The sequence below is a fragment of the Dicentrarchus labrax genome, unplaced genomic scaffold, assembly GCF_905237075.1.
Source record: "Dicentrarchus labrax unplaced genomic scaffold, dlabrax2021, whole genome shotgun sequence".
NCBI lineage: Eukaryota > Metazoa > Chordata > Actinopteri > Moronidae > Dicentrarchus > Dicentrarchus labrax.
The window spans coordinates 21501978-21605093 of NW_026136714.1; the positions used below are offsets into that span (position 1 = coordinate 21501978).

The 103116-nt window shown below is 39.6% G+C and overlaps 1 protein-coding gene across 3 annotated transcripts; it reads right to left on the reverse strand.

Annotated features, from left to right (window-relative positions):
• Nucleotides 1-1939: 1939 nt before the first annotated feature.
• Nucleotides 1940-73749, reverse strand: LOC127376568 (spermatid perinuclear RNA-binding protein-like). Of its 3 annotated transcripts, none has more exons than XM_051423564.1 (18): nt 73473-73749; nt 47763-47878; nt 42774-43003; nt 41480-41645; nt 38139-38283; nt 31766-31896; nt 28929-29024; nt 28634-28745; nt 25697-25794; nt 23395-23488; nt 23022-23090; nt 14515-14723; nt 13527-13676; nt 12237-12371; nt 10108-10248; nt 9884-10007; nt 9034-9084; nt 1940-6040 (listed from the first exon to the last, which is right to left on the reverse strand). In XM_051423564.1, the coding sequence occupies exons 2-18, from the start codon at nt 47763-47765 to the stop codon at nt 5952-5954; spliced, it is 2043 nt and encodes a 680-aa protein (XP_051279524.1). In that variant the 5' UTR covers nt 47766-47878; nt 73473-73749; the 3' UTR covers nt 1940-5951. The 3 variants fall into 3 exon arrangements, with proteins under 3 accessions (XP_051279524.1, XP_051279526.1, XP_051279525.1); XM_051423565.1 differs by lacking the exon at nt 1940-6040 and adding an exon at nt 7367-8930; XM_051423566.1 differs by lacking the exons at nt 42774-43003; nt 47763-47878; nt 73473-73749 and having other exon boundaries at nt 38139-38296; nt 41480-41611.
• Nucleotides 73750-103116: the final 29367 nt, after the last annotated feature.

The following is a 103116-nucleotide window of genomic DNA, read 5'->3' on the forward strand; positions in this document are numbered from 1 at the left end:
GTTGCGTAATCCAACACCTTCTGGCTTCTCTCTCACCGCTAAAAATACCAGCAGGATCTGGACCTCCATCTGATACCATCCTCGCTGTCGGCACTCGCATGCTTCTGCCTCGCTAAAAAACAAACACAAAACATCCGTACCACTGATTTAACACAGCGGCGTCGTAATGTCTGAGTTATTTCCAAAACAAGAGAGAAAAACTACCAAGATGGTGAGAACTTCATTTGTCTGTGACACTAGAACAGGGTCTTCAGATTGATGGATCCATAAGATTCTGCTTGAAAAATTTTTTGGAAAGAGCTGACAAAGAATTATCTTTCATCTTGAAGGATCATGTCAGTCCGTGGTCTTCAGGCCTGATGCCGCCAAGCTGCAGGGTCCCATCGTGGGTCAGCAGACTGCTGACTGCTGACTGTCAGCACACATGTCATTTTGATGTGGCAGTGGCTCAGTTTAAAAAAAAAAAGACATCCCCTCTTTATGTGTTTAGATTCTTTTTATATTCAGATTAAATACTTTTGGTGAACTCACACAAAACGAAAACAACCAATAACCTCACATCACCTACAGTGCACACACTGGGACATAAAACCATGGAGATGCAATCATTTCCACAAACCAGCCATGATGTACGGTATATCACTGTGTGCAAACCCTTACAGTGTCTTGTAGTAAAGTGGCCTCAGGCAAGTGATGTCCTGGGGCTAATGTTCTAATGCTAAAGATTTACAGCTTTTTAAAGACTGAATGGGCCTCACAACAGCTTACCAGTGGTTCCTGTGACAAAGGCAGCAGCCATCTGTTCTTTAAATAACTGCAATGTAATTTTAATAATTGTAATAAAAACTATTATTCTTACTGGTGATAAAGGAAAAGTTCCTCATGTTGGAAAATGTGCTTATTTGCTTTCTTGCTGCAAGCTGGATGAAAAAGATCACTACTTTAATGTCTGTATTAAATATGAAGGCATCACTGGCTGGTTAGCTTAGCTTAGCACAAAGATAGATGCTAGCTTAGCGTAGCCTGGCTCTGTCTAAAGGAAATAAAATCTAGGAAGGTACTGGTCCTGTCGAAGAATCATAAATCGTAACACAGCCAATAGTCATATTGGATGTATTAATGAATGAGTCTTAGAGGTGCTGGTTGATTAAATTAATTAAACAAAGCTATCAGCTGTTCCAAGAAATGTAACGCACATTCAAATACTTTATGTGAACAGTGCCCATCTATCGAGTTTACAGTATTTAAATAATTTATAGACTGAGCCACACCAATGAAAATGTCCCCACATCTTTGTACAACCAACACTGATTCAAGGCTAACAGAGCCCTAAAATCCACACTGTTCCTAAAAAACCTAAAAAGACTAAAAACAACAATTCACCATTTGTGTGCAGATTAAATAAAAACAATGTAATGTGTCAATTAAGGATCTTTAGAGGTGCTAGTAGGGAGATTGTGTTACCTGTGTAGCTGGGCTGTTTGCACATGAGGAGCAGGAGGCAGAGTGAAAAGAAAGGATGTGACGACAGAGATACAAATTATATATGTAAACACACTGACTCATTCTAGCTGAATACCAATGACATGGTATCACATGGACTAGAGTCACATCGATGTAAACACAGAGCCATCTCCACCGTCTTTGTCAAACTACTGTTCCCATGTCAAGAACGAACCACTGATTTGTGGAGCTTTTTCCATTTCCACTTTATTTTATATTATTTTTTGCTTCCTGCATTGAGCAACCTGTTTTACTATTGACGGACTCACACTGGCCGGCACCTAGCTGTGTTTCAAGGTAAGAAATTTGTTTTGCTAAGGTACGGTATATGTGACCTTAAGCTGGACCTGAACAGGGTTTATTCAGTCCTATGTGAGTGACATGTGACTGAGGCGCTGCAAAAAACAAAAACAAAATGAAAATACTCACAAATTACTGCTGTAGGATAAGTGAAAGTTTATTTAATAGACTTAAATAAATATTTCAGTCATAAACCAACAGGGGAAAACATCAACACTTAGACTGCTGTGTGATGATCTTGGCAAGAACATTAAACTGGATGTTATCTGGACAATAAGTGGTAGTAACTTTGATCCACTGAAAAATGAAACTGTTAAGTCTGTTTTTATTCTCCTGTGTTGTAATGTTCAGATGGCTGTACATGTCCTGTAGCACCGAGGTGAGATCTGGGGAACATCAGTGGGATACTGGACACCAAATAAGCTTCCTGCAGAGTTACAAACAGCCTTCCTACACATTTTTTGTCTTTAAGTGTCGCAGCTTTTCATATAAACTCAGCCGGTTTAAATGTCTTGTTTTGGGGGGTTGTTTGATCCTCACAGTATGTTATCGGACATTTATTTCACTCTCTCTTTGTTCACTCAGATTTAATTAGCTCTGCAGCCGAGTGTGACTGGAACACTTGGCCTGATGAAGAAGAGCTTAGGAACAAACACCACACGCATTACTCAGACCTCTCTCATGCTGCTTCTATTCCTGTTATACTTTTTTTTTTATTTCCAAGTTTTACATGACTGCTACAAATCAGAAAAGCATTTCTGATTTCACACAGTAAAGACAAGAATCCTGGTTGTTGCCAGAATCACACTCAAAGCCAGACAGCTCAGAAAACTACTGCAGCTGTACTCAACTATTAGTAGGGAAGTTCAGAAAAGACACTATTGAGTGAGACCAAAACAAGTGTGAGTGGTATCATTAAGTTAAGAATGAAAGACTTAAGAACATGCAAAGAGAGAACAAGATTTGGGAAAGAGTATAAATGGTCTGAATGTGATCGAACTGCCAGAGGAGTTGTGTCTTTAGATGTGAGGAAGCAGTAGAGATTCCTTGGCTCACAATCTTCAGACTTCCTTGCTCTCAGTTACGGTTGGGCGATATGATATTGCCATGATCATGTGGGATGGACTGTACAGACAGGAAGTGCAGAGTTGTTGAGGGTTTAAGAATAACTATATCCTTAATGACCCTGAACATGGACTTTGGCTGATGTGAGGCATCTAAAAGGCTCTTCTGTTTGTGCCAGATCTGATGCAGCTTTCAGAAAAATCCCAAATACACAATGATGATTACAACTTGTGTGTAAACCGTATTTAAAAGTTGGTAACTGATCATTTTGGAAACTCCTGTATGACTTTAATGTGGTAATATGTACAGTAGTAAATATTTGTATACAGGCTTTCTGAGGTATATTTTTCTGAGGTGGTTATTTAATATATGTCTGCTGACATTAGTTAGTGGGGACAGATTCTAAACTGAGCACAAATCTTTGTGTGCTCTTCTTGCAGATAAATTACAGTAATAATTTGAACTGTATGTGCAATTTTGTCATTAATGAACTTCCATACAGTCAGGGGCCAGGACTGTAATCACAACTTAATATCAGAGACTTTATATCTCGGATATCATCCATTATCTCCAATTTTTAAGCCAAATCTAGAAGTGAGAGTATCTTAAGTAAAAGCTTCGTGTATCTAACTGAACACTCTGCGCTCACTGAGGTTTTGTGATCTTTGGCCCTGTTATTCTTTTACAGAAGTAGTTACATTTGGTTTTACATTCTACCAGAGACACTCGTCAACACTTAAACAGTACAGGATATTACATAAATATTTAAAATATCCACCTTGGCATTCACATTCTGTCAAAACATGGAGTCATACAGTACAGGGGCTGTAGATTGTTTTCTTTCAGTTGTTTGTGTGCACGTCTCATAATCAGATTAAGTTTGCATTCTTGTGGTTTTTTTATGCTTTGAATGTTCCTGAGTTGAATATTGCTTCAGACAGTGTTTGTGCTTTCCAGTCAAGGAATAATGCACCAAAAACATCTTAATCTGGTGCAGCTTCATAAAACTTTATCATTGGTTTAAATCAGATCATTTATCTCAGTGTAATGTGAAAATGGGACCGGTGTTGTAGCTCGCTTTAGTAAATTGTTTTTCACCAGTTTCTTGGCATTTAAGATTAATTTTGATAAATTCTCCTGAAGGAAAGTTTCTCCAAACAGGCAATCTTCTTTTTGAATATTTATTATAGTTTCAGTTGTTTTATGCAGAAGCCTCTAAGCAACAACTGGGAACATTTAAAAACTTTTTAAACTATGAAAACATTGTACAAACTCATAAAAAGTGGAAGTCCCACCCTGGCATCTGTTGCTCCATGTGTTTTTATATTGAGGGTTTCTTTCATCAGTCCTGCTGTTCAGCTGACACATAATACTGAGGTTTTCTGTCCATATTCTAAAATAAATGTGAATCTTCTAGTATACAGAACAATAAAATCAGAGCACTTTGTCATTTAAACAAGATAAACTATTATTTTGTTGCACTCAAGAGTGTAGTAGAGCTGTAGCTAACAAATTAAGTAAGCCCCCTTCAGTGCGGCTCTGCGTGCAGTATATATAGTAATTTGTTGTCTAAATGGTTTCTACTCATTCTTTACATGCTATCTGTCTAAAAATGTTAATGTCTGCATTGGCATTGCTAAAAATGTCTCGGCCACGTTCGATGGGAGAAATAAAGACTACTGACCATACAATGTAAATATGCATGTAAATTAGAGATAGGGTGTATAAGAGATGAGATAAATGTGTCAACTGATCCAGTTCACACAGAAGTATCCAGGCTTGTAATCTCTCCATTGTGGCCACTGTTGCAAACATGAGGACGGATTAGCCAAAAGCAGACATTCATTAACATTTTCTAAATGTAGGCTATTCTCTATATTTACTATATTGCAATATGCATTGATATTGCAATATACAATTACATATACTGTGATAAAGCCTTTAATCCAGGAATATAATAATTTGTTTTATATTTCTTAATTAGCATAGAAGACTAAAGTTTCTAAAACCCAGCACTTTTTCTTTGAGGATCTACAACCATTTAAATCAGTGGTTTCTAACCTTTTTGCCTTAAGAGCCTTTAAAATGAAGAAAATGGTATGACAAATAATATGTTGTTGTTTTCTATGTTCCTCTGTTAATCATCTTGTGACCTCTAAGGTTTGTCCTGCAACCCCTAGTGGGGGTCCTTGCCCTCAGGTTGGGAACCACTGATTTAAACCGAAACCCAACAGATGTGTAACAGCAGGAGAGTTTGTCAGATACAAACTTCAAATTAAGAGCTTATTAGTTGGAACATAAACCATTAAAACACGGTATTGTCAGATTGTATGTGATACTTATCTTGGTGCTTTGAGATGGAAAATTACTACTTAGTCTACTATGTGTAATCATGTTTAAATAGGGATTATATGTCATCAACGTACCAATACAGTGTTATAGACAATTTGTAAAATGTATTTAACTCTTAATATTTAAAGATAGCATATCTGATAGTGCTTTAAATACAAAGCTACTTCAGTCACTATTTACATTCAGAGATATATTATAAATATGTTTCTTTACCCATTGTTGGGTTTTACATATTCAAACATATTAACATCTTTATATATATATATGTATATATATATTCAAAACCCACATACATCCACATATATACAGATAGTAAATATTGTATTTATATACAGTAGGCCACATTGTTGGGAATGTGCCGGTGCTGATGGTCTGTTTGAATTCAGCGACTTGACTCGAATCAAGTCACTTTGGAAAACGTTGAAAATTCCCAAAGGCAGAAGAAGTATTGCTTTGTGTTTTATTGACATTTTCTGAGTGAGCTGGGTCAGACAAAGTCTCGGCTGCGGCCTCTTCTTCACTAAAACTCGACCTGGACTTGACAGAGTGTTGCCCAAGGTGTTTTCTCCTCCATATTGCTTTCAATATTGCTGCTGTGGCTTGTGTGGAGGGAGAAACCCGGCGGAGCAGCGCTGCAGTAATTGAGAGGCGCTGACAGAGTTTAATAAGGGTGAGGGATTAAACAGGAGGTCGAGGCTGTTGCCGAGGCTGGTCTCGGTACATCGGCGGGGTCAGAAAAGATCCTGAGGGCCCAGGTGGATAATGATTGGTGTGGCTATGGTCTGCGGCTGGTAATAGGCACTGTCGATGTACAGGCCACCTGCAGACAGGAGACACAAACAACCCGGGTTAACAGGAACAAAAATAATCATTTTCACTTAATAAATCCTCTGAAGCACTTCCCACATCCATTCACGATTACAACCATATTGTCACAGAAAACTGGTTTGAAGACAAAGTTGCAAATACAAAGCTGATTACATACTCTAGTAGCAGTTGTTATTGCTGTAGCTGCTCTCAGGAGACTTACCTTTTCTAGCAGCTCTCAGGACTCTTAAAGCTCAGGGGAAATAAGATCCACTGCAGCCTGTCACACTTACTGACCCCTAACGTTATAGCAAGGACTATAAAGTTGTTTCACTCTACAAAAGTCTCTTGCACAGCTGAATTCTGGGTGTTCAGATTGGCATTTATAACAAAGTGCTAATGTGAATGTGTGAAACAGCTTTAACTTAAAGGGTAATTCCAGTTTAGTACAACTGGAGTCTTATTTTTGGACATAATTTCTTTGCTACATACATTAGAGCAGGTAAACACTTTCACACCTGTATTTTCTGTTTCAGAAAAGCTAAAAAAATGCACTACCGTTCAACCTCTTTGTATATTGAGTATCTCTGTTGCAACTCCAACATGTGGAGAAGTCCAACACTTGACAAATCTGCCTTGTCTAATTACGGTTGCTTAAGTATGATTGAACAATCGCTGTTTGGGTGAGCAGTTTAGCAAATTATTCTAAATTTGTACTCAAAGTAATCGCTGAGATCTGGGTACATAGGGACATCACTGAGAAGTCAGAGCACCTGAAATGTCTTAATAATCCCTCAATGTGCAGGAAAACAGAACTACACTAAGTACGGTTGGTTAAAATTGAAGCAGGAAGTGGGTCTGTAAACTGTATAATATTTGAAACAGTTTGGGTAATATTGTTATGGTGTGCTTACCTATTTTTCACTGCTCTAGTGACGTTGCACTACCAGATCTCAGCACTTAACTTGGAGACTATTAATATTATTATTATTATTAATAATAATAATAATAATAGAAATAATGCCAAAAAGGAAGAGTATTTGTATGCGTTTCTTATATTCGAGTTATGAATGAGGACTGAAGTTGATAAATGTTTTTACAACTGAGGAAGTGGAACGCAGAACTTACTTTATATCTGGAGTGATTAATAGTAGTGCAGGTTGTAAGTGGCTATACAAACATAACTTCATATTTCACAGGTTTTTATGAGACAACTTGTCCAGTATCTGAAAGTAATAATGTAAAGTACTATTTCATCATGGTACATACTGTTGCAGGCATTTGTGGATAAACTGTGTATGAATCATTTTAAACTTATGAACCACAAGTTACTCAGCTGTTGACAAAAATATTAATTTATTTAAACAGAGTATAACCTACAAACAGGTCAAAATAAAATCTCTCTCTTAAAAGAAAGTATTTTAACTCAACACAAAATGGCTCAACAGCTCAACAAGTAACTGTAAACTCGGACATTCAATATCCAAACAAAAGGAAAAAGGTTTCTCAGTGCAACTGATTAATGTAAACCTGTTTGGTTTATTTATCCCTCCACAGAAACTTAAAACATCAATAAAAAACAGAGAAATTAAAACAAAACAGCGTTCACATCCATGGGTGATTCTTAAAGGAGCGATTAACCTTTTGACAAAGAAGCTCTCTAAACAATTACATTTTGTGTACATGCTATCACTTTTCTATCTGCGTATTTGGTTACTCAGTTTCCTACAGTGGCCGTTACTTTAGTTCCTTTGAGCTGATTTATGAAGCTCCCTACAGTGACTTGGTTTCCTATGGTGGATGTTGAGTTAGTTCCCTACCTTGTTCATAAATGTATGGTAGGTGGTTTTCCTTACAGTGACCGTTTTAGTTTGCTGCAGTGAATGTTTAGTTCCTCACAATGGATATTTAGTAGTTAGTGTGGAGTTGTGGCTGATTTTGTTTTCTACATAAAAATTCACTGTGGGTAACATAGTGGATACCAACAGAGGATATCCGGTTCCTTACAGTGGATATTTATTTTGTTTCTAACCTACTATAGCCTAGTAGTTGGGGTTTAGGGATCTTTACGTAACAAAACACAAAACAGCCTCAGTAAGAGAGCTGTGCCTTTAGTTCCTAGCAGATGGTGTTTGTTTCCTTTCTGTGGTTATTTATTTAGGTTCCTATATTGGATATGTAGTGGTTGGTGTACTTAAGCGCCCTTAAGCTCCCAACAGTGACTGTAGGGGAAGTTAGCCAACTAAATATACAGAGGATGTTTGTTTTGTTTCCTTACATGAGATATTTAGTAGTCTGAGTTGGGTTTTTTTTTTCAGTTCCCTTGAGTCGCTAATTATTATTTTAGATCCATATAATGACATACACTGTTTATTTAGTTCACTTACTTTGGAGTATAGTTTTGTCTTCTATGGTGGGAGTAGATATTCATTTAGTACCCTACAGTAGACGTTTAGCTCCAGATTATATTTACCTGACTAGTCTTTCCCAGCTCACTAAATGCTGAACTCAGTTTTTCATTGCTTGATGGTTTGATGATCAAAGACCTTGTTTGTCAAACTCTGATCACACAATTTCTAATGGCCAACTCAATCTAGCTGGTTTCTAATGAAGCACAGAAGGAAGATGTTATACAACAATGGTTCCACAAGATTTGAAGCTGAAGGAAACTCGTCAAACGTTTGTGGATTCCAATGTTGTTCTTTTGGAGTTTGTGTCGTGAACACACAGTAAAAGTCAGGATATAGTGATTTCTTATGAAGTGAGTGAGGTGAGGTGAGGTGAGGTGAGGTGAGGTGAGGTGAGGGAGGGAGGGTCCTAATAAGGGTAGAGGTGGGTGACGGGATATGTTGTGGGGACTCTGATGACTGGGACAACTACTGAGGGCATTCTGGATGGAAAACCTGAGGAAGAGCAAAGAATAAGAAAGAACTCAAAGGTTGGGATGTAGTGATGGTCAAATCAAAAGGATGGATTATTGATCAGATAGAGTGGCTGTGAGTTTACCGTAGGGAGGGAGGGCGCCTGCAGGGCTGTAACCGTAAGGAGCACCAAAACCTTTGAGGATAAAGAGAGAACGTATCATATATTGTTATTACTACACAGAAAACAAACTGTAATGTTTCCAATCAGATGATCCATCATCCACAGTGTTTGTAACCCGAGGTCCACATTACAGCAGCCAACAAAGTTCTGTTTTCAGTCCGGTTTGTTTCTTCCAGAAGTTCACAAACATGTTGACAGATATCAAGGAACCATTAACCAAAAAACAAGCGATTATTTTCTGTAAATTCTCCAACACCTTTAACTTAAACACAGTATGCTTTATGATTGTCTATCACTGTGTGTATTGTGAGGCATATATAATAGAATTTGTTAGCAGTGATAGAGCACATTCAGAGGACTGCACAGCCTTAGAGAAGCTCTGTACTCTCTGAATGCTTTCTGATTGATTATGCATTTTTCTCCAAAAGATAAAAATAAAATGAGATTAACTTTGAGACGAAATTGAGACTGTTAACTGTCAACTTCACCATTAAACTGTAACCCAACCAGAACTTAACCAACAACCCTACAGTACAACTAGTACAACTTTGAGCTTGCACAAGTAGAACCTTCTGATTATTTTTCAGATGAATAAACCGAGTACATTTGGGATCTAAATTAAAACTGTACATGAACCAGAAAAAAACTGTAATTTTACCAAATAATCAACACATTTTACCATTTGTTGATTCAGTCTTTATATTTTTTAAAACTTGGTATAAATCGTAAAAAACAAAACAAAACAGAAACCGGCTATGTCAGACTTGTGTGTGCGATGTGTTCAGGTAGTTTGTTGTGCAGCTGGACTCACCTGGGGGGATGTAACCATGTGTGGGTGGGGTGCTGATGTATGGAGCTCTGGGGATGATGGGGACTCGTGGAGGTCTGGCAGCGAGGGCCGGGAGGGTGAGCACAGAGGCTACGGGTCGCTTTGGCTACACAAACACAGACAGACAGAGACAGAGTAGACATCAGCAGGGTAACATGATGCTTGTGTACATTAAGGCTGACTACAGCAGCATTTCATTTACTCACAGGAGGGTTGGGCCGTTTCTTCTTGTTGGTCGTAGATTTGGAGCCAGAGAACAGGCTGTTCAGGGCGGCTAGTGCTGCGCTGGCTTTGGCTACTTTCTTATTGGGACCCGTTCCCCGAAAAACCTGCTTGTCAACCTCCACCTGTCACACCACACAACACACAGGGAGGAAAGTTTGTATAAAATGTATTAGAAGAAGTAGTTTTGTTTTTGTTATGATGTTTTCTAGCAGAGCTGAAACAATTAGATGTTTAATAGATTCATAGAATTAGAGCTAAAACAAATAATGAATTGGTTAATTGACAGTAAAATGTCAAGAAGCAATTCTGTAATTCAGTTTTCAAGGAAAACCATATTCTGGTTCCAGCTTCTAAATGTTCCTATCTGATAGTAATCGAGTATCTTTGGGCTTTGAACTGTTGGACAGATTGACAAACTATGATGAGCATTTTCTAACTATTTCCTGACATTTTATTGACCAAATGATTAATCAAGAAAGTAATAGTCAGAGTAATTAATAATGAAAGTAATCACTAGTCGCAGCCCTAGATGGAATAATGTAATTTATTAAATATAAACATTGAACACTTACTTGTCACACCTTCTCAGACTTTAAGATTTGATTCATCTGATCACCTTTGTGGTTTTTGACTGTTTAAGACATCACACACACTGAACTTGTCAGTGGCAGCCTTATTTCTTCACACTCAGCGCTCTGTTTCTGCACTGTTACCTCCATGACATGGCTTGTCAAATAGAGAGGGTGGGACTGCCACAGGGCTTCATGCACAAACCACTCACACATGGAGTGTTTTAGTTTGAATATGATAGTGAAATATTTTTATGAGACAAATTTAATGCACAATTGATATGTTGTTCACCCTATTGTCAGCTTCACGGCTTGCAAATTTACAGAGGATTATTTTATTGGCAAATTTTGACAACTTCAATGGTTATTAGGAAAATTGTCTGAAAAAAGTCTCAGTCTCTGTCAAGTATCATCCTCTGTTGCACCAACAGTGTACAATCACCAACTGTATAATAGTCTCTCATCTAATATCTCTATGGCTGTAACATGTCCTCTCATATTAGTCATGGACCACTTTGCTTTTATTTTGTTTTAGCATGTAAACTTGTGTTAAACCATTTCCTGTTTATTTCTGTCACAGTACAGCTCTGCCTTAAGTCTCTTATACCACGAGTGACTCCTCAGAGCTTCAAGTCCTGCTGTTGGAAATCAGCAGACACATTTAGCAGTATGACTGGTGGTATTCGTCAGGCTTAAAGGTCCAGTGTGTAACATTTAGGAGGATCTACTGGCAGAAATGGAAGGGTTTTCATTAATGTATAATCACCTGAAAATAAGAATCCTTTTGTTACCTTAGAATAACCTGGTGTTATCTACAGTAACCGACAGTGTCTGTAGATAGGACTGTCAAGTTTTTTGCATGTTTTGCGGCCACTATAGTTTCTGCTTCACGTTTAGAAGGGGAGGGTGAAATGAGGGAGCTGCAATCTCAACTACATCGCTAGATGCCACTAAATCCTATACACTGGACCTTTTTTGTTAGTTTGTTGAATATGACTTAAAACACTCGTAAGAACAAACCTCAGGAGAAAGTAAGCAGTTCAGGATAAGAATACAAGAACATTCCTGCATGAGTCCCATGCCTTCATTTCATTCTTGATAAAAATGTGCTCTTTTATTTATCAGTCTCATCAATGTGGGTATCACTGCCCATGCAAACTACACCGTTCTTTAGTTTACTCTAAATAAACTGGAAACATTTATTCTTGCATGGCAGTAATGGAGAAATAACCCCCAAAGGAAACAAGATCTTGGGGCCTAATAATGTCAAAACATTGAGACTGGAAACCAGAAACATTAAATCCGTACAGACTACATGAGAGAAATGTGGTTTAGATTGATTTCACAGGATAAAATTGGTTTCATGTTCAGATGTCTTTCTGGTATTTTTGAGACGTGTGAAGCTGTTTTGATATGCAGGAAGCACCGAGGTGCCGAACATCAAACACATCCCTCCATCATCAATTCCTAATGAGACCCTCTGAAAGGAAGACAGAAAATCTATGAAATGGAGTAGTGTGTGTGTGTGTGAGTTTTCATACCTCTATGATGAAGCGTTTATCGTAGCTGCTGCCACTCTCTGATATCAGCTCGTATTTGAGGCCACGACGTTTCTCATTCAGCTCCATCACTGGGTTTTTACCTCCCGCTGTCAGGATCGGACCTGGAGCTCTGGACTAGAGAGAGAGAGAGAGAGAGAGAGAGAGAGAGAGAGAGAGAGAGAGAGAGAGAGAGAGAGAGAGAGAGAGAGAGAGAGAGAGAGAGTCAGTGACACCGGCTTTATATTTGTTTTATATTTCAAAATTTACAAGAGTGCTCATGTTTCCTCAAAGTAAGACAAGATTTCCTATCCGCCCTGTCATATCATGTATCCTCCATAATGTTGCGTACAGTCTAAGTATCTGACAGAATGTGACTGACTGACTGATACTCGCTGTACAGTCGACCAGCCCAACTGGTAAATGATGGTGATAAATAAATTACTTAAATCTGGTTATTAAGGTAAAGTTATGCACTGAGTGTGGCATTTCACAGTGTAAAAATAAACGTGTCAGTGATGTCTGGGAATGTGTAACAGAGACAGTGTTTCTAAATGACCTCAAACGTATCTCTAACATTTCTGTGTGTCTAGTTACTTACAGGCTGACATGTTGAACGATAACACTATGTCTGTGATAACTAACTACAAATGTTACACTAACATTAATCTTTTTGCACATATTCTTTGTTTGTTTATACGGGAATATTTAAACACTCCTTGGTCAATATTTTCTACATTTCATCTGTTTTAAACCCTGTGTAGCTCTTTTTATTTTCTGTTTTTCTCAATCTATTATGACATGCTGCTATGTTATAGCAGAACAGTGAATACTAGTTATCCCTCAAACTAAACTCAATTCTAAAGAGGACAGAGCTTTTGCAGTGTGGTCCCTGAGCTCTGATTCTGTTTCAAATCTCTTTTAAAGATTGCATTCAACATCTGTAGGAAATTGAGCTACCTGCCATAAAAACATTTTAGAAGAATTCCTTCAAAACAAACTAAAGACTCTGCTGAAACAGAGGGGGGACAGCTTTATTTGTCTTTTGCAGGATGACACTTAAACTGAAGCATTATCTGAATTTTTAATGAACCTCCCTGAAGTGTTCTTGTGATCAGTGAAGAATCTCTACATCACAGGTTGGTGACACTGATACTTCACAAAAGGCCACTGTCCGTCTGTGCGGCAGTCTTATCCTCATGTGTACGTGTTAACAATCCCAGTGATTTTCTGTGTGTGTGTGTGTGTGTGTGTGTGTGTGTGTGTGTGTGTGTGTGTGCGTGCGCTCCCCACCTCCTGTGTGTCTGTGGAGGAGGTGATGGAGGTGGAGCTGGAGCTGGTGGACATCATGTCGTTCTTGCCTTCGCCATCTGACTTCTCATCGGCGCTCAGCGAGTCCACGTCTCCATCACCGCTGAGCACGAAGCCCAGAGCCTGCAGCGCCTGAGGAGGGAAAAGCACGTTCAACATCACAAAACACACACAGCGTTCAGAGCGATTCCATTACCTTTCAGTAAACATAACAGGCTGGTTTCTACTGCGTTCAGGCTGACCATCATCCTATTACAAAAGTAAACTTTCTCCAACGCCCCGACAGTCCCTGAAATCACCACAGACGGGAAATGAATCACACTTCCATCATCTGTGACTGAGCTGTCCTTGAGCAAGGCACTCAACCACCTAACAGCTGCTGCAGTTAGGCTGCAAAGTGGCCATCAACAACAACAACAACACAAAGACTGGCTGTACTGGGCAGCTCTGACGTGTGAATGTGTAACTGAATGAATAAATGTGTGTGACAAAGTGAAAGTGTGAGAAGTCAAAACTTAACATGCTGAATAAAAAGCTTCGTCACAAAAAGAACATTCTCTCTGCTCAGTTTAACTGTTTCTTTGTCTAAGTTCATGTTCAAGTTTTTAATCATCGGACACTCTCAGAAGCACAGAATGACAAACGACAGTAAAAGGCAGAGAGAGGAATGGCAGCTTAAGTGGTGTTTTTAACCCTTTGGACCCTCGGCTGGTTTACACTGCCGTCACTTACAGGCTTTCAGCATATCTTTTAATGTTAGGCCGCTCAAATACCATCATTTTCAAAGAGCTTTACGCATCAGTGTGTCACTATCTGCATGAATAAATGGCTGAATGGTGTGTCAGCCTTAGATTTACTGATTTCCATTTGTTATGAAGCTGTTCTGAGTTATGGCACTACAGTTCCCATCATGTAAATGTGAAGTGTAATGTAGCCATGGAATCAGTAGGTTTATACTACAGTTGAATACCTTGAGGGCTACTTGGAGCTTGGCGGTTCTCTTCGAGTTCCCGGTGGCCTGGTAGGTGGTTCCCTGGATGTCCACAGACATGGTGAAGACTGGAGCATGCACTGGGCCGGACTGGGACAGCAGACGGTACTGGAGGCCCGGGTGGATCTGATTCAGACGCATCAGAGCGTTCATGGGATGGTTTGGATCGGTCATCCTCCAGTCCAAGACTTAAGGAAGAGGAATTCACATGTTAGCTGGGTGTTTTTAAATATTTTGGTTAAAGACCCCTAAACATATGACAACTATTTCTCTTAATGCTTCCTAAGACACAATAACGACTGCAGTTTGTGCTCACATTTCCGGCTCATTTAGCCTGAATATTATTTTAATAACACAGAAATTGATTTTTATATGAAAGGAAAAAAAACATGCAAAACCAATGGTATGTATTTCAAATTTGAGGACAAACCCCTTGAGATGCACCATTTTGTTTTCAAGCATGGAAATAAACATTTAAGACAAACGGGTGCACATGAGGTGCTGCCTCGCTGCATGACATGTTCTCTTCTGTCCCCTCCTATTCCCTCGTCCTTTCGTTTCTTGGGCGGCAGAGGGAAAAAAAGGAAATGAAACCACAGAGGAAAAGACAGACTGAGGAGAGAGACGAGTTTCAATTTCAGACGTCATTGTTTAAAGTATACAAAGACTGGCACAGAGAACGCTCTGCCAAGTAGCGTTCTGGTGGTGTTATTTGCAGAGCAACACAGACGCACCAGTGCACAAGTATAAATGCTCACAGTGGTGTAGGCCATTTGCGTAGGACCTACATACAACTATAAATCCGTTTTAAGGGCTCTCCCACAATCCCAAACCACACACACTACATCTCTGTTACAGGTTTCACCAACACAAAACTGAAATTAGTTCTGAATGAGTTCAACAAATGATTCCAGTTTGATGGTTCTTTAAGCTTAAAGGCTTTAAATATTCTAGGCACAATAAAACAAGTGTTTAGTATTTGGTAACTCAATGGTATGGTCCCTTCTTTTAATGTTGTAACGATGCAAAAACACAGGTATATATGTATAAGACTCTGCTGACAAACCTTCAATAAATTTCAGGGAAGAAAATATTGACATGTAAAACCTAAAAATACATACTGTGCTCTTGTGAAAATACTCCGTCAAAGGTCAATCCCAATCGGTAAAATAAGAGCAATAAGACAGAGTGCTCACTTCCCTCATGAATCCAGAACCAGGAAGAATCTGTTTCATTGGCTGAGCTCCCTTATTGTTAATAACCTACTGATGAGACGAAGATGACTGACACTGCCCCTGGTGTTACACTTATGACACACTCCGAGTCAGAGACACTTCACACCTCCACACTGACAAGCAATGTGGAGAGCTCTCTGCTTCCCCAGAGCTCCTGAGCAGTAATATCTCACAGATGAATTGAAAATGAAACCGTGACACTCGGTGACATCTATTATAACAAAACTGCTGACTATCTCCATAATAAATGCTTTTTTACTCTCCTGCTTTAAGTCCAACTTTGCCAACTGTGCTCACAAGATACAAAAGATCTGCTTTACTTTGTTCTGTCTGTAAACATTTTGGAATAACAACCAGAATGAATTAAAATGATCTGACAGTTGCAGTCCTTCAATATTCCTGTATTATACAGAAATACCACTGATGTACTGCAATTGATGAACTTGATTTCTGCTTTCAGAGATGCTTTTTCTGAGGAACTCTTTCAATTCAGAGGGGTCAGATGCTCCATAACGCTTCTGCTGTTTAGAGCTTAGAAGTTAATGTGCATCAGACTTTATAGTTGATCCTTCTGAGGGTTTGACAGGTTTTAAGATTTCAGATTCATCTTCCTTCAGGTCTGAGACTGATTAATTATTTAACAGAAAGTCCAGAGGTTGCAGTAAAAAACATTATTGCTGAAAATTCTGTAATAATGTCAGCAAACAGCAACTTAATATTTACTAATCGTAACAGTATTTGATGTTTTACACAGGAAGAAATCAAACAAATAATGTAACACTGTATGGCCAAACGTATGTGCATAGTGTACAAAGCAAGCTCCACAGTATAGCTAGTTTTAAAAGTGATGCACTTACAGTTTACTAATGGCATGTAACTCTTGTTTCTGTCGAGGTTGAATGCACTCACTTTTAACAACAGCACCTACCACATGAATGTAAGCCATCTTTCTTCTTGTTCCTTTCCTAATTAAGACATGTATTTCTGCTGTATCATTAAATATGTGGCAGAAGAATGGTCTCATTTCATAAAATATATCACAACTGAAAGTGGTCGACATTTTACATCTTCAAAGTGTAACAGCTTATGAAATTATGAACACAAAGGGTGAAGTTTTCATAGTCTGGCATACATACAACATAATATTTCAGCCGATTATAGTCTGTAAATGTGGACTTTTAGTGGTCTGGGAGTTAAAAAAATATATGTTTTTGGGCCTTGTTTTGCAAAACTAGACAACTTATGAAGTCTTTGAAAGGTTTGTGGGGTCCAAAAGAAGGCCAACATGCCGGCAGCTAAAAGGGATACACTGACTTTTAACAGCTGTCTTCTTCTGTGATACTCAAATATTTGCAAAGCTAAACTGCTGCTTCAGTTGCTGCTTTTAATTAGTGATGGACTTGATGATGTTGGGGCTGCGTGATAATTCAGCATTTACATTATGCGTCACTCTGTCACAGCTATCTCAGTGCAATGTGTCAGCAAATTAACCAATGCTTTTTTTTTTGACACAAAAACTACCATACTTTTCCACTATAAGATGGCAGGAACAGGGAGACGATGTCATTTTGAATACTTTAGTATCGAACAAATCAATAAGATAATGCTGTGAGAATTATTGCAATATTCATTCTTTTTACATGGCCACCCACAGAAGTCACCTGTATAAAAGGTGTCACTGAGAGAATATTCCATACTGCAGCATACAGCAGCTTCTACACATGCTTGTCTTTTGTCCCCCAGTCACTGTGTGTAGTGACTGTGAGCTCCTGACAGGCACTTAAGACTGAAGGGTGGTTCAGTATGAATATGGATGGAGATGAATGTGAAGGTCCTGATAGACAGGTGCTGGGATGAAGCGAGGGGGAGGTGATAATGCACGTGTGTGTGTGTGTGTGTGTGTGTGTGTGTGTGTGTGTGTGTGTGTGTGTGTGTGTGTGTGGTGGGAGGCTGCAAGATAATTGCGTGGCAGCAGCCTGCAGTATTAATCCCTTTCTATCTCCGCCTCCCATCACCTCCTTTGAACTGGAAGCAGATGAGAGTTGCCGGGGACGATCGTCCCAGTGAGGGCCGATTTAATTACTGTCACACCGACAGACAGGACGGAGACACAGAGAGAGGAAGAGAGAGGAGGAGAGAGAGGAGGATGGGGCTGTAGCCATGAGTGGAAGGAATATTTACTTGTCTTTTAGGTTTATTTGTGGTGGGAACGTGAGCTGACCTCAATCTGAACCAATTACACGGCGTACTCTGATAAGTTGAGCTGAATGGTTCCTGTAGCCACTGTGCAAAATCAAAAGGTGCTAGCAGGCAGCCAGAGAATTAACAGGGTTCCCACTCCTTTTAAGAAATCACTTTCCAGGAACTTTCGGGGACATTTGCCAGGAGTTGACAATACAGGACAGCACTTGCTCCCAAACGGTCATATAATTTACTGGCTGCTGTGGGTCTAGATAGGTGGTCAGCGTTTATGTAACAGTCTGTGTTACCTCGCTTTTTTTGGTCTTTTTTACAGAAAATGTATCTTCTCAAATATTAGTCCATTAAAAGAAGTAGAAAGTAAAAGTGCTTGTTACAAGTAAATGAGCATTGCTGTACATGCATTTATCAACACAATCATAAATGGCTTTATGCATGTAAATATGACCATACAGCATTTCCACTGGGCTTTCGAGAGAATTCCAGTTGCGGCTCGGAAAAAATAGACTTGATGCTGACAAGATCACTGCGAGTCAGTTTTGCTCCACGTCTGGTGTGAACAGCCAGACTGACTGATGGAGGAGCCAAAATGAAATGGAAGTGTTTATCCGTTCCACTTTGTGTCTGGTAAACCTGCTTTACCACGCAACTTATCCTACTATCAGTTTCAAACAAAATACACACCAAGGTTTACATAGGCGATCTGAGTGGGGAGCTAAAATACAAACTTTATGATGCTTATTTCTAGGATGTTTGACCATTTTAACCAATTTCCAAGTCTTTCCATGACTTTCAAGACACATCTAACCAATGAATGGAGTTCTTATGTGGCTTTCAGCGATGCATACTGATTTGCTTTGCATTTTTTTCTGTGTGAAAATAAAGCAAACCAAACGGAAACTGCAACAAGTTTACTAATGACAGTGCCACACTTCACAAAGAGCTGCTGCAGATTAAAACCCTGTTTGAGCTTTGCTCATTGTTATTACAGTGTACAGTGTACAGAGCCCCTGAAGGGTCACATTCCCCCTGATCCATAGGAACAGTTAGTTTGTTGGTCCACTTATAAGACAGAAAGGTGAGATGGTGTGACAAATGATGCATTTATTGCTCATTCCTCCTTTGAAAAAGCCGATCTAAAACAGTATACAGCCACTGACAGTGAGCACAGTGGACCTGGTTATTACCCTGTGGTTGTACCAATGGTGCTCTGGCTATGACTGCGGTAGCTGTACTGTGCTACTCTTTACTGCTCCTATTAACATCAGCCAAGAAAGCATCGTTCAGCCTTACAAGATTTGAACCTGCGGTCAGATATAGCAGATGTGTCAAGAATACACTAGTTTTATACAAGGTGCATATAGTTGCCAAGATGTGGATAAGATGAAAATGTCATGTAAGATTGGCCAGTTAGGTCTGAACTATAGAGCTACAACTGCTTAGTTGACACTTCAGTATCCTATAGTACAGCAACTTCCAACACTATGTTCATAATCAGCTGATGATGACTGCTGAAAGTGCAGTCAGCACTCAGTGATGCAGTTTTGCTGATTTGTATGGAAAAAGATGCCTACATGTCCAGGAGAGAAGTGAAATTTAAAGTGAAAGTTTTCCAGAATCTAAGTGCCGTACCATCAATATTTCAGTATCAATAACTGTACTTCAGCGTATAGCAGGACCTGCCAAATTACAGTTTTTATGTATGTACTGTCTGTAGTAAGCGTAACACTGAACAAAAAAAAGGCCTAAGTCACTATGAGGAATGGAGAAGAAGTGTTTTCCATTCATCATAGTGTTTTACATTGAGCACATCAGTGTTCAACTGGTTCTTATAAATGTCTATTCATATGATGGTTTGTGTGTGTCATTTGAAAACAAAATACCATTTTGAGAAGAAATAACATTGTTTTGGATGTAAAGTTTCATTTTGCAGGAGAATTGAGGGGTTTTGCCCATTGTGTGTGATTTGTGGGTAGAGTTCTGAAAGTATGAGGCATGCTTTCAGAAAATGTGTGTAAACAATCGAGAAAAACTGTAAATATGCTGCTGCTGAAGCAACCCTTAACTCAACCAGCTTGTTTACTCATATTTTATCTGCAAATCACTAAACCAAGCCCACTGGGCAAACACATCACCAGTGTTAACCTTCGATATTCTCTTCTTTACAACAACAACTGCATCTTCTCTATACAGTATTATGGGACTATATTGTTTTATATATATGTGTTTAATGTATGTTTATATTATATGCAATCTGGTATTCTCTATTTCTATTACACATACGCCACATATATTTTATAACATGATATACTTAAATATATTATGTATATTATACTTTCATGGCTAGAAGTCCACTAAAAGTGTACTAAATATTTGCACAATTCGCTTATAGTCTAAGGCAGGGGTTTCCCTTCTGACTCCAAACATCCCCCGTTGAACAATTTTGGCAAGCTGGCAGCATTAAAAGTATGCCAAATTAGCTATTGGCAGCTCCTGTTTGCAATGTACCCATGGATGTACGGACAACTACCTCCAGATTACTTTGATACTGAAAAAAACTTAAAAACATGAGGATTCTCAGGCAATGTCGGTTATAAGGACTGTCTTTTATCTTTTATTTTTGGTTTATTCATGATAGATATAATAATATCCTCACACTTAATCTACAAAAATGTGTATCATGTCTGTGTTCGGTTTGAGTTTGAGCTGCTGCAACTGCTGACTGTTGTTTTTAGACCACCGGCATGCACCTGCTTTTTTATTGGTATATATTGTAATGTATACAGTATATTGTAGTTTTCTATTTGTTTTCGTACCTCTTTGCATGTCTCTGTGCTGCTGTAACATCTGAATTTGCTCCCCAAGTCTTACTTTATTTCAATACTGTTTCTCCTCCTTCAAATATATTTTGACAGCATACTGAGCTGAATAAACCACTCTGTTGTGTCCTGATGAGGACCCGAATGGTTGAAAAACACTGTTCTGAACTAAAATCTCACTGACACTAAGACAATGACACACAGACCTTCTCTAAGCCGAACACAGGAGCAGATTGATTCCTGATAACCTCTCTGAATGCTTCTTTCAGCTCCAGCAGCTTCCCTTCCTCCGTTTTATTCTCACTCGCAGCTATTTGGAAATCTGATAATTACACACATTTTTCTGCTTCGAGGAAACGTTTCACTTATAAGCCACTGTCGCAAAACCTCCTTGAAGAATTTTAACTTCTTTTTTAACCTGTTTAATGCAGCTAGCTGATACGGTGAATAAGGCCACTTTGAGATACAGTGATACAGGCTGAGCTGGTCAATGCACTAAACTGGAATTCTATTAGGATTCTGTAAAGATATCAGACATGACTGCAGAATTTCAAACACTAGCCTACAATGGATCACATTCAGGCAGGGTCAGGGGGCTTTCTCTTCTTTTGATACAGAGATTGAAAGGAATACCATCTGACACCAGGATGCCATTTTTTAACCTGACAGGCCGTTCTGATCCCCTCAAACAGAGAATGTCCTGATTTCTAAGAAAACCTCAGCCACACAGCTCACTTCTTTCAGCTCCACTGACTCACTTTTACACCTTTTACACAGTCTGTCAAAAAGAAAAAGCACCTTGTTTACGGTCAACTATAGTTTACAACTGTCCAGCACACACACACACTGTGAACACCACAGCTTTTTATGTTTGTCATTAGCTACAACAAAGCAACAAAGTCATGCATCAATATCCACTTATCTGCTGTTAAGAGACAAACACTGGAGAGTCAGCCTCCACACGATGCGTGTTTGACCAATACCGGTTTCTAATATTGGCCTGACACCCAATATGTTGTGCTAACATGTTATACATTGCCGTTTCCATTTTAGAAAAATTCACAGAATGAAGGTTTGCAGTCTCATCATGGGGGAGAAGAATCTTTAAAAGCATTAGGAACTGGGATATAGCTTCAAGAAAAAGTTGAGAAACAAACTGAATCATTGTTCAAACTGACAGGGTCGGACTGGGATAATAATTCAGGCAGGGTATCTAACGTCAGCTCCGGCCAATCTACACACAACGACTGCAGCTACTTCCACCTGACAGAAATAGTCTACAGCTCTTTATTTTCCATGCAGATTAATCTCCTGCTTTTCTACAGAGCACGATTCAGTGACAACTTGGGAAGGGTGTTGGCGATATTAACATGCCTGAGAGTAACCCTTGCTAGCTAGTCTTTTTGCTTGTGATCATCAACAACTTCTGAAAATTTGCAGCATTTAGCTGTAGAGTTTTTCTCCTTTAAATGCACTCCCTCTCAGCTCCACCTATTCTCTCCCTCACCTACACTGCCCAATTTTTGATATGTGATGACAGACAGAGATCATACCATCAAGCGGGAGGGCTGACAGTGCTCCCGATGGCCCATCTGGGACATGAGCACTGAGTTCTTTTACTCAACCCCCTCGAAAGTTGGGGGAAAAAAAAAACTTTGCCACAACACAACGTCATCCAACACTCTGAATTTGCCAATCAAATATGTGCAAGTGCACGTTCCTGGATGGATGAGATCATCTAAGGAAGACTAGACTGGGCTTCCTGGATCATAATTTATCATCTCACCCCTCGCTACCTGCCTGATAACTGACACTGGATCACTGAATGGGTGTCTTATATTTAGTACTCCCCACCATCCCAAAACACAAACTACATGTAGGTGCAATAGTAAATTGAGGCCACCACCATAACTTCACCAAAAGAAAACAAAGAAACTAGCACAGTGTACCATCTCCACCATGGGGAGGAAATGAGTGATGATTGTGAAATGAGAATAAACCAGACTCAAAAAAGTTTCATCAATCTTCAACATAATTGAATTCTGAATTGAATTATTATTATTTGGCTGCGTATTTAATATAAGGCCCCTAACTACCACATTAATCTGTCTGCCTTTAGTTATTTATATACCTTCACCAGACCAATATAGTGTGAGAGGTGAGAAGAAGAAGATTTAGATCATCTGAGCAAACTGCCATTCTTTGAAACAAGCGAGTCAATGGTCAAAGTCACCTTTCATCCTCTTGATGAAGTCTCTGTCATCTGACCCGACGTCCTCCCGGAGCCTCTTCTGACAGCCGCCTGCAGAGCGGAAACAAACAGACTGATCACCTGAAACATCTCACAGACAGAGAAAGGACACACAGATCATCTAAACATATTATTATTGTCACTGTCTATATGCAGAATGTGTCTAAACAGAGGAGTTATCCAAGCTGCTTTACAGGGCAGCAAAGAAAGATGAAAAGTACAATATAGTGGGGAGATAAAAATAGGTACACACACACGGATACATACAGTTGAAAACAGAAATTATGCACACACAAACTAAATTGCATGCAGAGGAACTGTCGCACAAACACCAACACACTAACTGAACACACACCTTCTAACAGCCTTGGTGAGGGCTTGCTGGCGGGGAGAGGATCCATATTCAAGACCTTGTAAAGCTGTCCAAAGGCTAGGAGGCGTAACGCATGCTAAAAAACACACACACACACACACACACACACACACACACACACACACACACACACACACACACACACACACACACACACACACACACACACACACACACCAGACAGAATAAGGGCAAATCAGTGTATTGGTAAAGCAACAGAACTGTGCACTCAGAGGAGAACAGGCAGCAACGATACCATTTATTCTCCGATCAATGGGCTTTAATTATCGGGGAAACTTGTGCGGGCGTCCCGACGTTTGTGTAAACCAACTTATTCTGTTGGGAAAGACTTCATGCATTATAGAGGGGAGGAATAAACACTGGGAACAAACAAAGGAGGAAAAGAAAAAGAAAGAAAAAATATTCTCCAGACTGGCAGGAAGGCAGAAACAGAGAGAGTGAGAGAGAGAGAGAGAGAGAGAGAGAGAGAGAGAGAGGAGGAAAAAATTAATTTGAGGATGTCTTCATATTTCTCTGCACTGAGCCCACATTTTCCACCCGGGGGCAGACTTTGTTGTTCCATGTGCAGTGGCAGCAGTGGCAGCAACAGCCGCAATAGCAGCAGCATTGGTGGTAGTAGTAGTGTCGGTGTGGGTGTAAACGGGGAAGAGTGTTCCCACGCTCATTAGGCAGCTAATTAGGCTGCCAGTTCGTCAAGCCTCCGCAGCAATGAGGGGCTGCTTATCTGAGGTCAGAGTCTGGGCTTCTGCGGCCACTCGGCTATTAATAGTGCTGACGTGAGCTTGGGGCTTCACCGGGGTGGCCAAGGACTTTCTCTAAATAACCCTCCTTCAATCAGTGCAACAAGGGGGAGCATTACTCGTCCGATTTCCTGGAAGAAATGCTGACTTTGGCGCAGTGGGCGGTGTGTAAGTACATCCCGGTGGGATGTTTCATGGTCTCATGAGTTGCACGGCAGAGGATGAGATTTTCCTTCCCAGCCCAGCTGATGATTAGGCTCAGTTAAGTAAGCGTCTGCGGCTGGTTTTATAGCAGGAAAACAGGAAGAGAAGTTTTATAATGCTCAGAGGGGGAGATGTTAAGACAACATCCATAAAGCAGCAGTTCAAATGAAAGACTTAATATCATCTAAGTTAAGTAAAGAGTATGTCTAAAATCAGAACACGTGAGGTTTTACAGCATCAATTCACCTCCAGGGAAAGCTCTGTATTTTATAGTTTGGATCATATCTCTGAAAACTCCCAACTTGGTTTTAAATGTCATATTCCCTAAATGATTTCCCACAAAGTGACGGTGTTTTCACAAATCTGTGCTTGTATTAAGCTGTTTTAATGTTTTTTCGTCCTGGACTTAAGGTCCAGGGTGACTTGATGGTGACTTTATCATCTTTGGGACCAGTTAATGCCTGGGCAGCTGTGGCCCAGAGGTGAGAGACAAGAGTCTGTTAATGGAAGCTTTTAATGTTCATGCCCCTGAAGCAGACAGGATAATGTTGAATGGGGAATTCTCCTATCTTCCTTAAAAGCTACTGCCAAAGTGCCCTTGAGCAAGACACTAAACAATCAACATTAAACATTAAACTAAAGTAATAGATAAAAGACAAATACCGTGGGTTCATACAAATTCCTTCAACTAATGGTCAAGAGATAGGATATCTAAAGCTGAGAAACACAACCAGTAGCTGGGTATCAAACCTCAACAGAACAGAAAAGACATTCTTCAGGTCATATGGACTCTACCAGGTGAGCTACCATGCACTCCACTAACAGTCTTTTTATAGATGGGCATATCAGATGTCATAATATTAATCCGATCAGCAGCTATTCTGATAACTGATTATTTCATTTTTCTTGGACTATATAAACTGGCCCATGTGCTTGTTCCTGTCTCTCTTCCAACGACCAATGTCCACATTACCTTCTTTTGGTTTGCACCTTCAGCACCTCCATAGCACATCAACCATACATCAACACACTGCTTTTATCGCTGAGAGCAACCCACCCATTGTACGTTTGAGCTAACCCGAGTTTTAATAAATTACTCTTGTCAGTATAACCTTTACATACACTCCCTTCTTTTTACATTACCTGAACCAGACTTTGACAGTGAATTTAGAAAAGAATGAACTGAGAATGAAACAAATCATTATAAACACTGTATAATGTTAGTATCATTTTACTTTCATCACTGCAGAAGAAGAAGACACTGACAGTAGTAGAAAGGGCTGATGGGTAAAGTGAGCTGCTCTGTAGAGTGGACTGACCTGTGCGCTGTCTGTGATGGTGTCAGCCTGCTGGGCGCTGAGGTCAGACAGGACGTCCCTGGGTTCCCTCTCACAGGGGTCACAAACTCCTGGACCTCCTGTAAAGGGAAACCACGTTAGTGTTTCCAAACCAGGTTCTGACTCAGAAAGGAGAGGCCTCCGAACAGCAACATACACTTTGAACCCATTTTAATATCAATAGAAAGGAAAACTCATGGAAATAATTGACTGACTCCTACTATGTGTACTCATGCAGCAGTAACTTGTCAATGATTCAGAGGCATTCAGGGAACAACCTGCCATTTCAACCCTCAGGGAAACCCTGAACCACATTTTAAAAATCCAATCACATCATCACAAAGGCTAACTTGCTGCTCTGCACTGATTGAACGTGGGAGTTGAAGGTTTTCCCAGATAAAGAGTGAGAAAAAGAGAGAGAAGAAATAAATCAGAGAACATCTTTGTATTTATTAGAGCTGAACAGGATTGTTTTATTTTTTCACATGGACTGCTCTAGAACAAAAACTAAATATCAGAGACTAAATGTTTGCATGATTTGGAAAACAATTTCCTGTGAAAGTTGTATAAATCTTTCTAAAACACTGTATACTCCATCACCTCATACAAAATACAAGTAAAAGTTCAATTTAACCATCATTCATATTGCTGTGAATCCACAGCCCGAAGGGAATCTGCACACCAGTTTAGAAACCATTTATGCAGAGTAAAATACTATTAGATGGAAGGTGTAGGTGATACTACACTGCATCATTGTTGACACTCGCAGTCTGCTATCCAAGCCATGAATCTTTAGGACATCCTTTGTGTAAAGAAAATGACGCCAAACACTGGGGGTTATCCTAAAACATATTCATTCAAGATTTTTCTAAATGTTTCTCCTGAGAATAAAAACACAATTTCTGTGCATGTTGGTTTCTTAGTTTATTTGCCTGCCCAAAGTGTTTAAAAAACCTTCTTCTTCCCTGGGCAGATTCCTTTTTTTAAACATTACAAAAATGCTCTTTTATTTATCAGTGCACATAAGCAGTGCAGAGAGAAAGTGGAGCAGAGTTGCCTGATGTTGCCCTAGAGTGAGAGAAAGCTTTTTTTTTTTTTTTAAGTTGGAGCTTCTATATTGTATTGCATGTGTTTACCAAGTTTATAATCTTGTTTAGTGCATTACCATGGTAACATTTGCTGATTAGCATTAAATAAGTACAGCTGAGATGGATGGTAATGCCATTATTATTATTATTATGTTATTTGTTTTGCAGGTATTTAGTCATAGCCCAAAGTATTGGAGCAGCCGCTCTATGCATGTTGAAACCTTTGGAAAAGCGCTATTGTAGTAAACATGAATTTTATAACAGATGCACTGATGGAATAGTCACTGATCACAATCAGCAGATAATCATTTTAAATTCTTGGTCAAATTACAAGCCTACATTTCCACTGAAATCCAGTAATACGTTGTACACAATCCTTTGTTCTTCAAGCGTCCTTGCTGCTTTCAATTTCACTGTCAAACTTTGTAATTTCATTTTGCTGCTCTCTGTGCAGAGAGTCTGATTACTGGATTCATTCACTATGGTCGACTCTCATCCACTGACTCAGCTCACATATATTAATTTCTGGCAGACAGAATTTCATCATTTATAAGATTAAAACTGTATCGAATGCATCTATCAAACAGAGGGCATAACATATGCTGCCTACACGAGAACCATGTTCATGTTCCACAACAACATTAAAAAAAACTATGCAGGGTTTAAAAACAGACTAATTTCCATATGAGTCAGTGTCCTGCCACCTTAAAAGCAACCTTTAACATTTAATAGTTTCTTTATCTTTTTTACCTCATGAGCCTTTGTTAGTAGAAAATACTGTGAAATATTTAATTTCCAGTGCCAATTAGATCCACCATATAAAAATGTAGGATTCAAACTAAAACCAAATTCTGCTCTGCCTTCAGCTCCTATCCTTGAAAAACTGAAAATGTAAATCAATCTGGTTATAAAAGGTAGCAGCAACCTGGCACCCTGTATTCCCACAGTGCTCCAAACAAGAACCCCTGAGGACCATGGATAGAAGCCTTTCCAAGAGTAAATGGCTGGTCCACCGTTACACAACCAGAATCTACAATGCTTCTGATTTGGCCAGACACTCTTTTCTAACACCTTAAAATAAGCTTTCAGATGGAGTCTGAGCACTATAATACCCTGATAATTGCGCTTTCCCTTTTTCAAAGATAGGAACATAAACCCATGTCTGCCAGGCACTGCCCCCGACCTGCCAATGTAAAGCTTTTTTTACGGTCTCAGTGAGTTCCAACCGAGAGCTGAAAACTCCCTCAGAGCCCTCCAGCTCTGCCTCCTCAGGAGGCGAACTGCCCAACATTATTTCCACTCAAGGTCAGAAGTTAACCTCCCGTGTTGAAGACCGCCTTACGCCCACTTTCTGATTCATCTGACTATTTGCCAGAACATCTTAGAGGCCAACTGCGCCAGTGTTCCCAAAACTGACAGTGGAGAGTTTTGCTACAACAAAGTGATTTTATTCTGTCAGTAACAGTTCAGACAGACTGATTTTAAAACTTATCACAAACTTCTGTTTCTTTTTCCTCTCTTTTCTGCTTGGGATAACTGCAAATATTTTTTCAAAATGAAAAATGTTCTACTTGAACACACAAGGTCAATTTGAAGATTTCTGCAGTCTAACACCTCTGTTTATATGATTCTATAAATTCTGTATGTGTAGGTGCTGGCTCTAAATCTTTTTTTTTTTTTTGGCCTTTTCATGCCTTTATACAGGCCGTAATCCCAGGGTTCATAAACAATGTTAAACTAGCTCTGGGCGATCTGTAGCCTAGAGATTAGAGGAGACAAAGTGTAAATACAAACAACATACAGAGGTTGCTGTGAATGACTGATCACCGACCTGGCAGGAGAATCCCTGAGGCGATGCACTCCATGACGCGACGCAGGGCCTCACCTGGACCTAGTGGCCGGTTACAGGTGGCTATGGCCTTTTCACAGATCAGCTCCAGAGGCTGCAGAGGGCGGACAGGGAGAGGACATCATCAATTACAGTCATGATTCTGCTCCTGAGACAGAGTTTACTACACATCCTGCACATACACACCGACAAATAAACGTTTTAAAGCCTGAGACATAAACCTATAAAATGTGTTCCCTGTACAACAAGCCATTCTGATTCTGTGGCCATCACCTACCCATCCTTTGAGAGGCTGCCACCCAGGCAGTCTGTTGCACATGTCTCTGAAAATCCTCAAGACGATGACACAGGATTTGAGATCTGTGACTCGGGCCTGAGGGGACAGACAGACAAAACTTAGCGACAGCATGAGGAGCATTTCAACAAGACATCAGTCTGGATGAGCAGCACAAACTCTGAAAATATGTGCCCATGACACTTTCCAGGCTGTGAAATATGGCTTTTTCACAACCCCTGTCAATATGGTGCTAAGACCATTGTGGAAAACGTTTAGCCTCTGAGGAGTGTAAACACGCAGTCTGGAATAGATAAAGTTATACTTTATCCTTTTGAGAATTAAATACTGGTACCAAGACCGGAATATGGAATAATAATAAAGACTATGCACAACAAACACTTTAGATGGCGTAGTTAGTCTGTTACATTTGGCTTAGCACAACTCCAACATCAGGTTCTTGCTATTTGAATTTTGCATCGCTATGACCTGTGAAGCGAGGGCGTGGCTGACCAGCTGATAGCTGAGCCAGTGCTCCTGCTAGTGAGCTGATCTGCTAGCATATTTACTGCCAGCTAACCACTGTGTGCTGTTATAAGAATAGTTATCTTACAGACCATGCTGGTTGTAGGTCTGTTGTTTTATGATTTTAGTAGGAAGTAATTTTGGGAAAAGATGTTTGTTATCTTTTTTACGACAGCAGCCTTGAGCTGTTCCTTTTACCATCTGATATTTTTCAGGAACAGAAACAAACAAAAGAATTTGAGAAAAACCCTGTGATAATATGTGAAATAAAGAGAAATGTGGTTTCAGATCTAAATAACTAGAATGATTGCATGAATATTCATAGTTCAAGTTATAATATCATATTTTTGAGGGATATTGACTTGCTGCAAGTTTTTATTTACTTCATTTCACATGATCGTTTTTACATCTGAACATTTTTGACAGTCTCCTATTAAATCTAATCATGCTCATACGATCAATCCTGCGCTCAACTGTGAAATGCTCTTTCTGTAGAAAGTAGATTTCTGTGCCAATTTCTTCAAGCATCCTAGACATTTATTGAACGTATATTAATACTCCACGTGTTGCCTAAAATAGTAGAAACAGTCATTTCTAAAGACAGTGGTATTACATGGTGGACCTCATGTCACAAATGTTTCACTGGACACCTGCCTGGAATAATAAAATGTGTTGAAATCTCTGTCCATGATGAATTCATTTACCAGTTATTGTTGGCTTTACAACCCTCCTCCCAAGGTTCTGTCAAAGCTAAAAGGAAGAACTTGAAGAATGTAAGGAATGTAAGATTGCGGCCATTTCAATTTGAACAGGATGACTATTCACAACAATAAAGTCATTTTATTCAGGCACATGGTGGATGGTGAATGAGATGATTGCCACTAATTGTATCTGCAGTTATAACAGATCAGTGGAGGTCCGCAGGTCATGATAGTCCTGTGTGAATATAATGAAACAGAATCCTCCTTGAGCTGCTTCACCTTCAGTCCACAGTGCAGGCCTTCACTCTGATACTTGGCATTCAGCTCTCCCTCCCTGTGGGAAGCTGCTCACTGCTTCACCTGACCTTGACTCTCATCTCCCTCCTGTGGAAGAACTCTTAGTTCAGTCAGAACGGCAGAGTTGCAGCTCATCTGAAACCTGATTTGTTGAAGAATCTCTTCATGACCTTCAGAGTTACAGAGTTACATGTCATGTTCTTCCTCTACTTTTAGGCTACTGAAAATGAAAATTTCTACGGTTTCATATTACACTCAGTTAATGTGGTTTTGATGTGTGTACACTTAATTGCTGGATACTTGTAATAACTTTGTCTCTAGATGCCACTGGATCCTACACACAGGCCCTTTAAATCATTGCAGAAGAAGAGGGTGCAACAAGATGTGGCAGTCAAACAAAAACAATGTAGAAAATGTTGGAAATATGGCATTTATGTTTGTTTCATTAATTCATTTGAGGAAATGTACAGTCTCCTCATCAATCACCTTATGTCTGCTGCAATTTTAGAATCAAATTTCCAGCATTTTTTTTATTTGCAAAATTGTAAATGTGCATAAAAACAGGTGGAGTTCAGTTAATCCAACAGTGGCTGCTGAAGATGACATCTATGTGATACTAAAATGTAGGAATGTAATGAAATATTGTGGGATAGTTAAATCGCAATAGAAATATGTGAAGACTGAAGTAGGTGAGATGAAAAACTAATCAGTCAGTATCAAACAGGGTAGCAGGGAACAAAGATATTAGTTTCACTTCACAAAAGGAAATGTAAAGTCTCATGAATCCAGTATTGAGAATTGTATCAAATAAAGTTATTGTTACATCCTTACTAAGAAGGATTTGTCAAATAAAGTGGCAATGTCTCTTCCAACTACCCCCCCCCAAATAAACAAACATGAAACCATAGTTAAATCAACAGATCCAAAAACATAGCACATAACAAGGAGTTTGTGGTGGTGGAAGGAGCCGTAGCAGCAAACTGTGTTGGCATGAGTATATTAGCAGAGTAGTGACAAGTGTCCTCCTGTAGGATATCATTGGATGTTACCTGCTAAACAGCTGTGAATGAGCCAATCATTGTGAAACATGTAATGAAACAGCTGCTGCAGATCAGCTGATACAAAAGCAGCTTTAGTACTCTGCCTAAACTCTATGCTTCATTAAAATTGTGTCTTTATTTATGATGAAAAAGAAAAAGGATCTAGGTGGCAATAAAGTATAGAAATGTAATTTTTGACAACAGGGTTGAATAATCAGGATAAGAGTGAGTGTAAAGACACTGAGAGTGACTGTGTCATCAGCCCAGCTGTTCTCACCTGGAACCATTTGGCATGTCGGAGCGAAGCCAGTGCAGCCTGGCACTTCTGCCTGTCCAGGACATCCTCCTCCTCCTCCTCCTCTTCCTCCTTCTCCTGCCTCTCCTTGCTGTCGTCCTGATCGCCCTCCTCTGGAGAGAGGGACAGGATGAGACAGGACAGACTGAGCGTGACCACGCTGACCTCCCGCACTCACACACAGACACACAGGCAGCAGGGTTGGATGGCTTATTATTAGGCAAACCCACTGATCTGACCAAATGAGCTAGGAGGGGGGGAAATTTGAGAGATTCCGTGATTTTCTGGGAGAGGGGGGTTTCTCATGCACAAGGCAGGATCTTTCATAACATTGACAGAAGGAACCGGAGTAGACATGAGCGCATGCGTCTTGCTGCCCGGCCGGAGTCTCACTCTAGATGCAGATCAGTGGCTGAAGGCGATGGAACACGCCAGATTAGTGTGTTATCAATTACGGCGCAGGACGAAAATGAGAGCATGGCAACGACTCGGGAGCAAAAGCCAGATTAAAGATTAAAATAACACTTTGGAACAAGAAGACTGAAATACTGGCTCAGGAATGCCTGAGATTGAGGAAAGGCAGGGAACATTGCAGACACATTAGCTATTCTACTTGAAGAAAAAAAAACATCCTGCTTTAAAAAGGCAGCTTGCTCTGCAGTTTTCTGGGGCGCCATGCTAGTATTTTCACTCTTGCGGGGTCGGTCAGATGTTTATGTTTGACTGAAACAGTCTCTCCACACCGGGTTCCTGTGGGGAGCACTCCTGCCATGACTGGAGGCCGAGCCATGGGAGAACGACAGCAGAAGAAGAGTGACAGCAGATGACAACGACAACATAAACATCTGAGAGTGAGAACGCCACCCTGGAAAGAAAGTGAAGGCTGTTTGTTCTCGGGAGCAGCTAAGGGGTGCCCACTGTGGGACGGTCAAGCAGACGAACAAAGGGGGGAACAGACTGCAGACCACACTGCAGAGCTCAGTAGTGAAGGCTCACACGTTATCAATGATGTCATCCGGGAAATCGAAGATAATGACTTCTCTGCAACTTGAAACATTAGCTCCATTCTTCAGCTTGCCAAGTTGCAATATTAAATCTTGATAAATGAACCATCACACTGGAATCAGTCCCATTATGGTTCAAAGATCTATTCCAATGAGCAATAGCCGCCAGAGATTAAATCACGGCTATTTTATACAAAGCTGACAGTAATGCTGACACAGAGCATTAAAAAAAGCTCCCACTCGTAGGGAGGAGGTTACACTGTAGTTTCTAATTCCAAATATACGCAGTATTCAAATTCCAATTCATCTGTCTGCGTGTGAATCATCAGCAGTAATGTGAGCTGAGGAGCGATGTGTGTGGTTTAGCAGTCTGTTGCTGTAGAGACCGTAGTGAAAGCTGAACAGGATGGAAGAGGTGGAAGACAAACGAAGGAGCCGATGAGAGACAAAGGGTTTTTCCTCTGTCACTCCTCCTCCAAGACCAAAGACTGAGGACCTTCATGTTCTGCCCATGGGACTTCTGAGTATTATAATGTACCACGAGAAAGAAAATCTGCAGCTAATGGCATGATTTGTCAAAGTAAACTGGAAGAGTAAACTTTTTTAATCCTGTACTTTTAGGTATACTCTCTCAGTTTTGCTTGCTCGGTGCACCTCAAAACAAATGAAACCGGGAACTGAAGTGAAACCCAACAAAAAGCAATTAAATTACTTTTGCCTGAAAAATACTTTTCTGGCAAGAAAACTATGGTCACTAAAAAGTACAGAAGTGGTTGTTGGGATCCTGTCCTTCCGTGGCACTAATCCTGCCAGGGTTTGCTATATATACACATACTGATGCTATATAAGGATGCACTCATAAAAACGTAAGGTTGAGCATTTCTCTTGTGCTGTCATACCTCAAATTCTGGACTGGACTCAACTTTTCAATAAGATGTACATTAAAACTGTGATTATATAATACCATTCTGTAATCTATGGAGTCTCGAGTGTGCCATGGGTATGAATTCAGACATTCAGCATTAAATTAATTTTAACGCTGAATTTAATCAATTATTAAATTGAATTATTGCACCGGATAAAGCTAAAAGTTCATTTTCATCAGCAGTCCGTGGGCAGAAGCCTCCAGTAATTAGCATGAGTTTGTAATATTTAGGAGGATAGGTAAGTATAATCACCTGAAAATAAGAATGATCATGTTTTCATTATCTTTAGAAGGAGCAGGATGTTTCTACAGTAGTAGAGTTTTGCACCCACCGTAAATTTCTCCTACACGCCTTGAAGGGGGGGATGAGGGTACGGTGTTTGTAATATGCAACTACACCTCAAGGTGACGTTAAAAATCCTACACACTGCACATTGAATACGTCAGGGCTGCAAATAACGTTTGTTGTCATTATTGATTGGTCTGTCAATTACGTTTTTGATAAATCAATTGTTTTGTCTTCGCTACACAGGCATGGTTTAACAGCTTTAACTAGGATTTTGAAGGCAGCTACGTTAGGTCAGGGTTAGAGGAAGGTGTTGCTTGTCAGAGGGCTCAGTAGATTTGTAACACAGCCTGAAACCTACCACAGTGCCTAATGATAGGTCAAAACATCATTTAGTATTAATACTTGACTTCCATAGCAATGCTCAACTTTCATCACATTTCACTATGCATATTATATATAAAAGTAAATGACTGATTAATGATTGTTGCTGACTGAATTTTTCCAACTATTAAACTAATTGATTCCTTGAATTTACTGTCTTCTTACACATTCCATCTTGCAATTACTTTGTATCTTGCTTTGACATTTAGTTTCCATTTTCTGATTAGTTTTCATCTAACACGTGCACGCAGAGTGCCACCTACAAATTAAATTAGGTCTAATTCACAGCAGCAACTGCTCAGTCACTAAACACTGAGTTATTTCAGCGGCATACTCAAGACTCCATAGAAATAATATTCTGTGGGGCTAAAAATACCTGAAAAAGGAATAACATGATTTGAACGTTAATGAAGAAAAATCTTCCAAGATCTTTCCAGCTTTTTTGTAAAGACGTGGATTTTTTTTGTATTTCTGCATTAATTTACTTTCCAGACATGTATCTTAGCATGATTGATAACCTTAACTCTTCCTTTCTTCCCTGGTATGCAGATGAACTGTGGAAGCTGTTTCCCAGAGGCAGGCCATGAAGGAACCATCACTCACAGGTCAAGACCACATACAGATAAGGACAACCCCCACTAAATTCTCCCTGACATCAGCTCGGGAAATTTTGATTAGTGACCAGGACATCAGATTAATTCAATTAACACCGTTTTTACAACATGAAATTATGGAATGTCATTCTGAGCCAATAAATAATATAACAATTGATCAACAGAGAAGGGCAAAGTAGCACAGATCTGGACATGGACTGCTGGTTATTGTAGTCATTTTGTACTTTTAGTTTATGTGCTCGGTAATAGACATGGACCAGAATTTCATGGTGACCCAGAGAGAAGTCCAGTCAACAGAGGAAGGGGGGAGGGGGGGTAGAGGAGCATGTCTGAGGCAGAGAGTGAGTGGGTTGTTTTGATTTGGTTGTCGGGGAAGCCCCTTGTACCCGGGGTTTCCTGCTGCTGGGTGGGGGGAGCGCCTCGTCAGCAGCGGGGCCGCAGAGAAGTCGCAATCCACACAGCGCGCTGACCTGCGGAGCTACGGCAACAAAACCAACAGTCAGTGAGCAGAGGCCAGCTACAGGAGGTACACTCTAAAGGATTTAGATTCAGGATTCATCTAAGAGCCAAAGGGAACTTGTTAGACTGTTATGGGTTACTCACCAAAAAAAAAATTCCTTGATGGAATCCTTGAAGAACCCTCAAATATGAGATGTTAAGTGAAATAGCACAAAGAGGGTTTGGGTTCAATATACACACATACAGATGGGGACAAATTAAAGTTAAAACCTGAATAAAAGAGTTGAGAAACAGATCAAATGTGGATGCTTCAATGAACCAGCCCTCATTGAATAGTTTAATGAGCATGAAAATGAATAAAATGCTACGGCCTTTACAGTTACCAGATCTCAACCCACTTGAACACTTATGAAAGATTTTGGACCAACATAGCACCAAACAATATCATATAAACTTTTATCTTCAAATCTATTTAATGATGTCTGTGGCTGTCTCCGATACATACTGTATGTCTGTTATGTTTGTTTCTCTTTCGATCTACTGTACTCTGGTCTCTTTAGCAAAATAAATCTTGACCTTAAGGATTCTTAATGAGATTATCTTTACCTTTTATTTTGACAATACATACAGGCATTGTTACACTTAAATAAAATGCAATTAATAAAATGTTTATAGTACTTTTAGTTGTAGCTTATTTGCGGTCCTTGTCGCTGATTAGACTTTTGAGGGATAAAACACATAGTAAAACATTAAAACGCATAACAACATACAATAAAACAAACATATATAAACAACCACTATAAACAGTAATTGAAATAAGAAGGAAGATTCACAGATTTGGTTTTGTTTAAGCCGTAGTTTTTGCCTCTTAATTAGTATTGGAATGTTTACCTGATTACCTGAGGAAATAAAGGATGTATATAAGAGTTCCACAGACTTGGCAAGGAGTGTCGAGGCTGTTCTGGTTGCTCATGGGGGCTTAACTTCATAATAAGACACTTCATGTTGGTTTTCCTTTCATATAATTTGTCACCCATCTGTATACATAACCTAATGAAGGTAGGAGGACTGAAACATTCTTAATAAAATGAGTAAAGTGTGCAATATTTGTTTTGTTTTCCCACACTCAGAGTTTTTAACAGGCACATCGGTCAGTAACCACTTCTGGTGTGCATGAACTTGACACACCAGACACTGACACTGATGTCATGGGATCAACTGAACTGATCCACTTACAAGAAAACACTCACCACTTGATGTCGTTGAACTACAAAAACACTTCACAGTCACACAAGTGGTCTTTTTGTCTGTAACAAATGATCTTTGGGTGAGTATAGACAGCAGCTCATAGAGAGAAAGTTAACCAGCCAACTGTAGCCAAGTAACATTTTGGATGGACCTCTAATGATGACTAAAAATTAGAAGCATTAATACATTTCTCCTTGCTACTAAAAACAGTGAGACAAAATAAAAGATTCAGTAAGATATTTATTAGCCTCTGATCTTTGCAAATGCAGATAGATTTTGCCAACTTGGACCTGGATCCAAAATGGAACTGACTATCGAACCCAAACCCTAGGCAGAGAGTTCATAAACTGTGAATAAGTGGATTCTTCTGAGGAACCATCAAGGGGAACTCCTAAGGTTGTAATCTTAATAACGTATTGAAATTCTTCTATTTTACTAAGTGTAGGAAACACTTTCTGGAATAATAATCAATTCTGCTCTTGTTTGTGTGTCTACAGGAGAGGTAGAGGGACAGTCTTTGCTTATGGGATTTCACACAAACCCAGATGAGACAAAAAAACCAAAACAATAACAATAACAACAGTGTCCTTGTTGTGTTGACAGGATGTTGAACCTGAAGGGAAAATGGTTTTCTCCATGTTTTGACTCTGCACTCAACAGCTGTGCATTGGAACTGCTTCTCTCCTGTTTAGCAAAATCCATTTTTCTACCTTTGGTGATGGCTCGACTCAGTCTTTCTCACTGGGAGCGGACCGCAACGAGACCCGCTGTTCCATAATGGCAGCTCTACTACTGTCTCGCCTTTCATTCATTTTTAATTTCATTCCCATTCGTGAGAGAAAACAAACACAATCGAAGCACTCATGCTAAACGTCAGCTCATGACTTACAGTACAGACACCTGACAGAAAGGATTTTTTAACAGCTACTGAGATGAATTGTCTTGTACGTCTCCTTTTTTAATTCCTTAAAATATATCTGTTTCCAGCCTAAAGTTATATGTTTTTAACATGTCGGCCAAAAGGAACTACTTCCCCACTCAGATTTTTGGATTGCTGAATCCTTTCTCATCAGATGCAGGATGATACAAGAGGACACCTGAGACGACGTCTCCTTTTTCGCCGGTCCCAACCCAACACATCCCCAGCGGAAATCATCCTGCACCGGCCATCTGCTATTTCCACCACACTCGACCCAGATCCATATCTTCCCTTCTCCTTTTTCCCCTGTTTGCCTCTCAGCTTTCAGTCCTCTGAATGTATCATCCCCAGATTATCTCCCAAATCGAGCTCAGGTGTCTCAGTACTTTTATACCTTTACATTCCAGTATGACTCTCTCGCAGCCCTCTGTCATATAAAGGTCAAATAAAAACAGGGTAACCATCCTCCCAAACAGGAGGCACAGGAGTGGGGGTAGGATAGAAAGGAGTCAATACCTTCTTCTGTGGTGCTGTGTTCCTCCCTCATGGCTAAGGAGGAGAGGGTGATCTTCAACGTGAGTTGGGGGTCTTTGGTGCTGCATACCCGGATGGCTGCCTCAGGCACGCACGACTGCACCTCGTATTTGTCCTCCGTCATTGTCTGCAAGGCAGGGCTGCACGATTAATTAAAAATCGAATATCACAGTCGCAACACTGACTCCTGCTGTTCGTAAAGATCTTTGTTGGAGGATGTGTTTCGGAGGAGCTCTCTGAACAAGGTCTTGTAATGTGCAGAATCACTGGACTACAAATAAATCATTTTTGAAAATACATTCTCAAAAATATTTTAATAACCATACTTTCTTTACCTTAACTACAGAGATAACCCAGCCATTATTAGAAAAAAGGTTGTTGTGCTCAAAGAAAATACATAAACAAAAAATGAAACACAGATTGGTCAATAAAAATGATTAATCCCCTTGCAGTGGGGGGCCAAACCATGGACAAGACAACGCACATAAACCCTCCCCCTACACGTTAGCAGATGGGACATGGCCAGTACTAGTAATAATATTACAGTACTGATAATACTTCCCCCAGTTAATAGTATCGTAACAAATTACAGATACAATTTCAATAAGAATATCACAGTTACCTTTAACTTTCCATAACCACAACAAACGATCTGAGGGAACTTTGCTTCCATTTTGTTTTTTTCGTTCGCTGTTAAATAATCGTCAATGACACTTAAAGGTCCAGTGTTACCCACAGCTATGAGGATCAATTGGCATAAATTGAATATAATATGCATAACTACGGGTATGTTTTCATTAGTGTATAATCACCTGAATATAGGAATTGTTGTGTTTTTGTTTGTTATCTAACTATGCCAGTTTTTTACTGATGGTACTGATGAAATTTCATTACTTGGATAGTTATTTGTGAGTCATTATTTACAGTTTCCATACAAAAGAAAGAAAAGAAAAGAAAATCATCATTTGACTTAAGCATAAATTTGTTTGTCAGTACCAAACAGGCCTTCCTGTTTCCTCCACATTTAAATCACAGTATCCACTCCTGTTGTGATTGCAAGACAATTCCCAGCACGACAAACTATCTTGTTTTTCCTCAAGATTCGTGTTACCTTCAGTGGCATGTTTTCAAGTGCATTCTCTCTATATTGTCTCCATAAGAAATGACCCCATCCATCACCCCCTCTGCCTGTCAATCTCTCCCAGTTTGGCCCAGGAAATGAGAGCTTCAAATGGTTTCCTCCATTGATGATGAAGCACGCACGGCAGCTATGGCAGGTAATTAACTGAGATGGAGGCACAGGAAGCACATTAGGCTCTGTGTACGTCGGCACTGCTTTGTTAGCTAGCAAATGTGTGGGGAGGGGGGGGACTGAAAACCCATTTGAAGGGAAAAGATCTTTTGATAAAAAATTTTGCACAACTCTGTGGCTCAGAATTGAGATTGGTAAAAACACACAGTGCTCTCAAGGTTACTGGGATGCATCATATCCTGTGCTGTAAAGAGAGGGTCCCGGTGGTCATAAGTTGGGGTCTGAAGATTATACTGCAATCTGGCCTTTAAACATCTCACGGCGACAGAATGGCAGAGATAAATCAAGTATAGTCTCAGTAGCACAGGACACTTCCTTTTCATATCATATCATATCCACTTCAAATCATTTCCTCAGCATCCCCTTCTTCTACTGACTAAAAATAAACCTTTCATCTGGTTTAAGAATGAAAAACATTTTCTCCCTGAGAAATTATTTATTTCGCCTAAAAGCGCCTCTGTAATACATCATTATTGTGGGGACAGAAGTATGTTGGAATCCATTCAGGCTTAAAATGTTCTGTACTGTTTGTGTTGTTAATGATTTACACTTGTTCTGCTGGATTAGAGGGTCAAATAATGACTTGAAATGACTTTATCTTTATTGAATTATTCTTTTATAATTAGGTTGAGTTGAAATGTCAGTAATACAATATATTTGCGTTTGTTTTGTTTGGGATGTAATAGTAGGCATGACTAGTATTTTTGCAGTGGTTTTCATTGAATTACCAAGGCTAATTCATCTTATGCTGATTTTACTGAACACCTGGCTGCTTGTGATTGAGTGTGATCAAGACCGCACTCTTAACACTGCTTACACTGAGAAGGACACTTGGTGATATGGAGATGGCTTGATATTTAAACTTAATTTGAGTGGTTAGTTTTGTGAATCTAGTTCATGTCATGCCGTGTCATTGGTATTCAGCTAGTATGAGCCAATGTGTTTACATACCGGTATTATTTCTCCCTGTGTTCCTTCGTTCCTTTCATTCTGCCTACTGCTCATTTTGAGCAAACAGACATTAGTTAAAGGTGTGTAACTCCGTTAATATCCTTCTACAACTATATATTCTGTGTGTCAAATACTGCATTCAATGTACTTTAACTGAACAATATTTATTTTCAACATCTTTGGCCCTACATGTAATCATTTTTAATTCTGGTCCATGTTGAATAAGTAAACCTTTAGCTGCGTACCATCCTTTGTTCTGTGTATTTTAGGTTGTATTTAAAGTATTTCTATTTATCTTTATTTACCAATTCAGTCTAAACATTTATTCAAATTTTAAATAATCTAAAGCGTGTTTTTCTAATACCCTGTTGTCCTGTGCATATCTGATTGAATTCATATTGTTCTGAATCCAAAATATCTATATCTTAAATTCATTTTTACAACAAATACAAAAGCATAATTCACTAAAATGTGTGAAATGTAGGGTTGCTGTGTTGTTTAATAATGTAATCTCAGTGCTTTGTAAATACACCCACATATCACAGCTGACAGAGGATGTTTTTGTTTTAAAGGTTCCTTTCACCTTCTGGTATTTCTAACTGCAAGTAAAAATATACAAATCACCACTGAACAGTATGAGTCAAATTATGTGCTTTGCACTCTTTTACGACTAAATATGTACATATAATGCTTTATTGCGAATATATGATATATACTATGTATTATCTGTATCCAAAGTAAATACTGTGCACTGTCTACCACATGTCTTTGTAAATCTCTGTATGACTTGCACAAGTATTATTATTATTATCATCATGTCCTGCTTTACTTCAGGGTGTCAGCATGTCTCTTTTCCAATGTCACCAGACAAACTCTTTTATCACACATAAAGAACTTCTGGTAGTTCTCTGTGGACGAGTGTTTGCACTGAAGCTCAGATCACAAAGATGCTTTTTAAAAGCCTCCCCACCCCAAGGTTGTATCCTCAGCTATGTTTTTATGGCTCATTTTGGATGCACAGTGCTGAACGCTGCAGTGCTGGAGGTGTGGCGGGGTGTACCTGGATCTGCAGGGGGAGGTTGGCGCTGATGGTGTACAGCAGCGGTTTGGTGGGTTTCTCCCTGCACATCAGCACCAGTTCCAGGTCCATGTCCCCTTTGATCAGCAGGCCTTTGGCCACGAGACCGACACGTGTCACCCCGCACAGTACCGGTGTGCCGTCCGGCCTGAGGGTAAATGGATGAAAGCCAGCGTCAAAGTCTCTGACAGCCATACAGAGGTGATAACACAAAGGCCTGAGAATGGGTCCTCAGCTCTCACTGCAGTGAACAGCTGGTCATATTTTTAAATGTAACTACTACATCTCATTATTTCACAACCATTAAAGTGTCACATGCCATATGAACAGTGAAAGATCATTGACTAATATAGTTCTTCTCTTCATACTAGCCATGAACAGATTCCTTTCTAATGCATTCAAATGTAAAATCTATGTTTCATTAGCACGAGTTAGAAGAATGAACTGTGTATGTTCATCCTGGTAGTTATGTGAAGGTTAATTGCTCATGTTTTGTCCCAGCAAGAAACCTATATGTGACTGCCAGGATGGATCCCTCTGTAGTAAGGAAACTGACTGCAGAATCACCTCAAATAAGAATGAGCTGTTTTATCTATAGAGGGGGCTCTTCTGCCACACTGAATCGCATGATTCTACAGTAACCCTGAACGGACAAACCAAACACCAGCTCTAGACAGGGCCTTTGATGTTTCTCACAGGTTTCGTGGTCACTGTTAGCGTCTCTAAGAACCTTGGAAGTCTGAGCTGTATTCAAATGGTTACAATCTGAAATTTCACCACACTGGTCCTTCTTGATCTACTCCTACATATCATCAACAGTACATTCTTTTTCTGCCCTTGTTGTTGTTGTGAGGTTGATTTATTTGTATGAAATCAGCTCCCCACTGTATCTCTATAGAGATGATTTGTTAATACAGAATATCTGGATGGATGTTTAGGCCACAATCCAAATGTTGAGAATTTATGACTGTTTGTTGAGCTTGTTTAATCATCCAATCATCACACGTACCCTCCCGATTGAAGATTTACAGCTGAACACATTTTTTATGAGGGAAACGATATGGCACTGTGCTGAAGAAAAGGCTGAAGATACAAAAATAAACTGGAATGAGCATTAAATTCACTTCATCTTGTGCTCTGAAAACAAGTCCAATTAGCAGTTTGGTGCATAACTGAACTGTAGGAAAACACTGTGCTATGCTTAAAGCAGAATCAGTGCTTTTAATCATCACAGTATAAACAACCACAAAATAAGAGCACATACAGCAGGACGTACTTTATCTCAGTAGCGTCTTTCTCCACTGTATTGTCCCCAGCCTCGTCATTGGTGGAGGTCTTCCCTGAGGATTTGCTGAGGCCATCCATCCAATCAGACACTTTCTTGAGGGCTCCCTCCACAGTGGACACCAGCGTCTGGACGGCCTCCAGCTCCTCTGGTGCCGGATAGATGCTGGCGTGCTTGGCCATGACATGGCGGTCGTCGTTTGCAAATGATCGGAATGACCTCTGGGTTCAGACGAAGGGAAACAGAGACATTATCATTTTTATTTTTGCCATGTTTTCATTTCAGTATGAATCACACAGAGTGAGCTGTTGGAGGCGCAGAGTGAAGCTTGAGGTCATTTAGAGAGGAAACATGTCTACTGATGTACCTAAATGGGCTTCTGTAGGAATCAAACTTGTGACCTTTGCAGCTTGTGACCTTTGAGATGGTCAGTTTGCCTAATCATTATCATTAATCAGCATAAACATCAGCCAGGGGAATGTTCTTGATGGATAAACAGTCAGTGAGCACCTACTGACTTAATAAGTAAAAAGAGCCTGATGGGTGTTTTTATGTTAAAGTATCTGAAAACCTCATTTCAGATAAAGTATTTTTTCTACAATATCAAACATATGGACTAAATAAGAAATTACCAAAGTCACAAAAAGTTACAATTTTTTTTTTTGTGATGAATCAATAAGAGTTTACTCCCTAAAAATGCAGCATATCTGCTTTACTGGGGTGAGATTTAACTGAGAGATCTTTGCCACATAAGCAAAAAACCAAACAACTGTTATCCGGTGTCTTGATTGGGCATGTCAGTTATAACTTAACGAGTATGATGCATACTTAATATTCAAACCACGGATGTGCTCTCTGAACCCGACATGATTCAACATTTCATTATGTTTCCATAAGGCTATATATTACTGAATAAATGAATTCAATTTCATTGCCCATCTACCTGATGTAGTTAGTAGCTGTTACAGATGGGATGCAGGACACCCGTGTCCGCCTATGTTCACACTACACCACTGCATTTTAAAAATGCTAATTTTGCATCAACACTAGCATTTCCAGGTTGTTTTCCTAAGGACTTCAGAACAGACACAGCCCTGCTGACCAAATCATTTCTAATAGTTGCAGATTGCAACTATTTCAATAAAGTTGTTGATATTTCATTTCTGCCAATAGATCCTCCTAAATATTACACACTGCCCCTTCAATGACAACACTGTACAACTTTACTTTGTGCATCAACGTTTTGCAAATGCATGGTTTTTCCTGCACACAGTTAACTTCCAAACATGCGTTTTTGGATTTATCCAGTCAGAAGTTAGAAAACATATTGTTATTGAGTAAGAAAAGTTTTAGTTTTAGTGTGAACAGAGGGCCAAAACAAAGAGATAATTATGCGATTTAAATTCAGCCAGCGTAATGTGGACATCTCTCTTCAGTCTCTTTTGGTCTGGGGTTGTTATTCATGGTTTGGGTCCCTTAGTTCCAATTAAAAGAAATGTTAATGCCATTGCACAATTTTAGACAATAGTGTTGTTCCAAATTTATGTCAGCAGTTTGTGTTTGTCTCTTTCCTGTTTCAACATGACAATGCCAACATACACAAACCCAAACTGGGAAAACAAGAGAATGGTTTTCCCTGTTTGGTGTGGAAGAACTTGACTGTCCTGCAGTGCCCTGACCTCAGTCCTATGCAACACCTTTGGTAAGTGTTGGACCTCACTAATGTTCTTGTGTCTGAATGGGGTGGTTTTAGAATCATATGTTCAACAATCACATATGGGTGATATCTTCAAGTGTCCACATACTTTTTATATAGATAGTCCAAACTAGACTTCCACACACTCATGCAATATATAACTTTATTTAGCAAGCTTTCTGTCTATCTAACTGTCATACCTTCATCATGCTCTAATGAAGGTCAGAAAGGAGACCGAAAGCTTGCTAAATAAAGTGATATATTGCATGGATCTAAGTGTATGGAAATCTTGACTGAGTTTGGACTGATGCTTTGAGCACCTTAGCAAAGATTTAGCCGGGTAGAGCAGTTGTCATAGCCAGTATAATCACATGTCTGATATCTGCTTTTCAAAGCATATTTAACACATATCCAGCTGTTTCTTCTGCTATCAACCTGCACACTCTGTGGCCATGGTGGTTTTAATGGTGATCAATACTGAAGGATCAGAAAAAAAAGATCATCATTGTGATTCATCATCGAACACCATCATCAAAGCAGTGTTAGCTCTGGGTAATCACAGAGAAACTACTCAGTGTTTGCTCGCTTGCTGGGGGAAGCAGACGAAATCCAGAGAAAAATAGATTTCTTTGAACATTAACACACTGTTTTTAAATTTGACGCCCGGTGTTGTTTTCCTCAATTTCCTCCTCAGACATTCTGGTGAAAACGCTGGAGCTTGTTTTTGTGTCAGAAATGCTCTGCGCGATGACAGCAACACCTGAAGCGACCTGTGCTGCTGCCAATCTCTGCGTGGCCTAGATACAGCCGCCGTTACTTAACATTAACATTTATGACATGTACTTAGGGATAGAGCCCATCTCTCTGAGGGGGAGAAAAAAAAAAAGGCTGATGTGCAAAATTAGCTCTGTGCTCGTTTTTACAAGCCTGAGTGCGTCCTTCCGCCGGCTGAGCATCACGACAGGCTTTCAGTCCAAGGTCAAACTGCTATCCCTCTCTCAATCATCCCTTCCTCTTCAACTCCGATCCTCTCTTTCCCCTTTTTTCCCTCTCCTCCCTCTCTCCCCGCCTGCAGTACGTAAGCACACCCTCATTACGGTGAGTTATTTATGATGGTGCTTTAATAATTCATGGCCACAAGTCTCGGGGGCTTGTGCTGAAGTTGCGAGGGTCATTCATCACGACCTAGCTAATCTCTCGCTGAACTGCCGAGGGCATTCGAGGCTGTGTAGCGGCAAGTGTGGGCAGCGTCAACAACCATAACACACAAACGTACACACAAACATTAACAAGATCTAAATGAAAGATTAAGACTTTCACAGCCTCAACACGGATTCTGGATCCCAGCCCGGCCCGCCATCAGGCCGCTTCCTTTTATTTGTTACCTACAAGACAGCTGGGAGTTCAGACTGGCACCGCAATTAGAGGATAATGACATTCACTGCTTTAATTAATTGCATTGCAGGGTTTGTCGGTGGATGCCATTTACTTAAATCTGACACACATATCAGAAACGATTCCTTTAACATTTTCTTTTCTCTGTCATATCACTGGGGCTTATGACGTCTTGTCATGGTGTGAACCCAGCTTGGTTTATATTATATATGAAGAGTCTAGAGCATCTGTGAAGGCAACATATAACCAGCACACAGAGATTATTATTTTCCTCATATATTTTTCTACAAAATACTGATCTCAATCTATGTGACAGGAGTAATATACACCATGATGTATAGAAAAAAAGGATGCCATTTGATCAAAAATATTCATTTAGTCTCTACAAGAAAATGTTAAACACTTTTTCTATCAAAAAACTACTTACTGTACTTTTTTCACTCATTTGTCAAACACAAGGTTTCTTACACAACCACCATTTTAATACCCAAAACATCCAACTAATCTGACTAATCTGAACTAAAGTGTCTGGAAAAAGTCAAACACTTCATCAGGGTTGTCAAACAACACATTGATGTGTGACCAGTGGTGATATGTTTTATGATGACCCTGATGAATGTGTTGGTTGTTCCTAATCCTAAAACTGTTGCTGGACTTTTGACTTATTCAGACTTTCAGACAGAGAGGGCTGTTGGGGTGAAGGAATTTCCCTTGCAGTGATTTAGAGTGGCTCAACAGTGCTGTGTGTGGTATTATTGCCATCTTGTTGTTGCTAATTACTCTGTAAGGGATGCAGCAGAATAATGTCTCATCTCAGTACCTGCTTGCAGTGATCACCTGCACTTTCCCTCTCCATGCCTGCTGGGTCTGTGACCTTGTTAACTGGCGACTTTCAGATGACTATATTAACTAACTGGTGACTTATTTCAACTGAAAGTCGCCAGTTAACAGGGTCACTCATTAAACCGAAACACTGGTGAGCTGCGGGATACAAACGGCACAGCTTTGGTGAATTGGAATGATTAGCGGACCAGTCTGCATTTGCTGCTACATCACTGCTGGGGTTTCCAGTTGGGAATTTTTTCGCTACGGACTTTCTCCTGTGTGTTTTTGTAATACTGGGCTGTGAATTGAGGGATATTGCATTATAGACAGTGCTTCTGCTGTGTCGGATCTCTTTGGCCCAGCCGCTCTGGAACACTTCTCCGTTTTAAAAAACAATCACTGAACATGACATCATGGTGTGACGTCATGTGCGGTTGTGGATGTTGCTTGCCATCTCCTGCAGTTAGCTTGTCAATAGCAGGGTATAACATTGTTCTCAGACATTAAACCACCTGAGGAAACCTAATGGTTTTTTCTTGTTGACAATGGTATCATGGGAAAATCTCATTTTTACATAATTTACATTACATAGTGTACAAATGTCACAATTTGGATATCAGTGCAGTATTCACATTGAGGTCATTAAGAATTAATCACATTTACAGACAATTTTAAGATTAAATGACACAGGCAGTGATGCTGTAGGCATTGCTCCAACTGTTTTCAAACAGTCTCCTCTTTGCTGACCGTCTGACAGAAGCTTTAAATCAAAACCAGGCTGGGATAGTTTTAAGACCTTGCACTGTGTCTCATTCGTCAAAACGTACTTCTCATTCAAATCCATGGGACATTGTTTGCGTTGTGTTGTTTCACACATGATGGTGAATGGGACTTCTGTGTTTCAACATGGGAAAAAAGGTGTGTTGACACACCGCTTGTTACCCTGCTGCCTAAAACAGTCCAATATCCCTTTTGTCTGACAAATAAACTCTTAAGCTGCCAGAACATTTGTGGCTAAAAAACACACAACATGAACAAACGCCAGACATGCACAGGAGGCTCACCATGTCCAGGCAGTGGGGGGGTCGTGGGAGGGGTCTAGGTGAGGACCAGGGTCCCGTCACTCGGCCTCTTCATGCAGTCAAACTTCTCTCAGCTGTTGGCCTCTCGGTCAGTCTCACTGTAGGAAGAAAAACCCCAGTATTTCTCTATTATACATAAACAGTCAGTGGACACACATTTATACAATTGTTGCCTTGGCGATATTGCTTTAACCTTTGTATTTGTTGCTTATAATGTGGGTGATCCAGGATTTAAAGCTTATTCTAAGCTGCTCTGAATAAACATCAGCTAAATGCTTAAAAGGTGGGGCTGCATTATCAAGGCTAAAATGATAATCTCAAATGTCAGATTTACAACCATTGTGCTTCATATTTCACAACTATTAATCACAAACATCTCTGACGTCTTTCATCAACACAGGCATATATATATATATATATATATATATATATATATGCTTTTATTGCCTTTAATCGAAAACAGGAAAGGGACAAACACAAACTGCCAACATAAAGTACAATGTTGTCTAAAATATCAGTTTATGCTGTATTACTACAATTTACCTTCACTGGATTTAAGAAGCCTTGCCCAAACCATAAAAAAGGCATAAGGCCAGAATTATGAGGAATAAATTAAATCAAATTCCTCCATTTAATGCTGAAACATTAAGTCGATAGTCTATGGAGGATTTGCTTTGTTTTATATAATTGTAAATTAGATATCTTTGGATTGAAGCGATTTCAAAACAACAACGTGGGCTCCAGGAACCTGCAATAGGCATTTTCTTTTACTATTTCTGACATTTTGTAGATTAAACAATTAATCAAAGAATATAAAATAATCTACAGATTAGTCTGTAATGAAAACAATTTTCAACAGTTTAAAAGACTACTCCACAGGTCTAGCATTGCAATCCTATAACATTGACAGACACACAATGGGAAAAGAAATTATCCAAATCGATGCAGCAGAACCAGAAATATCTTTTTGATTCCAGTGGCTACATTACCTACAATGCCACTCAAGTGCTGACTGTAGCCTAGAGCCTCTAGCTTGCAGCAGAAATGAGTAGCAGACTACCGGTACAGAAGTCTGGTGAGCTCACTTCTTTCTAAATCCATACCCCCAGATTATTGATATTTTAATTTTCAGACTTTTAGTCCTTCAGCCCCAACTGATGCTGACTTAAGTGACATCCCTTGAGGACATTTATCAGACTTCACAGAGCTCCCTCTGGAGAAAGCTTTTTTTTAACATATGCAGTAGTACTTCCCTAGGAACTTTCAGCAGAAAATCTGTGGATTTCTCCTTTAAAGGACCAGTGTGTAGGTTTTAGTGCTCTAGTGGTGAGATTTCAGATTACAACCAACTGCATCCCCTCAACTCAACCAAGCCAAAAAAGAGAAACTAACATGGCCGTGAAAAACACAAAAGGCTCTATCTGGAGCCAGTGTTTGGTTTACCTTAACAAGCATAATCCATAATTTTCCCAATTATGTTTAACTGTTGCAGTTAAATGCAGTTTGGTCATTTACAGCAAAACTTCTTGATCATCTCCCTCCTCTTGCTGCAGGAATAAATGTCCCTGTATTAAAGTGGATCTGTAACCATGTGTCACATCACAGTGCAAGTCATTCAGCCATATTTATCTAAAAACTGCTCATGTTCTTCTGTGATGAGTTTTACTGAACAGATGCTTCATGTTTAATACAGGACATTTTTTTTATCCTGATTAAAAATAAACCAGCGTTTCAACAATACACTCTGTTTTTACAAACCGCTTTGATTCTGTTGGTGCTGTGAAATAGTTTTAATTCATTATCTGGCCACAGACACACACTAACACATTAATTAAATTACACAGAATATATTCTCACTATTAAATGCATTAGATGAAGCTGCTTTGCTTTGCCCACGCGGTCAAATGCTAATGAGATGTGAGCCTGAGCCTGTGGTGTAACCATGTGGTGCTGGTGGAGGAGAGAGCGGGTGGTGCTGCTGTATAACATCCCGGGGGAATTGGTGGGGTTGAGCTGAGCGTCAATTAGATTCTCCGTCACCTTGACCTTGTTTTCAATGACAGAGCAGAGCGCACTGACGGTGTTCACTGCTGCAGCTCTGCCTTTATTCGCTGCCTATCTGTTCTGTTTGCACGATCATTTTAACCATCCAGTAAAATAAACACACTGGGTGCAACTGTTCGAACAGAAATATCAAGAAGAAGGATGCTGATCAATACAGCAAAACAATTACTGGGCCAGCTGCTGAGATATCTACCTTTCAAATCCCCACGTTCCCACTCCTGCCCTGTTTTGGAACAAAAACTCCCCAAACAGCAAAACTTCAAAGCATTTACAACTGCTCAATAATGGAGGACGTTGCTATGTGTGAGAGACCAGGAACGCAACACATGAATGCTAACAAGCCTTATTCTCACACTGAAAGCAAGAGGAGAGGAGAGGAGAGGCGGAGCTGTGTTTCTGCCACAGTATTCAGTTTGATGATGTCTCATTTTCTATGATGAATAAATGTGACTTAAATGACTGTCAATGATAGGAAGCAGAGGAGGAGGAGGGCGATATATAGGAGAATAGGCAGTGTTAGGGACAAGTTTGGATACAAAATAATTCCTTCTTTGCATTGCTACCAGATCTGCATAGATTAGTCCAGATGTAAAAAAAAAAAACAATAACCCCACAATTACTGTGGTAGTACCACCTTTTAAATCCCATATATTGTGATGTATTTGAAGGATTTTATTTTTCAACTGCTTTTGCCAAGAAATATGGCCAGGAGATCCTGTAGAACATGTTATAAGTTGAAAATACAATTACTAAGGCAAAGATACTTTAAGAGAACTGTAAATATTTAATTCAACGTAGTCCCGCTAGTTGTATAGTCACCTGTAAATCACCAACAATACACTGGCCGGGCTTTCCTGATATCAGCTGCTCCAACAAAAAAATCATACAATTTGGAGAAATCTGTAGTCCTATCCTCCATAAAATCATTTTTATTTTAAATAAACTTCAATAAATCCTCATTTTCTGTCCATGCTTCAGGGACCAGTGTGGTGGATGTCCACAAAACATAGGACAGGAAATGTCTGTTTGCTTTGAGTTTCGCTACTAGCAGTCCACGTTGTTTGATTTTCAGCATGTCCACGATCATTCCCTAACCTTAACCACTTGTTTATTCCTGTCACTACGACGACAGAGCTCCCCTATCATTAACAAAGTGCTTATTCCAACCCAAATCCAAACCCTGATTGATGCTTTTTTCACTCCCCTGCGCTTAAAGCAGAACCTTAAATAAAATTAAAAGAGCATTCGGATCCATTGGGGTGTGCAGACTCATTGGACCTCGGGACGCCCCAGCTCTCTCTTTTTGTTTAGTTTTTTTCCTTCCACAAAATCTTTATGACAAGATACACACGTGGTCAAATTTGCATTAGGATCTAAAATCTAACAGTCCAAAAACTCAGCTGTTATGTGCAAACAAACATGACATAGCAGACAGGGAGAGCAGGAGCAGCTCATACAGGAAGACATAATTACAGCCGGAGGAGACAGCAGCATGGACATTGTGTGATGGAATTCCAGCGATTATTTTAGCCAAAATGTAAAAAAACAAAAAAAAACAAACAAAAAAAAAAAACAGTAATTACTGAAACACATGACACAAGGACAACAAGACATACAGTACCATCCATGGCTGCATATAACTGCATACAGTATTGTGCTGCACTTTTAATGAATTCCCCATGTGTGCTCATTTTCTAATAACCTTTCATCTCCCTGAAGAGGGGAGGTGATTAAACGAAGATAATTACGAATACAGCAATGACTTTTTAAGGACGTTGACGGGGCTGCAGTAGCAGCAGATGGTGAGCTCAGCATGTGACAAAAAGACAATGCTGATTAAAAAAACAGGCCAGAGAGTGAGAACACGTAAGCAAGCATGTCTTTTTTCACTCTAAATAAAAATAGACTGTCAACACAAGTCTCGAGAGTCGAACTGACGTGCTTTAAAATAAATAAAAGCCAATACAGCCAACAATATAAACTCTGGGTGCTTTAAATGCATCTGCTCTCTACAAGTTTATTTGCATATCCCTTAATCACAGTTACAGTTTCAAAGGGCTTCACAACGCCCACATTATAGGAACAATAACTGAAAACGACACACTCCAACCTCAGATCCTCAGTGGGAACAAAAACCCTGCGAGAGCTTCTCATTTTATTTCACCCAACAGCAATTAACATCATTAAACTCCAGTCAAAGACAAATGTTTGCAACAATTAAGCCACGAGAGCAAAATTAGCCTAACTACAGTTTAGTGACGCGTTGCGAACGTAGTGCTTTATTGTGCACGGAGAACAAATGACCTTGGTTGGTTATGAAGACTGCTTCTTTATAACTGTATGGGGCCAGAGGTGGGCAGCAACTGCTACGGATAAAAGGTTCTATCCCCCATGAAGCAAGGCACTAAGAGGGAGTGAGGGGTGAGGGGTCAAATCTAGGAAGGACTTTAAAATGCAGCTTCCCAATATAAAACAGCTGCACAGTGCATACTAGCATAACAGTAAGTCTACATTAAAATAAAAATGTGTTACAGCAGAATAACAAGTTATGGATAGAGAAGTTTGTTTCCTTTAAAAAAAAAGAAGTTGTATTAGATATTGGAGCAGCTTGGCGCAAGATATGATGTGGGGGGGGGCTTTTACACATCTGTTCTCAGGGGCTCAATGTCTTATAATCTGTGCATAACTCAAATAATGAGGTGAATCAAATGAGTTAAGCTCAAGCAACATTTAAATAAATTATCAAATTTAAATTAAACTGAGGAAGTAGGATGTAATGCATGATAAAGCATTCACAGCAGACAGATTCTGTACGGTCTTTTCAATATTCATGTTCAGCTTCCTCTGTTGAGTTTGGTGTTACACTGAGAGGAACCAAATACCTGCAGGAGAAGTGAGGAGAAGCAGTAAACCTGTAGTCAGACAGAAAGCTGGAGGTTGGCATCACAACTGGCAGGCTGTAAGACAATGTAAGAGATTGCCAGTATTGCAAGACAGACAGAGGCTACTAAGCCAAGAATTATGCTTTCAGATCAACAGAAAGAAAGATGCAGTTTTTGACTTGTGCAACAAACAGCTCAACATATTTTTTTAAAATCTGACTGAAATTCAAACGTAGATATTCACTCGGACAGCTTTGATTGTGTACGAGGCACTGGGGTTATTAGATTCATTCCCCTTGGGACTTGGTGTGTAGAGTAAGGCTGTAACACCACCAGAGACAGAGGTCAGACTGCAGTCTCACTAAAAATGCAACCACTCGTGCTGCTGTAATGCACTGCGGACAAAATCATCCACCAAATGGCCACGCTCTGCCACTCCTAACCATCACATCCTCAGGTATTCTCTCCCTAATGCCTCCTCCAGCCTCTCTCGTCCCCTGCCTCCATTTGAGGAAGGTTAGATGAACCCGGGGAGGGTATTATTCTAGGGCTGTGTTTATTTAGGTCGTTTTCACTGCGGGGAACTTTTATGAGCAGGCTTTTATGTTCACACAAGACTTCAAATAATGCCCTGTGCAATCCGGCGAGCTTGCAAGAGGCGGGATGGGAAGTAAAAAAAGGGAAAAAAGCCTTGTTCTCTCATACAAAGCTTTTGTGACTAACATTTGATCTGACAACAAAAGGCAATACAGACTCTCTCATAATAATCCATGTGCCAAGGATCACACATTTTCCAGCAGTTGAGTGTTGCTCCAACATGATGTGTCCAAACTAAAAGTATCCCAACTACTCAATAACACAAAAACTAATGAAAAACAAAATCATAAAAAAATGGTAGGATTATATAAAATTGAACCTTGAAAATAGCAGCAGGTAAGTGGAGATCCTCTCTGATAGATAATGGAGAATGACCTTCAGGTAATGAGATCCTTTCTCCCAAACATGGACACACAGTTTTGTAAATTACCTAATTTATTTGCAGTATGATGCTACATCGCCTAACTCATTAAGGCTCTAGATGATGATGTGCAGAAATATGAACAGTGGCCTTTATGAGTGTTAACAGAGGAGAACCTATTTCATTGTGCGTGCAGATGGCAGTAAATTAAATTCAGGATGTGCGTCACTTTTCTGCAGAGCCAGAATATTATGTGCGGTGTTCAGCGTAGATTATGTGAGGGTGTCATCACACTTGAAATGGATTTTCCTTTGGTCTGTACTATAGTTGAAATGTTTCTGTCATCCTCTAAATGGGGTTTGTTGCATTCATTTTGCAGATTTTATCCATAGCGACTTATATCAGCTCAAGGACATTCAGACTTGTGGACAGGAGGAGAGGCTGAGTGATTGAGAAAATAAGTTGCTGATTCTTCAATGATTAAAATGATTGTTGATTGAGGCCCTACAGGCAAAAGGCAAGGTTTTTTGTACACCACCTTTCACATAAAACATTAAAAGGCAGAAAACTTTCATATTTAAGAAACAAGAACAGGGAATATTTAGTATTTTTTATTTTATTGATAAACTTCTTAAATGAGTAATCGTCAATATTTTCTGTTTTGCTGTCCAAGGAGTAACTTATGAATAGTTTTACTATTATACCTACTATAAAAAGGAAACAGGAAAAGTATTTCAAAACTAATTACGCCTGCTTATGTAGCCCCATATTATAAGTTTATCCTAGAAGATTTTACAATGCCATCTATCCTTAGACCCTTGATTAAAAAAAAGGAGAAAAGAAACCACACAAACACTTGTACCTCTGTGAAAGGGAACTCTAATAAAGTGCCCGCAACATATTACAGACCACTAAACTGGGAATGGTACACAAGGGTGTGCTGGAGTATGTACAGACTGTGTTCACGTGACCACTTTTTTTTTTTTTAAACCACAAACTAAACATTGAACGCCTTGAACGCACACCGTTAGTTCTGTTTGAAGTAGACGACGATAAAGGATTTATAAGGCCGATACCGATAGAAATATTTGGTGATTTAAAAATCTGATATTCCAATATATCGGCCTATATATATTTAAAAAAGAAAATAAAAACAAAATTATTGCTGCTACAGCCACAACTATTACTACTACTATTATTATTATTATTGACAATAATAATTTTAAAAAATCAATGAAGATGATATCATCATCATCATCATCTGTATTATTATTAAACAAGACAAAGGTCACTCCTAATGTTTTGTGTGTGTGTAATAGTTAGTCCCTATTGAGCTACCTTATAATTACAATGTCAACTTGCTTATCCCTTTACCTGCACTCTTTTAATTCTATCCATCAAGCTACAACAAACAATTTTCAATCATCATTTGCTGCCTGCCTTCTCAAATCTACTACTTAGTGACGCACTAAATCCATTATGTGACTCGTTAATGCTGCGGCTGAACGACAGTCAGCAACGCACACTTGCGTCATTGGATTTCACACACGTAAAAGAAAAGCTAACTTTTATGCACAAGCTGTTTGATACTTTTTCTCTATGTCTAAATGTTCACTCCTCGCATGCCTATCTTACGTTTGACAATGTGTCATCATGGAAAAAATAAAATATATAATAAACAAATAAATTAAATGGTTATATTTATAAAATGGTTTGAACTATAAACAAATTCTCCATTTACCTCAAACAATTTTCATTGTTTTTAAAAAAAAAAAAAAAAAACATCGCTGAACTTTTGCATTTCCGGTTCAGATACGGAGAAGAGATGAACGGTGAGGCAGCAGCAAGCTGTGCCTCACGTTGGATTGCGCAATCCCTCACAAACTGTGCTCTGCCATGCAATGAGAGCGTGTTACTGTCTCTCCGTATGTCATCAATCAAATGTTTCAAACACTTTTAAAGCCTTTATTTAGCAATGGATAACGTCATATGCTGCTGCAAATGATTGTAAAACATAGTTTTTCCAAGTAACGGGCCGGGGAGAGATGATACGTCTCATTGCTGTAACTGTCACGCTATTAAAGAAATACATCTTCAGTCACATCGTCAAGAGTTAAACCGACAGTCAGTCAACTATACTGTAACAACTAACGTACTAGCTAAATCCGTTTCACTCTCGGCTTACACCTAACAGCAGCAAAACTGGACATGGTAGTCATGAATTTTGTTATGCTTATTGACTTTAGAGAATGGATGGGGATGTTCTTTTAATTGTTATTCAAGCAATGTATGTATCGTGACAGTTGCCAACTTACCATGAACACACTTCACTGATGATCTCAGTTGTGGATAACTCGTTCGCTCTGCCCGACTCTGGCTGAATCAGCTGGTTGTAGGGTTTGTGGCGTTTTAAACACGAGTGTTGCCAACAGGGACGTTGTAGAGTGCCCTCTGGTGGACAAACTGTGCAACGCCAACACTAATAACATGGTTGAAGGGTGTTTGGTCCGTTTTTATTTTATTTTTTTAAATATTCATTTATCTGCCATTATAAATGCCGATACCGTTAGTTTGGAAAATGCCTAATATCGGCCCGCCGATAAATCGGTCAGGCTCTAGTTTGAGGTACCAGTGTGTGCGGTTTAGTTGGGATTTTTTATAGCTGCAGGTGGAAAATGTGAAGGAAGGTGGGGAACATAAGAACTACTTCTTGTGTTGTCCTGACCCGATAACCTGACCCATTCTCTCCAGCTTTCATCTAACATGTGGGTGCTCACCCCAGCACTGCAGAACAGTGAGCGGATCATGATGTATTTCAGTGCAGGTACTGTAACCCTGAACATTATGACTCCTCACAGCAGAGCAACATATTCCATCAGCTGCACAAATTCTCTGTGATCTCCTTGCAGAGCCGGAGATGTCTGACTCTGCTGCAGAGCCAATAAAACGGACTACAAACGTTATATAAGTGAGCCACAGCTGGCAGGGGGTGGGCTGCAGAGGAAACAACACTCACCAACGTGGACACACACACACATCACACACACACACACACACACACATCTCAGACAAGAATGCTGGTACTTATAGGGACATGGTTATGTTTACCTTTAAAAATACTGTAGTAATCTCTCAGCATCCTCTGATTTTATAGTCATAACCAGCAGAGTGTATGTCCCAGGCTGAAATGTACCTTTCTGAGACTAGAATATTAAAAAAGGGGCAATTAATCGTGCATTATATTTGATATATTTCTTAAAATGACACAGAAGCTTACATTCTTAAATTATTACTATGTCAAGCAGCACTCAAAAGAAGGGTCAAAGGTAAGTGCCCCATCAGAAAACAAAAAGTGTTGGGAAGAAGGGTTTTTATAGCAGCTAAAAGTCTATATATGTGACAGGAAGATGTGATTTGGTAGAGGGAAAAAAGCATTAAAAATAGGCTATATGGTTGAGGTGAGGGGAAAAAATGTGTGAGAAAAATCTGCAAAATAAGTTATGATGTTAATTAACACCCGCTTGTCTCTCTCAAGTTCCTTAGACCGCTGACAGAGCTGAGGCAACAGTGCTTGCTAAAAAGCCGTTATCTTCTATCTCAGGCTTGGATCTGCAGACTTTTTTACACATTTGTTTTCAGACAAGATGTGAGATCAGATCCAGGTCTCAGGAAAAGTGATAATTGGAGAGCGACTGCTCCAAATATCAGGCGCCATCGAGGTTGACGTAGGTGAACCAAAGCAGCAAGGGTGACAGTCCTGACGCCTGCTAAACAATCTAACAAACAGAAGTTAAAATAGAGTAGGTAATCTATTAACACTTCAAAACATAGGCTCAGCTCCTCCTGTCTACAAGCTTCTGACAGACTTTACAGCTGGGTTTAAGATGTACTGCTATTTTTAGAATCTTTTAGCATATACATGTTTTATGGAAAGGTTTTATACAACTACACACAGTAAAAATGTTTCTTGCATCGTTTCTTGACACACAGCAAATGTTTGTATATGAATGGAAGGAGGAGCACGTCAGTGTTCCACAGATATAAAAAACATGTGGATGTCTTAGAAACTAAATATTGTTCTCATGGTGTAAAGTGCAAAAAACAAGGAGTACACTTGTTTGACTGTTTTTCTTTCCCTCATTAAAATTGGAGTGAATTTTTGGTACTACAGTTCCTATCATTCTTTGGGTGATGCAAACATGACATGTAATGTTTCATGGAGTCCAGTGACACCTTGTTCGCACATACAGAATCGAAAGTAGCAGGCTGTCTCTTGCCTTTCTCCAGTCTGTATCCTTTGGGTACGTTTAAGGGTTAACCAGTTCTTACTGCCACATCCAAGGCCAAAGGCGTTTCTGGTTCCCCGCCTGAATGGCCTCACCAGACATTGGGGTGAACTGCCATCACAGCCTCCTCCTGGTTGCATCACACCCCCTCCCTGATGTCTCTCCAACAGTTTGGCGTCCTTTTTGTGCCTTTATAGTCTGGCACGATGACACTGTATAAATTGGGTGTGATTGTCGGTTTCAAAAACTTTGGAAACATCTGAAAGGTGTGGGGAGGGGGTTTCAGACACTGTTAGACAACCAGACAAGCACTTACTGAGGCCTTTGACTTGTGCATAAAGCTCTAAGCTTTGCATTTTATTTACACCTTGCAAAATTATTTGTAAGAAGAAAAACTGCTTCAGTTCCCTATTGGACTCAAACAAACGGAAGAACTACTCAGGTCCTTTACTTAAGTAAAAGTAGAGATACCATGGCCTAAAAATACTCTATTACAAGTAAAACTGAAACCTACTACGATGCGTTTTAAATTATATAGCTATAAATCAGTCTCAATTTACTTATTTGGCCTACATAAGCACACCATCAGAGAGAAGATGGGCTGTTTCTATATAGTAATCCTTAATGTCTGCCACCAGGTTGGAGTTGGTCAGATTCCCCTTGAAATCAATGAAACGAGGCAAAGGAAACACCCTGTCCACAGGGGCCGACAGAATCAACACAAAATGAAAGTTCCTTGTTGCTGCTTTAAGAAAAAGCATTACCTGCAAAATGTAATTAAAGTATCAAAAGTAAAAGTACTCATTGTGCAGAACGGCTCCTTTCAGTGTAATATTATTTTAGAATATTATATTATACAGTTTGTATTACTAACAAACGCATGTAATTTGAGATACTTTGCATACTATTGGGTAGATTAGTAGCATAGTTCTGCATCATGTCATATAAGAGTATCACATATTTTTTTCTGTAAAATGAAACTAGTGAGTGTTAAATAAACGTAGTGGTGTAGAAGTATGTTAAAATTACTTGAATAAATTTACTTCTTACTTATTCCACCATTGGTTGCTGCTCCTTGCATCAGAAACAGTCTCAGCTCCCTCTGAGTCTCGGTGGCTTGCACCAGGTTTTGAGGTTAAGGTCAGAGTGACAGGCATACTTTTTTTAAAAACTCATAGGTCTGTGTAAAATGCCTACCAACTACAGCTGTCAGATGTAGTGAACTCTAAAGTACATCATTTCCCCCAGATAGTATAATATAAGTATAATGTAGTATAATATAGTCAAGTAAAACTGTAGTTGGTTTTGACTGTATTTTTACATGTATGTACAATAACTTGGACTACTACTGAAGAAAAAAAGTCTAAACATTATGGTTATGAGGCAAGATCTGAAGTAATGAGTCATAGATTTTCCAGTGGATTTATGGATGTTGCTCTTCAATGGAGATAGTGAAATCACTGAACAAAGCGAGTTGCACCGATTCAAGCACTATAATGTGTGATGTCTGTGTGTTCTGATTCAACAGAAGCAGGAAGTGAGGTAAGGGGCAATTTTGGGGCCACAATGCCTTCGTCAGGCACTGAGGGTTTAAACCAGGGGACAGAACTGAATAATTTTTAATCTTTCCTGTTTTAGAGTGTACAAAAACCTCTATGCAATAAGAGGGATGGACAAACTGCCAAATCTGAGCATAAAGCTTTTGGCTGGTGACTCATGGCGTGTTTCCACCCATTGAGCGGGCCGTGCCAGACCTCTCCACAGACTGGTTAACGTCTCATCATTACAACAGCTTTACCAGCAGTTCGAGAGAGCTATCAGCATGGTCACCTGCTGTCAGTGGTCTCTGGTAGGTAGCTGCAGTTGAGGTAAAGGTTGGACGGGCCGTGAGGCAAGATTATAAAGCCCAGCTGGGTAACGCCCACTCAGAGGGCTCAGAAAACACAGCTGCTTTGTTATGAAACAGCAGCTCCAGTGTTTTGTTTTTTCAGAGGAGGATTAGGCCTTCATTAATGCATTAATGGATCAGTGCTGCACTGTGGGCCTGAAAACATCCAAGTAAGCACAACACACATCCCTGCCTGCTACTAAAAGCAGTGGCAGCAGTGTGTGTGTGTGTGTGTGTCTCAAATTGAGGAGTAACATTGTGTGTTTTAGTTGGTTGGTTTTTCCGAATCAGGGATGCAGTTTGTTTTTTTGTTTTTGTATATTAAGAATGGATCAAATGACTTTGCTTGTAGTGACAAACTCAGTGAGAATTATCAACATCTCTGCAGTTTTCCTCTACAAAGCCTTTCAACATCTTTCACTTAACTGTTTTTTAGTTCACTCTCACGACTCTCAACCTGTTTTCCAAACTAGCTCCATAAAAACCCACTGTACACCACCTGCCCAGCATTAAACTGAGCTAAAAGAAAGTGAACTTACATTCATCAGGTATACAAAACATGACTTGAAATGAATGATCAGATTGTGTCTGTTAAATGTGCAAATAGGCAACGTATTTGCCGAATAAACTTTATAACATAAGTCATTGTGTTGCGCTGACCTCAAGTGGCCACACAGTATCAGACTGTTTATATCTAATGCAGGTTTGAGGGTCTCTTCCATTCATGTCAGTACAAACCATGTTTAATCAAAGTTGGTGCAGGATTTCTTCCTCACCTCCCAAAGTGTTTTTCAAACCTTAAAGTTGAAAGACTTCCCACCTTCCTAGTTCTTTTATTTCATTAGTTTCTCCCTGAACAAATTGCATGAGCATATCAGTGATTGAAAGTTCTGCAATATAACTATTCAGGACAGTAATAAGTTGTTTGTGGTCCTGGATCATGGCAGACCACTTCCCGAATAGAAAAGGTTTCACATGGTGTCAGACTGAATGAAGTAAACAAAATATCAACTCAGTCAGATTAGATTTCCAATCACTTTCTCCACTCAGGAGGTGTGGGGATTTGAACCAGTGACCTTCCAGACACACTCACATTCTGCAGTGAGGTTTAATGGTAAATAAACTAGGCAGCCAGTGAATAAAAGGACAAATATCAAAACTTTTGAGAAGAAGACAATTTGAGAAGTTTCTCTGTGAGGAAATGTAAGAGTACTGAACCAAATTGTGAATGTCAGGATATTGTCATAAAGTAGAAATGTAACTGCCAGTCGCTGCATCTTCCAGATAAAACCATCTTTGTATCGACGAAGACTCAAAGGAGCATTTCTGCCAGGAAATTATGAGAAAGAACAGAGAGCTGGGAGAGCTGCTCCCTGCTTCAGACCTGCTTTATTATTCTAGTCCACAGAAAGAAGCTTGCCTTGCATTTTTATTGCTTGCTGTACTATCTTCTTTATTATCCTTATACTGTTTGTAAAGCACTTTTGGCTCTGCCCTGAAAAGTTTTATATACAGCAGATTAAGTTTACAATTTTTGCATGTGGGTGTGTTTCTGTTTACAAATGTGTGTCAGCATGAATTGCTGGAGGAAATGATCGTTTTTACTGTGGATGTTTGCTGACAATAAGAGGGTCTCTGTCAATCAATCCAAAGACCCTGTTGTAAAGGACCACACTAGTGTGTTTGTGAGGTTATTCTTTCCAAATACACCTTACACCAGTTCAGCGAATAACTGGAATTACTTCACTGTAAGTATATAAATTAAACACTATGGCTGTCATTGGTGCCAATTTACTTTCCAGGGAACTTCCAAGGAGATTATTAAGTGTTTAGTACAGTGATATTTATCCATTTATTGTGATTTGCTATCTGTAAAAAACAGTATCAACAACATCAACCAGAAGTCCATTCATTTCCATTCAGAGCTGAGTGACCAGAGAAACAAGTTTTGTGCTCCATAAACATTCATCTGAATTTTCAATATGCCATTAGCTGCCAGCTGCTCGTAATGCATTATAAGCAGCGTCAAGACGCAGCTGGCTGCAACAAGGAGCTGAACTGGCTGTAATACAGCAAATACAGGCGATTACAATAAGCCTCTGATAGCGACAGTCAGGACATCTCCACTGTCGACTCATTAAACAACAACAAACAAGGCAGTCAGGAGAATTTAGTATGTGTAGCTGCGGCTCACATCCTGGATGCAATCTGAGCTCCTCGCACTGCCCACAACCAATCCGAACAGAGCGACACATGAAGCGAGTCACCTGTGGTGTGTACAAACAGCAGGTGGGGGGGGTGTGTGTGTGTGTCTGTCTGTCTGTCTGTGTCTCAGCCAGGTAATGGAGACATCATGTGGCCATGCACGGCTGACCGCTCAAAGCTCAGTAAACCTGGAAAGAAACCTCTGCTTCCTCCCATCAGACGTCTACCTCTCTATGTTGCTGGAGGATTTTACATTTGGGGAAATGGCACAGCATTACAGGGTGTTCTTTTAGAGGCTCTCACTGATTAGTTGCTATTATTTACAGTAACAACTTGACATTTGTTAAACAGTACTAGTTTTTACTGTTAGTTTTTATCAGGTTTTCTCGGCTTTAAAATAGCATAACATGGCTAGAAAGGCAGAAATAAAAGAAAAATCTATTTATTTTGTCGGTTTTTTATTTACATCTATGGATTTTGACAAAGCAAGTGAAAGTGTTTTCTCAGGGTTTAATATTGAAGAATAAAATCACGCATGACTCTATTTCAAAAATGTTTCAAAGACAGAAATTAATTGATATGTCTATGATCAATGATCAGAAAATCAATAACCAGTTGGTAGTGATCTGACAAAACACGCATTTTTGGAGACTGACTAAATAGCTACGTTGCCATCACTGCTACTGGTTCATAAAAGTTTTTTGTAGTCTGATCTTAATGGTTAAACATTTCTTCCATAGGATTCCCATCTTTTTTTAGTGCAGTCAGACATATTTGGATACGTGGACAGAATGAAATCTCTCTCCCAGACTTGCCTGGGAGCCCTGTGAGAACTCTGAATAAAGTCCCAGTGTAAGAAGCTAATTATAATATCCGGCAGCGTATTATTGGGCATCAGTCCAGGCAGCCTTCATGGGCTGAGGCCAATTCACTACATCCATTCACATCATACAATCCACAGCCTGGGAGGGAGAATTTTCACAGCGGTGAGACTTTTCACCTCACCGTACTTCAGCAGACCTGCTGCCACAACACCTGAGGTATCAAATAAAGCTGTGAGCAGCACTTCTAAATCCACTCTCAAAGTTTGGAGCAGTCAGGCTCCCAGAGGCAGGCAGGGGGATGAACCAGCAACCTACACTGTGGTTTGACAAGCTGATTCTGACTTTACATTCTAAAATATGGATGATTGAATGTCGACTATTTTTAAAATATTAATTCTCTCTAAGGAAAAAATTTTGATACTGACTATACTTTTTGACATTTGCAAGGGTTTGGCATCAAAATACATAACTAATAGAGCATCTTCCCTTGGTTTTATGTGTTGTGCCAAAACCTTTCAACTGTTTTTGGTTGAAGTAAATCTGATGCGCACAATTTTACAAATTCCTTTTTGTATGAAGTATGAAATTGCATAGATATTATTTTTTGTGACAACAGTGCTGTTCCCTTTTATGAATTTGAGAAAAGTCGGTGTGAGATGCCAAAGGCATGCATCCAAAACCATATAAACAAAGATGAATTTTTCCAGTAAAGCCACGGTCCAACAACCTCAGCAGCTTTCTTGTATCAAAAGGTTGCGCCACAAATCCTCTCAGTTGACATACAATGGAGATACAAAACACAATCCAGGCAGCTTCATGCATCACAAGTCAACTACCTCTCTACCTGAACAGAAGCTACACATTAAAGCTACTAATTTTGTTTTATAAGTGATCGCTGGGAGTTTTAGCCTTTACTCAGCTCCACCCATAAACCCCTCATACTGAAACAAACTGCTTTTTTCTTCTTAACTGATGGTATTAACTATATTATGCACAGACATTCTACCAGTGCATTCCCATACAGCTTTCAGCACGTCACCATCTAGACAAATTGGCAGCAGATCGGATCTTCTCTCACTCCCCAACAACCTGTTTCAGCAGCAATCAGATCATATTAAAAGGAAGAAAAGATGGCATTTCATTGTGTCTTTAAAAAGTAATTCCACACCATATTTTGGAAGGAGGAAAGACTTATAACGGTCTAGTGTGAAGTTACTCTTTGGGGCCACATCCAGATGGTTTTACAGTCCTTGTGATTTAGTTAGTTAATAGGTAGCATCATCACCCACTTTGTCTTTGTTCAGACACAGAAAAACAACTAATTGTGGTCCGCTTAAGTATAAATAGAAGCAGAACAGCAGTTCAGCCTGTTCAGACTCAGTAGTCACTGGGCTGTCTGTCCCACTCCTTATGATGATGGCTGTAGTAGACTTTATTGTTTTGAGCGTGGAAGTTCATTCTTCACTATTGGAACTTGACGCATTATCATAAGCTCAAAAGTCCACTTACTAGCCGTCAGAGCTGTCAATTGCATCTTACTGCAGAGGAAGACTGTGAGATGGGGCTTATTATTTTGTTAAATACATAATTTAGTTGACAACTAAAAGAAGATAAGGAAAAAAAATCAAACCGTTTTTCTATTGTTTAGGCGGTCAGTATTGAGATCTTTACAAAGATGACCTAAAAAAGCTAGTGTGTTTTCACATGTAAAGAGCATTTGCAGACTCCGCTTTGTGTGTATCAGCGAGTAGAGCCACCACAACAGCCCAAAACACAGCCTGAGCAAAACCCCCCTCAGAATCAGAACCTAAATGCGACATGAGACACAAAGAAAGTTTAGCTTTTATCTCCTCAGCTGAGCCCTGGCAGCTTTTGTGGGTCATGATGCAATTCCCAGACTCCACTGAGCTCAGGTGAAGCTGCAGGAGAGTCTCATCTGAAGCAGCACAGTCCACTAATGGCTTTCATTAGTGCAGCTCTGGATGCACAGCTTTCTTGCTAGACTCCACCTCATTGCATTCACAGCTCACGTACTGCTTCACAGCTCCTGCTACAAAGTGTAAAACAAGAGAGATCCTTCAACCAGCCGGATCACCACACATCCTTGCCACCAGGCCTGCAGCACACTCAAAACTGCCCGGGTGTCTTCAGAGTTGACTTCTTTACATCTTTTTTTCCCCCAAAACATTTATTTTTCTCCAGACTTAACATGGATTTAAAGATTTGGTTTTGGTGTTTCTGCAACAAGTTATTTTGATGGTGTGACTTTCAACAAGCCTGTATAACAGAAGCCTGAGTCAAATCCTCTTTGCAACAGCACAGGATGTGAGAATCCACTCAGGGTTTATACTCATGTAATATGTAGTAAAAAACCTGGAATCAAAGCCATTAAAGCATGACAGTAGACAGTATTTGTATTTTTAGACTAAAAACACCATTAGAGTGCTTTAAAACTAGGGTTGGAGATGTTGCAGACACATACCCTAACACATTTATATGCTGTTTATACTGAGGCAGCACTCCCTTTAATGTCTCTAGATGTATTAGACCATGGTGGACAAAGTTGCCAATCAATAAGCATATCTACTTTATGGGAATATTGGATGTAGAGGATGGTTGCCTCAAGTAGCATTGATCAGGTATTCAACAAAACAAACATTCGTAGTTATTTTATGTATAAACAGTTTCTCATTTTCCAAAAAAGATGTACTACACTGCCATATATATCAATATTACCATATTACAGTAGCCTGACCAGCACGCAATCTGTGAGGCAGAGGCCAAATCAATATTTGTGTTTCGAACAATATACTGGCAAATTTTCTTTTTAATATACATACACACATACAATGAGTGGGACATTTTACAGTGTCTAGAGGTGGACAAACTAAAATATATTTCTGCTCAGACAAGTGACATTTTCTTTCAGTTTCCTGCTCTTTAATCCATTTTGATCCCACAATCTATTCAACAGCAAGGGAAACTCTGATACATTTCCCTCTTTCAAATCAGTAAATAACTGACAATAATGAGAAAAAGGTACATAGAAGAAATTTCACAGCAGGTTTCTTCTGTCTTCACGTAGTTATGTTGAGGGAGTGTTGGCAGCAGACTACATGATACGGAATAAAAGGCCAAATTTGACGCCATATATCAGTCTAACCCTGAAATTAATTTTTTATGCTTATCCAGACTTGTGAGACTTGTGTACAAGCTCTGTCCTTCACCTGGGGGAGCTGGCTGAATGTGCCAGCATAGAGGAGGATGTGAAGACTGTCCTTTCATGCCGCCAGAGAAGAAAAAGCCTGCGTGAATATTTCAGTCCCTGTGAAATTGCTGGCAAAGAGCTATGCTTCTCTGTGGGTCTTTTTCAGAGAGCCTCAAAAAAGCAGTGTCGTCCTCCACGAGCCGAGCAGCACTTAAAGATATGCAAGGGGCGATCTTAAGGGGAGTGACGGCGCCTTGAGCGGGGATTCACTTCTGGGCTGACAACAACCAGGTGGGCCTGTTCGTGCGGCATGACAAGGAATGAACAAGGCTCAGGAAAAAACAGCCTGCAGGAGAAACACACCGAGCTGTTCCTGAACTGAGCTCCCAGATTTAAAATGAGATGTACTGATTCTGGGCAAGACTGAAACCTCAAACTAAAAACCAGAATAAGGTTACAGAAAATAAAATATTCCTCTTTTTATGTCACAATCAAGGATGTTTAAAATTACAGCGTGTGCCGTTCCTTCCTGCAGATGCTCAGCAGGTGTTTAGCTGTTACTTCTCTTGCTCCAGTTCAGTAGGAGATAGCTGAGAAGCTCCAGCTTCGTCTGCTATTTTGTCTATTCAGTGCCTACTGCAGCAATGTTTTCGTGAATATGATGATAATTGCTTTGGATGTTTTATTCGACTCTGAACTTTTTTGCACTGAACAGTAAACACATCTGAACTTCTTCATGACTAGACTGACTTGATCCTCAACTCATTAACTGATCAGGAAGTGGCACACAAAACTACAAAATACTAAAACGATATCATAGCGCGGGTGCAAGGTCAGCACAGACCTGGGCTGCAAATGAATGGACTCTTCATTTATTATTAACACAGAGCATTAGGAGTGCAGAAACTGTGACTGGTTCATCCATTGCTCTTGCTGACTATATCTATATTACAAATCAATGTGTAATGTGTAATGTGAAAGAGGTCACTCGTAGTAACTAAGTCACAGACAATTATCACTAGCTCAGCCATCCCTAGCCTTGTTTTGCTTTGCGTAACAATGATTTCATAGGGTGAGGTATACAGATTATAAATCTGCAGAAAAAGGAGCACAGGTAAGATTAACACTGGTTTGGCATTGGCCTTGAATTAAGGTTTTGGACTAGGTATTGGGAGAGATTGGGAAGAGGACTTTGAACAGAACCGCATCCAGAACCACATCCACATCCTCACCACATTCACAGTTTTTTGATTCATGCAGCATTTGTTACCTTTCTGTGGTTTCTCAGTCTGCTAATTAATTCAGTAAATAATTAGCTCGTCTGATTTATGAAACATCAAAAAGAGATATTTCTATTATTAGGAAATGACAACTAGAAAATAGTAAGTAGTACATAGGGAAAGCTTAAATAGAAACAGCCTGGACATGAATGATCCCTAAACACGTCTTATAAGATAAATGTAACATGTGAGCTGATGGCTCCGTGATGGCAGTCCATGAGGGGGTTTGGTAAATGAGTCCCAGGGCTGGCAGAAGCAGGCGACTGGCAGCTACCACAATTCAAACATCCAGAGTGCTGCAGGGTTTCTGTTTTCAGAGCAGATCAAACGGCTCAGGAGAAGAAACATCCTCAGGGACTCTCGTAAAAAACACTGTGTCCCGAATGATGAGGTATTTATTTCAGCCGGGCAAAGTCAGAGAGATGGTTCAGATTGAATTCCTTCTCTTCTGTCTTCATCAGGGCTCTAAAAGGAGGCTACATTCTGAGGTTTATAGCGCAGGATGAGTTGAGCTCTCTAGGCTCTTTGGGTGGGTGAAATAAGGGGGAAGGATGAGCTGAAATAAGAGAAGATGGAGCTGATGGCAGCAGGAACCTCTCTGCTCAGGTTTCACTGCTTTACCTCAACAGACCCGTTCAGTTACACTGACAAGATGCAGCTACTGCAGTTGAGCCAACACATGAGAGGGAACTAGAGTTTGATGCTCAGTCTTCGCAGAGGGATGAGTAAACAATATGCTGAAGTAGGTATCACTAAATATTATCAATTCATAATTAATGTGGGTGCAATGTTATGTGGGGTCGATACTGTGCAGTTGTATGGAACAGAAATAGAAAACAAAAGTGTTGGACCTCTCTAATGCTCTTGTAGCTGAGTGGGAGCCAATCTCTGCAGCCAGGTTCAACATCTGGTTGAAAACACCAAAAAACAGAAAAGTGGAGGCTGTTATGGCTGCAGATTAATGCCCATGGATTTTTGGTTTTGGAATGACCATGTATGACTGCAATGTTTGGGTGTCCACATACATGTGGCCATGTAGCAAATTAGGTGCAGCAGGTCAGTATGCATTAAACAACATCAAAGAATTTCATCAGTTACCATGGAGAGATTTCCCATGATCCTCTACTGTAAATGTGTTCTCAGAGGCTCTCCATGCTGAAAATAATAAAAGAAATATATGGAGAAACTCAGAATACATGTTTTGTATCATAAAAATTGAAGAGTATCAACATGGAATATCAAACACCCTGAGATATTCACTTAGTGGAGATAGCTCTGCCATGAATACGCTGTGTGATACTGCTGAGAGGGCGAATCAAAAGGATGGCATTACAGCCATCACTGCATGTACTGCAGAGCCAGAAGTGATCCACAGCAGCCTACAGTTTATTTTATATTTAAAAAACTATGTGATGGTGGTCCAGAGCAGCTCATCACAGCGGACATGTTGGAAAATGAGGGTGTGAAACTGTACAGCCTCACTAACAAAACACAACATGAAGCAGACAGAATTATTAGATTTTGTTGATACGTTACAGGCAGCATGAAAGCTTTCTACCTGTAAAATAACATCCTCAGTTTTGTAGAACAATATTTTATTTTGGGAACATCCACACTGCAGTCACAAGTGGCCTTTTTGCTCATATGTGACTGGTTCTTTTCTTTTCTTGTGAACAGCACAAATCACATAGAATTGGAGCTTTTCAATTCTGATTTGGGCCACTTTCATACGTGGTCCAAATCAGATATGGTCTGATTTTGTGCACTGCGACATCAGTGTGAACAGGCAGTTTTCATGTGACTTTTATATCACGTTAGATCTACATTGGTCATGCAGGTCACTTCAGGACATGACCTGTTCACACTGAAATCGGATATGGGCCACATTTTAAAAATAATGTGAACAGCCAAACAAAACCAAAAAAGTCTGATCTGAGCAATAAATCAGGATTGAGTGGTAAGGCTTGGAGTGTTAATGTAGGCTGAGCCTACAGCCAGGCTAGCAGCTCTGTGAGGCTGCACTTAGACACAGTCACACTCAGCATGCTAACATGCTCATTATGATAATGTTCACGACATTGTGATGTTAAGCAGGTATGATGTTTATCATGTTCCCTAATTACCACTAAACATGAAGTACAGCTAATCCTCTGGCGACTTGTCTGTAGTTGAGATGCTACTATTTGTTATTTTCATTATCGTTTAATCTGTCAAATATTTTCTCGATTAATCATTTTTGTGTAAAGAATGTTCGTCATAGTTTCCACTAAGGGTGGTCCAACTGATCACCCTCTGATCGTTATCGGCTGATGTTCACTCCCATTAGTTTGACTGGCGATCTCTATACACGCCATTCAGAAGAGCCGATCACCTGACACACTTTATTCCCTTCGTTTCCACCACAATCCAGGTCTTCAAAGGTATTTTTCGTATGACAATAATCCAAAAGGGTTTTTACATAAAAGGAAACCACAAAATATCCACATTTGGGACGCTGGAACCAGATCAAATAGATATTCATTATTTCTTTTTAAAAATGACTCAAACATCAATAATCAAAATTGCCAATTATAATACCAATCAATTTTCTGACGTTGCAGCTGAAGCCTAGTACCAAGTCTCTTGGTAATCAATTCAACAGTTGTCAAGATATGTCAGTACAAAACAAAGTGTCAGCCTCAGTCAGTAGGATTTATCAGACCATGAATGTCTCTCAAGTATTTGACTCAATATATGACAAGTGACAAATTAACAAGTAATTGAACATATTCATTTATCATCACATTATATTTTATTTTGATCAATAAACTCTAAGGTTGGAAAATAGCAGCCTGTGGGCAAAAACCTGGCCCTCCTCCAAAAACATTGGCCTGTTTTCAGGTGTATTTCATCAACCTAGAGTTATAACGATGAAGCCGATGTAAGTCTACATTGAAAAATGACCGTATATCTAAATGTAATAGCCTAATCAATACTGGAGAGGAATGCAAACTGATACTGTGTCTCGTTCTATACCACATGCCACATATAAATCATATGCTGATGAAATTAAGTTTTCATTGTCCACCTGTCATTTGTTTCCACCTCTCACAGCTGGCAAACATCTGTCGACCAATGTCGTCGAATGATTAATCAATCATCACATTAGCCATTGAGTTGTTTTCTGTCAATTGACGCCTGGTAAATTATAATAATAACAACTTATTTTGAATTATTATGCAAAACAATGATAGGCTTTATGCTCAATTCAAGCCAAAGTATGTTTGTTAAGTTTTTTGATCAAGTTTACTAGAAGAAAAAAAAAAGAACATCTGAAGAGTCAGAACTGTTTGATTTTGTGGTGTTAACAATAGCGATGTCAGGTAGATTTGGAAGTCAGAGCTATGGAATATTAAATCGTCCATCTTTGCTCACTACATCTTAGTCTTTCTTACCCTATGGTCTGTATTTTGAGTAAGAAAACAAAGAACCTGGTAGGCTATTGATAATCAGAGTGCCACATTTTCCAAATTGTCCTGGCTAAAAGGCTGCTGGGAGCTCTGTTGTAGTGACTTTTGGCTTGAACACACTGGTCAGATCTCTGACAGTCAGTCCATACTGAGGATTTACTGTTAGGAAAACATTTATGTATGCCTTACACACAGTGCAGGACAAGTATAATTGAAAACAAAATGTCACACACACACTTGAGCTTAATTTACAAGAGCAGCGTTGCATCCTCGTCAACACTTTTAGCTGCAGATGGTCCTGAGGTGGCTGCGGATGAACATTAGGCTCGAGTTACCGTTTCTATTTACATTCCTCCGGCTCAGAAGAGCCACCTGCTCCGGCCAGTGCTCACTCTGCTTACCGAGCACACCGGGCCTGAAACCTGAAGCTGTAAAACTTGAACAGGAGAGCCACTGTAAGTGCCACATTACATTGCCAGATCCTCATTTAACTCCAACTGCAGTTGGTTTGCAACAATTTGACTAAGATAGGCGACACAGAAATGTCCTTTTGGCATGGTGAATAGGGCTCGGTATCAATTGATACTAGGGCTGATAAAGTAGTTCCAGACCTCTTACTCACTTCACACATCTCTGAAAAATGAACAGCAGCAACAGGAAAGTGTGGATGAGACTGACGTAGCTGTACAAGCTGTTGGATTCACAGAAACAGCAGCTCTCAACACTTACAGTTCACAGGTTCTGTGTCTGAAAACAGAACTGCAGGTACAATCACTGACTATAGATTAATGAATTAAGACTGACTATCAGGCTACCAATATGATACCTGAGTGTCAGTAACAATTCCAAAATGTGTTTGCTTTCCTGTTTCCTTACTTTGAGGAATATGAACATAATACCTACAGAAATTATACCTATAAAACCCTCCTCTGAACATAAGCAGCCACACATGAACTTTGGCTCAACCAAACACAGTCTACAACAAACAACATTAGAAGTAGGGCTGCACAATGAAAAAATATTATTGAAATTGCAAAATTGTCAAGTGAATATCAAAATTTGTTTGATAAAAAGGTAAAATGTGTGACAAAACAGCCTTATAATGAAGTACTGTAATTCTGTAAAGATGCTCTGACCAACAAATCTTCTCATGTCTGTATGGTACAGACCCCCCAACATTTTACATCATCATGATTCTAATAGTTTTTCTCTATAAACATTACATTTTTAAAGCAGAAATGACCATTCCCAGTAATCATATCGCAATTACAACATCTATTAAAAATAACTGCAATAGTTCTCATACAGCCCTAATTAGAAACTTGGATTTTGGTACTTGACAGTTTTTGATTCTTGCTATAGTCACAGCTACAGAAGGATTTAGGTTCAATGCCCAGAAATAATCTAGATCTCCGCAGGTCAAGCTGCTACCAAGGTTTAACCTCTCACTACCCCCAGTTTCTCATTTCATCCTGAATTGTCCATGTAAACAGTGTTTATTCATCATCTGCTGGTTTTAGTAGGTCTATCAATTGGTCAGAATTTGTTATCGCTGGGTGATACAGCAATATCATTTCTTGTTTTTTGTAAATCACTCAATAGCATTATTGCTCCTGGTCTTAAAGAAGAAATGTTATATACTCCCATGTCCATTTTATATACTCCCATGTCCATGTGTACATTAAGTTGGTCGCTGTAGTCATTCCTTCAGTGTCCACATTAGCTGTGAAAAGATCCCTTCTTAGTATGAATACAATGGGAGAGATGGGGACAAAAGCCACAGTCCCCTCTGTGCAAAATTACATTCAAAAGGTGACTAAACATTTTACAATTACAATAATTGCAAAGGGGATGTCTATGGGCATGTGCATATTAACTAATATAAAACACATTTGAACCCTGCTTCAAATCACTTCAGTCACACTGAATGTTAAGCTGATCAAACAAACAGTAAATGATATTGACAATAGTATCTTGTGATTTTTTTCTTTCACACATTTCTGGCGTGTAAATGTCCATACCATAATACCATCAAACTACACTGATATGTATCAATATCAAGTTATTTGGCCAAGTTGACCAAACTGGAAATCTCAACTGTGGCCAGCGTTGGGAGGTTGAGCTGTAAACTATTGATTATGTTAAGTGGAAAGCTACAAGCTATCTGATAAATCATTCAGTGTGCAGGTGCATCAGCGCTCTGGGGGCCTACTTACTACAAATATGGACGCTGTTTTGTCCTTAGCGACAACTTCAACTGAAGACAATGGGAACTTAATTTCAGTAACAGGTACCTGGGCTTCTTGCAACAGTAGCTATTGTCTCCACCAAAAAACGATGAAAGTCATTTCCCCCCTTCAAAGTTATAAAGCCACGTTTAGGACGGTCAGTGTGCTCCGTGGCTCCGGGGGGGGGGGGGGGGTTAACGGACGACCAGAGGAAAACTTGCCCTTATTCTTGTCACCCCGTTAACAAAGGAAGACTCTTGAGTATCTACATTCACACATTAACACACAGGCAGTCCTGATACTGAGCTGAAGGAAGGCTGAAGTTAACCGAGCCGTGCGGGACAGCAAAAGCGGCAGCAGCCGCCCGTTCATCCCTCTCTTCCTCCGCAGCGAAAACTGTCACAAAAAGCGGACACTTACCTTCACCGACAGCCCGTTCATCTCCGGGAGCAGGACGGAAGGGGAGAAAGCTCGGCGGTCAGCGTGTCCAAAAAATACTTTGTTGATGTTGTTTTATGTTTCCTGTAACAGAAATTAAGTCCCGTTCTGATATCAGTTTGTATCCGGACAGCAGCTCACAACGTGGAGTGGAAGCCGGCGGCGACGGAAGAGGCAACAACAACAGCGGCAGCAGCAGCAGCGGTCTCCGGCCAGCCTGCTGTCAGCGCTCAGCGCAGGGGGGAGCGGAGGTTGCGGCCGCGCATGCGCCCGCCAACTGCTGCTGCGAAACAAAGATCGTCTATTGACAGGGTGTTTAGCTCATTAACAAAGATAAGTAAAGATTGTAGCTACGTGCCAGCCTAGAAGTAATATTTTCCATGTGTTGACGATGATGATGTTAATACGCCTTTATTGTAATGGATACATTATTTTTTTTAAATGTTGCGATCAGTGTAGGTCTTTGTCAGGGTATAGCCTAAACAAACAAACAAACAAACAACACAGGTGTGGCCTCACCTGTATATAGAAGCAACAGCCAATGGTAGTTGGTCACTTGACCCAGATAATACCCCAACAGGTAAAACAAATAAGAGATAACATATATATATAACCCCCTATAAAAAACGTTAAGTCTATATCTTCATTGAGACCAGGATTCTTGAATCCAGTCAGTGGATCCAGAAAGTTTACCTTTGGTTAAAGGTCCAGTGTGTACCATTTAGGAGGATCTATTGGAATATAAATGGAATATAATATTCATAGGTATGTTTTCATTATTGTATAATCACCTGAATATAAGAAATGTTGTATTTTTGTTAGAATGAGCAGGTCCTCTTCTACAGACACCGCCATGTTCAACTGCCATGTTTCTACAGTAACCCAAAATGGACAAACCAAGCACTGGCTGTGGATAGGTCCTTTAGCATTTTTCAAGAGTGTCGAGGCCTCTGCTGTTTTTCCTACACACTTGAAACTGGAGGGTGAGGCAAGTTGGTTGCAATCTGCAAATTCGGCGCTAGATACCACTGAATCCGACACACTGGTCCTTTAAGATTCTACATCCTGTCTCCTTCCCTGATCAAAGGTTTGACGTGTTCAATGATCCCTAGCCGCATAAAATTATCAAAATCATAGCATTGTGAAATTCATGATTCGTGATCCCTAATTCTAATGGCATATTTATGATCAGCAAGGTGATCCCTCAGATGTCTTTTAGTGTGGCCTATGTAGAAAAACCCTCCCACACAGACAAGGCAGATGGTAAATAAAATAAATACAAAAGTGGTGTTACCACTAATGGAATCGCAGTGTTTACAAGTTCTGCTTGTGCTGACATCAGCAAAATCCAGTATTTAATTTCCAAGACATTATCACAGTGAGGGCAATGCATACATTTAAGAGTACCGGTTTGGTCAACCAAGTGCCTTTTTTATCGTCTGGAAGATATGAATGCACGAGCCTGTCCCTAAATGTGGGGCACGTCTGAAAGAAATAACAGGGTGTTCTAGGCCTCCTGAGGCAAATTGAGATTTGTCCCTTTGGTCTGTATAAATAAAGTCCAACTTGATTTGACTAGTATGTAGGGCAGCCTATATGGCACTGCATCATGTTTTCTCCACTGGTAGAGCACCTTCACACAGTTAATCATTTGGAAAATAAGATGTTATAAAACAGTGAAACATACACAAAACAATTTCTCAAAGCCTAAACTGATACATTCAAATTAGTTGTTTTATTTGAAAGTCCAAACCCCAAATGAACTGATAGCAAACTAAATAAAGTTTTCCAAAGCAGAAGACCAGCAAATATTTATTAGATCTGAGAAGCTAGAATCAGTGAACTTTTGGCATTTTTACATTTTAAAACAATGACAGCAACCAATTCATAATCTAATAGTTGCAGCTTAATATTCTGTCGATCAGCTAATTGACTGATTAAATATATCAGCTCTACGTATAATTTACTCATTTCAAATACAGTAGTCCACAAGCCTCATTATTCTGCAGATTTTTAGTAAACTGCACCACAAACATGAATCTAATTCTATTCACATATCACTACTGTTGAGGTTTTAACTGCACCTGCACAGCCAACCATATAGCAAAGTATTAAGCAGTGAAAGCAATTCCTGTGCACAGCACAAACAACTGTTGATGGAAAAGCACAAAGATCTGGGAGTTTCCTTCTCTGACATTGTTCTAAAAATAGACGTCTTATGACAAATACAAAAATTATAACTTAAATGTGGCTATATCAAGAATGCCAGTGAAGCGGCCTGTATTGAGCTCAAGATGAATGGATGATCATCCAAAGCTATTTTTTACTCTGTATAAAAGTTTTCCCCTTCAGCTGACTGAATGGCTGCAGCCCAGTGAAGGCAGTGGGAAAGATACAGTATGTTCCATCTGTAGCCTCTAATTTGAACACTGCCATGCCATTACTGTGTGTGTTTGCACACTGTTTACTTTTAAATTGTGTGCAGCCAAAACCAGACTGCTGCATAACAAGCACTCAGACCTCAGTGCCTGCTCACACACACACTGGTTGGTTAGGTTAGGTTATAATTCACAAAGTTGAGACAAATACGATTGTAACCTAAATGAAAATACGAAGAAAACGTGACAGGACTGAATATTTCCCTCCACAAACGGAAAAAGTCTACCATGAAAGCCAGGCAGGCTTTTAGTTAATGTGCTTTTTTTCAGCTATTTTATTATGTATATTATGCATATATTCCACCTAATGTGTTTGTTTTTATTTATTGTGTTTTGTTTTAATGCCACACTTAACATCACTTTGAGCTACATGGCATGTATTAAAGGTGCTATATAAATAAAGTTATTATTATTATTATTATTATTATTATCTGTCTTTGGTAACATTGTGTATTTGCAATGTGAACACATGTTGACACTTCTCCAAGAAAGAAGTACCTCCAAGTCAACAACAATATTTTCCCACTTGTTGAAGTTGTTTTCGTCATGCATTACAGTAATTTGCACAGCAGAATAAAGTATGAGACCAGTGATGTGACCAGTCAACTAAAAAATATGTTTTACAGCATATTATTAGGTTTAGACGACAACAACACTTTGATAAAGGCCAGGGAAAGTTAAATATGGAAAAAATAAGACTATCCTGATAAAAATCAAAACCAATCCTATGTAAAAAAAAAAAACCCTTAAAATTCACTCCCTGTGTTTTCATGAATGGGAAATTAGCTAGAGAACGATTGTTTTTTGTACTAGGCAGTAAACATGTTTATTTCTGCTCTAAAGTTGGGCATTTTAATGTGGGGCCTTGCGGAGATTGATAACTTCTGGAGCCAGCCTCAAGTGGACGTTAGAGGAAGTGCAGTTTTTGTTACTTCTTTTTTTGGCTTCATTTGCCAACCACAAAGGTTATGGCTTGTTTGCTACAAGTAAATATTATAGGAAAACAAATGAAAAACACTGCCAATTAACGTTGCACTGCATACTGTATGTTCAGTATGAACCAAGGTGTCTATTATATGTTGGTAAATATTACTTTTTTTTTCCATATGTATTTGGGCAAATTAGTAAAAGCATTTTTTAGCAGCAGATCCTTTCCAATTTATGTTTATGAGGACAGCCTTGTTTATTTTGCATAATGTGCTGTGTCTATATCATCAAAACTAGCGTGCTTGGATAAAACCTCATTGACCTCATGGACACTGTGATATATTATAAATAGGCACTTAAGGTACAAGAGGTGTAGGTTTTAGAGTCAGTATGTGCAGTAGTATCCTATACTCAGGAGTTCTCTTTGAGTAAGTACCATGAACTTGTTAACATTTGAACTAAAGAAAAAGTACACTTAAAAATAAACAAACCAAATAGAAGTCAAATTTGAAAGTACTTGTTGGGTAATTTCATTGTCTGCAACCGTATACTTCATCTCAGCTAGTTGCTAATTACTTAGCAGATTAAACTACCAAGCAGTATATGAAGAAATACAATAAACCCACCTTTACTAGTTGCATCATCACACAACATTACTGCATCAATTCTCATCTGAATTCTCAGATGGGTCATTTTGTAATGCAGGACTTTTACTTGTACGATGTGCTATTGCTACTTTTACTTAAGTAAAAGATCTGAGTACTTCTTCCTTCACTGAACAAACCATCAATTGAAATATAATTAAAGACATTTCTTTAAGTAATCTAAAAGTATATCGACTGCATTTTCTCAGTAATATTTTGTGTGGTGTAATGTGGAGCTCATTTGAATACAAGCAAAGAACAACAGGATTTCTGTGAAAATTCACAGCCAAGGTGTGAAAACAGTTGAAGCTTCATTTTCACAGTAATGCAACTATTACGTCTCTGTTGATTGGATTCTGCTGAAAGAAAAACATGTGTTTTGTGGAAGAAAAACTAGTTTTGAAGAGGAAAGTAGGAAGTAATAAAAAAAAATGTCAGTCCACTGTCTATTGAGACTCTTCTGACGCATTTTTTTTTTAGAACTTTCCAACTTAATTTCATGGTCTTCCTCAGTGGTTGGAGTTGGTAAAAGTCATGTGAAGACAATTCCACGACAACAGGGCAAATTTCATGTACTGAGGAAAACCATGAGATGTGGTTGAGAAAATAAATAAATAAATAAATATGTAAAGAGTAAAGCTCAAAGTGTGGTGGCCCTGGCAGTCTCGACTCTGTTGGCTCCTGGCTAATCAAAAAATCGGCAAATTCTGTTCGTGGTGCGTAACAGCCACCTGTCATTAAAAGTGACCATCCCCTAAATTATGCATAACTGAATATAATTTAAACAGATGAATTATATAAACATTCAAACAAGCTTTGAGTGGTCGGATGACTAGAGAGGCGCTAGGTAGTCCATTTACCATCCATTTGGTAAGGGAGGAGCTAATTTTAATTACTTCATATTCTGTAACTTCATCTAAAATAATGCAAGTAAAGTATAAGTACCTCAAAAAGGTACTTCAGTACAATACTTGAGTAAATATTTTAAAGTTACATACATAACTGGCTTGAGAGTTGTGTTTGGTTCTGAGAACCAGCAACAGAGTGACACCTCCTAATTTGTTTCACTCCTCTCAGGTGCAAAATCAGAAAGCTGTGCCCCAGCAGACAGAAAGGCAATTCAGGTAATATAAAGTAAGCCTGCTGGTGAGTCACTGCCACCATGCAGATTAATGCACTAAGAAGTGCTTCATATTCAACATCATATGTTAGTCAAATGAGCAGAACAGTGATTTGTTCTGATTAGTTCATGTCAAAAACTACAGTAATGACAGCAATTTACACGCTTAGTTGGATTTTCTTGTTAATTAAACACCCTGGTGAATAATCGCACACAGGTTTAGCTGGAAGTTGTCTTTGAGTCAGGGCTGATGAAGATGACATGTGACAGCTGATCATCTAGGCTCCTGTGGTGTGGTGAGTGGATGTGTATCTTTATTTATTATCTCTCGCAGTGGCAGACTCAGGCTGTATGAGGGGCTGGAGCAAAAAAATAAGTGCACCAGTATGCAGAAAGTTGTCATCATGCAGCCCATATGGCGTTGTCTGCATCAAGTTTTCTCCACTGGAAGGGCACGACAGAGGACACGTTATCACATTTTCTCCACTGGAAAGGCACCAGAGAGAGCAATTTATTATGCTTTATCTACCATGGGAGCAACCAAGAAGGCACTTTTTCGGTGTTTTCTTTTTTTCGAACATAAGGACACACACCTTCAATTCCTTCAAGACAACATTCAAACTGAAAGCTGGCTTCCTCTTCCTTTACACACACAATCTCACTCTTTCAAACACCCAGCGCTGACGCTCTCCATCTGGCATGTGCTTAACTCCACAGACGTCAGGTCCCCAACGTCTATCTATAACGCTGTGCATCACCAGCCATGTCAGCCCTTCAAGCAGCGAGGAGGACGCTTATCTTATCTGTCATGTTGCACCACTCTGTGGCTTTGCATGCTAAAGTAACCCTGTTTAGATGGAGAGACACACTGGCTGTTGTTCTGCTGCATCAGCAAAGTGCTGGGTTACAGGGGTGAGTGTGTGTGTGTGTGAGAGGGAGCTCTATCTACGTCACTTAGCAGCAGGTGGACTGGAGAGTGAGAGAGCCGTCCTCTCCTCTGCAGCAGCCCTCCAGCCCTTTTTTATACAAACACAGTTTTGGTGGTCCTCACACTTTGCATGTCTTGTCTGGTTTAACTTGTGGAGTCCTGTGGACATAAAGACATTTTAAATGACAAATCAAGCAATTAGCCTGATATTTGATTTTGACTGTGCTTCCCTTAGTGGACTGTAATTAAGAACTCAAGTACTGCCACTTTCTGTTTCTACTCCTTTACATTTCAGCTAAAAATATTATAATTTTTACTCCACTACAATTATCTGACAGTTACTTGTAATTATATTTTTGCATATTTTGCAGTTTAAACAAATACAGCTGACACAATTAGTCAAGAGTCGCTTAAATTGACAGAAATTTTTTTTCGACTATTTTGAGAATTGTTTGTCATTATTTAAATCAGATATGAGAGTTTGCTACTTCTCCTGTTAATTATTAATTAACACATAAACCATCATCGCAAATGTTTGTGTTTACTACTTCTATCCTATACAAAATTAAGATCAAGATTAAGATCAGCTCCGCTGAGCTTTGTGTATGAGAGCAGGGTCAGCGGGAGAGACAGCGGTGGAGAGCCGAGACAGCCACACTCAACATGCCACTGCAAGTGCAGTAATTTTAAGTAATTTATTAATGTAAACTAGGGCTGCAGGTATTGATTAATTAAGTAATGGAGTATTCTATTATTCCATCGATTAAATTATAAAAAATACTTTTGCTTTATTGAAGCAACAGTGGCAATATAGCAAAAGTAAACATACGATAGAGAAAACAAGCCGGGTCTTTTAAATTGGTTTCAGAGTTTCCTCTAGGATTTTTGTGAGCAGCAGAGTAAAGGCTTCTGTTGTACCCCCACTGAGTATCTTAAGTGGGCTATTAGTACTTTTTCTTAAGTAAAGGATCTGATCCTTCCTCCACCCTGGTTAGCACACTCTCAGCCTGACTGCACCTGTGTGTTATCAGCTGAGCCTTTCTCTTTAGGAAAGCTGGGCTTGTGGGTATCCTGTCCTAGTTTTTTGTAGGAAGTGAGTCTTTCCCAGTGTGTTAGGGGTAGGCTACTTAGTCTGCTAGTATTTGTAGTAGTCTAAGTATTTGGTTTAGTTTAGTTAGGAAGTTTCAGTTAAATTCATAGACTAACATAGAAAATAAATAAAATAAACACATATTTACAGTTATTTACGTGCATATATACACCGATCAGCCATAACAAGAAATCCCTGGAATCTGAAAATGGTAAAATCAGGAGGACAAAGAGCTGACCTTGTAAAAGCAGGCATTGTATCATAAGGTGCAAGAGCTAGCAGGGTATGAAAACATAATGTCATAATTAACCCTCATAAGGGTATTCTTACAAAATTCCGCTGGGTGTGATCAGTCTGCCAGGAGTAGTACATGAAAGTAATCATTTTGGTGTAATGCCACGGTCATGCCCTTAGACAAAAAACTCATAACTAAACTTACATAACTCTTGATCGTGATTGTCTTTAGAGTAAGCAGACCAAATTGAGAGCAAGCTAACCAACTTTGAAGTCAATCCGATCAATTCCTTAGGAGAAAGTCGTTAAAATAAAAAAAAAATGGCTGACTTCCTACATATTGGTGAAACGTCCATTGGGGCTGTTTTAGGGGCGTTAGCCGGAATAATAATAATCCGGGTTTCGTGTGTTGGTTGGTTTTTCTTTACAGACACCACGGGGTGCCTTCTGTGGCGGCCGCCATGTTGAACTGCCATGTTTCTACTGTAGCCCAGAAGGGACAAACCAAACACTGACTGTAGATAGTTATTCATTATTTTTTGGCATTATTTGTGGCCACCATGGTTTCTCCCTTGTGCTTGGAAAGGGAGGGTGAAGAGAGAGAGTTGCGCTCTACGTCTACACCGCTACAGACCACCACTGACAGTATATATATTGGACAAAGCTTCCGGGTCTGAAAAATGAAGGCAACGCATGTCTTAAAACCTGCATTCTATGCAAAGGCCAGCAGGGGGCGCCCCATTGGCTGCAATAATACTTAATTTATGAGCTCAGTACATAGTTTCCTAACGAGTTTATGCTCTGAATCGCTAGTTTCAGGTCTCCTTCAATATATTATATATTATCTGTCCAGCACAGTGCACGAAACTCAGATCAAACCCTCAAAGTAGGCAGTGCTGATCAAATATAAAGCTAGATTCTGTTACTGCGTTGCCTATTTCGCACTTAAAATCATTTCAGAATCATATTTTAGTGTACTGTTTAGCTGTAATGCGAGATTGCATGTGACCAGGCGAGCCGCAATGGTTTTCTGCTACGGATGAGTCAAAACTGCGCAGCCAATGAGAGAAGCTCAACTCGCAGTACATTACCTCCACTGGCTCGCGTTGGCCCTGTTTTACTGTCATGGCAGCGGCCAAAACGCAGAACTCAAGGCTTTAAAATGGTACTTCACAAACCAATGGGTGGGTCACAACAGGTTCACGCTGGTATACCACTGAATCCAATACCCTGGACCTTTACTAATGATGATGAGAATGATAACAGTTATGATAATGGTTGTAGACACACATTTACAGGCAATTTAGAGTTAACCAATTTGTCTGACCTGCATGTCTTTGGGCTGTGGGAGGAAACTGGAGCACCCAGAGAAAACCCACGCAGACACAGGCAAAACATGCAAACTGAGCCAGATGGATCTGAACCAAAGAAATTTCTGTGAGGTCAATGCTTGGTACTGACTTGCTGTACTGCCCTAAAAAGAACTATCGGGGAAACCTTGTGTGGTGCAAAATACACACAAAAGGACACACCAACTTTAGCTCTCTTTTTGTTCCACTACACGTGTCTGCATGCCTGAACTGTCAATAAGGAATGTTTTTGGGTTGCAGGCCCAGTGTAACATTACAGACAAATCTTATATTGATGGCTCTGTCTGGGAGGAGGTGGAGTTGGATATGGGTGGACCTTCTTGATGCGTGGCAGAGGGACAATCTCTAATATGTCTTTAGGCTTAAAACTGGGACTGGCAGATGAATGGTAAGCATTTGTACCCAGACTCACATTTGTCCGCTGATTTGTCCTCATCAAGGGATTCTGCCTTCTTTGAATTAAGCGAGCGGATGTACCTCTTTTATTCCAATGTACACTTTCTCAGCTCATCATTCAGTTTGTACATCCACATTTCTCACTGTATTCCATGGAACTTTTTTTTAGGTCTCGGTTGTCCCACTGACATATGTGGAGCTTCTCTAGTGCGTTATCCGGCTGCCGAGCCAACATACGCTTCAGCTCCTCAATCTCCTCTTCCTGTTCTTCCAGTTGCTTCTGAAAGTCCTGTTTATGTAAAACCTGGATATGGGGGCGAAGAGTTAGTTTTTCATTCTTATCTCTTCCGGGGTAACAGGCAGTGGGCCACTTCCCTAATCAACTTATGGCCCGACATATTAAAGTCGCACTCTAGTGTTTAGGTCCTCTTAATATTGACCAGCTCTGAATTCTTTGTATTGATCTCACAAGTCTTATCTCTGGTTTGGTCTTTCAGTTGTTGAATTTCATTGTTCTTCGCTCCTATTTCTGCATGAGCTCTTAAAAAGGCTTTGATTGGAGATGTCTTTTTCTCCCCTGAGAACCCTGGTCAGGTTTATCTGATGTCCTACTTTGGGCTCTAACTCAATGTTCAGATTTTTAAGGGAGGAGGGTTTGCCCTCGTTAATGCTTGCAGCTAGAGAGGTAACCCAAGAGAGCACAGGGTTTAGCCCAAATGAACTTGTCTTTGCGCACAGGGTAAGAGGTCCTTTGGCAGCATTAAGTGGTAACTGGAAAGAGTCAAACCCTCCTAAAAACATAATTGACTACATTAATGGGTTTCGACACTGATTGTACACAGCTGGGGAACTGGCTAAGGAGAAATTGGCATCAGCTCAACACAAAATGAAAAATCTCTATGTTCGCCATGCTGAACAATGCGTTTTTAGCCCAGGAGACCAGGTGCTTGCACTTTTTCCTATTATTGCTATTACAGTCTTGAAACAAATCTCTGAGCAAAATTACATAATTTCAAAGCCTAGTTGTAAAAAGAAAAGTCAACTTTGCCATGTAAATCTGCTTAAGCCATATTATGCACACACCTCTGGGCCATATTCCTCTGTCAGATGTTGGTCAGGGGCATGCGGCTTGTGTAGCTGGTCCAGGGCAGGGTGAGTCTCCTCCTGACAGTCACCTGACCAAACCTTGTTGCGTGGGCGTTTGAAAAACTCAGAAGCTCTCTGTAATATTAATAAACTGGTTGCGCACTTGCCTGAGTCACGCCGGGCAGAGCTGGTTATGTTGATAAAGAGTTTTCCATGTCTGTTGGGTGACACGCCTAGCCGCACGCACTTAATTCTACATGTTGTTGACGTTGGAGACGCTAAACCAATTAAGCAAAGGTTTTATCGTGTTAATGCAGATAAACGTAAGTACTTGGATGCCGAGGTGAGTTATATGCTGGAAAACGTGTTGTTCTTCCAGTTAGTCCTCACCATGCTTACTAGTTCCAAAATCTGATAATACGCCACATTTCTGCTCTGATTTTCATAAAGTGAATAATGTCATTAAACCTGATTCTTTTCCTCTTCCCAGAATGGATGATTGCATAGATCAGGTGGGCTCACGGTCAACCTGGCAAAGTGTGAGTTTGCGAGGGCAACCCTGACCTACCTTGGTCGAGTGGTTGGACAAGGTCAGGTGCGTCCTGTAAATGCCAAAGTTCAGGCTGTAGAGCAGTATCCAGCCCCAACGACAAGAAAGGAGCGGACGCGTTTTCTTGGCCTTGTTGGCTATTACAGAAGTTTTTGCAGAAACTTTTCAACAGTCGTTTCATTTTTGCAGTCCTACTGCATAGATATCCATTATGTAAAGGGGACTGACAATGTTGTGGCGGACGCGTTGTCCCGTGCTCCCCAAGGTGTGATATCGTAACTATTTTCCTGTGCTTGGTTCTCCTCTTTCCTCTTCCTAGCCTCTTAACCATTTATCGGATGAGGAACCATATATGGTAACTTCCTTATGACGGTTTTAATTACACTTCTATGGCATATTTTGGTTATTTTTTTAAAGGTGATACACTAATAAACACTTTACTGTTACTGGCTTTCTTTCACAAATAATTCAAAGTGGGCGTTTTCTTTTGCAGCAGCTGTCTGCTCAGTCCTTCTAAGGGAAGAAGAGGCCTGCTGTGCCACAGACTGTGCCAGCCCACCTAGACATCACTGACTTTGATTTTCAGCCTAAAACTAAACTTTAAAAAAAAATCAAAACAGAGAAAATGTCTTATATTTACCAATGCCACTCCAGGGTTGAAATTTTTAATTTCCAAGCATTTCAATGAGTCAAGGGATGTTTGACCATTGGAGCAGGCCACTATTTCACCTCAGATGTTGTGCTTTTCATGTAGACACAGAATGTTGGTAATGTACAGTATAGTTTTTATATTGGTAAACCTTTTGTTTGTAATTTATTTGTAAGATTTTTCTGTCGGGATTCCTTTCAGGACCCCGTTCTTATTGAGGGGGTGTGACTGTCCCCTAAGTGGTCTAATGTTTCTCCTTCCTTTTTAAGGCAGCAGGTACTTGAGGGTTGGACCAATCTGCATAGCCGGAACCACCTGGGCCCGATGTTTCCCAGCTATAAAAAACGCTATCTTACTATCATCGCTGGTGTTTGTTTTAGTTGCGTTTCAACATCTAACATTTACTTTTCCTTATACAGCACACACCTTCACTACTGACGTTACTGACAAACACACCTCATCTTATATTTAGTTATTTTGCTGGTTGCATTCAGGTTGTTATGCTTAAATAAATTACTTATAATTTGTCATTCAACTGTGTCTCATCGTTTTTGTCACGGCTCCAGAGCCAGGTCATTACAAGTCATAATAAATATGGTTTCTGAGTTTCTCACACCAACGAAAAAAGTGTTACTAACCACCCTGCCAAATCTGAATGATTAAAAAAATCGCCAAATACGTAAAATTAGGTTTAAGAAATTGAAAAAAAATAGCATTGTTCTACGGTCAGTTCGGCCCCGTTCACCAGTAACAATGGATTGTCCGTGAATCCCAGTTGTCTCCGATGAAAGAGTGTGAAAACAACTGGTGTGAAATGATTGCTGCAGAGTTGATGTCGATCCTCAGAGAGAAATCACTGAATTTACTTTACACAGAACTTAAGGACTTTTCGTACCTTATAGGGTACTTTGCTGACAAAAAGGAAATACATTATACATTATGGTACAATTACTCACTTCAAAGCAATTCAAAGACCAGAGAACAGGTAGAGAAAGAGTTTTTATTTTGGTGACTTTACTCAACCTGGATGAATGGACTAAAATGAAGAAACTGAAGATTTGTACAGTATTGGACTATATACATATGGATAACTGCCAAAAGAATATCAATAAAAGAAAAGCGAGCTAACTGCTAGCTGACCTGATGCCAAGCTGATCACTGTTATGTTAACAACAGAGAGAGCGATAGTAAGCTAAATCCCAATGGCCATATGTAAAACATGATTTACATGGCCATAGCTATTGGTTTTTTATTATATATATATATATTATTTTATTGGTTGCTAGCCAATTAGTTAATTAATAGTAGGCCTAAATCATGTTTTGCTAGAATGATTATTGTCAGTCGCTGCTTCTTCTCACATCTGAGGTAAACCTGCAGTGACGACTCTACAGCGCGCTATATTACTAAGTGGTGATAAACATTAGCTAACCTTTAACATTGTGGATATACCCTTTAATCCAGTTACTGTATCCTTTGTGTGGTCATTCTGGGGGATATCTGGTGCCTTTCATCGGCCCAGTATTTGACTGTGGCTGAAGTTATTTTGGGGAAGGTTTTCTGTCCATTCTTCATCAGCAGCTGTCATCATTATCTGTCAGTAATGTCGGGGTGCAATCTGATTTCTGCTAACTTTAAAGGTTTTTAATTTGTCTGAAAAGTATTGCCAAATATTGCTTCCAAGTTCCAAGAAGATCATATATTTGAAGCCCTTTCAGAATATGGGTAAATGTATATTTACTTAATGTTGTATAATTTATATATATATATTTATATATCTGTCAATATCATAATAAAGTTTTACTGTGTAACCAAAATATGTTTTTTGTATTTTTTGCTTGTTTTATTAAATTAGTAAAAAAACCAAACAAATAAACTCAAGATTTAAGTAATGACTTGAATGTAGCCATTATTAATTTTACCTTTTCGATTAACTGGAAACCGGGATTGGTTTCTCCCAATCAAACAATAAATAATATAATCTATATTATTTATATAATATATTAACAATTATTTTCAACAGCTTTCTGTTTCATGGCGGTATATCAAAATTTGATGCCATGCCAAGGACATGCAGTCCAATTAAAACTCACCAGCTTCACAATATGGCAACATCAATGTCTTAAAGGACCAATGTGTAGGATTTCATTGCATCTAGTGATTCTCGCCTCCAAGCGTGCAGGAGAAATCTTCTCTAGAGCCGGTGTTTGTGGTTTGTCCATTCTGGGCTACTGTAAAAAAACATGGTGGTTCAAGATGGTAGCCTCCATGGAAGAAGACCTGCTCCCTCCATAGATAAATAATAACTAATTCTAAGTTTACAAAAACACAACAATTTTTATTTTCAGGTGATTGTACACTGATGAAAACATACCTTTAATGGTAACTAGCTAATGCTAACTAAACCGTGCCTTTTTAAATGGTCACTTGTTCTGAAGTGTGTTCTGTCATAACCCTGCTCCTAGGCCATGACAAATACAGAGGACACAATAGATGGCAAGAAATTAGTGAATTTATTATAGTAACTTAAACAACTGAGGTATTGGTGGAGTGTGTAACTCCAGTAACATCTGTAATGTAAATGTGGAGGTGTGAGCAATATGAAGTGTAAATGTTGTCAAGTGAAAACTAAGCAGATATCAAACAGAAGCTGAGAACGAGCTGCTGCTGGCGGGGATGCTGCCAGAGCAAAGTTGGGTCAGAGTTTTTATCCTTAAGGAGTGTCTGACCCAGGTGCTCCAAGTTGGGTTTGCTGCTGATGGTACCTTCAGGGACACACAGGTAAAATAATAACTTGTCCACCACATCAGCACATCAAAATGTTGGACAGGGATTGCCACCCCCCCCTTAAAGTCGGTGTCCCAAAACACCCCAGGTACAAAAACTCAAATGCCCAAATTATTCAACAAAATAAAATGAAGATACCTGACCTTTGTGCTGGATTCTTCAACTGTAACCTCCCCCCACCCATCCTCAGCAACCCCGGTACCTGAGAAGCAAATTATGAAGATAGGCGCAGCAAGAACAGGTGAATAACAACAGGCTATATCAACTTGGAAGATCACACTAATGACCAATCAATGCAGAGTAGCACGAGACAGCGCATCTGCAATAACATTCTCTGTTCCCTTTATATGTCTTATGTCCAGGTCGTAAGCATGGAGAAACAGCAACAACCGCGCCAGCCTCTGGTTTGGACATCTAAGCGAATGCAAAAAATTGTGGTTCGTGTAAACCACAGTCGGCCCTCTCGCTCCTACATAGACGCTGAAATGTTGCAAAGCCATAATGAGCGACACTCCTTCTCAATAACAGAAAGGTTAGGCTGGTAATTATTAAAGTTTCTTGAGAAGAAACTGACACCTGGCTGGCATCTACTTGCAGCATAAAAGTTTGGTCAAAACAAGGAGCAGCGAGAACAGAAGACCATAACAGCAATCTGACATTATCAAAAGCTTGCTGACAATCAGACGACTAATCAAATTTTACCTTGGCTTTGAGCAGTTCGGTGAGAGGAAACACAACAGTGGAGAAGTTTTTGCAAAAAGTCCTGCAGTATCCCACCAAACCGAAAAAAAAACAACTGACCGTTCCTTTTTTGTCGTAGGTTGTGGAAATTCTGTTATTGCCACACAACCCTGTCCCACCACACAACAAGTTTTGTGACAGAATTTACTTTTCTCATGTCAGTACAGAACCTAGGTGTTCCATCCTGTTTTGGCACTAAAATGCACGGAGAAGCCCAGCTAGATGACGATGGAACAGCAATGTTGTTTTGGATGCCACCTCAGCATCCAAATAACTGCGCTTAACTGACGCCATGCGATATAACTGCTGTTTAATCAGCTGAGCATCTCCAACATCAATATTGTGCTCAATCCAGTCAGTTCATGAAGGGATGTCACCAAACAAACCAGGATTTTTTCGTACTAACTCTGACACCTCATTGCATTTTGACTCTGGCAGAACGCCCACTCAGCAGTCTTTCATCCGGCTCCGGTACTCCATCTGCCTGTTGCACCAAAAACTCTGTCACCACAAGAGCTGGACGCACTACATCCTTCCCATCCTGGTCCGAATCTGTCTCAACCACACGCTTGTAGTAAGGTTTAAGGAGATTAACATGACAGAGTCGCCTTGCTTTCTTGCGACCTGGTGTTGCCACAACATAATTCAAATCTGAGATTTTCTTCAGTGACTGTCTATGGGCCTGTGTATCAGCCTGAAATGGTGAACCAACAATAGGTATAAATGCGAGAACCTGGTCTCCTGGAGTGAACTCATGACGCTCTGTACGACAGTTATACCACTTTTTTTTTCTACCACGCACCCATACTTACTCATCAGCTGAAACAGCAGCCTCAGCAGGCGTAGTCATTTTCCGTTCCGTGATGTATGTAGCAATGCGTCCTGGAAGACCATTTTTAAACCGCTTAAAATTAGTCTCTGGCAAACTCTGTTTTGTTTAACATTTTTCTTCTCCCAGGACCTAAAACGCTGGCGATATGCTTCCGGCACAAGTTCAGAAGCCTTAAGTACGGCTGCTTTTATTTTGTCATAGCTAGAGCTGTCCTCCAAAGTCAAAGATGAATATGCCTCTTGCGCCTTTCCTGATAATACACACTGAAGCATAAGGGCACAGTCCAAATCCAACCAATTCCTAGCCTTAGCCACGCATTCAAACAGCAAGAAATCTATGTAGTATCTATAAGCATCTGGGTCTTTTTCATTAAACCGTGGCAACAAGCACAAGATATTAATGTCGATCAGAAGACCAGCTCAGAGCGTCCCTAGACAGTATGCCACCCCTTACCAGAGACAAACGATATCCCTCCTAATCTATGTCCGCTTTTTCAGATATCTGACAGATTCTCTCCACTTCAAGTTGCTTTTTAACTTCCAATTCTTGTTTCACCTTTTCATGTTTCAACTGCAACATCAAAATCTCTTTTTGCTGCTCAAAAGTTAATCCATGAGTCTGAAAAGACAAAGCAGTAGGATTTGGAGAAAAATCCCCCTTGACGGAGATTTTACTCATTTAGTAAAAAGTACATTATCAGTACCAGATACTTGTTTCAGCTTTTTGATTTAAACACAACTTGCCAGTTCATGATCACTATTCGATAAAATTATGTTCTTCACCATAAAACTGATAAACACTAAATCTAAAGATGACCGGATGAGATTTTACACAAACAACAGTTCACAAAAACATCACAAAAAAAGTTTATCTTAATCAATTCACCCTGGGGAATCTAATGAAGATAAAATGCTAATGTTTTTAGAAGCCATTGGTGTGTAGCATTACCAATTTGTTGATCTGTATGATTTATTTTGCCTGGCTTGCAGTAGAGGTGACAAACCTAACATTTCATCACAGAAGCCCTTAACAGAACAAAAATACAATCAGCACAGTCCGACTCTGATCTGTGAACTCTACTGTACCTTTCGTGTCCTTGTTCCTGATCAAAAATCATGATGTAACCTACAGCTACATCACTTCCCTCTGTCTCTGCCTTTCCCTTTCACACTTTAACTATCATTGCCCCACAAATGTTCACACTCAGTTCCCGTCTTTGTCGGAGTCACCTTCAGCCTCACTGTTAATCACTCCTTTCACCTGAGGGATGCTCTCCCTCTGTTTCTCTTCATTGCAGATCTGTCCTTCACCTCCACTGCTGAATTACAATCAAAGGATCGGGAGAGGGTAAAAAAAAGAAAAGACACAACCGAGCCCAGCGGAGAAATAAATCAGCAAGCTGGTGGTCGCTGTGAGTGTATTAAGGTTTTGATGGGATCTTGCAGTGTTGAAATAGTTGACACATGCTGGTCTTCTGGCCTCTAACTGTGCTACTATTTCTTAATGACTATAAGGAACATTAGCTGCGATGCACTGTATATACATACTTGTAAATGTATAGAATGAAGTTGTGGTGGCATAACAGTGTGTGTGATGTTGCTGATATATTTTGTATTTCCCCCCTTTTCAGTTCTCAGTGAGTCTGCACAAATTAAAGATTGTCCTGTCCCATTGGTCTAAAGCACAAAGCTAAACTAATTGAGACAGACAGTTCGCTCCATAAACCAGTGGTTCTCAAACTGGGCAGGCACCCCTGATGGGGCATATAGGCATTGCAGGGGGTGGCTGACCAGGGAAAAATATGTAAAATTAAGTTGAAATAATGTGATTTATGAAAGGAGAACAAACAAGCAAGAATTTGCTCATGCTCTCATGCTGACCATACTTCCTTTTTTATTAGTTGCTTACCCTATCATTGGTAATGACTGATGATGAATGATAAAAATTGTGGGGTAAAAATTGATGCTGGTCCCGAAAAAGTCTGTAACATTCAGCACACGGACATGCATGAAATGTTAGCATGGTATATTATGGTAATGATTAGCATGTTCTACTTTATTTTTTTAGGTACAGAAACCTTTCAGACACTCAGTTCAAGATCCTTTTCCTCTTTTACCCCCCTCAGTAACTTTGGGTATAAAACAAAGTGACGTTACCTCACAGTGCAAACGTGAAGCAGCTTTTATCTCCATCTCAAACTCAGGTTGACAACTAGAGATGCAACTAGAGATGATAACACCTTTATATTTTAATGGCAACAGTGTCAGATCTCATTTACACTCTGACTAGGAGCAGACTGGATGTGTGGGAGTTCTGCCTATTAAAGAATGTTGTTTTCACACTTTATTACCCAGTAAAGGTGGACCATGAACACTGCTTTACAGCAAAACAATACTTCACACACACAGCTACACTGGGAGAAGCCCAGTACAACCACAGCCTCAGCATTTGTTTAGGACAAAGTTTAATTTTCTTTGCACACATTGTCTCAGATGTGTTTTTGGGAAACAAGCCACCACCAGTCTCTCCAGCTACTAGATGACCTGTCCTGGATAACTTACTTAGGTTTTGTTTTTTTTATTTACATACCCTATTTCTATTTCTACCACATTTGTAATTTGTAGAGTAAGAATTGCAGGACAAATCATATGGTATTTTATAACCAAGAAGCCCTCATAAAGTAAGTTCAGTAATTTTGGAATTATCAGCATTTATTTCTTCTACAAATTGTTATAGTTACAAGATTCTTTTTCCTCCTTTGGGACACCCAATGTTTATTTTCCTCATAAACAGAGTAATTCTGAGGCAGAATTTCACAGCAAAGTAGGAATTTGGCCTTGCTTCATCAGCAGGTGATGAACAACCCTGAATAGTAAATGATGCCCCAAACTCTGCTTCTGACAAAAACAAACTGTGTGGGGCATAATTCATTAATTACATGAGCTTTAAACTAAATATTAGTCCTGAGCTTTCTCTCATATAAATTTGTGAAGGTTATATTCTTGCAATAGAGTTGGACAACTCTTCATATTCAATACATTCAGAGGTTAAAGTTCAGTGATTAAAATAACTTTGATAAATGTTAATGGTACACTGTAGACTTTTAGGAGCACTATGGAGCACTTTTCCTGCGAGTGGGTCCCCATTTTGTCTGCTGATACACATTTCTGCCCATGGCTATCACAGTATCCCACAGATTTACAGGTGGCAGTAATGCACCAAGAAATGCTGCACTCCATCAGCAAAGGCATAGAAGAACAAGACTATCTGACTGACTAGTAAACATGGATATAAGCAATGCTTGATTCAAAATGTTTTTAAAAAATGTTTTATTTTGAAAAAAAAAGCTATAAAGATGCACATTTCATAAACAAACCAATAATAGCATAGTAGAGAATAGTAACAAAGGTTGTGTATGCAAGGTGTATAACAAATAAAACTGACTGATTATAAAAATAAATGATAGATTGAAGCAGTTACAAATACAACTGAGGTGTTGCTGCAGCACAACAAAGGAACAAGTTAAGACAAGCCAAGTCACGGTTGGTTGGGAGTCCAATCTGAAGGATCTTGATCAGTTCAACCACAGAATGTTCCTTATCTTTATATAAGTTGAAAAGTTTGTGTCAACCTTCTCCATTACCATCAAGAAAATGCCCCAACCACTGATCACAGTCCACTAAGTATTTTGGCTGTCATACAACCAGTGATTAATAGTCATTTATGATGTTTGGATCAAGAGCCTTAAGGTTTGTAGTTAGAGGCACCGTGGAGAGACCCTGGTGACTGTACGGTTCAGAAAGAACCCGAGAGAAAGGGTAACTTCATCCCTAGAGTTGTTGCACAAAAGCCACGTTGCTAGCTTTAACCTGACTGCGCCAGATGGTTTGTTACGCAGCATCTGGGGAGCTGTTGTTGCAAACGAAAAAATTTGGAAAAGGGCAGGCACTTTGCAAGTGATTGGATTAAGCATCTGTCTTAGCACCAATAGGTTCAACAAATCACATAGTGAAGTCAAACTCTTGATGTTGTAGCTGCCCGTTGTTCCTCATAGGACGCTGACTGATTCGGTACCATTATAGTTTGGACACAAATGCATATACTGAGGCAAGATGGATACTCGTGTTTGAGATCTCGCCAATCCAGCTGTCTCACAAGGTTAAGCTAGCGTGGTTGAAAAGGACAAATCTTCTCGGGTTCCAGCTTCTCAAATATGACCATTTGCTGCTTTGCTCTGTTTTTATATCTTTGTAAAGTAAATCTATTTAGGTTTTGGATTGTTGGCAAAGACATTAGAGGAAATGACCTCAGGTTCTGAGACATTTTTCCATTCATATTTTTCACTATTTGTGGATGTTTTATAGATTAAAAGAAAAACTAATTCATTTTAAATATAATCTTTGTTATTTTACTTACAATAATTAGTTCCCTTCCTCATTTTTCAAGAAAGCACTTTATTTCAGAATTAATTCAGTATCACAGGCTGGTCTTCAGTTCAAAGTATTAACCCTAAAAAGCTTGTTTAACTGCTCATTATGGGATGAGCTGTGCTTTTCATGTGTTTATAGTGAGTCTGGACCTGGGTGCTGATGTGTTTTCCTCTCTTCTCTGGCAGCCGGCGGCCAACAGCCTGAGGCCAGAGGAAGAAAGACCACATGAAGTCCTGAATTAGATGGAGCCGTAAATATTTGATGAGCCGCTGTGTGTTTCCAGCAGCTTAACGGGCGTCCAAGGTCAGACGAATCTGTAGTCTCTCTCTCTCTCTCTCTCTCTCTCTCTCTCTCTCTCTCTCTCTCTCTCTCTCTCTCTCTCTCTCTCTCTCTCTCTCTCTCTCTCTCTCTCACACACACACACACACACACACAAACGGAAAAACGTGCACAAGCATGTACACAGGCAGATAAATATGCTTACAGGTCATACACGTCAAGAAACGAGGACACAAACTAACACTCACACTGGCAATCACACATGGCTGTATGTACACAGATGTGTGCTTCTATACTGTATACTATACACTTCACCAGAACCAGAGTCTAACCTTAACATCCTCACTTCTCATGTTCTAAATGTAAAAATGTCCTCACTTTCCTAGCATATCCAGATTTTCCAGAGTGTCTTTAGGTTTTAGAAGATTTTAATAGCAAGTCTATCACTGCTCCTCACAAGTTCTTCTATTGCTTACAGGAATACACTGGAAAAAACGTTGAAGGGAAAACACACACACACACACAGACCCTGCAGCTTCTTGGTTCATCAACTGTATGAAAAATACCTGATCAATTCATTGATACATGTTGTGCTCTCAAACCTCATTAAAGCTTCATCAATACTTAACTCTTTTATAATTAAATGCTGCCCGGAGAGCTCTGAAGGATCAGAGAAAATAGCAGCACACTAAACATCCTCCTCGCCTCCGTATCTCTGCTCCTGCTGGAGTCAGTCCATCTGTGCTGATTTATACATGTCACTGCCACTCACATCCATCTGCTGCATGTTCGCTGAGATGTGAGACAGCTGATGGATGGAGGGGAGAGTGCAGCTCTGCCTGTTCGGTTGAAAATATTAAGAGTAAATGGGATCAACCTTTAAAGATACAATATTATTTGCCCACTAGGGGGCATAAAACAAACAAACACACAAGGGCATAATGCATGAAGAGGTTAAAACCTGATTCTGATAAGCTTTGCACATAATGAGACTAGAGACTCTTGTTTAAACTCCATCTCTCCAGCTTTTCATTTCTTGCTTGTTGAAACACTTAAAGCATCCTTTGTTTTTCTGACAAGAACCTCTAAAGGCTGTCCGAGTTGTTATTGTCGTCTCTCCAGACGGCGTCGCTCTGCTGATGGGAATATTGGTCTGTCAGTTGGTCCACACAGTGTTGCCAGCAACTATAGTTCTGTGACTTTTAAGAGCCTAGCAACGAATCTTGCCACTCCCCTTTGTCAAAGAGAATCACCAATATTTCTGTGTGTGTTCAGCGAGTGGAGAAGAGCAGTGGAACGATAGACAGAAGAGTGAATGTGTGTACCTAACGAACAGTCACTGATCTCCCTTTGTTTTTGTTCTAAATGTTTTAAAACCCCATTATATAACTTTTCTACCTTTATAATAACAGCTTCAAAATGATCTTTATGCTACATTGACTTGTATCAGGGTGAATGGTGCCGCTGTCACTCTGCATCCTGTACGCCTGTTGTAACTGCGTAACGCTTTGTGGCACTAGTCAGAGTTCTTTGTGATATCGTCCGGCAGAGTTTCCTGATGGACATTAAAGTAACTGCTGTGAAATGTAGCTGCTGTTAGCTAGTTAGCCTGGGACCGGGTGCTCGATACACTCAACTCACAATTCAATACAATTCATGATTTATTTTTCTTGAGGCTAAAGACAAATTTTGCCTTTTCTCAGACAAAAATCTTTAGATTCTCTCTAACATTTTCTTAATCAAATTAAATAATCCTTTTTTATTTATTAAGTAGGTAACGTTAATAAAATTTGCAAAACAATGCATATTTCCTTTTCTTTGTAAAAGTGAAACTAAAAGTAAAACCCTGTCAGCTAAAGAAAATGGTCTCATAGCCTTCACTGACACGAGTGACGTCGAACAAACAAATTCACAAATAGATAGCACCCTCTGTTGCTGTGTGTTGTGTTGTTGCACTGCTCGATGTTTGGCTGTGTTACCAATGTTGTCGACACGTCAGTTTTTGATCATAGGTAATAAATGCACACGGTACACCTGTCCACATTTATGACAGTGGTATTGCAACTGAAAATGCCAAATCTTACATTGTGTTGCTTTAACTAACCTAGGCTAGTAACACTAGTTTTATTTTAGTTCAGTTTGTGCCAGTGTCTTGATCTTCTCTGTTTAGGACACTTCAGCTGCACAATCATTCAAACAGCCAAAGTTTTTCAAATTAGAAGTAGATTTAGATGCAAATTGATATGATGATAGGAGCTTGATAAGTAATAATAGTTGATGATAAAAAGTCAATAAAATTAAGCTTTTAGTTTGATCTTGTATAAGTGTACTGTGGTACCAAATATCACTTCTTTTCATTTTCATTGTTCTCTGTTGCTTTGTCTGGTCCGTGCTCACTCACAAATACTCACTGTGTCCATGTCCTAAACCAGAAAATGTATCTCTCTCTCTTTCTCAGTGTTTCTCTGCAGAGCATGTGCGATTGTCAGTGTAGACTGTAGACAGCAGGAAGGGGAGAGCGAGAGGGGAAATGTCCATTATTCAATCAATTGTGGATGGCATTGTTCTCTCAAAAAAAAAAAGTTAAAATGGGTTGCCAAATATACCTTGGCAGCCCCCCAGGTAAATCCTATGAGTTGGAAACATTGATTGTAAATAGGCCGCAGCAATACACTGTGGCCACAACCTCCAACAGGGCTTCAGATTTACACTCTGTGACGCCCCCTATCATCTAACGCTGGGCATCAACATTTAGGCATGTTAAAGTGTCTTCCAATCCGCAGAGCCCAATTCACTGCACTTTGTGGTCAAAGAAACCCTCCTAATCCTGGAGAGGAGGAACAAACACCTGCTGCACCTCGGGGGAAACCAGTGGCTCTGTCACACACTTAAAAAAAAAAAAAAAACAATTTTCTTACTTGGGTGTGTTGATTGAACTGAGGTTCACTAGTCTCTCAAGTAGCCAGATTTCATTGTACGAAGAACCAAAGGCTAGTGAGGCATCCATGGTAAAAGGTATTAAAAGATCAATATGGAACATTCAAATGAAGATCCATTTGAATAGGAAAAATTGTTTTGTTTAACCCTAGCCCAATCTACAGTATTTGCTCTCTCATATAACAATGATAAGATAACGCACTGCAGAAAAATCTAATCTAGCACCAACTAGTGTACCACTATTTGTCTTTAAATAAATAAAAAAAACGTTTTAGCAAGGTGTGAATCAGCTAAGCAGTGGAATAAAGCGCAGGCATACACAGTGTCTCAGGGAACAGAGGAGGGAAGACTCACATATTCTCTGTAGCCTACTTCTGGTTGATAAGTCTTCTATTTTGGGCGGTCGTTAAGACAGGTAGCATCACATGGGAATTACCTGAAAGCCACAGAGCGGTGATAAATCACAGCCGTAGAGATGTGTTCAGCAAACGAAGCACAGAAGGAGTAGGGATGAAATTAGCAGCAGAACGTGTTTTTCCAGGCTCCAGAAGGTAAAAACAAAGCAAACAAACATAAAAAACAGCTCTTGAGGAAAGCAGCAAACTGGGCACAGATAATAGTGAGATGAAAATACTCATCCTCTCCCCACGTGATTTTTAAAAACATGGCCCGCACTGCGGTGTTTGTTACGAGTAAACAGTCCTGGTTGTTTGGCAAGAAAAATACCACAGCGTTCATCAGTCAAAGGCAAATATCTGAGACAGCGAGGCTCATCAATATTTCAGTGCATGCGATTACAAAAAGGAGGCCAGTGGCTTTAAGCTGATATTTCTGTGTCATTATTCACAATGAGGTCTCTCTGCTGTACATTAATGCTTCAGGGTAACTGTGTAACAGGGTTGACAGACAGGATCACACAGAAATAAATAGACAGTATGTACCACTTCTAAAAGCACAAACTTAAAAGAACAAAAGAAGACAGAGATAGACAGAGAGGACATAGTCAATGAGGAAACAAAAGGAATTATTAATGCATGACTGAAAATAGTCCTCAACAAATGCACTATTTGCTCCTGTTTTAGCAATGTCTGCCAAAAACTGCAGTGCTCAGCTGTTTCAGGAAATTGCTCAGCCTGTTTTGGAAAAAGCGTTATATATTTCTGAGGTGTTTTTTACATCTTCAGTAGGAACCAGTGGGCTTGGAGCTCAGAGCCACAGACAGGAAGTCAGTGTCTTGAGAGATGCACAAACACATTGTTGGTTTTGGTGTATTCACACAGTTATTGACAGTAACAAAAACATAGACGTAGCAGTTGCAGACATCTTGGGAATGTGCCCGTTAAGTAGGGTTAGCCTAAATCAGTCAGCCACTTAAGAATATACCTACAGTGTCATATTTTGAAGCATTTTGACAACCTGAGAGTCAGTGGATGGAAACCCACCTAATGAGTGCCCCAGTAAGAACGAGAGTTATGTGGTCTCTCCTCCTGGTTCCAGATAATGTTCTAGCTACAGTGTTTTATACAGTGATCCTGCATACAGCAGACAAAAGGTAGTTAAATGGTAGAGAGTGGATCAGGATGTAATCAGGCCATGAATAATGCTCTTTTCACTCCATAATCCTCTGTGATTGATCAGGATCTGATCCTGTATTTCATTCAGAATCACTTTAGCCAACTGCCACAGCAAAGTGACAACGTGTGGTTGATTAATGTGCAGTGATTTAGCATTTATTCATTTTAGCATAGTAAAAAAACACAAGAAAACCCATCATAAATTGGCGGTTTTACAGCTCAGTGGGCCAGATGGTGCCGTTAGTTGAGGGACACATTTTAATTTGATCAACCAGATGTCCTTATATTCTTCATGTTTATGTGTGGTAAAAGAGACCTTGACATCAGACGCCATGTTTCTTTACTGGCAGATGGTTCAGACAGGAAAGTCCTCCAGTGATCACAGAATACTCAGGTGCCTTATATTAAGGGATGTCTCCAAGTTTTAAGAAGTTCCCTGTTTTTAGACCTCAAACAGTGATCTCATCTTTGATGGTTTGAGTTCTCCAGCAAAGAAAATTCATTTTATTATCCCATTCTTATTCAGTGTAACTGCCACTCAAGAAGTTGGACACACCACACTTGAGTTTGGTTTTGCTGATTATCAGTTCTGGTTGTTTGTAAATCCTGGTTCAGATTTTTGTCATATTATTTGAGTAAGTAAACAAAAGTAAGACGTTCCTCTTTGATAAAGCTTATAGTTAGGGCTGGATCAGGTGAGTCCTGAACCATCCCTTAGTTATGCTGCTATAGGCCTAGACTATCGGGGGATTTCCCATGATGCACTGAGCTCCTCTCTTCCTCTCTCTCTCTTTCTGCACTCATTCATGTCCCATTAATTCATGTTACTAACTTCACTTCTTCCCCGGAGTTTTTGTGCTTTCTCATCTCGCAGGTTCTCATGGATCCTGGTGGAGCCTCCTGCCGTGGTCCCACTTGACTGCCATTGCTAATATTACTCTTATTATTATTATTATTACTATTATTATTACTAATCATTCCCCATTGTTGTGGCTATTGGCGTCATTGTTGTTATCATCATCATCATCATTAGTCATTTCTACTATAGTTGTTGCTATTGCTATTTTGTCACCTCTGTCTCTGTCCATCCCCTCTACCCCTCTACCCCCCTCTCCCTCTCTCACTCTAACTCTAACCCTAACTTTAGTAGTTACTTTGCAGATTCAGATTATCAAAACAAAATCCAAACAACAAATAGATTATGAAGTAATATTATGGATTAAGATGAAACTTTATTGATCCTTGTGTAAAAGGTTAACTATAGTCAACCTTAACTGTGTGCTGACTGCAGGTTTTGTTTGCAGCAAAGGAAAAAGCAAATGACCCGAGCCCTGCCCAGCTGACCCAGGATCAGATACCGGTCATGTCCCAGCAGAGAGAATGATGTTCTCCTTCAGAAGACTGGACTGACTCACAATGGAAGCAAACAGAATTATATCACCACACAGTGTTTTAGGATAAATGAGATTTGATGAGTCAGAAGCAAATTAAATGTCTTGGGTTTTTTTCTGCAGAGACTAATCTCATTTAGCAAAACATCTGACAAGAAAACAAACTGTTCCTTGTTCAATACATCTGCTTTCAGATGTAAATGGTGGCGAGGGGCCACAGAGCATTTTCACTTTGATTCATAAGAGACACAATGTAACTGTTTTAGCACAGCTCTGTAAATCCAAAATCTAAAAATTAGACTCCAAAGCTACATGTTATTCATTTGCTTTTTATTGTGGCTTATCCTTTTTCTTTATTCCACTAAAAGCTGCATTTAATGTTCCTTATTCTTTCACTACAGATTCCCTCTGAGAATAAAATGAAGGTGCGGACCTATGCATGCATGTACTGCATGTGTTCATTTCTAGGAATCCTGTTTATCTGTCTCCAGCGTGGTCAGGGTCAAAGCAACATTTGAATTCCTTGTTTTCAATTATCCTAATTTCTTCTACCATCCATTGATCCCAGTTGACATTGGGCAGGGGGCAGGGTATGCCCTGGACAGGTAGCCAGTGCATCACAGAGACAAACAATAAATAACATTGAAGAGAAGAGATGTGCTTTTTATTTCTAACTTAAATAAAAAATTAACACTTTTAGTCATTTGCAGTTTTAAATTCTCCCAAACATCAAGTTCTGAGTTCTTTACTTTAAGGTTCTTACACTGAAGTACAAGAACATAAAAACTCAAAACTGTACTTCAGTTCTTCAACGCTTATGAGACTCTCTTCTTATCCTCCACCACATTTCAGATGGAAATATTGAACTATTTACTCCACTACATTTATCTGATGGCTGGAGTTGCTTTGCACATTTAGATTATATTTAAATGATAGATTCACAAATGATACAATGAATGCATCAATATTCACTGCAATTACTCTTCCTCCTGACCCTACTGGTCACAAGGAGATAAAAAATACAATATTTAATAGTGACATTCACAGCAGTCGTCTTTCAGCTCAATGCAGGACATTTACTTGTAATGGGGTACTATTACTTGAGAAAAAGATCTGGAAACTTCATCCGCCAGTGGAAATACATGTCAAACTATTTGAACATATCCTTTACACGATATGATCTTCTATCTCAAAAATGTCAACTTTTCAGGAACTTGACACATGAATAATTGGCATTTTTGAAGTGTAAAAAGATTGAGAGCATTCATGAGACAAAGGTACAGACCACCACATTGTGGCACAGACAAGGTTTTCAAAGAATAATATGATGTGAACTATACTACTTTAAGACACCAGCTGCGCTTGAGTACATTTTCCTGCTTAATTCTGCTACCACCTAGTGTCCAAACCCAGAGCAGCAGCAAGGATACAGAAGCAAGTGATTCAAATCTTTCTTTTTAAATCTAATATTAGATTGAAAAGCATTAATATACAGAAACAGATTTCCAGTGGTGGAATGTAACGAAGTACAATCAGTGTAGTTTTTTATTTGACAAGTACAACTTAACGCCTTTAAACTTACTGTGTGTACCATTTACATCAGACACAGAGCAGGTGGTCTTGCAAATTATGCAGCAAAAATGATTTTATCCATCACAACGCTGGGATGATGAAGCTCAAACATAAAAGGCCCAATAAATAAGATCACAGCTGTGATATCCAAATTTGTTATTATTGATTTCGTTGTGATTCAGAGTCTCTTTTGAATTCGGTAACATGACTTGCTTGGTACATGCAGTCTTCATTCATCTGATGTGACTCTAAGACGTCCTTGTTAAGATGACATAACAGCTGTTATATGTTGCAGACAGAAAGTCAGTCACAACTGCCAGCTGGGCCTAAACACAGTTCAACAGTATTAAAATAAGAAGAATATTTTAACTCATGGATCAATGTAAAAGCAGGATTTAACTGTTGTAGTTGGTTGAGTCAGAGCTCATTTTGAACTATTTTGTGAAGGACTGCAACTAATAACAATTTCAGTTAATCATCTGATTAATGTTCTCAATTGAGTTTTTTTTTTTTTGGGGGGGGGGGTTGTAGAAATCCTGAAAATAGTGAGAAATGGCGCCACAATTACCCAAAGCCCAACGTGACACCTTTACAATGATTGTTTCATCCAACCAACAGTTCAAATCTTAAAAGTATTAAAAGAAAAAGCAGCAAATCTTTACATTTGTGAAGCTGGAACCATGAAATATTTTGCATTAAAAATGACATGAACAATTCTCAAAATAATTATTTTTTAACAAAACATCCTATTTATGCAATCTTTGTATGTTTTCTGCTCAAAATAATAAGTTTTCTAAAGTAACCTGTAGCTTAAGCTGTGAGATAAATGAAGTAAATACATAAGTAAACAAGTACAATCTTGGAATCTCTGGAAGTGGAGTAGAAGTAGGAAGTGGCATGAACAGAAAAGACTCAAGTAAAGTAGAAGTCGATTATCTCAAATTTGTACTTCTGAACAATACTTGAGTAAATGTATTTATTTCCACCGCCGCTAATGAGTATTTTCAGAATTACTTTTATAGTTTTAATTTCTTCATTTAATTTTGAATGCAAAACTTTTACTTTTAAGCAAACAATCAAAATTTCCTCAACTTGCAACTATACGCTAAAGATCACAATTTATTTACCACCAGTCTTGGATATATGTGCTCTAAATGTGAAGCAACTCTAAAATAAACATAATTGTTCCTTAGTTAAAGGAATAGTCCAACATTTAGGGGAAGCATTATGGTATACTACCAAAACTGCAGGGGTACAGAAAGGTATAAAGCATCTTTTGGAAAATGTCTCAAAACATAGAAAAAAAATTTAAAACTCAAACTAGTATTTTGAGTACCCAGTTCATACAAGAAAAATGTATTGTAAATCGTGGGTAGTATTAAAGTGTGACCGGATTTTCTTGCACAACTTCACTTACTTCAAAGGTGCATGAAGAAAAGAAACAATCTAAAAGGTCTAAACTCCACAAGACAATGACTCAGTTATGAAAGATGAAATGTGTGCATGTGTGGCTGGTGAGATCTATACTGTATATCAGCTTGAGTCTCGTTGTTGGTGGCAGACCCCCTCCCCCTGTAGATGACAACAGCTCATTCGAAGGCAACAAAAGCACAACGATTCCTATTTTCAGGTGATTATACACTAGTGAAAG

Excerpts from the sequence above, each read along its gene's own strand:
- LOC127376568 (XM_051423564.1), bottom strand. Across the intron at positions 12,372-13,526 it reads CCTCCACAGACACACAGGAG|TCCAGAGCTCCAGGTCCGAT; the intron begins GTGGGGAGCGCA and ends CTCTCTCTCTAG. Across the intron at positions 10,249-12,236 it reads ATAAACGCTTCATCATAGAG|GTGGAGGTTGACAAGCAGGT; the intron begins GTATGAAAACTC and ends GTGGTGTGACAG.